This window comes from Myiozetetes cayanensis, unplaced genomic scaffold (genome assembly GCF_022539395.1).
Source record: "Myiozetetes cayanensis isolate MyiCay16 unplaced genomic scaffold, myiCay2020 scf10, whole genome shotgun sequence".
Taxonomy (NCBI): domain Eukaryota; kingdom Metazoa; phylum Chordata; class Aves; order Passeriformes; family Tyrannidae; genus Myiozetetes; species Myiozetetes cayanensis.
Window position 1 is genome coordinate 29,602,608 of NW_026086605.1, and position 132,915 is coordinate 29,735,522.

The window sequence follows — 132,915 nt, forward strand, 5'->3', positions numbered from 1 at the left end:
AAAAACCCTGTTAGTGTGTTTCACAAAGTAAAATAGAATCACAGGCTGAATTAAGGCCATCAAACCCTGTTCCATGGTCAAAGCAGGGCCTATAAGATGAGGTTACTCACATCCTTACCAAGTTCTAATATCTTCCACAACACAGATCACACTCTCCTGTGCAATGCTGCAGTAGCTGACCGCCCTTAAAGTGATCATGTTCTAAATAAAATCCACTTGGGACTGTGTGTTAACCTGTGTCAATTATCCTCATCCTGTCATCAGCTGACTGCCCTTTTTTTTTTTTTTTAAGAAAAAGGAACAAGAATGTCCATCCATCAGGCAGCACTGCTATCTTCAGCCACTGGAGATTGTGCTGAGGGCAACACCAGTTGTTCCAGAAAAACACCACTACAGGTAACTGCATGAGTTTGGAAATCAATACTGCCTTATGGCTTCACTGTTTTCCAGGTAAATTCTAAATTGACATAGAACTTGCTGGAATTTCAGGCTTTTCTTTACTCTTTGTAGTCCATTCATGCAGTAAGATAGCAAGCATTCCTACACAATTAGTCTTGCTAGCAATTGTATTTAGACATTTTTATTTAGAGCAATACAAAACATTTGCCCAGAAATAGTAACATTTTAAAAGTTAGCATATTAGCAAATTGAAACTTATGTATTTATCAGGCAAACTGGAGAATATCCTTCCTGGTATTGCCAAAGAGCATTTGTTACACTAGTATCTCTGGATCAAAGCTTTTATTTGTTACATGTGCAAAGTCATTTACTGTAACATGTCTGTGTGAAAACGTCCAAGAGCAAAATGGATCCCTACACATCCACTCAAGTTCTTGGCCGTTTGCAATCACTAACCTGACAAAAACACTATTACAGACTTGTTTTAGGAATGTAATTCAGTCATTTCAGTACTTCCTGTCTCTGCCTCTGTGGGCTAGTAAACTTCACTTCAACAGTTTGGTTACATTAACCTAGCTTTCCTTGCCATTACTATGATGTTTTTCTTTCTTCTGAGTACTCTGAGTCATTTCCTTAAATCTTTGCTGGTTTGGCTGCAGCCTTTAGGACAGTAGGAACTGCCAATGCTCCTCTTCTGGTTTTAATTCCACTGTGTGCTAGAACCACTTCTCTGCTACAGTGGAATTGTCTAAGGTATTTTTGTTGAAATAATTAGATTTTCACCTGATGCCAATCATTCAAGTTCAGTTGTCAATATAAATTCTTTGAAGCCATGCAAGTTTTACAATTGCTGAGGGTCTGAGCCCCATGTTCTATTACCATTCTGATAAAGCCCTTGTAGATGACAGGCTGTTTTCTCTTGTTTAGGAACATGGCTATACCACTCCATTCTTTCATCCATCCATTTAAACTGAGGGAACAAATAGAAAGAATTCTTGATGCCTGACTATATAAAGTCCTCTAATACATTTTGATGGCTCAGGGAGTCCCCTATGTATTCCTAAGATTTGAGCAGAGAAAAACACAAAAAAATTAACAAGAATATCAAAATATGAAATATTTGTTCTCCTGAAAGTGAACAATTTCTTCTGTTCATCTGTGTCACTACAGGATCACACACAGAACTCCCGTCAATTCTTACAAAATATATCCAGATGGAGAACACAGGTTTGCTGAGAGATAAATCTCAGGATGATAGGTCCAGAAAAGACCAGGTAAAGATGGTTTGCATCATCTCTGAACCACTGGGCCCAGGACTGTTACTACTGCTAAAATGGTGCTTGTTGATTGTGGACTTCAAAAGACTTCATAAAAGTATAATATGCCAAATTCTACAGCAAGTGTCTGCTTCACCCAAGTGTAACATAAAAAGAGGAAAAGAATGACTGCTGGAACTACCTCTCTATAAGTTCAATTACCAATAAACTGGGCACTCTGGCCTCTAGGAACCTTCCCACTGGCACCAAGGGGAATAGTGCACATTTCCAGTATCACAAGAGACAGCTGTAGTTACAAAGCCAGGGTGCTCCTTCTCCTCTTCTCCCATTTAATCATGGCTGTATTTGTCTCAGACAGAAACATATTGGAAAAACTAAGGCTGCTCTCTTCCCAGTCAGGGACCATGTTTAATATTCATATTAAAGTAAACTGGTCTTCACAAAAATTTAATCACAACATAGTTTCTTGCCCTTGGTAGACACAATGTCCCAAAAAGTAGGCAATCTTCCCCTCTTTCACTCCTAAATCAGATATTGAAGTTATCAAATTAAACAGCATTTCATCAAGTATGAGATCTGAAAGGAAACAGGACTGTTCTCCCACATCCTTACAGTGTAATTTGTAGAGTACTGAGCTACTGCTGTACACGTATATTTACACATGTATTTGACACTCAGAGATGCATTATCATTATGCTGGATTTAAGCTAATAGCTACACAAATGGGGAATAAAAAGTATTGAGGAGCACGGTCTCCTAAATATTCTGCCTGCTCTGAATTACTACAGCAAAACCAAGTTCTTGCAGTGCAAGGGAAAGATTATTTCCACTGCCACATTCCTTGTGCTTATGATGAGACTATCCCCATGCCTCTTACTGAGCACCTGAATGTCCTCTCATAGCCAAGGGACAAGACTCTTGCTCTCACAGCCAGTTCTGTGTTAAAGTTCATGGACCTTTTGTCTTCCTTCCTTTACCAGAGATCATATGTTTATTTTGTCTTCAAGAATAGAACAAGAAATTCTTCAGATATCACGCAGAAAATAAAGACATCCAAGTTACTAAAAGTGTTAGGGGGGAAATGGAATAAAAAGGAAGACAATATTGCCTCAAGAGTAATTTTTTCCCTATATAGTTCTATGGTTCAAAGAAATACCAGGTCTGCCCAACTGAACAAGTTTATCTTGGATAAAACAAATTTTTCAATTTCTAAAAGAAAAGTAAAGTAACCCCCCTTTTTTAATTACTTCTCACTCCCTATATTTTGTTCAGTTACTTATACCTACTTAAAATAGACATCTATGTTACTTTGGCAATCAATCACTGAAAGTTATGAAATAGCAGTGTTTGACACTGGAGGAATAAGTGACTACACAAAGCAAAGGGTGTTGGAGAAACAGTTGCCTGCCTTTCACACTGCAGCTCACAAGGTTCTTTCTGATACCATTTCCCTATCATTTTGTGTTCCATAAAGCCTGAACTAAATTTCAGTATAGCTCCACTAACATCACCTCTAACCTTTCAGTCACAATCAGACAATGTAAGTCTGCAGCATTACCCACTTGGAGCTGGGCTCCTCTTGAGAAATAAAGGACAGTCAGCTGAAAAAGAAAATTCCTATAACAAGAGGGAAGTTTTTACCACGTAGTAGCAAGGGCAGGACAAGTCAAGAACATGGGACAACAGCACACCACCCATCCTGATGCAATGCCACCCCATTTCAATAGACCAGGAAGATGCTGATAACAACAACCCACTGTGGTCCCTTCCAACCTTACCCATTCTGTGATTCTGTAACCCTACCCAAAGTCTCACACATAAGTCAGGGCTGCATCATCAAGAACCATCCAGGGAGCCAAGAAAGTAACAGCAAAGGAAACCCCCCTACCTTCAACACACACCTAACCTCCAACCAAGGCAGAGACAGAACACAAGACTGAGCCTCGGGACAGCTCAAACTAGGATTAAACGCTCAGGGCCAGGCTTAAATGGAGCTCCTGGGCCCAGGGGTGGGGTCTGTAGGTGGGGCCCCAGGTGAGGCTGATCAGGGAAATTGAAGCCTGTTAGCACTTAGAGAGCCCCGGCAGTGCAGGAGGGGTTACTGAGGGTTGAGAGATGAGCAGATGTGGGAAATGAAAACAAGTATGTTTTAATTGCTAAATATACACAGATGCTTTCTACAGAATAGTGACTCACAAGGTGAAAACTATTTTGTAGTAAGGAAATCAAATGTTAGACTTCTATGAAACAAAGGAAAACAAAAAGTCCTCCCATCCCACTTTTCTGTTTAATTTCTGATAGGTAACTCCAGAGGCTGATCTCAGCAGCTGATAGCCTTCACTACTGAAGTGGAAATGCATTAATTACACCAGCCATTTCATGCAATATGAAATCCTTGAGTACTGAAGGTACCTGTGCAGTGTAGAGGAGATTTTTTTTTCTTAGTTGAGACACTACTATAATAATTTAGTAGATCTTATCCACTAAGACAAACAGAAGACCAGATTTTTTTAATGAATCATTTTTGAATGCAGCATTTTAGCTATGCAGGATACTAAGAATGTATACTATATGTACCAATAATAGCAAAAAAAAAAATCAGAATATTTCTAATAAGGAAGGTTGATCCATTTGAAACCTGACTCCAAAAATCACTTTTACATATCTGTAATTTTATTTCCATTAGTTTAGGAATATAGAGGAAAACTCCTTAAATGTATATTTGATTTAAATTGAAATACTAACTCACCTCAGTTCTAAACTTATATCAGAATTTATTTCAGATACCCTCTGCTTCAATAAAGACACTTTTTCCTCTTTGCCAGTTTAAATTTATTTGAATGAGATAGAAAGAATGTGAAATACCTAAAAATCATTTGTGAAAATTACAGTGGGGAGAGGGGAATTTCAGAATAGGAATAATGTTTCTTAATCCAGGACAGATTTTTTTTCCAGTGGCTTCCAAAGAAGAGAGAGAGCCTTTCTTGTTCTGTAGTAAGGAAAGAACACAATTATCAGTGTCATGATTTAGTATTTACGTTCCAAAGCAACTTTTCCTAATTGACAGACACATGGAGTAGTTCCTTTGATGGCAGTGTGGGAAATTACCTGACTTGACAAAGATATCGGCAGTGTAGGATTACTGTTTTCAGTCTTTTAGGTTCTTTATAGTGCCATCTTCAATTCTAATTCATGCTATTATTTATTAATTACTCCTCTTACAAATTAGGCAATATCAATATTTTTTTAATAACTGGTAATATTTAAATCTCTCTTTATAGCTGTTTTCTAATTAGATTTAGAATGTGAATTTATCACTTTGCTTCTGAGAGCCAAAAGAGACAGGTTGTACTCTTGCCAGAAAATGCCAGTGCAATTTCCAAGAGTGAAAATTCCTGGACTTCTGAGTCTTGTACATTTGTTTCTAATTCTCCTCACATTTCAGCAAAGACAAGGTTCACACAGTCCATCTGTTGAAAAGTCTCCCAGAGATTAAGATGTTTAAAACTGCATGGCTATAATAAATAAGAGAGTATATATAAGGCTACAGAGCACATTGAATGTTACCAAATGTTAACACCTTGGGTTTGATCAGCCAGACTCTTAAGCCGAGATCCAATGGTTTTCTGTCAGGTCCACCAAGGCTGTATTTATTTCCCTGCTCATTCTCACAACCATTAGTGGCTTCCTTTGAAATCCTTTGGTGATGGGTGAGGTACCAGAAAACTGAAAAACACAGTGGCAAGCTGTAAGAACAGCAGGAGAGGAACCAATAAATTGTAGCCAAGTCCATTTAACTTCATGTGCTGTGGGGAAAAAAAGGTAACACACACACTGGGACAGGTGACTGGAATGGATAACCTAATAACAAGATCTATACACTGGCAGTATAGATGTGACAAGAATAAATCCTATCAGACTAATGTGATACTGTAACAGACCAGGAATGGCTGCAGATAGGGAAGTAGCAGCACAGACCATACTTCAGGACTCCAGCAAACTTTAAACCCTATTTCCTGTAACATTCCCATAAAATATAGCAAAAACTGCCAGTCTATGACATCATAAAGGTGAATAAGAATCTCCACACAGGGTTGTTATGACTATTTCTCTGTGATAATGGAAGGATATATAAAAATAGACGGATATTCTATTCTGGGCCCATATCTGTTCTGTGTTTCATTGATGATTGAAACTCTTTGGAAAGACTCTGTTGGAGACCAACAAGAAACATGAACTCTGAGAATGAGCTGAAAGACTTAGGACTGACTGGAATAATGCAGGGAACACTTAAGGGTTGATCAATGCTTGATAAAAGTATACACATGCATAAAAATTTAATAGAAAGAAGAAATAATCCATTCACTGTGTCCATGGTGGACAGGACAAGAACTAATGGTATTAAGTTGCAGGAAGAATAATTCAAGTTACTTATTAAAGGGAAAAAGTATTTCTTGATGGTAAGTGAAGCACAGGAATTTCCTGGAGAGGTCATGGAGACCTCATAATTAGAAATTGTAAAGGACTGGATAAACAAATATCTATGAGGAATGAACTCGGCACAGTTAGATGAACTAGATGAACTTCTTGTGATCTCTTTCAGTCTTTTTTTATGGTTCCATGAGTCAATATAGCTAAAAAGTTGTTTAAGAATCTCTCTGCTCTTATGGTTAGGAAAAGAATTTATCTTGGGAATTTCTAAGGGTGGAAAAGTTTTTATAACAGCTGTGTAGGATGTTTTATTTATTTGCTGCCGGGCCTTAAGTGCACAGTACTTTAGTACACAGTAGCCTACATTATATTATTCTGAGAAATTTAAGTTAATGGGACTCACTTGGGGAATAGGGCATAACATCATGAAAGACAAAATATTATGGGCTCTTTCTTCTGCAAAATAGATGAATGCAATAAAGCCTTTCAAAACACCCCCAGCATTAATTTTCACCAGCAATAAACCTCTCCCAAATAAAAAACCCAAATTTAGCACTTTGCCTAGAAAAGCATTTCTGGATACAACAGGTGATTAAATACTCCATGTGCCTCTTTCCCCACCCTCACCTTGCAGCTTTCTGAACTGGCCTTTTGCACATGGCTCCCACCTCAGAAAACTACAGAGAAGAGCACTTTGCTCATAATGGTGCTGGGAAGTGGATAAATTCGAGATCAAGGATAACAAATAAAGGCAAGCTCTGGAATTCAGACCGTGCTGCACTAATGATAAATTCCATGGCACTACCATTCCAGTTACAGGTAAATTCTGCCTCTTGGGCTCAGGGAGTGCAGGCACATCCAGCCATCAGCTCCAAGCATTGGCAGCAGCCCTGAGGCAGCCCCAAAGACATCTAATGGTGCTCTCTGCACAGTGACTGTCACTTCTTGTCCCCAGGGCTAAGGGCAGACCCACATCCTTCACGGGAGAGACCCTGTACTGCTCTCAGTTTGGGGGCTTTATGCAGTCCCAAAGAGACATGACTTCTTACAGTAGATCAACCAATTAATTGATCTCCTTTAAATGGGCAGCATTTATTTCACCCCAATAAATATGATGCAATGGATTCTGCAGATAGGCCGACTAAGAGAATAAAATGCTCTGCTGTTCAGTTATCCTTTTTCTGAGATTTGCAGATATGAGTGTGTGAGGTGAGGAAAAGGGACAGGATGGAAAAAAGAAGGAGAGAACATAGGAAAATAGACATGGTGCACCAAAATGAGAAAGATCCTGTTATTCTTTTCTTTGATCAAACTATTGGCCCCAGAAAAATGGCCAATGTAAATTATATATGCCAAAGTCAACTTCAGCTGCTGTTCTTTCTAGCCATTTGATCTTGTATTTGCCAGCTTTTACCCATTTCCCCAATTTTATCCACATTTAATAGTATATAGCCATTAAAAATGCGGTTTTCTTCTTAGTTCAAGCTTTCTGTGTAACAGACATTTTATTCTTCCCTGCAATATATTAGATAAATAAAATGTCATTTATGCAACAGAAGTAATATTCTACTGAATATATACTACCGTTAATAACACCTAATCACCGAAACAGTTTATTTTTAAACCATTTACATGGATTTAAATAGGAAATCAAAGAGTTTACTTCTTATTTTTAAGCTAAAACCACACCATGAAAGGGTCATTTTCAACGAATAAAAACAAAACTGTGGGCATTGTTATTTTTTTAAGAGGTCTTTGATTTATTATATTGGCTGCTGAAAAAAAAAAAAAAGACTGCTGAGTTCAGCCATAGCTAATTGATGAGGAAAAAAAGGTTTCTGTGGCAATATTACAGGAACTGATAAAACATAAGGAAGGAGATCTCCTGGACCTCCTACGCTGTGAATCTCTGACTGCAAATCTCAGTAGTTTATGAGTGGAAAGTACCCAAATAATTGTTTTGTTCGGAGGTGCTAAGCACCTGTAGCTGTCACAGACTGTAATTGGTGCTGTCAACACTCATAACTTCCAAACATTTGGACTGTGCAACTCACGGTCCTGGCATCTAGAAGACAGACAACTCCAGCTGGTGCTGATCTGGGGTGAAGCAGCACACTTCACTGGATTTCAGGTTGTTTTGATAATGGACAATGTTCACGTTCCCATTTACATTAAAAACAAACAAACAAACAAACACAAAGAAACAAAAAACACCCCAAAAAAGGTGGTTGATATTTGTAAACTTTGGAACCAGGGAAAGACCTTCAGTCTTGCCTGGACTGCCCTACACACCTAAAGTGATATGTCACAAAAAGGAAACTATTGAGAGAAAGGAAGATTGCACTGTTTTCATGACCTACATTCGTATTTTGTTCTCGTGTTTTTGACTTCAGATATTTTATTTTCCATGGTCATGAAAAGTATCAGAGGATCTCGTGAACAGTACGTTGCCTGCAAACTGCTGGCTACCATCCACAAAGGCTTTGAGACCGCAAAGAGAATTAGATACTACAATTAAATTCTAGATGTCTCCACTTAAGAGAGCCTCCCTGCACGCACACAATGTTCAGTAGAAATGGAACTGTGGGCATTGTGGAATTCATACTGTCATGGAACTAAGTGGGAAATACACGAAGACTCAGTAAGCCAAACTCTAAACCTGTGTCAAAATGACTGAATGTTGCAACAGGACATGACGCAGCTTCCATGTACCTGGAGTATCAGCATATCCCCTGATGAATTTTAACATGGCCCTTCAACGTGCTGTTAAATACGAGGTGAGTTCACCGTCACACCAGCTGTAGTTCCTATCTTGCTTTCCAGTGTGCGTACAGCAACCTGATTTGGCCATCATAAATGCATGGATGCCCCAGTTTGGGAGAAGGCAGACAATAGGCATCTGCAAGTGAGGTGTGATGCTCTCAGGGTGGGATACCTTCTGGGGTTCCAGGATCATCTTTTAGCACTGGAAAACATCTTTTCCACGACAAAACAGCCATCAAAACAGAAAGCTTTTGTGGGAGCGTGTGATTGGCAGGGTAATTTTGTTTGTCAGAAACGATTTCTCAGATTCATGAGAAACAAGGTGGCTGGCACCAGACAGACCCAAAGAGGTGTGAGCGCTTCACCCTCGTCTCCGTGCTTCGGGCAGTCACCCTCGGGCTGAGATCGCTCTCCCGGGCAGTGTCCGGCTGCCGAAACAGCGGAACAGCACCGCTGCCACCAGGCCGGTGTGGCAGCTCATGCTGATGTTTCCTCTGCACTAGTCCGCGTTTCTGGGCTAATCTTTTTGCAGAGTGCTATGATCTGCGCCCGTGTAAAATCCGGCCCTGGGCTTCTGGGTGCGGACTAATGCAGCTATGCTGGAAGGTGAGGGATGCGTAACCCGGTCTGGTGCGGTGCAGCACAAGGCACTTGGCCGTCATGAGGCTTCGTGCAGCGACGCGGGCAGCCAGGTCCCTCCCCGTCGAGAGGGGATGTGCGAGCAGCAGCAATCACAGTGTCTCCGGGACGTGCGGCAAAGCCCGGGCTCGCTCGTCCGCGCTGCCCGCACCGTGGGTCGGCTTTGGGCTCGGTGTAACTCAGCACCTCCACCCGCCCGATCGGCACCGCACGATCGCTGCCGACCCTCCCTCGGGCGATGGAAGCGGGGCGATGGGAGCGGGGCTGAGTGCGCTGGAGGACCCTAACAGCGACCCCGTCCCGGCCGCCCCGAGGCGTGGGCGGTGCCGCTGGGGGCGGTGGCATCCCCCCTGCTTCCCTGCCCCTCCCTCCCCCGTCCCTCCCCGCCCTCCTCCGGGGCCGCGGCGCTGCCCCCTCCTCCGGGGATATCCCCGGCCCCTCCCGGCGGGCGGCGGCCCAATGGAGGTGGGGATGCTGTGCGGGCTGCGGGCGGGCTGGGGGCGCCGCCGAGCCGCGGACGCCGCCGGGCCGGGGCCGCGCACACTCGGCGGGGAGCCGGGGGCAGGGGCGGGCGGCGCCGGGGCTCGGGCGGGCGGCGGCGGCTGGGATGAGCCGGCGGGGCGGCTGTGGGGGCAGATAGCCTCCCGCGGGGACGCGGCCGAGTGGGGCTCGGAGCGGCGGCGGCCGCCCGGCAGCGCCATGGCCGCGCAGCGCGACCCGCTGAGCGGGTACCTGCAGCAGCCGCTCTCCGACCCGGGCTCCAACAGCGAGCGCAGCGCCGACTCGCCCGCGCCCGGCTCCGAGGAGGACTCGGCCGGCCCGCCGCGGGCCCTGCACAGCCCCGAGTGGGGCGAGGAGCGATTCCGGGTGGACAGGAAGAAACTGGAGGCCATGCTCCAAGGTGAGGCGGGGAGCGGTGGCGGCGGTGCCCCGGGGGAGTCCGGCAGGGACACGAGGGGGCCCCGGACCCGCCGTGCCGTGTCCTGCCTCCCCCATCCCCGCCGGGGCGGGTCCGTCTCCTGTCACCCCTCGGGACGCGGGACGCGGCCCTGGCTCGGCGGGAGCCCCGCGGGCCGGTCCCTACTCCAGGCTCTGTCTTGGCCGGGGAGGGAGGCGGCTCCTCTTCCCCCATCCCCGGAGCGGAGCGGCCCCGTCCCCCCGGGTGTCGCCGGGCCGGCGGCGCGGGTGGTGTCGCTGCCCGGCCGCGCCGGGGCTGCGGGTCGGAGGGTCCCGCTCTTTCCGAATTCCCTCTGTAAAAACGTAACATCCCGCTCAGGCAGGGCGGTTCGGGCTCTCGGCTTTCGAGGAACAGCCGCGTAGCGGGAAAAGACCTGTTGGAGCCGGGTGTCCCGGCCGGAGGAGCGGGGACGGCTCCGCAGAGCTGAGAGCGGCCGCCGCTGCCGCAGGACCGGCTCGGCCCTTGGCTCCGTTCTCTGGCTTTTTTTTTTTTTTTTTTTTTTGAGTTGTTTTTTCTTTCTTTCCTTGAGGCTGCATATTTTGTCCCAGTATGTTTTGAATTATCTGACTCTCAGTGGAAGTTACGTAGGCAGCTTTTGACAAAACAGGAGAGGCAATTGCTGGTTTTGTTGCTAAAGAGCAGATAAATAGGTTTGAACCAGCTGCGGATGCTGCGGAGTGGGGTAATTCCCCCGGGAGTGTTCCCCGCTGTCTGACCTGAAGAGCCCGTGAGAACCGAGGTGAGCTTCAGGTCTTGCGGCGTCAAATCTCAGAGTATGTTTGTATCAACAAGGAAAGGTGGTGGTGATTTCAAGAAGGTGCGCTTTTCCTTGGAACTACTGTTTTGTAAACATTTAATGTTACACTTAACATGGTAATTCAGGTATTTATGTACATTTTCAAAACAAATAAACCCTTGACAAGTATTTCACGTGGCGTGTCATATGAAAGGCATTTCGGTCACTTACTGGAAGCTTTAGGTGCTCTTTCCTGAGCATCCCTTGCCAGGGCACCTGCCCTCCTCCTTCCAGCGGTGGGAGGCTCTGGGAGCCAGCAGGGGAACAGGAGCTGGTGAGCTGGGTTGGTCACTGAAGAGCTGCGGTTTGACTTGGTGACTACAATGATTGGAATTTTTTTAATTGAGATTCTCTCTCCTGGGGGTGAGTTAATCTTTAATCAGCTAATACTTTAGTGCTAGTAGAAAAAAAAATCTCATTATGTAATGCAATAAAGAGAAAGGAATTTGGAGAAACAGAGCAGCAACAACTATTTATAAAGATGTGCTCATCAAAAGTGTCTTAAAACCAAAACCACATGGGTATTTCTGTGTAAGAAGTGGTAGAAAAGGGTCAAAAGTTAGAGTTCTGTAAGAAGATGAAGGTTGCTTTAACTTTTTCCTGTAGAAGCTGAATAAATTTCCATTATCTCATCCCACACACAGTCCTTCCTTCTACTGCCTGGAGTAGTAAGCACACAGGGGTAAACAAAGCTCCCAAGCAGATTCCAAATACTCTATAGGTTGTGTCACCCAGCAGTAGCCAGTGTCAAAATGTGATATTTTCTTCGTTCCTTTTAAAAGAACTTTTATTTCTTACCTTTATAAGAGTGTAGTAAAGCATTTATGATTGACAGAACGTAGTAAGTAAATGCCAACAGAACGCTGTCTGCTTTTTGGAGAGAGATTGCAGTATGACCAGTCTAGAACACACGTGCTTCAGTGATGGTTTGAGGAGTTTTTGCATCAGGTAGATATCCTTGTTGTGAAGGAAAGTTTATGTTGGACTCTGTAACAAGTATTTTTGTGTGAAAACCTAAACTATCTGGCTTACTGGTAATGAAAAACTGCTTATTAGGAAACATGAGGCAAACATAGTAGTTCTTTCTGTCAGAAAACTGAACTGTTTGTTAAACATCATCACTTTCTTTCAGTTTCCTCTCTGTACTTTACAAGTATTTATCTCATCCCTTGACTTCTTCCCAGATAGGTTTTACTTATCCTTTTCTTGTAGAATATCTCAAACTCAAAGTAGCACTGCCAGGGAAAGAACACCATGAAGCCTGATCTGTGAGTGGTACCCAGAAATTCAGAGTCATTTATGGTGCCAATGACAAGCCAAACTTCAGTGTATTTTTCACCTTCTCTCACCCCCTGTTCTCTTTTTCTTTTTTTTTTTCTTTTTTTTTTCTGTGTCCATCCTTTGGGAGTAGAAACTTTGACTCACCCTATTAGGAAAGGGACAGTGGAGAGGAAGCAGTGTGCCATCTCCAGAAACTAATTTTTGTTAGGCAATTTGTAGGGTTGAATTCCCTATGGTTTCTAATGCCAGATCCTTCACTGGAAGCTCTTAAAAATGCATCATGGAAGAGAAACAATTCTGTAGTCCAGGTGGTGATGACCGGACTTCTTATTTCCGAAAGCTAGCCAATTTTTTTGCCTTTTACTTTTTTAAATTTAGGCTGGTGTAAATACAGCTTCTTGGGTTCGTATTAGATGCTTAAAGGCTCCTCTTTTGCTTTTACCAGCTACCAGAAAGCTTGTTTATGTTTGTCAAAGTTACTTTTTAAGTGAGTAAAAAAACTTAGGATTTCTTCTAGTGATCACCACAGCTCTCTTATGTTATGGAGGAGTGAGAACACATCATCTTCAGTTGTCTTTCAAGCCAAGTTTGAAACAGCATCTGTTGAAGAAACCTATCAGGAAATGTTCTCATTCTTGCTCGGGGGTGCCTTGTTTTTTTTGCTCATCAGCATCTGTTGTTTACTGTACTAATCATGAAATGCAAAATAGTATCGGGGAGAAAGGATATGAAGCAGCTCAGCGTTGGGCTTGGTGCTTCTGTTACTTTGAGGTTGCATTGCTGAATTTTATGAGTTTCTGCTGTGGTTATTTTCATCTTTCCTACCCTTGATAGTTTGTGGGTAGTTTCCTGAGGGATGGGGCTGATTTTGGAGGGACTCACCTGGGCGTAGCAGACTCCATGGCTCGAGGAGGGACTGGGACACCTTCCTGTGAGATACAGAGTATCTGGAGTAAGTGCTGTGGGGACACCCCGGGTAACTCTCTTTCAAAGAGGTGGTGCAACAAGTTTGCTGGAATTGTATTTAAAGAAAAAATCAAATCTGAATTGATGTGTCAGAAAATCTTGATTCGAGGGTGCTTCTGCTAGGGTTTTTTTTTTTTTTTTTTTCCAGTTTGAAATAATTGTTTTAGTATGTTTAGTGTTCTGTATGGAATATCAGGAAATGCAAAAGCTGTGGTAAAAACCTTGAAAATAAGAACAAGTTTTTTTCCTTGTGTCCAACTACTGTGTATGACGGTTTTATTACTTTCACAGAGATTTGTCTGGAATAGTGTTCCATAAGCAAATCTCAGTCTTTATAGCGGGGTGTAAGCTATCTGATGCTGCATGTCTTTATCAGAGTTTGTTGGTGAACAGATTTTTAGTATAATTTTTTTTTTTTTTTGGTAGGAAGCAAATTTGAGTAAAACAGATCAGGTGTTCTTCCCAGCAATGACAGAAAATGGTATTTCATAGCAGTGCTATTAATTATAGCTGCTCTGCACAAATTCTGGTTAATGCTCAGGTGACTTAATACTGTGAGATGATTTACTTGGTGCATATTTAAATGCCTGTTACCATAGCAGCTGAATATTATTATAAAAATGCAAACCACTAAACTTAGGAAAGCTGCCCAAGAAGTATAATCGAACAGCTAATGTTGCAGCAATCAGTAGGCTGACACAAGTTGACCACGAAGACTAAAAAACAAAACAACAACAAAAAAAAAAAAAACCAAAAACAAAACAAAACCAAAAAACAACAACAAAAACACAAAAAAACCCAAACAAAAAAAGGCAACACCTTTGTTGCTTGCTTGGTGTTTCTTATCCTTGATTATAAACTGTTATGCCAGTTTTGCATTTCAAATAATCCTTTTTCTGTGTCATGTTCTTGAACAGACATTGAAGGGTGTTTTTTATGTGATGTGTGTACAGCACATGCTTAAATACTTTGTAACTTTGTAATTCTTTATCACACGTTAGCAGTTTGGTAAAAAACCAAATCCATGCTGTTTTTTAATAAGAGTCTAAATCTGGCAGTGGTGTGTGGACCATAATATATATGGCTCTTTCATTAAAAAAACCCAAGTGTGCCTGTTAAAATTCAGTTTTTCTTCATTCCGTTTTGGATTTTTTTTTTTTTAATGCATCATCTTTCATTTTGAGGATTCATTGGGATAGTATTAGAGATCTAAACTTTAGGAGTGATGGTTTTTTGTTCTGTGTTTTTATTGTTTGTGGTTGTTTTTTTACCCCTGGTGAGGCAACTCGGAATTTACCTGACTGTTGATAAACACAGGAAGAAAAGCACAGACCTACCTGCCCAGGAAAATGAAGAGCACTCAGCACCACAAACACCCTGTTTGCTCCTGAGCTCATCTTACAGAGCAGGTTGTGTTGCTACCAAGTGGGCACCTTGGAAAGCAGCAGTGGATTTAGTAGTGGCTGTCATTAGTTATACCACAGGTTAGCTGGGGTAGGCCAGAATAATGGGAATCATGTCAGTCTTAATGTGCACAATGTAGACTTGACTTCTATAAATAATAAAGGATCACTTATTATTTTTCAGGCAGTAAGGATGAAAGCAGTGTAACTCCAATTCAGTGAGAGCAGTCAGTACAAGCACCTCATTGGGGCTATCTTTGTCCTGCCATTGCAATGAGCACTTCCCTGTCCTGGTCTCTCATTTTGGTGCTCTTTACCTCTCATGGGCAGTTAGAAAAAAAACCCCAGCTAGTAATTTTCCACCAAAACAAGTGCCTTTTTTTTTTTTTTTTTTCTTAGGGGGAAGTGATATAAATACTTAGATAATATTTTTGCACAGTTTAATCTAGGTGCAACTTACTGTAAATCTACTGAAAATCAATTGTTAATTTATTTGTCTAAAGGTGACCCCTGAGGCTGTTGTCCCGTCTTAAGACTGTACTTGTGCAATGCCTAGTTCTGATGCCTGAGTGATAACCAGCTTTTGTTTGCTGATCCATCAGGTGAAACTTGTATTTAAACAAGTGTATTTTCCCTTCTTAATGGGTAACTCTGTTGGAAAGTGTGCTTCGGTACTTTTCATAGATTTCTCCATTAGTTTGTTCCATCTACAGAGAATGACAAATCCATGTGTGACAGGCAGAGTTTGAGGGAAGTGGTAGGGGGAAGAAAAACACTTTTATTTGAACGTACTAAAGAAGACAGGATCTTCTAGGAAACCCAGGCCTCTGCTGAGTGTTAAAAACAATAGTTTTATTAGAGGCTAGACCCTGAAGATATGAATTTTGACCAGTAGGCAGCTAACTACTGCCATGGTCCTGACTATGATGGTATCAGTGCAGGGATGGCAAGCTCAGTGTTAAATTTATGTTGGGTTTTATGTTTAAACGGCTAAGCAGGAGTTGCTGCTATTCCTCTGGATTATTTTTTTGTGTGTGTGTGTGATGGTGACAGAAATTTATATAATAAAACTAAATGTATGGTTGTCCTTCAAATAATTGGTGTACCTTGCTTGCAGCTGAAGTTAAAAATACTCAGAGTTGCTGTTGATTTATAGTCCTGTCTACAGCTCCCAAGTCCCTGTTGGATCTTCAAGGGTTGTGAAGTATGTCTTGTCTTTGACCAGATTTGTACTGAAATACCTTCTCAGACTCTTTTATTTTAGTAGGTCCTAACCACAGTTTCTTTTCCTAGAGGAAGAAAATGTGGCTTTTTTTTTTCTACTAAGTTGAGAGATTTCTGTTGGTGGTTTTATTATTTTTTGTTCCTTGCGATGTATCAGCATAACCTATACAAGGACATAGTTGTGGGGAAATTGGAACCTTCCTAATAGCATTTACATTTGGTCTTTAACTTACATCTAGCAGGAAAAAAAAAATTCCAAGTTCTTTGTCAAGTTTTCAAATCCCTAAAGTGCTGAATAGTCTATTTCTACAAAAAATAAATACATTAAATGAATTTGTGTGACTTGTAGTTTAAAAATGTTCCTGCATTCCATTGTTAACAATTGTAGTAATACCACTTTCTCAAGTTTCAGTGTTTTTTAAGTAGTACAAGGGACTATCATGGTTTGGCATGGACTGCTAAGTTAAGTATTGCTGCCTTGCACATTCCTGTTGGTTATATTGTAATCTTTACCTCCATTGGAAAATATGTCCTATTTTGAGTGCTTTTTTCAGACTCCTGCCTCTATGCCTTGTCAAACAATGAAACATGCTGGTTTTCTTTATTTTCAGACCTCTGTGTTGAAGAACCAAGGACTTTTTTTTTCAATTTAACATTTTTTACAGTAGTATCCCTTACTGTAAAGACCAGATCTGTGGTGCCTTTCACGAACTTTGAGCTTAAAAATTAATATGGCTACACATGAGTTGGAGTTCAGCTACAAGAAATACACACAATTACTAAACTCTCTGAAGGGATGAGCTCTTGATTTAAGGATCTCTTCTTTAAGATGCTACCTGTTAGTCAGTGGTAGTTTCTAAAATAATTTTGACTTTAGCAATTCATTCCTTGAATACAGCTACAACCTTTGTTCAGTATCTGTTTTTGTTTGATGGAGCTTTCTTTCTCTGGCTCAGACCAGTGTGACTGTATTGCATGGGGCAATGTAACTCTTCATATTTCGGTGACTTTTATAGCTGGTTGATGTAAAGATGTCCGCAGTGATACCTTCTTTACTGGAAGGGGAATACACGATTTTCAAAGAAATAGTTCCCTGTTAAAGGGTTACTGATGTTGTGAGGGAATGCTCAGGAGTGGTGGTGTTATCTCTCTATCTATACAGTCTAAGTAATCTGAGTATTCAACAAGTTCTCATGTGTAAAAATGTAGGTTTTGGATATGGGTGGAAAAGCTCTTGTTGTCTCTGCAGGAGAAGATGGGTGTGATGGAAGGGGGTTGAAAGCAAATACGTAAGAGAACACTAGGTGTCTGAATAAATCAGACAATGATATTGCCGGGTAGCATAACTTGGTTTAGTTTTTCTGTGGCAAACCAGATTTTATGAAGAGAGGTTGGATGGGCATGTAGCAGCTGGCCTGTCCTGGTTATTATCCTGCTGTGCAGCTCTCCTGTGATGGAGACTAAGGCATAGAGTGTGGGAAGGCAGGGGATAGGCATGTGCTGAAGGACAGTTATACGGGAAGTTCCTGTACCTTTACTGGGAAACCCACCTGAGTGGGTGCATCCCTGAAATCCCTGAGGGCACTGCAGGCAGCATGGGTAGCAGACAGGTAGAAGTGCAAGCCTCAGATCTCCCTGAGGCTGTGTGGTGGGATTCAGGGATTGGATACATTTTTTAAGGATGCACAGGCTGGGATGCTGAGGAGGAGGTGTTGCCTGTTTGTGTGAGACAGGCAGGATTGCATGGAGCTCTGCCTTGGAGCAGACCATCAATTGTGTGTGTCAGAGGATATAAGCAGATGCAGCCTGTCCCATGACAGAGCCAGACTCTTCTCAGTGGTGCCTCATGACAAGACAAGAAGCAAAGTGTCACTTTATGGCTTTTCCTCTTTTTTTTCCTGAAAAGAAACAATTCAAAAAAATCTGGAGAGTTGTCGATTCTCAAGTGTTCAGTGCTGAAGTGAGGTCACTCATGTCTTTTGGAGAGCAAAGGAATTAAAGGATTCTTAACAAGGCTTAATATTAACTTGCTGCTTGAGATCTTACTGAGGCATCAGGGTGCATTTTTGGGAATGGGGTAAACTAACTGGCTGTTCAGTGGCCGAGCAGTGGGAGCTGCTGTGGGCTGGGGTGGCCTTGCTGGTTCAAGGGATGTAGTTCATGGACTCCCAGCTATGGATTACTCTGCATCCTGCTGAGCTTTGCCTTCTTGCTGAGGGCACGTGAGCAAGTTGTGAAAACAGGACTTGGTAATGCAGCTTGGATTGGAGCACAGTCCTGTTATCTCTATTGCTTGGATTCTGTTGTGAAAGCCACAGAAATTCCTGTTGCTTAGTATCCTTCCTGGAAGTGTCTTCTTTGCACATGGGATGTGTTAACAAACAGGAGATAGATTGTTCCTTAGGTTTCTTTCATTTCAAGGGTGAAAGGTTTCTAAAATATCTTTATAAATGTGTCACTTGTGATCAGACAGACTCTAATAGATGTTGCATGTAAAAGGCATGAGATTTCCACTCACTCTGACAACCTCCCAAATGGCCAGCTGCCAGCAGCTGTGTCTTGAATTTGGCATCTTGAGATCAACAGTTTAATAATGCTGTGGAGTAAAGCTCCTTTTTTATTGCTTTGCTTTTTTTTTTTTTTTAATTGCCCAGGTTGATATGCCCTAGAACTTCAAAGATCTGATTTTGACCTGTTCTGTTGGAGGCTCTGAGCTATTGGGGCACACTGAGGTCGCTTGAGGAGCTCACTTTCCAGGACAATCACACAATCTATGATCAGCTGAAGATGTTTTTGAAGGCACAGTTAGTGCCTGATAAGCGATGACTGTGTGTGCAGTTAAATGTTTTGGCTGTTACCTTCTCTAGAGGGGCTCGTATGCAGCCTGGTAGAAATGTTACTGGACTGCAAGGAATATTCTCTGTTGAGCTGCTTTGAGATCTCAAATAAACTGCTTTTTTATTTTTCCTCCATCTGATTTGACCGCTGAGCCTTTTCCCAAAGGCAGGGAGCTGGTCACTGTAGTTGGTGCCAGACACAAGGCAGCCTCGTTCCCCATTCCAATGCAATTCCAGGATTTGCCTGGTGTTTAAAACTTGCAATAAATAATACTCCTTATATATAAAACTTGGTAAACTTGTATGGAGAAGCTTTTCCTCAAATATCAACTCAAGAAAATAGTGAGTCCCCATTCCTCCTTTGGCTTTTTGCCTGTTGGGAACATGTGTAGATGCAAGTGAGGAATGAGCCATCCATTTTCCATTTACTAAACTTCCCTGCAGGCCAGGCCTGGGAGGCTTGGTTCCATTTTCCACTAAAGCTATGTGATATGAATCAGGTCTCTAAGAACTGTTTTCTAGGAAAAATAAGCAGCAATCTTTGCGCTTATGTGGTTATTGTCGGGCTTGCAGTGTGTGAGTGCTGAAGAATGTTTGTTATACTATGGCTTTTATAGGTGCTTCCCCCCCCCCCAGTCCATATAAAGGTTTTTCTGATTTGTTTTGCTGTGGGCCTTCCCAGCATTTTATTTAAGAAGCTGTGGAATGATAGAGGGTTTATTTTAGATCTTTCAGTCCATCTCTAAAGCTTTTTAACTTGCAAAGATGACTTTTATTTGTGGGAATTATAATGCCATGGGATATTTCTGCTCTAGCTGTTAGAATATCACAGAAGTTTTGAAGGCAAAAAATTGTAAATCAAAATGAGTGCCAAGGAAAGAAAAAAAGTGAAATGTCATTCCAGATCATTCAAGTGACATATATGCATATTCAAAATGTGTACTTAAAAAGATTGAGCTGTGTATTTTCTCACTTACTTGGTGCAAAGTATGTGTCAAAGCTTGAATGATTTTTCTGTACTAGTGATGAGATGACAAGCAGAACAAAACCAAAAGACAATTCTGTTACTTGTGGAACAGGTCAGATCAGGGCTTTGTCTGATTAAACTTCAGTTTTGGAAAGGAATTATGCTAGATTTCCTTGTGAAGAAAACTTGTAACACTTTTATAATGAAGTGTAGCTAAATGGTTTATGGCATAACACATCTGAAAACTGGTATTAAGCCAAGTAAATCTGACCTGAAAGAAGCCATGTTAATAGATAATTAAAGGGAGAAGTTAGTAATACTGATGATTTATCCTGGTTTTTGGAAGCGCTGTTTTGGTCTACTGGAACATGTGATATACATATGGGATTTTTTTTCTTCATTTAATAAGCACATAAGCGAGTGGTCTGTTTTGTGATCTACCTGTGCTGTTCTTATCTCTCACAATCACACAGTGGGTCAGGTTGGAAGGGACCACAGCAGGTCATCTGGTCCCACCTCCCTGCTCCTGTAGGGTCATCCCAGAGCACACTGCACAGGCAGAGTTCTTGAATATCTCCAGTGAGGGAGACTCCACAGCCTTTCTGGGCAGCCTGTTCCAACGCTCAGTCACTGCACAGTGAAGAGGCTTTTCCTCATGTTCAGGTGGAACTTTCTGTGCATCATTTTCTGCCTGTTGTCCCTCGTTCTATCTTACCATGTAAAGCTTTAAAATTTTTGATTGCATCGCTACTCTGAAGTTTCATGGTGAGGTTACTAGGTATTCCAAAGTTTTAAATATATTTTTACCTCTTTTTTGTTTACAAATATTTTTTATCTCTACATGTAGGTGATTTTTTTTTCTCTTTTAAGGAAACTTTGGTTTTGTGAATCTGTGTTGTCTTTCTGAATTAGTGCTTTAAACTAACCTTAAAATCTGCCTTTTTCCCTGTTGCCAATGACTTTGTGTGAATGAAGGACTTTGATTATGTCTATTTTTATTGGCTCTGTTCTGTTCAGACTATGCCTGCAATAAATTTATGGCAGTTGAATATAGGAGGTTGGTAATTTAAGACTAAGCATCTTGAGAGATGTAAAAAATGAAATCCACAATTCCAAAATAAATATTAGGTCAATTATAAGTGATGCAGTGAAACACTTCGTATGTTAAAGGAAGCTTTAGCAGATTGATGCCTTCTGAAAATATTCCCTGGGACCTTTATAGGGAGATACTTGTGTTGCTTGAGGGTGTGTAAGCTGGGGTTCAGTGAGCTGTTTGCAGGATAATTAAACCAGGAGCTTTGTTGTACAGTAGTTCCTGTGCAGGTCATTCCACTGGGCTACAGAGCCATGGTAAGTGAAAGGTTAACCACTTGCTGAAAAGAAAGTGGTTAAAATAATCTGTGTTTAAAATCATATCTCTGTGTGTCATACATAATAATAATAATAATAATGGCCAGTCTTCGCGAGCGAAGATCCGGGGAAGGTCTTTCCACCTTCCAGCCCATATATTTAAATCAAAATGTACATATGTATTTGTGTGTAATTGAAATGGATACATTTGCATGCCATCCTTGCTGTGATATGGAAATACTTCATTTCATCTTGATCTACTTCAAGGACTTGGTCTCACTTCTTCTGAACGTGTAAGTGCATCCATGGGTGAGAAGTGCTATAGAATGGTGGAATATTAAATTACTTTAGATGGCCTTTGTTTATATGCAGTTGGAGCAGTTAAAATAGCACTGATTTAAGGAGTCTGGACGTGGAATACGTTTTTTAAAAACATTGTTTTTATATAGTGGAAAGGAATCTTGGTACGTCTTTACTTTTTTAGTAAAACAAACACAAGTGCTGTTTTTCCTTAGTAAATTTACTTCCGGAGCGTGTGTAAAATAGCGGATAAGGGAGAATCTGTTTCTAATCTATTCCATGTGCTGCAACAGTGAATAAATCTGATCAAATCTCTAGCCCTTTATAAGCGATTCCTTTTTGAAATAGGAACATACTCTGCAGAATTTTCTCTGCTCCCTCTGTTTGGAAGACGTTACCGCTGTTAGAGTGCAGAATACAGGGATTCTCAATAGGTGTGAAATTTTTTTTAACCCACTAAACAATTGAACATGTAAGGATGTTTTCTGGGTTGCTTAGCAGCAGTCAGGTTTTTTACTTTAAGTGGTCTTCGGTGACATCTTTAGACTGTTCAGAGACTTGGCAGAAATAAAAAAAGTCATTCCAGTGTTTGAAACATGAGGAAGCATCTAAGCTGTGGAAAAAAAGTAGGGTTGGCTCATTGCAAAGTTTTGTTTATATATAAACATTTACAAAACTTTATATTTTGTGTTGTTGTAAATGTTTAGGGGAAGTGAGTGTAGAAGAATATTCTGCTGGATTTTAGGTGCAGCTTTAGGTATTTCCCACCTGAAAGATGCAAACTTAGGCTAAAGATCAATTAAAAAGTGTTCTTTTTTAATTGATGTACTTGCAGTTGGAAGTATATTTTCTGTGTTTATGTAGAGAGCTGAGGCTTAGTGGTGTTATAAGTCGAGAATATGATAAATTAAAATATGAATATACTTTTTTTCCTTAAAGGATATCAGTTGCATCTATGCAAGAATCTTTTAACTGTGTGGCTCCCCTTTGTCACTGCAGAGCTACTGTTGGTATGTCCACTCGGGAATAGCCAGCAGAGGGTTTGAGTTAAATTTTAATAAGGTGTTGAAGAACTAAGTGCTCTCAGCTTCGTGCTGCATCTCCCTGAGGGTGCTTTTGGTGTCTCTCTTCCCTGCTACCTGCTTTGCTTTCACATGAGCTACAGCGGTGTTCGTCCTCCAGGTGGAGTAGTGCCTTGGTCTGGCAGGAACCAGGAACGTGCCCAGGACGGAGTCAGGCGTGGGAGAAGAGTGGCTGAGTTACAGGAAACATTTACACAACTGCCCGTGCAGGTTTGCCAGGGCAGAGGGTTGGTGGGAGGGTGTCAGGGCCAAGTTTTTCAGACGGGTAGGAAACATTTTTAAAGCGGGAAATCTCGGGACCCTAGAGGCGGAGGGAGACGTGACTAAGAGGGTTATAAAAGTGCAGTAGCTTTGGATGTGAACAGGAAGGATCTCCCCATACGTCGCACGGCAGCCAGACAGGCTGCTCTGAGAGGAGCTGCTTCTGTGCAGCCTCTCCTCTGCTCTCTCTTATGTTTGTACTGTTTTATGGGAGGAGAGGAGGAGAAACCACTCACCAGCTCTGCTCTGCCTCCTTCCAGCAGTGTGATGGATCAGGATCAGTTGGAGCCCACTCAGCATTTTTGCAGCTGGTCCACAGACTTGGGGCTGTGAGAGCAGGCTCAGGGCAGCACAGGGAGCTGGGAACCCCCAGGGGCTGGGTAAACATGGAGATGTTTTCCTTCGTCTCCTGACATGCCCCTTCAGATGGAATAGATTGTTGGTGAACACTTAAACCTGAGTGTAGGCTTTGGTGTAGATGCTTTCCCACATACCCAGCCAGGCTTGCCTTCTTTCTGTGTGATATGTGGAGGATGGAGATGCAGTGCCTGTCTCAGAAGAGCTACTCCTGTTCATCAGGGAGGCAGTGGCAAGATGGTTGGGACTCCAGTGCATTTTGCTTGCTGCAGTAAAGCAAACTCAGATGCCTCAGTGCACATTGATTTCCACGTTAAAAGATGGAAACCGGAGGACCATGGTGGGGAGCTGCTGCTCTTGTGCCAGCCAGCAAGGGTTTGTGTTGTTCTACTCTGAAAAGAAAAGCCCCAGCCATAAAATAAATTTTGCAGTCTTCTAGATAACACTAGAGGTTTTCGGAGTGTAGTTTTGAGTACAGCTGAGTATTTGCTTTGTAAGGTATTGGTATTGTGCACTTTTACTGATCATCTTAGTGTCTTGTGAATGATTAAAAAAATAATTGGGAGACTATACATATTTGTAAGGTCGATCAGTTTTACTTGGTAGTGTGAAGCTAATGGTAAACTCACAGATGGAGCTTCTTATTCTGAAACACTTTAAAGTCCTTAGCATTCAGCGTTTTGTTGTAATTTAACCTTTCTTACGTCTTTTTAATAGTCAAAGGATTAAGAATGTGTTCTTAACAATGAATAAGTAATTTTATATCCTGCAAAGGAGTTTAACATCAGCACAAATGTAAACTTCTAATTATAAAAGAAAAAAATCTTCGTGTTCTCCTGTGGTTCCCAGGTGATGTTTTCTTCTCAAACATTCTGCTCCTGAGCTGTAAGTCTTTAGTTCAGGCTCAGAAATGCAGCATCAATTTCTCTGTTGAAGTAATTTATGAGTTAAACCTTACTGAATTTAAAGGGATAGTATTCTAGCGTGTTTGAGGAGAAAAGTAGAGATGAAGAGGCTGTTTAGGAGGAAAATGCCATTTTAGGCAATTCAAGTCACTTTTAATTTAATTTCTTTACTGTGCTCTAACAACTCCGGTTGGTGCTTCTGTAAATGCCAGGTACTGCTGCAGATGGGTCACAGGTCTGCTCCCTCTGCTCAAATGCGGGCTGGTTTTTGATTTTCTGGCAGGAATTGGTTAATTACTGCCAAGTAGAGATTGACAAGGGACTGAACACCCACACTGAATACCTTAGGGGCTGATGCTTGAGCTACCTCCCTGGTGCTGTTTCTTTAGCAATGTAAGAACAGTTTTCTTTTCTGGAGAAACCTCTCTGATCTATGACCAAGTGGGTTCATGCAGGCACAGTGAGAGCTGGCAAATATTTCACTGTGATAGCTTAGGTGACAAAACCAATTTGCTTTTTTTTTCTAAAAACCATTTTTTTCTTTTAACACCTTGAATCTTGTGATTATTTTTCATCAAGTTACAGAAAAGATTTGTATCAGTTTCTGCAAATTGGTTTTGCCAAGGTTGTGGGTTCATAGTAACCAAGCAGTCTCATGATTTCAGGGTAGCAACTTACAGAGCTGGAAAGTATTTTATGGTTGAAACCAGTTGATTGGTAACAGGAAACCCAAATTTAATCAAAATCAAAATAGAAGAAAGAAACATAAACAGGAAATGTTGCTGATTTTGGCAGTATTAATAATAATGGCTTATGAACTCTAGAAACTGAGTACAACATCCAGACTTTCACCTCTGTTAATTCTAGATGTGTTTTTTTTATTATGCATCGTTGAGATATGTAGAGACTTTCAGAGTCTGCTGAGTTTCCTGAATTTTTATTCTGGCCATTGCAATGTCCCTTCCTCTACGTCAAAACAACTTTGGGAGCTTTGTGTCTGTGGAAAAAGAATCAAGTATTAACTCACATGTTTGTCCTTACAGAACAATCTACTAGTCTCCATACAACTTAATTACTCCTAATTGTATGCAAGGCCTTATTGTTTTTAGTAATGTGCCAAACAAAAAGCAAACAATAGCCAAATTCTGTTTTAAGGGGACAGTTCAAATAGTTGAAATAGCACCGGTTAAAAAAACACCATGAGGGAGGAGGCTTAAAAACATAAATTAAGTGATAAAGTCTTTGTTGGCACAAGAGAAAACACAGCACTGTCAGGTTTATCTCCAGAACAATCAGTAGAAAAAATGATTTTTCTCAGATAATGGAACTGTGTGAAGCCTGAAGATTGGAGCTGCATCTGATGGGTTGTACTTGTGTTATTGTAGTAAACTGTATGCAGCTGATAGTATTATCTTGAGCTCAAGAATAAATTGTAATGATAGTAAGTACTGTCTTTGGAATAAAGAGAATATGTGTTTATAATTTTTTTGTTAGAATATTTGGATTTCAATATTAGGAGATTGTGTTTTGAATCTTGGGTTTGCGTTTCTGTGAGTATGTGGACTTTCTTCAACTGTAAAAACAGACTTGGCATAAAAATCACTCACAGTCTCTGCTAACTGAGGAACTTGGAAAATTCTTAGGGATTAATTGCAACTCTAGGAAGACCCAGTTAAATAAAGTCAATAGTAGAAGGCTTTCCTTAATACTTATCATGTGTGGGCAGGGCTATGTTTGCCGTTTTTCTGGATGAGGCATAGTGTAGTTTATTCTAAGTGGATGCTTCCAGTTCAGGGAGGACTTTGCTGAACTGAAAATGCCCATTTTCTGTGGTGTGACAGCACAGCTGAGCACTGCTGAACTTCCCTCTGGGGGGGGACACCTGTTCTTATCCTTTCTCAGTGTATTTCTGAAATGAGGGCAACTTTAGCATTTCAAAAAGCCAGTTCTTATGCAAATACCTCCTGTCTGGAAGTTTGCAGTACAGACACATGGGTAGAGCTTTCTCAAAAACATAACTTAGTGTTATTAACCCTCCTCTTCAGGTGCAGTTTTCTGCAGCCGTGAGATTTGTTTACTCTGCTTGAAGACTCCTGAAACGTGAACTTTCCAAACACTCAGCAGAGGAACTGGGGCAGCAAGTCCCCAGTTTTCCCTTTCTGCTTAGTTTTAAAGCTGACCTATTCTAACTGCCTGGAGAATGTACTTTTCCTGTTAGCTGGGTTGCACTGCACGAAGCTATAGTTCACGTTGTGGAACATCTTGAAGTCTATATTATTGTAATGGAAGAAGAATGTTAGGAATCTTTTGTGGATTTTTTTTTTTTTCCCAGCAGAGCTTTCTGTATCCTTGGATCACAGAGAACAAAGGATTTTGTAACTTTTCTGTTCCTTAGTAGCAGGCATTTTCTGATTCGAGGGCTCCGTGATGGATCCTCTCCTTTCTCTCTTCAATAAATAATTGTTGGGTTGACAATTTTAGGTAGTATGCAAAACCTTAAATTTTCAGTTTTCAGCTGGTGGCACACCCCTGCTTTGCTTTGTTTTTATTTTTCTCCTGGATGGCTTTGTGGCTTTATTCAGCATTACTCCAGGCTTTGCATAGTTCTTGCGAACCTGTGGGAATACTGACCTGGCTTTTTCCATCCTGAGTTCCTATGTGTGAATAAAAAGGCTGAAATAGAGGTCAAGGACTCAGTATATTGAGAGCAACATAATTTAAGAGCTTGGTCAGTGGAAGGTTTTTTTCTTAAATTAAAAGAGAAAGGAGCATTAAAGCTTATTTTCATTTTATTATATATAATTTTTTGTTTGTTTTATATTTTTGTAACTTCCAATTTGTAACTTCTCACCCAACATGTGAAAGATATCTTTTGTTAGGGCTTGATAAAGCCTAGAAGAAGGAATAGAAGACTTGAAAAATTTCAGGTGTTTCTGTGGTTGTCTGTATGAATTGCAATTTGGTGTTGAAAAATTGTGTGGCTTGAAATAATCATCAGAAAGAGAGGCTGACTTAGTGTGTTCACCTTTAACATAAATGCAGACTCTCTAATGAGGTGGTTTTGTTGCTGTTATTAACTGTTTATAATTTTCCTGCATTATTCCCTTAATACAGATTTTGATGGAGAATGAAAACCTAGAGCAATTTTTTTTTCTTAACTAGATCTGATTAGGAGTAGAACAAGGCTTTGTTGCATTTTTTTTTTAATTTTTGGTTTTAAAATGAACTGCTAACTGGTGTTTAGGAGAAACAGTAGCCAAATGTGAGCACATGAGGAGTGTCGGCCAATCTATGCTGGGTGGTGGTGGTGGTGATTGTTTCTCACTGAAATACAAAGCTGAGATCCCCTTGACCATCAAGTGGCAACAGTGCCATTATATTTTTACTCTCCAGCGAAAACGAGTGCTTGAGGCTTGGTTTATTGTTAGTTCTGCTGAACATAAAGCACTCGTATCGTTCCTTTTGGTTGCTATTGCAAACACACATATAGTCACTTTTTTTTTTAATTGATGGGCAACTTGTCTCCTTCATGGAAACCTGACCCCAGTACCTTCATATTTATGTCTGGAAATGCTGACTCTGAGATACTTCAGCCTGCTCTCAAGTGGACTGTATTTCCTTAGGAAGCTTTGCAGTCTGCTTGAAACAAAACTGTTGTTGAGTTAGAAATCATGTATTCACTCATACAGTGTTTTTGTTTTCCCTCCTATCCACTTAGATATGTTTCATGTAAATTAAAAATAGTCTAGTTGTATAACTGAATTGAAAAATAGCTTATAGATATATGCTTTCCTGTGTTTTATGGCATATAAATCAAACACAGCTCAGTACCTCACAGGAGCAAATGTGGCTCCATTAAAAAAAAAAAAAGTTTTTTTCTCCTATTACATATCTTTATCATTTCTAGCTAGAATTATTCTTAAGAGCAATCTCTTTTAGTGTTCCCTAGTTATGGCTTTTGGATAATACTTTTCCTTTTGCAAGGCTTGCTTGATACTTGAGTTGATGTTTTACACTAGTTATTTCTTGGTCTGTTTTAAAGGAACTCCATCAACCTCGTTGCATGTTTCCTGTAGTTTGCAGTCAAACTTATCTGCTACCATAGCAATCTAATCTTTGTGTTCTTGAATAACACTATTTAAAATTTTTTGCCTGAAAACTGGCTGTGGTTTTGGTTTTATTCACTATTGAGCCCTGAGAGTGACATTATGCCCCTTGGTTAGAAAATGTATCTTAAAATTGACAAATGTACTGTGTCAGCTCAGCTTCAACAGATCTGGATATGTGCATTCATTATGTCAGTTAATTATGACTACTCCAAAGAACACAAATTGGCAGGTAACAGGGCAAGTAGTAGACTTGATTTTTCTGTTTGGTTCACTGACATTCCTTCCAGATTACTAAGATTTCCTTGTCACTTGAAAAGTGAGTGTTCTGGCAAAAGCTTTATGTAAGCATGAAACATATGGGCAACACTTATAAAAACTGGGATATTTTGCGAGTACAACATGTTGGGAGATGTTGCACAATGTTTAGCCCATAGTGCTTTTTTGTGAATAGGTAGCAATGTCATTCAGTGTTTGGTGATACGAAAATGGAAATTCTTTATTTGTTACCCAGTGACTTCAAATCTGCCCGGTGGTTTTGTGGTGTATTGCAGGTTGACTTCGAGTATTTTTAGAGGAGAAGGGTGGTATGCTGCCCCAGTAAAGAGGCACTTACCACGGTACTTGAGGCAAATATGCATACAAAAACAAATGTAAATATAGACTTCAAGAGCAGGGTTTATGCTGGTACAGGTCGTGTTGGGATATGCTAAATGCTTGCCACGATGCTTCCTAACACCTCTTCATTTATTATGAGATGTGCCCTGCCCTGAGCAGCAGACACTTAAAAATTGACCACTGGAAATATTAATTCACATCTGAGGTAATATGATGTATTAACTTTCTGCTACAGGCCAGGTTTGGACTAACTTCCTTATTTCTTCTATGTATAACCTTATTACTGTGTAAATACGGCAAAAGAAGTTCATACCTGACATAATATAGAAGAAAAAAACTTTGACATGAATTTCTACAGAAAGGATCCAAATTGAATGGTACTGAGCAAAAATAGTAAAAAAAAATTATTTATGAAAACAGGATTACATTAAATCAGCTGCAGTAACATCTTGCTACTTGATCCTGTTTTTCTTTGCAAAAATATGATATTTCTTGAGCTAAAGCCCCCACGCAGGAACTGGAAACAGAAGTGGGCCAAATATTAGTTCCTTACTTGTTTGTTTTTCTAGATTTTGGCAGAAATTGCACATTCTTTGCTTTCATTTTTTGCTTCCCCACACTCGACATTTTGTATCTTAAGTTTACAAATTTCTTTCCAGTTTATTTTGCATGAACTTACTGGGTTTTGGTGTTGCATCAATTCTTCTAAGCAGAACTTCCCTGAGTCTTGAAAGTGGAAAAGATGAGTTTAATTCCAGCCATAGTCAAGGCTCTGAGATAAATGAGTTGCGTAACTCAGAGCCTCGGTTGTCTAACCACAAAACAATGCTTTCTTGTTTACTTGTGGTCGTTAATTTAGCTTAAGCATTTCCTGCGCTGTATCACAAGGTTGTGTAAATGGAGTTTTGTAGAGTTCTCCTGGCTTATATGTTTCTTGTAAACAACAGTTGTAGAAATAGCTTTGAGTCCATAAAAATACAAATTAGCTCGCAGGGGAGTGGAGACACCGGTCCTTGAGATAGTGCACTGTGGGCAGTCATTTGCTTGTGTGCAAAAAGAAAGGAGTCTTAGGGCTTGAGGAACATATGTTGGGCCTGTTTGTGTAGGCAGCATAACTCCAGCTCTCTCCTTCCTGACTGGTCCTTAAAGCCTTGGCATTGGAATAGAAGGTTCAGCAGCCCACAAAGGCCGGCTTTCAAATCTGGGTACACACACTCCTAAGAGATGTTTATTTAGAGTTAGTCGGGTGCCTGTAGCATTTTTGGGGTAGGTTGGAGCAGTCAAAGCGACCAGGAGAGGTTCCACCCCTCTGTGGGGTTGCTTCCTGAATACTGAGAAGCGCAAACGGAGATCGCTCCCTTCTGCAAGCGTAGCTGGTTCAAAGGTGCTGCCGGGACTCTGCAGTCCCTCAGGAGCATTTCAGCTCCCTCAAGGCAGGACCTTGCCTCTAGGAGGTGGCAATCACAAGGAATCCAAGGGTTAATACAGCTGGCTTCCTAAAGACCCCTTTGTTCAGAGCCTTGGGGTGGGGGGAGCTTTGCATTTCTGCACCTCTCCCGTGTAGCCAGAATACATAGTTTGGAAACCAAGAAAAACTAGCTTGAGGCATGTTGCTGTGCATGAAAACGTGGCCCCAAAATACATATGGGATTTGATGGCTGAGCTATAAAGTTGGTGATAATCTTTATTCCTATGGCATGCTCATATATTTGATTTAGGTACTGCAAAATTTACATCCTTGACTAATTTTGTTCTCCTGAGATCAGCCCAAATTTGGGAGGAGTCCCCATGTGAAGATGGATAACAATCCAGATCAGTGCTTTAAGGTGAATGGGGAAGTTAAAGCTTCTCATCCGTGTGCCGTCTCAGTGATGTGTGCTTCCAGCATGCCTGTGTTTAATTTCAGAAAGAGCTTTGGCATCTTTGAGGGACAAATCTCAATAGCATTGAGGTATTTGAATAAATATCCCTGTACATTCTGCCAGATTTCGGTTTGGTTTGGTCTTTAACCCTTAGGTGACTAACTTAAGGTCTCTTTCTGCTGATTCTGTAAAACACAGCTCAACCTCATAATACCTGAGCCATCATGCATTTTTGGGAGCTATTTGTCTCCAAGGCATTCTGGAGAGTCTGGTGGATTTACAGCACCTTGAACTGAGCAGTTCTCAAAGAATTGGTTATGAATACGTGACTTTGCTGCTTGCTTGTGTAACTTGAAATTCTGCTTTATGTGCCACCTTGCACTTGGTTTGGCAAATGTAATTATTGTTCAGGTGAACTTCACGGAGTTGTGCTACCGTTCAGTGAATTTTTCGTAGAAGATGATTTGATTTACTTTGAAAAATACTTTGGTAATAAAAAATACTTTTGGTAATAAAGATATGCTGCCAGTGTAAGTGCAGAATTTCTTGTGGAGCTGCATCTTTTTATCCAGAAGACTTTCTCCTGGTGCCAACTCAGAGCAGTGTTTTTCTGGATACATGCATTGGCTGTGACTCAGTCCAGTACTGTTTATATCTGTAGTGTTGACTCAGTGAAGAAGCAGGTGGGATTTCCCAAATGGAATAATTTAGCTTAGGAGATAAAATTAATTTAACTGTTTTAATTTGTTGTTGTTTAACACTCTAAATCCAGAATGCTTTTGCTTGTCTTAAGCTAGCTGTCTTCTTTTCTGCTGAATAGTCCCCAACTCTAAAGTAAAAGCTAATAGGTTATCCTTGACAGCTGATGCAGCCCACATCTCCTAATGTGGCATGGTTTGAGCTGGTGTGATGCTAAGGCTTCTGCAATGTAAACCAGTGCAGGCTTTTATTTTACTGTAAACTGTGTCTAGAAACCCTGATTGTACAACTTGACATTCTTCATTCACTCTGAGTGTATATGTTTTTATTTATGTGCATGCACATAAATGGAATCATTTCATACTTTTGGCAGCTGTATATACCAGTTGTGTTTTTTAATATGGGAACTGTTCATAAGGAAAAAAATCCTGTAGATGTTGAAAATGTGGACATAAAACCAGCTGTGAAAATAAAACTTGTTCACCTTTACCAGAAGGGTCTAGACTTCTGTTGTGCTTTGATCTTCTTACCTAAACAATTACTTCATTTCCTTAGCTTCTCAAAAGCAGAAAGATCTTGGTGTTGTGAGTAAACTTTAGTTTGGCAAAGTAGCTTGTAGTGCTGTGGTTTGGTGCTGATACATAATTAGGATCCTTGCCTAGCTAATGTATGGAAAAATGGGTGACAAATTGGCTCATGCTTAGCTGTGGTGAAACACAACTCTGAACTTGATGTATGGATAAGTTTATTTCCTCTGCTTCCACCCTTTGGGGAGATCTGTCCCACTCTCTCTTCCTTACACATCTGCTTTGCAACTTCCACAGGGATGTTATTTACACAGCACTGTTTGTTCTTGACTGAAACAGATGAACTTGTTCCCTTCAAATGTTATCTGTGGTGATAGCTAAAAATAAGCTAAACTGGGACAATTTTTTACTGTGTCTAAAGCTATGAACAGGAGAAATTGAGATGTGCAGTATGTTTCTGTAAAATGGGTTGTGTTAAAATGTGATTTTACCTTTTCCTTTTTTTTTCTTTTTTAATTAGCTGAATGCTTCAGTGCCTTGCCCCAGTGCTTCTGCCTGTGCTTAATTGAATCTGTTAATATCTTACGCTTTTTTCTTGGATTTTTTAAAACTTTTTGTTCTTTGCTACTTGGTTTTTTATGTATTTTGATAATCAGGAGAACTTATTTTCATCATAGTGTAGTGTGATAGGTTAAAGGAAAAAACGATGCCAAGATACCTGGGTGTGTGGATTTGCAAGTGTGGCCTTTTTCACAGGAGGTGTTTCCAGCTGTGTAGATGTGCAGAAGCAGGAGCACAGATGCCTAGAAAAGGGTTTGCAACATGTGTCCTTTAAAAACTCTGAGGCTGTTGTTTTTTTATTCTGATAAGAAGACTGAAATGGAAAGAAAGTGGGTTTTGGACAGAAAAATGGAACTGTTTGTGTTTTGTTATCCAAATATTCCAATTGCATCCAGGAAGATGGAGAGTGTGGGGTTGGTTGGCTTTTGCAAAAGGAAGAGACTTCTTAATTCCCAGTAATGTTTTTTGTCCCTGTTGAGTGTATTTCAGAATGTTGTTCAGTGTGATGGGGCCAGATACACACAGTGTCTCATCACTCTTGGAAATGGCCTCAGCTCAGTGTGTAACCTGCATTGCAACAGCCTTAAACTGGTTTCCTGTATAAAGCTTTGTCTTTGACTTAGTCTTGGCTTCTCTCCTGCAACTCCACATCTGTGAATGACTCATAATAAGCAGGGCCATCAGAAAAAGAGTGTGTACATTTTTATCCAAATCTGTAGGGCTTTTGTTTCTAATTTTTTTGCAGTCTTGCTACATTCTTCCCTCCCGTGTAATGAATCACACAGTGCCCATACACACATACCTGACAACAAAAGTGGCTGTGCATTGGAAGCTGAACTGTAAACAAATGGAAAGAATATCCCCAGCCATCAGTCTGCTGAGAGCAGAGCTTTTGTGTTTGGCAGGTATCCTCTGTCAGCCCTCGAGGCACTTAGGATATTATGATTTTCTTTCCTCCTGTAAACAGCAAGTAGTGTTAAATGGGTACTCTGGCTTGAGGGCAGAGTTGGATCTGTTGGGCACTGGCAGCAACTGAGGTTCTACCTCCTGAGGCACTCTAGGGATTTTTTTTTTTTTTTGAGCTTACACAGCATCCAGTGACTCAAGAAGGCAGTCCTGCTGCAGAGCTTGTTGGAAAAATGCTGAGCCAAGCTTTACATCTCTTACTTGTCCTACCCTCACCCAAATGCTTTGGCTGATGTCCAGGTGTGTGACAGCACTGGGGGAGCTCAGTCAGCTGTCCTGTCCCCTTTGGAGTGTTGACAGTGCTGCACTGAAGGGAAGGGGCAAAATGCTGGAGCCTCAAAGCTGGGTCCTTGTCTTACATATTTTCCTCTCGCTGAACACCTTCCTAGGGAACAACAGCCCCCAGATTTAGAGCAGGTGATGTGCATGGCAGCTCATGCACTACTGATGATGGGGAATCAACTGAGGTAGGCAAGGTGAAAGTGGGGCTGCACCCTCCCACAGAGTTTTGTTCTCCCTTGTGTCAGAGAGGAAGACTACAGTAGTGGAGAAGTTGGTTGCTGGCATAAATATTCATACATTCTATTGCTGTGATGAGTAATGTTTTATAACAGCAGTGGGTTGTATGGGATGTTGGTGAGGTTTTCCTCCAGCTACCAGAGCTACCCTTCTCCAGCTGTCTCCTCCAAAACTCCTGCCCTTTGGATCATGGGTCAGGGGAATTGATGACATCTAAGCTCTGTTAATTGTGGGAGAGTGCTCTTGCTGACTTCATGGCTGGCTGCAGGCTGCTGCTGCCAGTTCCTCACTACAAAGGATTTGGAACAAATTAATACAACGTGAAAATTGTTTCTGGCCAGCCTATCACTTTGGCCACAGGCTGCCAAATTTCCTGGAAAACTGAAATCCAGAAAGGCATGTTTGAAGGAAGGGAGACAATTAACTAAGTCTGTGGATAAAATAATGAAAGCTAAACCACATCTTTCCTTTATACTTCTCAGTGGAGGTGACACTTTTGGGATGTTAGTCTGGAGAGCAGCTTGGCCATGGAGTATGGGAAGGTTGAGGTCATGGATGCTTTATTCTTATATATTTAGGTAGCAAAAATGCTTTATGAACATTAAAAGGATAGACTCAATCTCTCCCCACCATGTGGCAGCTGGGTACACTTTTGGCCTTGATACTCTCCTTTTGCAGTACCAGTCAAGTGGTTACAAACCTGACATGGAAAATTTGTGTTAGTTTGAGACACTTGTTTTCAAGAAAATACTAAGTGAAGTTGTGCTATGCTTGGCTTTGTTTTTCATGTTAGACTTCAAGTGAATTTTTATTAGGTAAGGAATTTCCAACCAACCCTCTGCTGATCCCAGAAACCAGACCATTGATTTCATCTCTGGTCATGGAAATCAAGGATTCAGAAGGACTTTGTAAAGAAAGGTGCAGGGTATGATCTTGGAGGTATTTTTCAATTTGAGGGATTCTATGGCTGATATATGGTGGCTTCCAAAGAGGCTCTCTTCCCACTTGGTCATGATTGAGCAACCAAATACTGTAAAGGAGAAGAGGTTTTAGTTTCAATCGAGGTTTTGACAGTGAAAGGTGAGAGAGAACAGGCTCTAGAAATGCCAGCATCAAACTGAAGAAGTTGAGAAAAGCTTGGATGAAGGAACAGGGGGTTGAAGACTTTTTTTAGGAATATCAGCTGGCATATCTACTATGGGAAATAGCAAAGGTCCTCCAGTGTTTCTGAAGGATGGCATGGGAGACTTCCAGGAATATTCTACCCAGTTATAGAGATGGAGTGTTTGTGGCTTTAGTACTGAACAAGTGCTAGTCTGAGGCAGCTGACAGAACAATTTTAATCAGGTAACACAGTGCTGACAACTACTCAGGGTTTGTTTTCAAGAGCAGCTGGCAGAGAGCAAAGCAGTCACTTTATTATCTTCACTAAAATCCTAAATCTCGTGCCATGCACTTGCCTGTGCTCCGTGTCACATCATTGCTCTGTGGTTGTGTGGATGAGCTCAGCCCATGTGTGCCTTTGAAAGGAGGGATTTCTAACAAGGAAAAAGGGGCTCCCAAAGCAACCCCAGCTTCACAGCCTGCGTTCAAGCTGTGACTTGTCTCAAAAATGAATAAACAAACAGACTTTCTCTATGCAGAGCCTTGGCAGGCAGCGTTCTCCCTAGAGATAGATTTGTTTTGCAAAAGTGGAAAAATGTGTTAGTTATCTGAAATTTACAGTTGTTATGTATTAGATTATTGGTTCTAGATAGACTTCTATAGTTATGCAACTCTAAAAATATTGATGATGGAATGTCAAGGCAAGTAGCCTTCTGGATAACACAAGGATTTTAAAATTTTTCTTTTTTTTTTCCCCTTATGCTGTAAGTCACCAAATCTGTCAGGTCCCTACTAGAACTACAACCAAGTCTCTAGGAATACTTGTTCAAAATCAATGTCTTTTTGGTATTTTTTTCTTGTGTTCTTTTTTGACAATTTATGCAGAGGTAGTGAAAGAAAGCCCAGTTTATTTTGAGCTTTCCCTTTTTCTCCATGTTGCTGTTCTCTTTATTCATCATTAAAGACGGATGGGTGAAACTCCACGAATTTTTGGTTGTATAATTGGTTTTAATCATTTGCCAACAATTTTAATTTTTAATATCAACAATTTGGTTTTAAAATAGTATGCAGGGGAATAAAAGGCTATTGAAAAGTAAATAATAATAAGTTAATTAGTGAATATGCCTAATAATATAGTGTTCATCGTTCTGTATTGTAGAGGAAATGTGGCCTTAAGGGCAGGATGAAGAATAGGGATATCTTACCTGTTTGTGCTTACAAGCACATTCAGGTAACATGGGCCTTGACCAGGAAAACCTCATCTAGCTGGAAAGTAGCCCAAAAAGAAGCTGTAGATACTGGACTTCCAAGGGGGTGTTTCAACAGCAGCAGAAAAGCATCCTGTGTTCAGTCTGCTTTTTTCCCAGCACTATTTTGCCTGTCAGAAGTTACAGCACATCTGACCTCTTTATGGATAACTCGGCAGTTGGATATTGAGTTCCTCCTAACAGGAGATAGAGTGGAACCCACCCAAAAAAGCCCAGATATTAAACAGTCTATTGTCATTTACTAAGCACGCTGAAATTCTTCCAATTCTTCCTTGGCTGCTGTACCAGAGCAAAAATGCTCCCTTTTAAACACTGTAAGTTGGTTTCATGGGTATGGTTTTGTTTGCACTGTTTGTAAATTTTTTTTCCCTGACTCCTCAATAAGAGGTGATGCTTATTTTCACCTTCAGTCCAAGAGTCCTTTTGTCATGGAATGTGTAGACATGGGATAGTTTTGGTAATATTCTGGATACCATGTGGGTCCTGACCTTCTCATTAATGTTTGTCATCATGCTATGTGGACAGGTGTGTTTTCCCAGTTTCCTTGGCTGTTGAATGTTCTGGGAACTTCTCAGGAATTTTGGAGTTTGTCTCCCTTTGCTCAACCCCCTTTCCTGATCCCTCCAGTTGACTCTGAGCAGCCTGTGGTGAACATCCTCAAAACCTAAAGGTTGCTCTGTGTATGGGTTTAAGGAAGTTTTAATGTCTGATTTTCTTTCATTGTCTCTGAAAAACTTGGACATATCTGTGAAGCCACTGAAGAGCCTGAAATACTGAGATTGCTGTGTGTAACAGGTTACTTAATGAAGTTTATAGTCAGAAATAAAGCAAAAAGAACACGTAATCTTATTGAAAAGCCAATTGTTAGTCTTGAATTCTACTTTTTATGCAGACTTCTTGTTTGTTTGGGCCCTGTTACTTCTCTTACCAGACCTGTTCATTTTAGCTGAGCTGTCTCTCTGACTTCTTAGTTCCTAAGCTGAAAACTGGAACTGAGACTGGCTTTGCAATTACAAGAAAAATGGAAAATCATTTTGTTTGGATTTCAGCAAATTCAATTTAAGGTCAGATTTTTATTTTTTTTTCTTTAACAATGTGCACTCTATCTTTTTATTCCTAAAGGCATATTTTCAGCAATTTGGCTTAACTCTGTGGTCATGGGGGTGGAATTCTTTATCTTGGCTTGATATAAGGAAGCTTTCAGAGTATGTGTGGGATAGTGTGTGCCTTCGTGCACAGCAAAACATAATCTTTTTGTCAGGTGGTTTCTGGTTCGATGAAAGAAGGTTTTGGTTCTGTTTCTTTGTGTCTGATAACAGCTTGGTAACTTTGAAGAAAGAGCTCTGGCTTTCAATACAAATAACTGTCCATTTAACTTACAAATTAATACTAAATAAAAATCAATGTGGTTACGTAGCTGGCATGTTGCCATGGAAGTTTCAGAAGAAAATCAAACCTAATTAATATGAGGACAGTGTTGACATAAGTGTTATGAGTTCTCGTTCAGTGGATAGGAAAGGTAAATTGAGTACTTACCTTCAGGTATATTATTCTAGAGTTTCTTACTAAAATTAAAATATCTCATTATCTGTCCTGTTAAAGAGTATTTTGATGGAAGGAATGATTTTGTTTCATTGTAGATGAGACCTGAAAAGCAGAACATGCCTTTTTATTTTTTCTCCTATTTTAAAAATGTAGTCTTTCAGTGCAAACAGAGGAAGAAGTTTTGACACTAATCAAGAAATATTACATTGAGTTTTACATAGCAAGAGTTTGGAAAATAAGATACAAAGCTGATGTATGAGATTAACAACGTTATGATAATACACTGATTAAGTCAAGTCTCTAAATGAGTCTTGGGTTCAGTTCCTGTAAAATATGATCTGTATTGTAATAATTTTTTAAATGATAAAATAACATTTGAACTGAAAGTTCAAATCCGTTTTCCATGTGAACTCAGAAGAAATTACAATTGGGCTTTTTTATGATTTGGTGATTAAGTAGACAAATGGTCTACTTCATGGGTACCATAACAGTTAACACCTGTTTCAACTGTTTTATATTTGTATTGGATGGAACCTCAGCAATCCAATATGTCTTGAAAAGCAAAAACCTAATATAAAATATTTCATGGTATGGAAGAAATTATAATAAACAGAGTATAGCTTAAAATATAAAATGCTTATTTTGCACATTTACATAGGTTTCATCTGGATTTCTGAAACCAATGTTACAATTTTGTGTAAAAGCAATCCCAGTTTTTGTGAAGGTTGGTGAAGTAATTATTCAATACCATGAAATAAATACTGTCTCTAAGAAAACAATATTTCCTGAGTTGCAGAGGTTGGCAGAAATGAATCAATTTGCCAGTCAGAAGTCAAGTACACTGTGTTAATTAATACTTGGTTTGTGGTTTCTCTCAAATCTGCTTTGGGGACAGGGACCCCTCACTGGCAGAAGGGTGGGGTGGTCTCCTAAGGCAGGTAACCAGGCATGGCTTTCCAGGGCTCGTGTGGGAACCTTGTCAAAGCACTGATGCCTTCCTATTTCTCATTAGGGGCACTCTGAGCAGTTGTCCTGTGCACATTTGTTTGGGTTCAGGGAGTACTTTCATGGGCTTGGTAGTGCTTTTGCTGTAGAATGAGCTGTTAGAAAGTTAACTGCTCTTCTCCTGTTTTTTCTTTTGCCTCCTGTTTATGGTCCCTGGTCCTGCAGGCAGATGTGCCTGTGCTTCTGGACAAGACTTAACAAAAAGGATCATTTTGTCTGCTGCTTCTGAATTTGTGGTTGCCTGAAGAGCTTCAGCTGCCAGAGCTGTCAGCTAAGGGGCCCCAAACATCTCCTCCCCTCTGCCCTTCCCACCTCAGTTAGACCAGGGGCCTCTTCCAGTAAATGCTGTTTTCTCTGCCAGATATGAAGCTAGACCTGGTGGCTGCAAAGGAAGCTCTGCCATCAAATGAAGGAGAGCAGCAAGAACTTTGACTTTTGATTGATTACAGTGTTCTTATAAAACTAAAGTTTGTCTTGTCTTCTGCAGGTAACTACTTGGACCTGTCTCTTTAAGCATTCTCGCAGTGGCTGAGGATAGTGGGGCTCTAGTGACCTGCATCTCTAGGAAGAAAGCTTGAAAAGTGTCTCTTAAAAGTTACTTGAAGTGGAATTTGGCAAAGCATTAGATAACTGTATTTGTTGGCATAATATTTCCTGGGTTAGGGTTAGTGATGGTAACTGAAGTACTGAGCATTAGTGTCACTTCTTAGTGTTTGTTACTGGACTGGTATTTTGAAATAATTAATTTTGAGAATCATTAATGTAATTTACGAAGTCAGAAAATGTGCAACTTTGTCTATTAAAATCTGAAAGCTTATTTCAAATTTGAGATGGGACTGTGTTGTGCCTTCCGTGGCAGCACAGGTACAACACTGCTGGTGCCCTCAGCCTCCTACAAAAGGCTTGTTCTCTTGGGTGTTTCACAACTTGGAAACTTAATGCTTTTAGAAGAAAGCTTGGTTTCATAGTAAAATTTTAATTACTACTAGTAAGATTACTAAAATAAACTGCCAGAGTGTATCCATCAGATGTAAATTACTAGAACTCAATACAGTATTTCAAAAGTGAAGTTTATTTTCAGAGTCACGGTTAGTACTCTCAGGATTTGTTTAGAAAGAAGTTCATCTTGGGATGTGATGACCTAGCTGACTTTTTTTTCCTAAACACAAATTAAAGTTTGCTTTTATCTCAGTTTATCTGATCTGAGGTAAACTTCAATGGCTTACTAAATTGCAGCTGCTTGCAGTGAGCACCGTAAATGGTTTGGGCTCTTAATGACTTCTGCATAAATTTGATAAGTCTGGAATGATTCTCTTGCTCATTTCCCTGCAAAAGATGCTGGCTTTGTCTTGTTGAACAAAATCTATTTAGCCTCTCAATTATGAAAGAAATTGATAACTCTCCCCTTGTTTTTGGCTACTCTTACTGTTTTCAGAAATGCTAGAACTGCCTTTGCCTATTTTGGAGAGGAAGAAAGGCTTCAAGACCAGTGACACGTTTCACGCACCTCTTGCAAGCTTCCTTAAATATAGGTGCTTGGTTTGGGAATAAACATAGGTGAAAATGTATGTAATTGTGGGTAGCATCACAATTCATGAACTGCTGTTGAAATTTAAATTTTCTTAACTGTAATTTCTCCTCAGAAAAATAGGAAACTTTAGGAAGTTAAATGGAAGAGTAAATAGATATAATTGATGCAAAGAATTACAGCAGGAGGAAGGGAGGGGGGCAAAAGGAGGCAAAATAGCTAACCTAAAAGGAAACATAATATATTGCTTCACATATTTCATCTCCAGATTTGAGACTTTTTTTCCTTCTATAGTGAAATATATCAGTCTAAGTGTAACTCAATTTAAGACACAGTTCTGAGCACTTTATTTGTTCAGTACACAATGGAGATGGTAGTGACTAGATCACCTTTATATAGAAAAACAACCAAATGAAAAATGGTCAGAGTGATACCTCCTCATGCATTAAATCGTGCTGCAGCTTGAAGTGACAAAATGCCATATTGCAGTGTGTCTCTTATGTGAAGAGCTGCTTTGAGGTACAGACCTTCAACTTCAGTCTTTCCAAAAGCCCCAAACAGTCTTCCCTATCTTTTCAGAGGTATTGTGAGACCTGACAAATGGATTGTCATAAAGTATCTTATATGTTGAAAGGTATCTTTATAGCGTGATGTAACAACTAAACCCACTGGTTATTAACTGGAGATGTTTCTAAAGTGCCATTTGCTCCAACTTCACTCCTGTCTGTACTGTTGTGGGGTTTTTTTCCATGAAACCAGTTTAGGATGTTTGCATTCCCTCTTCTTAACTTTGTCTGTGCTTGTTGGATTCTATCAGTTGTTCCATCAGTTGTTGTTGGGGCTGAGCTGTAAATCAGGTCACCAGGATGATTCAGATTAAAAATAAACCTACAATAAAAATCTTGGAATTCACTTTGTCAGCATTCTACTTAAATGCCCTGCAGAGCATCACTGCTATTATCTAAGCCATCTCTTGTTTGTATTCAGTTTAGAAATCAGGCATTTGCAGCTGGAACAAAAAGATCTGTCTATTCCCAAAAGTGCAACTTCAACTTTGCATCTGTCATGTTCTCATCTCCAGTTTATCTCCTGTACCCTCTGATTAGAAGCAGTCTTGGTCCCATGTTTTGCTGCAAGTAGTGTAGTAGTACTCCTCACTTCCCAAAAGCTTTTCATGGCTATTCCAGAGTTAATGGAAAACTTGTAAAGCGACATGTAAAGCCACTGTGAAGTGGCTGCTTCAAGAAAGTTGTGGGTTGGGTTTTTTTCTGCTGGTATTGGTAACTTGTAAATCTGAAAAACTGAAATCTTCTCTGATTTGTTTTCTCTCCTTCCAGGAAACCTTGTTCTGGTGAAACATGCACCAGTGTTCTCATACAGGCACTTCAGGGTTTTGAAGGAGAAGAGGGCATTATTTACTCAGACTTGTGGAATTGAGAAGTCGGGAATTGCTCTGGACAGGCTTCATTTGCTGCCTCTGCTCTGGCTCCACTTGAGTTAAATAACATGAACTTCTGAACTGTACTAGATAAAACTTCCTAGTGTGCACTTCCTCCATGGTATTTAAGTGTTGTTATTGATATTTTGAGAAGCCTATTTCAAATGGAGTGGCACTGCTTCCTCTGGGCTATGAGAAGTCATCTCATGCCTCTAGCCTGTGTCTGCTCACTTGCATTTGTTATTAAATTGTGTTAGCTGAGTTAACATTAGCTTAAGAGTTTGGAGTTGCTTTTGTAATTGGAAGAGAGCAGAGAACTAAGGAGTGGAAACTTAGTTTTGAAGCCAGTGGTGGGGTGAGCTAAAGGTTTGGTTTGTACATGAGAAATACAGCAAAATCGTGATGAGCTTCTCCAGTAGTCCAGTACTCTGTTTAGAGGCATCCTTTTCTCCAGGGAAAAGGAAATTGTCCTCTTCACAATCAGTTGGAGCTGCTGTGTTTTGAATTGGTTGCTGGGTCTCAGGTTGGAACACAGACAAGCTACAACATAAGATGTATGCAAACAGTTGTATCATTTTAAGTGCAGTCATGTACATTAAATTTGCAGTTATGGGTTTAAATACATGTAGGAGATGAGCCAGGCCCTTAACTCAGGTCTTGCTCTTGAAATCACTGAATGTTGCAACAGCTTCCTGTGAGCTTCCAAGCCGTGTTGTACAACCATGTTGTGTCCTGCTGCTGAGGTGTGAGCACAGTATTGAGCAGCACTAACAAGTGTTTAGATTTTTTAGCACTTTCTCAGTCTCGATAAACCAAATGGCAGTAGCTCTATACTTCAATATAAAAAACAGCACAGTAGAGGATCTGGTTTGTTTGTTTGTTTTTTTTAACGTGACTTTTTTTTTGGTCTTGTTGTGGTTCTGGTTTTTGACCTTGATATAGCAAGTCTTGTGCCCTCCCAGCTGTCTTTTGATCCTACTGTTAGAACTGCATGGCAGAGTATGTACTGTGACTGAATTGTTGTACTTACACCATGTGTACTTTCTAACTAAAATATGCATCAGTGTGTTAGAGCTCTAGTATGCAAATGCAAACATCTGTTTGGACTCAGCAAGTGACTTGCAAAAGGTTGATCTGGTTATTAGTCAGTTGCTGACAAATGTTTATTGCATGGGAAAAAATTACCCAGAGTACATGTACTCATGGAGAATTTCTGTATGTAAGCCTGTAAACTTTCTCCTATGTATTTAGTGACCAGATCTTGCTTTTGTTTTACAGCTGCTGCAGAGGGCAAAGGGAAAAGTGGGGAAGACTTTTTTCAGAAGGTAAGGTATTTTAGTTCTATGACAGCAGCTGACTAGAGGAGAAATTATACTCATTGCTCATTCATGAGATCAACTAATTAGACTTCATGTGCAGTTTCTACTGTATTGATCACATTTTAAAAAATGTTTGTCATTTAAAGTGTCTATTAACCACCAGCCATGCATGGGATGTGATGAGAAATAGGTTCTTTGGTGTATGCTACTGTCATCCATTCACAACAACCTCTTAGTAAATTAACAATTTTAACAGTTCCTTAACTGACAGTGTCAAAATTTGCATCGTGAAATTTTGTTCTACTTGATAGCAGGGTAGGTTAATCCAGAAGATGTTGTGAGGTGGTCTTAAGGATTTTCTCTCTGTGGATAAATGCTGCATCCTGTTATTGAAAAACTGACTTGCAACCTCTTGTGATATTGTTGAAAGTGTAAATATTTAGTTGAGAAATGCAAAGGCCTTTTAAGAAAGAAATGCACAATCCACAAAGTCATTCAATAAAGTTTGTGGTTAGACAAGAGACACGGAAGAACTGAGGAAAAAAAAGTCCTGCAGCAACTAAACTACAAAGAGAAACATGGTCAAGAATAGTGACTTGGAAATAACTTCTACAAAGCAGCATGGTATTGGTTTGTTGCTGTTTGGTTTTGTTGGGGTTTTTTTTTCAAGAGTAGTGTGCAAAATATTATTACCAAATTGTTTGGGAAGATCTGCATACTGTTAAAAACAATGAACTCTTTTATCTTGATGCTTTATACTGAAATGTCTTGACACTCCTTTTTGACTTGTAGTCCGTTGAAGTATTTTGTTGTACTTTTCATGTTTTCCTTATATTTATAAGTGATACTTCCAAAAGGTCTCTTTAGATTGGAGAGAATACTTCATCCTTCACATGGTTGTCAGATGCTTTGATGAAGGCTGTTGGGGAGGAGTACGTATACTGCCAAAAAGTTTGGTTTAGGAAGAATTTTGTGGGAGTCTTCAGATTTATGTTGCTCTTGACTGACAATGATTCTTTTCCAAACATGGTGCTTGTGCTCAACTGTCTAATATCAGTGTGCACAGAGGGAATTGTGTCAATAACTCTTCCTTAGGACTTTACCAAAATGCATGGTTTCTTGCTGAAACAAAACTGAGCCATAGTTGCAGCGTGTGCTTCCTTCTACACATTATTCATTTAACCACAGTGTTTTCTCTCACTTGTATAAATCTGATCTCAGTTCTTGAGGCTGTGGATAAAATATTTCCTCTGCATGGGATTGAGTGACTTTTATATTTTACATGTGTAGGTGGATGCCTGGTTATTTACTGCAGTTATGATGGACCTTGGTTATGTAGTTATTACTGTAATAGCAAAAAATACTGTTTTGAATTCAACAGGAAAGCAGAATGTGCTGAACTAGAAGTATTTGAATAAAAGAGTGCATTACTTACATTGATAGTACAGTGACTGTCTTGGCATTAATATCTCGTTATATTTATGCACAGATATTATATGGGCACAGCGTGGGTGCTGCCATGGGTTCAAGCTGCTTCATTTTGACATCAGCTCAATAGTGCAGACTCCTGAAGTTTCTAAGTACATATACACAATAGTAAAGCTAGTAAAACCAGATGGAACCTATCTTCTTTGAGCTTTCTTTTGTTGGAAGAAATCTTTGGACAGTTGCTCATAGCTTACTCACTGTCTCTGTCTGTGCAATTTCCTTTAATCAGACCTAACCTTTTTCCTTTCTCATGTGAATTGAATAAGGCAGAGTATCTGGAGGTAAAATGAAGAACATTTTCACGTGTTTCAGGTTGTGTAGTGAGGAAGAAAGTGATTTGTAGCACTAAAAACACGTTGCAAACTAAGGCAGCAAGATACTTCAGGAACTTGACACAAATTTGAAACTATAGCACATGCATTTTTTTAAAGCAGTTTTGGAAACGAGACTTCAGGACATTATTGGCAGGCTTTTGAGTGGAGCAGGGAGGGGGGGGAAGTGCAGCATTCAAGAGACACATCAAGAACTTGAGAGTGTAATTTGCATGAATAATGCAAATAATATTATTACATAGTATTTTCTGATGAACTAACCTCAGTGCACTGGAGTTAACTCTTGAGTGGAAGTGGTGTGAGAGGTGAAACAAGTTTACATATGAACGTTGAAATGACAAGTAACGAGGCAAAGGTTTGAGAAGGTGTCAAGACATGCAGACCAAGAGGGAGGAGAGAGGAGGCTGGTACTGGGGTGAGTGCTGGCAGATGGCTCTGGAAGGGGCTGCTGGTCTGATTTGTGACTTCTCAGGGTAGAACAGTGCTCAGCTCCTAATTAGCTTCTCCTTGGGAGGAACAGAAGTTGCTCACATGCTCTCTGAAGTCAGGGACTCAGCCTGGATTGTTGACCTATGCAGAGTATGCCCTAATGAATCTCTCAGACATTTAAAGGAAGTTAATACAGGGGTTTGGTGCTAAGTAGTCTTTTCCTTGGTCTTTAAACATGAGAAGGCAGTATTACTTTGGATTTTTGTAATCAAGCAGACTCTGAGTGGATGTGAACTGCTCCTATCAACTTTTAACTTTCGGAGTTTAATAATAACAATTTAGATGTCAAAATGCATTATTTCACTGAGTATTTTAACAGAAACAAGCACATCTAATGCAGTTTTTGGTGGAGTTACAGAATAATCCCCAGTTTTTAGCTGCAAGGGCCAAAATTCAGCTAATATTTCTGCCCTGTCGTGGCAGGGAAGATCAAGTGATGAAGTACCTCTTCCTCTGCTCCTGAATTGAAGTCAAAAGTAGATAAATGTCTTTTGGTAGTGTCTTTTTAAAAAATCTGAGAACTTTATTACACTTTGATATTTCTAAGTTTTAGGGTTTCCCTCACTTGAAACAACACTAACGTCATCTAATCCAGATTTTGCAGAAACCACTGGAGAACTGCTAATAATTTAGCAAGAAATAAGTAAATAATGGGATAGTTTTCTCTCTAGAGCTCTTGGACCTGCAGTTCAGTGACAGGTAATCTTAAATAAATATGGATTGGTTTGCTGTTGTGTTACATACTATTTATGTAAAAAATCCTTGTGGACCCTGTTCTCTAAATTGTTGTTCTAATTTATTCTGTGAGAGGAATACATAAGTTATTGCTTGTTCTTGATCCAAAGCCCATTTTCAGCTGATGGTGGATTTTTTCCATTAAGTCCCATAACATCTGGTTCACGCCTCATAGGCAAGCAGTGCTTTTTCCCAGACAAAGCCAGGACATGGTTCCAAGGAACATATAATTTATGTAGCACTGTAGATACACATGGCACTCTTATACAAAATGTAAGAAGGTGGTGAGCCTCTGCCCTGAAGAGTTCATAATCCAAAACAGATGAGGGTCGGCCGTGTGGACAGAGGGGAATTTAATGCATCATTTCGGTTTGTTTTCAGCTCTTGCATCATCAAGGTTTTGGTTTGGGTTGTTTTTTTTTTTTTCCCTAAACACTTGGCAATCTTAGTGCTGATGGTAAACTTTCATTCTGAAATTTCTCAGGACAAGAGTGCACCTCGAGCTTTATCCAGGGTCTGTCAGCAGTGGGGTGGGTGATAGGTGAAGGCTGTGGGTTCAGTAGGGTTTGGGTGGAGTCCTTGGGCTGATGTGGGACTGCATGTGCAGAAAGTGGTGACTGGGAATGATGCACACCTGGTGCTCTGCCCAAGTGCTTGACTCTGGGTCAGAGTTAAGCTCTGCAGCTCAGCATGATTCGGTGTGTACGTGTTAGTCGTGGGCTTCTGGAGTATTCCTGGAGGGGCTCCTCAGCTCTTGCTTTCCCGGCTTTCAGGAGTTCATTTGCAGAGCTTGATTGTTGTGGGAAGCACAATATACTGTGGGGTTTACCATTTCTGAGTGTTTGAGATTATTTTACCTTTTATGTATTGAGTTTGGGGTTTTGTTGCCTTTTTTTTTTTTTTTTAATCAAATAGAAATGGTGTTTTTATGCATTTACCCAGTTGCAGGTACCTGGGGGTTTTAAGATATCTCTGGATTTAGGCAAAAGGTGCATTTAAATGCTTGTGCTTCTCTTGACTGCAAACTCTTATTCCCTGAAGGGGTTATAAACATGCATGGAAGTATGAAGTTGCAGTTGGACAAATGTTGCATATGTGTGCCAAAATATCTTCTGTTAATTACTGGGATCTCAGAAGTGCAAAGAAAGACTAGAAGGTTTTTCTCTGGGTTTATTTTTTTCCACTTTTTCCCTTCCTGTCCTGTAGTTGTAACATGTTTAAACTGTAGCTTCTGATTTTATTAAATAATTAGCACCTTAAGAGACACTGAGGCCATTTTGGAAGCACTTCGTGGTGAAACCATCCTTTAAAACCAGCTGGCTTTTCAGTGCAGGTATTTGGAAACAGTATCAGTAAGAGATTTAAAAAAACCCAACCAACCAAAAAAAGATAAAAACCACCCTGCAATTATTTGAAGATGTGAAAAATAGGTATATCTAACTGCATCTTTAAGCATGTTCCTGTTAAGTTTTTCTGTATGCAGTAGCTACTAATAAGTGTGCATTACCTTTCATTTGTTTAAGAGGCTCTTGGCAACTGCCTCGAACACTGTTTACTTATCTGAGACTGAAAAAAAACTTGGTTTGAAACATTGTGTATTTTCTCTTGTATCTTTGAAAAATATCTGTCGTGTTGATCTGGGGCAAACCTAACTTATTTAGAATTCTTGTATATGAATATATTGGGACACTGTTGATATATATGTTAATATGTCTGCAAGTATAGCTAGTATATTCTGATACAAATAAATTTAGCTGAAAAAAGTTACTTTTCTGTTTGCATTAGGTCAGGCTGAAAGTTGTCTATCAGTCTTCCTCTTTAGCCTCTGAACATGAAATGTATCTAGAGCTTCAAACGTGGGTGGTTTAGGGCACTTTCAAGCATTGAAGATATTAATCATTGACCTGAGACTAAGATGTCTCAAGCTAATTATTATCCATGTTCAGCAACGAGTTCTGAAGGGTTTTCCATGTGTCTTCATCCATGACTTTTCTCAAGCTGCCTATTTATAGCTACAGTTTCCCTGAGGCCATATTCCCAATTCCAATGGCAACCGCTCTGCTATCGGTTTCTTCTCCGTGTTATTTATCTTGCTGGTGAGACATGGTGAGTCCATGGTGATTTTAGACATTATTATCATTGTGGGTCTTGTCTCTATTTCAACCACAGGACCAGTTTTGAACTGAGGAACTCATTCTCCTTTTCCTGGGTAGAAATCAGTCTGTGCATTAGCATTAAAATAACCTCCTGATGTAGAGTTTGGCTCATGGCATGTGACAAGGATATATTAAGGCCATACATTTCCAGAATTGGCTGGAAACACCCGGCTTTGCTGGGCTGGGCTGGGAACACTGGCATGCACTTCTAATTTATAGGGAGCTTCCTCTCATTTAGCTTCCTGGGAAGAGGAAATGACTGCTGGGAGAGAGGGTGGCGTGGATTAGAGGGCTGAAAGAATGTCAGTGGCAGTCAGCATTTGCAGGAAGTTTTGGGATTGAGAAGTTTGTCTCCCCTTTGGCAAAACCACACCCAGTAGAAAGGGGACTGTTTAGGTTGGATCAGTTTCTCTACAAAGGTAAATCTAGAATGCTTACTTAACTTTTTGCTTAGTTCAGGCAGAGCTAAGTGGTGGGAAGGCTTCACTTTTGTGGGAAGCTGCATTCATCCTGTCTCTGTTATAGGGACTGTTCTGTCAAGGTAAGGAAGCAATTACAAGGGTTTATTGTTTCATTTAATTTTTTGTTTCTTCTGGGCACCATCTCGAGAGTTGACCTGTAATATCAAAATGTTCTCTGGTGGGCCTCGTCCTTGCAGTGCCCAGTGCAGGTAAAAGTCTTAAACCAACAACTGTCCTTGACAGGTTGCTTGTGAATAATTCCCCTGGCCAGAAACAGTGGAGATTTTGATCCCATACTGTTATGGTGAGTGGCTCTTTATATGTCACTGCTTGGAGCTGGATTTTATGCCACTTTATTGCTATACCTAACACTTTGTGCAAGGTATCTTGCATTGTGAAGCAGGAGAGGAATGATTTGTCACCACAGTCTCAATTGAGATGCTTAATGCTTTTCATTCTGGGAATTAAACCCTCCCTTAAAACAGAAGAGGGATTTCAGTTCCTCAGAAATGCTTGTACTCCTTCCCTGGGGAGAAAAAAAAAAAGGAAAAAAGGAACAAATAGAAGATGAAGATGAGAATGATACAACTTAAGAATATACACTAGGTTTGTGATTTGCAGGGAGGAGACTTGCTGATTCTGCTATTGCAGAGGAGAGTTGGATGCATCTTGCTGTTTTAAGTGTTCTGTGGGCTTATTTTAAGTAATACCTGTTTGGTGTTTTTTTTTTGGTTTTTTTTTTTTTTTTAGAATTTCCCCTTCTTGCTACTACTTGTGTAGAATTCATAAATGCTGTACACGCAGATACATTTATAACTAAGTTGTTTTGCATGCTTGAATAACCCCTTTACATTTTTTTACTATACTTTGTCACTTATTTAAAATAAAAGTATTACCCCTGGCCTTTGGCTGATATTTCCATTGAGGGTAAACAAAACATTCAAGTCAAGTAAATGAAGGGGTATAATGTTTCTCTCGGGTAGAGGAATGTGATTCATAGTATTATTCTCACTTAACTCTATTTACTGTATTTTTAAATGAAGTACAAAGTTCTGTAAATGTTCTTGTTGTAGAAGGTTCACTTAATGCAGTTTTGGGCAGCAACAATACCGCAGTATTTGCTTTAACAAGACCCATGTTTTAAGAAGGATCTTGCTCAGTTCATTTCAGGTGAAGTGAAGGTTAAAAAGAGATGCAGTGTGTGTGTGTGCATACATACATGTGTTCTCATCCCTTCCAGGCTAAAAATCCCTTGCTGGAAAAGGAAACAATATAAATTCCAAAGCTATATCCACACAGGTAGCTTTCCCAGTTCCCTCCTTTGGGATTTAGAGCTTTTATGTACAACCTGGAAGTCTGAGTTGTAAAACTGATGTATTTTACTCTGCTGCCTTTATTGCTTTCATACATAATTTGTTTATTAGTTTTTTTAGGTGTTATCAGCTGATACAAGTTTATCAAAACTATGAATAAATACATAAATACATTGTCTATCATGTGGACTTTATCTTCTAATTTTAGTTTTGCTAACTCTTCATCCTGCACATGCTTGCCTTAGTTCTTGATAAAGTCTTAAGGAATAGTTGTGAATATCATGTGCAGATGGCAAATTTGAGTCAGTCTGGGCTAGGATATAGTCCTTGACAACAAACAGCCTGTTTGCTGCTTGGTGGAAGTCTCAAAGTCTGTAAATGCAGACCACAAAATTGTTGGTCATGAGAAGTTGGAGGGAAGCATGTTGGTATTTTGCTTAGCTTGACATGAAGCTGTCTAGCAGTGTGCAAATGGGAAACAGGCAAGCCTTCTGTTCCCTTTTTATACGTCAGTCTAGATTAGTTGGAAAATTTAAAACCGCTTTAATGCCTTTTTTAATGAAGTTATTTTAGCATTTAGTGAAAACTTGAAATAAAAACCAGTTTAACAAAGATGGACAAGTGAGCATGTGAAGATGAATTTCCTGCAGCATTGAAACAAATGGCTTGGAGTGGAAGCATGAACAAAAACATGGCAGTACTGAACTTTATCCATATTCCATAGGGTAGTGTCTAAAATATTTTAAATATTTTTCAAGACAGGTGAAATCAGGGAAGAAGGACTGGCCAAGTGGTCGTCACCTACAGATAATTTTCTAAAAATGGGTTTGGGTTTTCTGGCTACTGGAATATAAAGCAGGAAAATCACGTGGCCCCATCCTACAGGATACACGGTCACTCCTGCCCTTGCAGCTGGGAAGGTACTGTTGTTGTAATGCTCCTTTCTGTACAGACACACGACTGGAGCTTCACCCACATCCTCCCTATGCATTGTTTCATTGTGTATTTTAACCAGTTTACGCATACATGTATATTACTAGTCCTGACAATCTAAATTAAGAGAACTTATTAAAGGATTTTCTGTGTTTTGTAGCATAATTCTGGCTGTGATTCCACTCTGCAAAGGAGATGGTTTTTCTGGTGCACAGGAGCACAGACTGCAAACTCTGGATGGTGGTGCTGTAGTCTGGAATGTGTGGGAGCCTGGGGGCCATTGCCACTGCTCCTGCTCAGGAACAGCCTCTCACCCCTATCTGCAGAAAGGTGGTGGTAATAACTTCTTTTTAAAGCATTAGTTTTGAAAAATATTGAATTCTAGTTTGGACAACAAGGCTTGGAATGCAAATCTGTTGCTGTATCCAAAATGTTGGCCAGACTTCCACAAGAGCTACATATTTGCCCCAAGCTTTGGGCTAAGTTTTGTCATCTCCCTTAACTTGTTTCATTCCTCATATTTCCCTGCCAAACCCAGCAGTCCTTGATGCAGTCCCACTGATGTGCTCTGGCTCCCTGTGGCCTCCCCAGTTCTGGAGGGCTCTGCATTCGCTCTGGCAGTTCCTGGGGAACTTCACACAACTCCTCTTTGTGTCTTGCTCGTCCTTCCCACCCTTGTTCTTCTCTTGCTTTCTCCTCCCCTCAACCCTCCAAAACACAAAAAACCATCAAGTATAATACTTCTTCTGGTTCCAGCTACACCCATTGCTCTGTTCCTGCTGCCAAAACTCATGCTCAGGGATTAGTCATCCTCTCGGATTCTGCTGCATCACCCCTTCTGCATTGGAAGAAATAAAAAATAAGTATCAGCCCATTTAAAATTTTACTTGTCTGCTGTGGCTCTTCAGCTCAGGTCTTCTCCTGCTCACATAGAAATATATTTTTCTTTAATTTTCATGCAAATTATATTCCATGGTTCAAATAATCTATAAACATAAGCTTGTTTATACAGCTGTAAATGCATAAAAACTGAGGGAGCTAATACAACTTCTCTCACAGCAGAAGATGGAAGATGAAAATTTCAAACCAGGTATTCAGAAACTCCTAAAATTTGTGTGTGTGTGTTCTTACTTGGCATCCTGATGTCTGATTTGAAAATTATCACGTACTCATTGATTTGGCTAATACTGAATTAGATTGAACATGTAATGATTTTATTTTCTGAAATGCTAATTTATATGTCATAATTTGTAATGAGTGAAATCTTAAATACTGAATTTAGGCACTTTTTTTTGGAGGAGAGTTAGTAAATTGGATAACTAATCCCTTTGCTTGGTACTCTTGTCTTATCAATTACAAGCAGATTTTGCATCAAAACTGTGACTGTATTTATGTTGAACTGATTTTTGTCTGTGCCTCCTTCTTAGAAAGAAAAATATTTTTGTTGTCCAGATTAAAATTGCTGATCAACTGAAACTTGAAACTTCTAGATATTCTTTGCAGAAACCCAGTTTTCTTTATGATTCATAAAGCTGTGTTCAGGAAGCAAGTTTGTGCTGTTCCTATTCTGTTTGATTAAAAAATACTTGTCGAGTTGCCCTTCACTTTCTGTGGCTTTTGTCCCATTAATACTCCATGTTTATGGAAACATTTTTGAAAGGCCATTATCATGATACTGGTAGGATACTATTGGTATCCCTGTGTTTATTCTTTTTTTTTTTTTCCTCTCCCCTTCTGTCTTGCACAATAACTCTCATCTTTGTCTCCTATAAAATTGATGGAACAAGTTTTTGTATCTGGCAAAAATGGCCTTCCCAGATGGGGAAGCGGGGATGGATACAGTGATGGAACAAATCAGTCATCACGTTCCCTTCAGCAGCTATGGAGTGTTGATTGGGTGCAAGTTACCCTACACAGAGTTAGTTAACAGTGGTCATCTCTAAAGAATTACTGTGTTTTCTTTAACCTGATGGAGATTCAATTTCAAAACAAAATTACCAAACATCTCCTTACAGAATTTCTATTCTCATGTAAATAACACTTTTCCAATCCTCTCTGTCCCTCCCTGTCCTTGTCCTGCCCTCACACATGGGATTTTCTCCTCTGCAGCAATTTTTAACTGAACACAGTTACACTGGGAAGCACTTGCTTCCTAGTGGTACATGTCGTGGGCTGTTTATGACTCTGAGTTCTTTTGGTAGTGAGAAAAACAAAATTTGTATATAATAATTCTCTAGAGCTGCTGCTCCAAGGTATGCTCATGAATATAAATGAACAGAGTCTATCCTGCATTTCCAGTTCCTCCCCAGTATCTACCTCATGGAGAACTCAATCCTTGCAGTTGTGGGTCTTTAGAGGGGAGGGAGGGCTGCTCATGTAACTCAGCCATCTACATTTTGTCTCATTCTTCAGTGAATTTCTAATTCACATTAATTTTCTCCTCCTCCCCTTTTGCTTTTTCCTTTGACTTGTTGCACTAGCATTGCATCAGGCTTTTAACTTCATGCTGCTAACTTAGCTGCTTCTTTGGTCATTCCTCTTTTTGTCCTGCTAGAAATATGATTTTATATTGAAAAATGCTCTCTGTGAGGTGAGTAAATGCAGGGTTGAGGATGGCATAAGCATGACTAAGGGTAATTCAGAATCCAGTTTAGGTCCTGTCTTGACTGTATGCTCTGTGGTAAATTTTTTGTCTGCACACAGAGGCAGTTTCTGAGTAAAAACCAGGATCTGGAAGGATGGAATTATTTGTCCCTATGTTATTTTTGCTTTGTCACTTAACCTGCTGAAGGAGAAAGACCTGCCCACAGTACCCCAGAGGGGTGGGTTCCCTTTTAGAAGAGCTAATTGTTGGAAGAATCACTGCCTAGGTCCCTATTTCTCATCCATTGCTGTGTTTTTGTGCTGTCTCAGAGACCATGATTTTTATTTTCGTGGGTGTGATCACCTGTAGTTATTCAGCTTAACTTTCTTTTGTGTAATTTACTGAACTGGTCTTCTAAATATTTCATGCAAGATGCTCAGCTGTCAGTGTTTGTCAACTGGCTCACGAGCAGGGTTTGCTGACAGGAAATGACCTGGAGCCTGAAACACCCCAAGTAGCGCAGAATTGAGGTGCTGCCTCAGGATTTCCATTGTTTGGCAGTAGGCAATAAGGCACCTCTGCAGTACTGCAAATGTTTAAGTGTAAATGTCTGGTGCCACTGATGTTGCTGTTCGAAACCTGGTGGTTTTGTTTGTTTTCTACCTGCACGGAGGAAAATGGGGGCAAACTTCAAAGGAAAGAAATGTCTTAGAAATAAGACATGGGCAGAGAAATAAAAATCACCAGTGGGCATACAATTTGATTACTTTCTAGGGTTTTTAATTGCGTGAAAAATTCAGGGTATCTGAAAAACCCTGTATTGTGTATTGAAAATAAATATATATTCTTCTATATCCTCCTCCAACTGAGGCAGAAGAGGCCAAGATGCACAAATCCCAAAGGTGGGAAGGTCAGAAATAGGTGATTTACCAACAGTAACTATAAAGAATAATACTTTGATTTAATGTGCTTATTTTAAATGAAGAAAGGTCTGTTAGATGTGTTGTTCTTATTCATCCATTGCCTGTAAAATACTTCCTTTGAATTCTGAAATGCTTTTGGGCTTTGGGGGCATTTTGGTTGGTTGGTTTTTTGCATTCAGGACATTCCAGTTTCCATCCAAAATCAGCTAAAAAAATACAACATAAGAAAAAATAATTTCTTGCTGTCTTAATGTAAAAACTCCCCAAAGTGCTTAAACTCTAAACTATTCAAGCTGGAATACAAGGGAGCCAAAAACTTGTCTTCCAGCTGCTTTTACAGCTAGACTTTTTTTTTTTTTTTTTGAAGGCAAATAATTTTCAATTAGGGCCAGTTTTGTCAGGGTATAGCCTTACTTGTTTTGTTGGTGTCTTCCATGTCTTGTCATCTTCGGTTTTGTTCTTCACTGAGAACAGCTTACTTAATTCTGCTCCTAAACACTACAGTTTCTCTGGGGGAAAGGGAAGTTGTAGAAAGACAATTTCTTAGGGTTCCCTCATTTTAAGAAGAAACCTGAGATTATTTGCTAGGGGCATTAAACCTTGCTGCCAAATACGCCTGTTCCCTCTGGTCAGTTGATCCGTCAAGGTGAAGGAAAGTACTGGTTAGTGCTCACCCCATCACTTATTTTAGATGAAAATAAGGGAAGCCTAAGCAGAGATGCAGTCCTGCGGAGATGATGAACTCTGAGTCATCCCCAGGCTGAATTTTCTTTATCTGTTATGTAACTGAAGTGGTTATACAACTGGAATGCATGTATTACAGCAGCTATAGCACTTGTGAGTTGTCTTGTTTTGTTCATTTGATAACTGCTGTTATCAGGACATGTGGCATAACACCCAGTTTTCACTAATGAAGCTGTTCCCATTGCAACATGCAATGTTGAGGTTTTCATGGAATGATTCCAAATTTGTTTCAGGGGGAAAAAAAAATAAAAAAATCTTGGCACTTAAATGTGCCTGGGTTGGAATGGTAAAACAGAACAAAAAGTTGATGCAGTTTTCAACATGATCTTCACTTTCAAGTTTAACTGCTCTAGTAAAAACTTGGTTCCTTGTTACCTAGAGCTTTGTGACGCTCCTGCTGTTACAATAAATACAATACATAATAACTTAAATACTATAATAGCTTAAAAAGTAAGCAGTGTAGTTCTTAAGGGTTCCTATGAAAGCCCTGATTTATCATAAAGGTTACAACTTGGAGCTGAAAACCAACACGCACTCTGAGCATTTTGATACTTCAGTAAATGCAGTTACTTTAGATGCAGCCAGAATTTTTTTTTTGCCTGTCTAAAACAGGAGATGAATTTGTCTTTGTAGTGACCAGACTGAGTTGCCTCTTTGGTCTAATGTGGTGATTTTTAGCATTACTTTCTACAAAGAGCTTAAGGATATTAGGTGGCCAAATCTCAGTGGCTGCCAGTCAGACTACTTTTCCTTTGAAGATCTCACATGCATCTCTCTCATATGTCCCCAGAATGTGCATCTCTGAAGTTGTGGGCTTTCATTTCATTTTATTTTAGTTTAACATCAGAAATGGGGAGGATTTAATTTCTTTTGGAGACTTCTGTCCTAACTTTATTGACTGATGGGATGTAACACTTGCCTTGCATGACATTCATTCCATTTCTGTCTCCTCTCTTGTGGTTCCTTTTATGTTGGATCTTCTTTAACTCACTCCTGCACCATTCTTTGTTTTAGCATCTCTCTTCTCCTTTTAGCTTATGCTTTCCAATTTTCTGTGTATTTCATTGCCTGTTGCACAATCAAGACTAATCCTGGCCCAAAGCCTTCTGTCAGAGACAAGTCAATTCTTTGAAACAGCTTTTTTAACATCTGGATTGAAAAACTGTGAAAAGTAATATGTATGTTGCTGATGAATTTCACCCTCCTGGAAATGTTTTATTTCAGCTGTAACTTATTATCCCATAGTTGCTGAAACCAAAAATATAGTATAATGAAGTCTGGCTGACACTTTCAGTTTTTCCACATGGCGTACTAATCTGGAAGTTGTTGTGGTGTCCTGGGGATTTGGATGTAGAAGATAAGAATTGAACTGTTAGAGAAATCTGCCTTAGTTCTGAATTGCATTGTTATGGAAAATTTACTGGTATTGTAGCTATTTTCTTTATGTCCCAGCTTTTGTCTGGGAAGTGGTTTTTCTAATTATTTTGACATTTTAATTGTTGTCATTATCTCATGATGAGAGGTATGATCTCACCATGCTTGATGATGACATCACAAGATAAAAGAGAAGGTCTTCAGTCTCTGTAGACGTGCCCAGAGCTCCTTGGAGCCGGATTTCAAGTCATATACATGAAGTCTTTGGTGTCCTGCAGTTCCTTCTCCTGTCTCACCACTAGAAGGGTTAGTGAAGTGCTGTGACTGCCAGCAGGAGCTGCAGTATAATGTGCCCATAAGAGAGTGGTGACCTTCACTGAAAGAAGGCAGCAACAGAATGAGTGTCAACTCTGAGCCAGACTGCATGGCTCTCAAAGTAGGAGGGAGTGTGTGTAGGGTTTTTCCTTGTTGGCTGGTTAGACATGTACAGATAGGTTGTACACTGTGTCATAATAAATGCTGTCAAATGTCCACTCTGACCTGCTAAACTGAAGTCATAAAAAATTGTGAAGTCTGGGTAAGTTTATAATGAAAAGCTGCTTCTGGGTAAAGGTGAGGCAAATTGATATATCTTGGCTTAGGGAGACTCAAAAGGACTCAATTTAAATTTGTTAGACTTTACTTAAAAACTGTGTTAAGGTAACTAAAGAAATATTTTCTGTTGAATTGTAGAGGTTGGAATTTCTCCCTGAGATGAATGTGGTGATGCTGTCGGTAGCAGCAGTCATTTGAACTTTGTGGAAACTGCTGAGCATCTTGGATTTGCTTTTTGGAATTCTTTTGAGTGATCAGCCCTGCTTATTAACAGACAAAAATTCTCAAGGAAACCAGAAAAACAGTTAATGGCTTGTGCTAGTTATAATAATAGCCAACAAACTTAAAAATGGGGAACATTTTTTTTTTTAAAAACAAACATGACTTTGTAGAAGAACAATAAAAACTTAATTTTTCATAGCTGCTTTCTTTTTGACAGATTATGGAAGAAACAAATACACAGATTGCTTGGCCATCCAAGTTGAAGATTGGAGCGAAGTCGAAAAAAGGTATTTTAGCTTGTTCTTTTTATGGGGTGGGTTTAGTTGTTAGAGTGGTAAAACCGCAGGATAAAGAAGTTTAATTTTAGAATCACCATATCAGTACTGGACACCTGAAATATTTACATTTTTTATAGAAATTTGATGTTGATGTTTCTTGGCTTTATGTAGGTATTTTATATACAAACCCATTCTAAGGAGTTTGTAGTTCTACGAGTACCCTATTATCAATACTATTGCATTTAGTGTATTTAGCATGTGCTAAACATAGAATTATAAAAATAAACACAAAAATAGAATTATACAGCTTTCTGCTGTATAATTCTGCATCTAATTGGAACAGCTTCCTTATTTTACAGCAGCCAAAGTCAGTTGTTCTGGTAACATTGCAAATTAGCGGGTGTTCTGTGGTGGTTTTTGTTTGTTTCTGTAGAGTACAAAGATGTGTGTTGGTCAAGCCCAGCAGAACAATAAATACTCATTGTGTCCCTGACAGAGACAGCCTGCATGCCTTTTTGGTTTCTTTAAGAAACCTGAGTTGGAGTTGTTTCTTAGGAATGACCAGTATTATGTGTTTTAAATTAGGCTTCTTTTGGAAGTCCAGCCTGTTAGTGCGAACTGAGTACACAGTCTGGGACATCTCCTTTTGAAATGATCTGCCTTGTTCTGTTCCTAACGAATCATAGCTGTGACTCAGTGAAAGTAACACTTCATTTCTCTCCTGCTTGAAGAAATGAAATTGGGGGTGATTCTTAACTTTGCCTGTACTTCTGGTCAGGATGATACACATTAAAACCCAAGAAAGTGGAGAGCAAATAATTTCTGTGCCTTATATTTAGAATGTGTAGGTGGAGATGAGGGCTAACAACCTCTGTAAATGAAGGTCTTATGGGAAGAAAGAAAAAAAAGGATCTCTTTAGAAAGGTGCAGGACTAATAACATTTTTATGGTGTAAAGTGAGATTCAGTCTCTGAGGTACTTTGCCATGTGGTGTTGAAGTCCAAATTGATTTAAGTCTCCCCACACACACTTGCATGGAAAAAAAAAAATTCTCACTTACTTGGGGAAAAATGGGGAAGGAATTCAGACTGGAAAAGATGAAGATGATATGTATGCATTAATGTGTGGAACATTATTAACAGTTTTATTAACATTATTAATGTAGTCAGTACGAAGCTGTGTTCTGCCTGTGGTGCTCTGCATACTCTGCGTGAGATGCTGTGAACTGAGGCACAGCTAAAGCTCCCCAGGGAACAGAGGCACGAGAGTTTGTTTTTCTTTTGAGGGGAGAAAAGAAGTAGTAAAATTGTACTGCACCTTTTTTTCCCCCCAAATTTAAGTGAGCTTAATTCTGAAGATGAGAGGTGGATGGAAAGGCCATGAAAAGAGGTGTAAGAGAGGTGTTGTCTAGGGTTTGTTTTTTTATTGGTACTTGGAGATGCAGCTTTTTAAGTAGATTGATATAACCTCTTTATTAGTGATCTCAAGTAGAAGATTATGCAGTGGAGCTCTATCACTATATGGAATGAATTTGAATACCAAGGGAAATAAAACAGCTAAGAGTTATAAGCTGATAATAAAACTGCAAATTGAAAGATAGGAACACATAATACAACTGGGCATACTGAGGGTATCTCAGTGGGAATGATTATCCTGGAAAGTCTGAATGCCAGAAGAAACTTCAGATAGTGATGGGCTGCAAACTAGACAGTTTAGCAATATGCTCTGCTATTAAAAGAGGTGTTTCAAATGCCTGTGGATTTCAGGGTGGCTCCAGAGTTAAGACTTGTACTCTCTGGCTATCTTTGGTCTGCTAAATTGTGTATATATACACCTAAGATAGTAAATTACAGTATGTGCATGAAGAACCCCTTAACCTAAAGTTTTCTATTTCTTGTGAAATAAAGTGTAGCTTCCATGTTCTGTTTACACTTGGTACCAGTTGTTTGCAGTTCTCTAACTTTCCATTTGCAGCTACAGCGGCTGTTTATATAGGGGAAAATATTCCAAGTGTTTAGCATAGTCTAGCTTCACATAATGACATTTTGTGATTGAGAGGAGAGTCTGCAGCAAATAACTGGCCGTCATTTGTCCCCTCCTGGGGCTTGAACTCAGAACATGCTCCTTCCCTGTCCCCTTGGCTGGGAGCTGAGTGCCTGAGTCATCCAGCAAGGGAGAAGCAGTCAGGGATGGATGGACAGCCTTGTACCCCAGCCATATCAGATTTTTCACACAGCCTTGCAGCTTCACTTTCTGTGGGTGTGTGTTGTGGCCTTTGGTCATTCACAGCTCTCCTCCCAGTATAGGGGAAAAACAATCATGAGGAAAACACATCTAGTTCTGCTTTTGTTTCTGCGATGTTGTTTAGTGTCATGAAACACTCCGTGCTCTTCTCACTGCTGTTGTCAGGTTTTTTTTTAATTTGACAACATTGATACTAAATGAGTGAGGACAGACTATATGTTTTCTTTGGAACTGAAACACAAAGGTATTGAAATTTGCAGACAAGGTGTAAGTAAGGTTCAGCAAGGTGATGAAGATTCGGTTCTGCACAAGACCCAGAATCCTTTTGTGATTTTGTAGGGGAAAAAAAATGCTATGATGAAGCTGAAGCACTAAGAGTAGAGGACCTATGAGTTGTCCAATTGTTTCATTTCTGTGTCATATGGATTACAACTTTTAAATCTATAATTTACACTTGATAAATATTTGATTTTTTTTTAACGGTAAAAGACTAATGTCGGGATTTCACAAATACAGGATTTAAAATTTGACCAATTAAAATTTATTGTTTAGTGTGAAATTTATGAAATAGGTCTTTGCAAAACTAGAATTTTTTAAAGTAAACCAACAAACAATTATCTACTCTAAACGGTTTCATAAGAGCCAAATAGGAATTTCCTGGTTTTAATGAACACCATATGCTGAAGTCTTGCTCTAGTGATGAGGGGTGAGGAGGGTTAAAGTGTTTTGAAATAAATGTTTACAAAACACAGGCAGATATAAATCTTCCAGTAGCATCTTAAAACAAACCATTTGTTCAGGTTGACAAAGAAATCCCATAACATTAAGATTTAGAGAGGGAAGTGAACAATTTAAAGCCTTTCATGAGTGATTCCTGTCCATCAGTAATGATAGAATGGGCATTGGTACGGTTTGCTCTGCTTTGCACTGGGGGCTGTAGAGTTCAGGGTGTACCAAAACCTCCTGGTCTGGAGGTTTGAGGTCTTCTGTAGTGAAACGAGTTAAAGATCAAGCTGAGACAGTAACTTCTGCTCTCAACAGACTTTTTCACTCTGTTATAGTTACTGTTCCTTAGGAGTGCTGTTAATTAATTGTCTTTTAAAGATTTACTCAGTGGTATAAAAGTATCAGTAGATTGCCAAATCCTAAATGGTCAGATGCTGTAGTTCCACAAACACTTTCCAGACAGGCATAAGCTAATGTTGTTTTTTTTCTCTCTCTTCCTTCCCAAAATACTGACCTGTCGTGTTGTTCTTGTCCAGCCCTTTCTGCTGTGCTGTCACTGGTGCTTATGGGGGGGACCAGGTTGGTGTAAAACTAAACATGGATAATTTTTTTTATTGTTGGAGAGGGGGAGTTCTTTGTACATTTGCCTTAACCTTCAGTGTATCCTCAGTTTGTTTCACCACGTTTTTATGAACCTGTAATGCTGAATGCATTGGGAGCAGGTGAACATCTTGTTACTCACCAGCAGTGCCTTTGATGGTAATTTAAGGTGTTCTTCATGAAAATGGGTAAATGGGAGTTCATATTTCACTCATATTTTGTACTACTTTTTATTTTTAAATCTGTGTCCCTTGGTATTTCAACGGTGTAAAGAAGTTACAGGACATGTGTGTGCTCAGAGCACAGACAGCCTTGGAATAGCACTTGGAGAACAACCAGCACAGAAATCACATCAGCTCCTGAAACCTTAGTGGCTCTATGCAGGAAGTCGTTGAGAGAGTTGGAGCAGGGAATATTTTGAGAAGTTAAAAAAGCTGTAAAGGGAAATGCAAAGTAAATTGAACTTACAGAGCAGGGATAACTCTGGGGTTTCTTTCACCATTCACTTTAGAAAAGGATTTCTCGTGCTCTTTTTTATTTGCTGTTATTCCCATATTTTCACTCTCCTTCCATATTCTTCAGATTAGTATCCAGCTCTTTATCCATGTCATCTGTTTAAGTTACCAACTTATTTCTTTTCCTTCTCTCTTGAACTGCTCTTATTTTATTTCACCTTTCATTTGCCGTTTCTATTTTTTGAGGGGTTTATTTTGCTTTTTGTTTGTTTTTGTTTTTCCTCTCATTAATGATGCATTTTTAGTTGGTTAGTAAAAGTCTAGTCCATATTTGGTGTCTTTACTTCTTCCTCACCTGATTTTTCTTTTTGCTTATTCTTTCAATGTTTTTTAATAATTTTTTTAAAATTTAAACTTGATTCTGTTGTCAAAGCATTAACTACATGCTATTTTTCATTAGCAAATCTCAAATTCAAGTCAAGTACAAAGCATGTCAAATTTATATCCAAGGAGAATAGCAGGAGGAAACAGTGGTAATAAAGGCATTGGAAAGAAGGCAGCAATAACTAGAACTGAGCACTGCTGACATTCATTGCCTGGCAATTTGTTTCCACACTTTTTCCTTAAATTTTGCCTTTTGTAAATTATCTTGCAAACAGATTCCAGTATTTTATGCTTTGCATCTAAAACTGCAGAGGTATTCTGCACAATGAAGTTAGCATTGTGTACTATTACTATATAATACTAAATTTGAGGCAAATAATTCTACAGAGAGACTTCAACCAAATTAGTAAAACACTGCTCCCGTTTATTGGAGTGTTGTTTAGCACTTTGAGCATTATGATAAAAGCTAGAGGTTGATTTTTTTGTTAAAACAGAACTGTCACTGTGTGGTCAATTCAAGGCCAAACTTGGATGCAAGTTACTGCTTTAGATATGAGGAGTAAGCTAAAATATGTATTGCTTCAGACCTTTAAATCAACTTTCAGTCATTTCCCAGTATTGTAATAAAAGCTGAAGGTTGTATTTTCAGATGAAATAGGGAGGGAGAGAAGAAAGAACTGCAAAGTCAGGTGATGCTTCCTTATGAAAGTGTGCAAATACAGTGCCAGGTTATTTCCTCTTTTGCCACCAGGTTTTCTGATAAATCTCACATCTGATTTTATGCTTTTCAGATAATTTATTTTTTCCTCTTCAGACATATTTAGTTTTCCCAATTCAGTTTATCAGTGCAATCTTTTTTTGAGAAGAGTGCAAACTCTTTTCAGTGCTAAATTTCTTACAGTAAAATGTACAATTGGTTAACACGTGAGCAGCTCAGTGTTGTTGTGCTTGCCAGTTCAGTGTCCCCTGTGCAGGCACTTCATCACTTACACACGTGCTCCATGGAAATGATACCACTTCCTAAAACATGAGTGCATCCCTGTGTGCAGCGTGGCTCTTGGTATTGGAACTGGTCTGGCTCCCACATTTGTGCAAAGGAGTCTCACACACAGAAATTTCAGTGAAACACAGTGCAAAAAATCCTGTGGGTGACACCTCAGATTGTTTCAGTGTATGAATGGATGCAAATAGGACTTTGTCAATGCTCAGTGTTCAAACCCATTATTTTATTATAAAATATCAGTGCTAATGGAGGAGTTAGTAACCCTGCACAGTACTGTCTTGTAGGAGTTGTGTGAGCTTTAAACAGCACTGTCACCTCTTCTAGTGTGTCTAGAGGGCTCTAGATTCCCCCACTCCCCCAAAAAAACCAGCCAATAAAAACCCTCTACCCTAAAAACCCCACCAAACCAAAACACCCCTAAGCAAAGCAATGAACTCCAATGAGGCAGCAGTTGAGAAACTTGAAGTAGAATAAAAATGCCTGTGTGGCATAAAGTGGTTTTGGACTCTTGCTTCAGGAGATTCTGTCTCATTGCATTGATGATGTTTTGTAATAAATGCAAAGCCTAAAGAAATGAGTAGATGTCTCTGCTTTCAATTATCTCTGGGGTTGCTGAAATGCTGAAAGGGCTTTGGTCTGTTCTACTGAACTTTAAGTTACACACTTAATTTTCTTCTAAATACCATGTGGCTTGGTGTACTTCAGAGGCTGGCATGTTTGGAAAGTGCAGTTATATAACCTGAAACGTTCCCCAAGAAATTGGCCAAGTCTGAGTTTAGTCAAACAAGAATAAAAGTCACCAAAAATTGCGTAATAGTTTAGGCCATTTGCTTCTTTGTCTTGTGTAACTCCTAAATAGGTAATGCTGTGCTGTAAATGTGTGTATGTAAATATCTTCACTGAAAGAGTGGTTAAGCCTTGGAACAGCGAAGTGTTGGAGTTGCCATCCTTGGGAGTATTCAGGAAGCAGGTAAATGTGGCACTTGGTGCTCTGGTTTAGTTCACAAGGTACTGTTCAGTCAGAGGTTGGACTGGATGACCCTGGAGGTCTTTTCCAAACATAATAGTTCAATTGATTCTCTATAGAGTGATGACTCTTAGGGTTGCTTTATTTTTTGAGTCTTCAGTGCTTTCATTTTCTGAGTCTTTATACATAGACATATTATCCCTGCTTAATATAATTGCAGCCATAATGCAGCTTTTTAGTCCTGTGTTTTCCTTAAATGACTTAATTTTTCTGGGCTCAAGAGATTGGTGGTTTTCTTTCCTTTTTCACAATGCATATATATCATGCCTGATTTTAATTTTGTTAAAAAGTAATTTGGAACTAGCTGTATTGTGGAAAAAACTGCAATTATGGGCAACACAGCATCTATTAATTATCTTTGCTGAGCTCCAAGATCTTTGCCTTCTCATTGTGATTGTAGCCATAGAGGTGTAGTTCCCCATTAGTTTGGATTTTTGGATTAAAAAAAAAAATCTGCCTCAAGAAACCAAAAACTCATCACAAAAAAAGGCAAATAAACCCCACAACATCTCTACAAACCAGAACCAAGTACAGGGGTATGCAGACCCGCTGGTTTAAACACCAAGAGCTCTTCTGTAATAAACTCTGTCCCTGAGTGTTGCTTTCAGTAATAGTTACATTATCAATAATGGTACAATATCATAAAATAATTTCTGAAAGTGTTCACAGAAGTGAATGTAAGAAGGAATTGCTTGTTTATATGGGCTGCTTTGGGTGGCGGGAAGGTGTTGTGGGTTTTTGTGGGTTTTTTGGCTGTTTGTTGTTTTGGTTTGTGTGTTGTTTTTTTTTAATTCATGTATAAAATGTTTTTAGAAATGACAAGATTAAAAAAATCAAACTTGTTTTGGTTCTGTGTTAAACTTTAGTTGATCCTGTTGGGTTAACCTGGCTATGTGTGCTGTTTGTGCAAGTTAGGGAGTATAATATCAGCTTTTGTGTTTGAATTACTGAATTCAAGCTCAGCAAGGATAATTAATAAATGCAGTGTTTGTTTTCCGAAGAAATTAAAGGTCGTATATTTCAGAAATGGTTGAAGTTGCATGGAAAAATTTGCTTACAAAGGCTGCTTTTCTTAATTACACCTGATATTATCTTAATTTTTTGAATATAAAAGTGAATCCTGCTACTTCTGTAACGAGTATGCCCATGCAAGTTGTATGCTATAAGGATTTACATTTTGCAAGCCCTCCTATAGTTTCACTTCTAAAATGGCAATCTCTTAATTCATAGCCATATATAACCTCTGAAACTTCATAAAAAGGATCTAGTGAATAATGCAAAACAGAGCTTTATGTACTGGAATTGCTTGTTACGCTTCCCAGTACTTATCTGTGTCACTGACGTATCAATCTTGAAGAAAAATGCTCTTTACCATAAATTACTTTAAAAGGAATGGATGGTTTGTGTTTCTCTAAATGTAATAATGCATTGAGTTTTATTTTGCACATCAGTCTTAAATGCTGAGTCAGCCCCACTTGAGAACATCACAGAACTATCAAATGGTTCAGACTTCTTAATGAAACAAGTAACAGTAGATTTTCATAGTTTTGGTCACCTCCTGCTCTTAACCTACTTTCATCTCTGTGTGATGTTTCTAGTTACAATAACCAGGAGAAAAAAAAAACAACCAAAAAACCCAAAAAAACCCAGATAAAATGGAAGAGAGTGAATGTGGGATATATCAACTAATTTTCCTTCCTTTAAATTGAGTGCTATGAATAGCCACTTAATTAAGGCTTAGAGCCTTAAGCTCCAAATTAAAAGAAGATGGTGGGGAAAATTAATCAGGTCCTTGGAGACCTGCAGTGGTTCATGGCATTTTTGGACAAACTTGAGCTTCTCTTCCACTAAGATGTTTTTGAAAATTGTGCCAACTGTCCTGCAAGGCTGGACCCTGAGTCTTGGTAGGAACCAAAAACCTATGGGGTGATGTCCTTTCCTGAACAACCACAACCTGTTCTGTGGTCTTTAAGGATGCAGAAGAGAGGGCACTGAAGTGCCTCGATGCTTAAGCACTTACAAACAGAGATAACTTCTCTATTTGGTTCATGATCAAGTTTTAATTTATTTACTCTCAGCACTGATTGCAGTGTGCAGATCAATGGAAATACAGGCTCAAGTGTGCCCAGTGTCATGCTGCTTCTTACAGGGAAAGCAGTGTACTGCACACCAGCCGGGACTGTGCCAGCAGCTCTGTTGCTGCTGCTGATCCAAGGGTGGGTTTAGGCTCTCATGGCGCTGTTGGGTGCCTTCCCCTGTTGGTGGATCCCCGCCTTTCCAGGTGAGGAAACAGTGCCCTGTGAGTGACTGATCCAGTAAGGTGAATGGAGGTGATGATTTGATGCCTCTGCTGTGGGCACCTGTTCTCGGAGGAGAGGAGCTCTTCACCTGCATGCACAGAGAGCAGCAGAAAGATGAACCTTTGAAGTCACTTCATGTGTGCCTTCCCCAATCTCTAAGTGGAAACAGGATCCTGGTGCATCAGTTTGAGACAAGCTCTTGTAAGAGCAGTAGGCACAGTAGTTTCTGATCACACACCCTAGGACAGCCTTATCCCATAAGCTGTCAGTAACCATAAAGGTGCAGTCTGTGCATTTTCCAAGCACAGGGGGAGGCAAGAGTAGTAGCTGCTCCTGTCGGAAACAAAATCAGGGGAGGCAGAGCTGTTCTCAGAGCTGGTAAACAGCACAGTTGTGGTCTTATCTGCCTTGCCTTGCTGCGTGCTTAGGGGCTGTGCCTGTGCCTCCATAGCTACCTGCTAGGCAGCCCAGCCCTCCAGCCTGGCATGCCCTGGTGTTCAGCCCACAGACAGAGGGGGCATTTGGGGCCACTGGTGCTTTGAGGCCAGGGCTCTTTTGTCAGCAGAATTTTTCCTAGAGCTGTTTGGTTTTGGTTCCCAAGGTATAAACTTGTGGATCTGACTTTGTACCAGCTCAGTGAAGGTCTTCTCAAAAATCTTGGCATTTGGACGCCTTTTCCTTGTTGGTGCCCATGACAACAGAACCATTGGTTTGGGTATTCTGTGTCAGGTCTCTCTGTGGGCAGCAAAATTCCTTTGCAGCTTTTATTTGACCTCACTAAAACCAGGAAAAAAGATTCACCCTGTTATGCAATTGTCCAGCTGATAACTGTGTATATAAGTAGATTTTTTTTTAAAAAGAACCACATTTTGCTCCTATCTTAGAAGTAGCTGAGTTGCACATATGTTTCTGCAATGGAATTGAAAGTTACCCATGCCAGGAGATATAAAGGGTGCTCTGTAATGTTTCTTGAAAATGCTGACAGGATTTGGGGGGTGGGAAGATAATTCCTTATCTCTACAGTTGCTTCATAAAATAAAATTTCAGTCAGATCTGGTACAAGATCTAGTAAGCTCCAAGTTTCCTTAGAAAAAGAAAAACTCCTTCAGTTCCTTCGAATGGCATTAAACTTATTTTTCTGCTTGACCTTTCTACAGCAAAGCTAATGCTATTTTGCATTTCCCCATAGGTAAAAATTAATTAACTTGATAAATGGGACATCTTTTTTTTTCTTTTTTAATCGTGCAATGTAGGTGAAACAAAATGGAATAGTTAAATAATATGAAGTGCAGAACAGCTTTGTTTGGAAAGTTGTTTAAAGATGGAGAAATACTTGCTTGATTATTTTATTCCGTTCTCTAATTATGATGGATTCTGATTTGTGTCTTCTGAATTGCTTAAAACTGGTTTATCTGACTTGATCTTGGGCTGTTGTAAATCAAATATGCATTTTCAAAAGAAATAAGATTGTGAAAATTTGTAACATCCTGCATCATCAGGAGAAAGATCAAGTGTCATGTTTCACCATTTTTTAAATATAATGTACTCCTGTTTCTGTGTTTACATCACCGTGGTTTGAAGGTTTCAAGGGATGTTGAGAAGTCCTTGATGCCCATCTAATGTGATTGTATGCAGACATTGGACCATAACACTGAAAACTGAATGTGCCAACTTAAACACATCAGTTATACATTAAGCACTGGTCAGGGAATGGCACTGATGTGTTAGGTTAGTAAACGTGATTTAAATTTTTGTTTTGATTTGGAACTAAAATGGCTTGAGTGGAGGAGGGCCAGAACCCTCCAGCTTTCAAAAGCACAGAGAAACTCTGATATGCAGCAGAAATCTACTTCAGGGTCTTGTCACAGCTTGGAGGGGAAAAGAAATCATAGGCCCATAGATGTTACTGGGGAGAACACTACTTTGAAGGAATAATACCTAATGTGTGATATTCTATAGCTGACAAAAAAATTGTGTAGTCTTTTGAGTTTCTTGATACAGTATTTCTGTAGGTGCCTTCCAAAGACCAGCCTTGCCCAAAGAGAGATGGTGTCTCACCTGGTGCCCCCAGCTTTCCTGTGGACAGCAGCACTTGCAGGAAGGGCTGGGGACTGCATTCCTCTCTCAAAACCTGTGCAAATGCTATAAACTCCCTAGTATTGCAGTGTATGTGAGTGTTATCCTATCTCTGCAAATCTCATATTATAAATTAAATCCTTGGGTTGGTTTGTAGCTGTTTGGTTTCCAAACATTCCTTATAGTTTGCATTCTAAATATAGACTGAGTCTGTGCCAAAGATCGAGTGCAAACATACAAAACCATCATTGATGGAAGTTCCAGTATCTTTAATTACTTCCTCTGGAAACTATAATTTGAATCGTATGATATTTTGGAGTAGGAGTAGGAGGGAATATCTGAAAAAAATAGCTGTAATTTAAGCTTTTCATCTCTACAAACTTAACTTTGTATGAACTGTCCCAGTCATTTCATTCCTCGATTATTTGGCAGGACTAACATTTCCTGTAAAGCAGGTCAGATCTAAAGAGAACAAAATCTAGGGCATAACTAGTGTGTTCCTGTGAGTTTTTTGCATTTTTTTCCAGATTTCTAGCACTTAGAAAAATGTTATTTTATGGCAAATGCTTGTTGCTAACTGGTAGTTGTGGCTGTGTGGCAGCACCGGGGCTGTGGGATTGGTTTAGTTTAACTGGTGAGACCAACACCATCTGGCAGCGTGCATCAACCAGGGACTGTTGGCAACCTGTGCTCCCTGTCTTAACTCCTGTCAAAGGAAAAGGCAAACGAGCTCTTTTTAATGGGAGGAAAGCTGTGGGAAAGGGAAAAAGTTGGGAATGAGGTGAAACAGGGGAAATGACAGACACGGAAAGGAAATGAGAGGCTGATGAAGAAATTGAAGACAGTTGGGAAGAGGTAGATCTGGTTCAGCAAACAAATGGCAGGAAACATGAGGTTAGAGTGAGAGTCCTAAAGAGATGAGGATTCTGAAGGATTAGAATAATGAGTTGAGGACAAAGATGATGTCAAGATAGTAGGAAGACAGATGGGAGGTGGGAAGATGATGTCACAGCAGGGCCGGGTGAAAATGTGTGTACCAAAAAGTGGAGAGGAGGATTCCAGCCCTGGTTTCATAGGTGTTCATGAACTTCAAATACATATCCTAGTACTGAAAGTTACACACAATTCTGAGGTTCTTCCTTGATGAATATCCTGGGTGAAAGCTGGTAAGCACCTGCTGTATTGATGTGTACTTCCATTCCCGTCCTAGACCAGTGGTTAAATACCTAACATGTCACTTTTCTCACCTAATGTCTTTGTGCAGCTTCCACAAAGAGGTGATTTTTGATGACTGCAGTTTCCATTTGTTAGACATTTAACAGATGTCTTTTTTTCTTGCATCAAAACATCAGTATGATTTAAAAAACTGGGAATGTAAAACATTAGTTTCTCGGCCATGGGAGTTGAGGATATTGGCAATTTCTACTAAAAAAAAAATCACGAACCAGAACGTGTGCAAGTAAACCAAGATGGCAATAAAAAGGATTAATTTTGAGTGGAACTTTCATCCAGCTTATTGGATTTGTGTCCAGTGCAATGACAAATAATGTAAACTTACTGATTTCACAACCCTGGAGGAGAGCAATAGCCAAGAAAGTAAGCTGAGAAAATGTTGGGCTTCACGGATATGTTTTGTGGAACTTGCTTCAAATACTGGAGTGCCCAACAACTCCCACTGAGATTTCTGTCAGGAAATTTGTAGTTCTGTGACGCTGTTCATGTGCAAAATGCACTCCTGTGTGTAGTTCTCTCCTGTTTCTCTCGCAGTGAGGGCAGTGAGCAGCTGAGCTCATCTGCCTCTGGGTACGGCCATGTGGAGGATTACAGAGGTGAACTGACTTGCTTACAGATGTACATTGGGTCACTTCAAAGAAATCTGAGCAGTCAGAATGAGTGTTTGCTCTCTGTGAGCAGAAAGTACCCACAGAAAGTGTCTACTTGGGTGCAGTATTTGTTGGTTTGTATTCTGCTTGCAGGAGATTTGTCTGAAACTTAAGGCAAGTCCAGTGACTTTCTATCCTCAAAGTGATAGGAATGTAGCATCTTTCTTTCTGTTAGACATTAGGTTGCCCAGAGGAGCTGTAGATGCCTCATCCCTGGAAATGTTCAAAGCCAGATTGGATGGGACTTCTTGTACAACCTGATTATTGGAAGGTGTCTCTGCCCATGGCAGGAATGAGATGATCTGTAAGGTCCCTTCCAGCCCAAATCATTCTGTGATATTCTCATGTTCTGTCCCAAACTGTGCAGCTTTTTCACTGAATGCTAACTAGTGAGATAAGAGGTATTTGTAAAATTGGCAAACGGCATCGAGTTGACAGAACACAATTTACACTCAAAACAAATTGAAGAAACAATGCAAAATGAGTAACAACTCAGTAATGGCAACTCAGTACAGGCTGCTTGGAGAAGAAACCTCAGGTGAACAGTATTCAAGGGGTTTAAACTTCATGGTGTACAACAGAGAAAAGGTGCACTGGAGTGTGATGCTGTATCCCAGAATAAAACAAACTGGCTTGTAAATAACATACAGAAATATCCATCTTGTGCAGCTTAGTACAGCTGAGGTTTCATCTGTGAAATCATACCAGTTATCAGTGCTGATTCTCAATTTGGAGACAATCCAGGGGAAAGCAAAGGAGACACTTGAAAACACAAATTGGGAAGACTTTTTAAAAAATGTGATGTTATATATAACTAACAAAAAGGGTATGTGAGTATAGGAAAGAGGTGATTGTTGTCAGTGTCTATTTAGGCCAGGATTAAAAGCAAATGTTTGTCTTAGAGATTCCTCTTGGAGGACAAAGATAATTATTGCAGTAAGTTGCATAGGCTTTGGAGTCTCTACTAGTGGAGATTTTTCAGGACAGATTAAATAGTTATCAACAGTGCTCTAATGTACTGGATCCTGCCTCAAAGGGGGCTTAAATGATCACCTGTAATAGCTCTGTCCTTCACTTATGAGACTTCTTAAAAAAAGAATTGATCCCAATTCAGATGCTTACTGAGGGATGCTGCAAGAAGGAATCCCTTTAGAAAAGCCTCAGTGGTGCACTAGGGAGGGGAGCAGATTTTTGGATTCTGTAAGTAAAGTTAGAGTTGATTCCAGAGTGAGGGGTTTGGAAAAAAAACAAAACAAAAAAATGAAAGAAATTACTATAGAGAAGAATTATGGGTGAAATGCCAGACAAAGATAAAAGAGCTTATGACAAAATTGGTTATGCTTTTAATCAGCTGACTCATTAAAGATTACTACTTAGCTGTGTAAGTAGTATATCAGTCCAAAGGAAGACATTTTAAGAAACTAACTCTTTTTTTTTTTCCTACTCTTTTCCCCCAATCTAGAATGGCAGACAAGGGTTTTTTTATTTTTTGCATATTTTCTGCTTCTTCCTCTTTTGTATTTTTCGTAAATAAAACTTTAACCCCACTCATTGCCAACATCAGTAACCGCTGAAAAGGAACATCTGTTAGCTTAGATTTGAGTGCCCAAATTGCAGTTCCTGTATCTGTGCCTGCAAGGGGTGTCCTTTGCTGTTCTGTTCTCCTCTGCTGGCAGGGCAAAGATGTGGGCAAGAACTGGGGGGAGAGTCGGTTCTGGGGCAGAGTGTGTGTGTGTGGGGGGGGGCACATTGCTCCCAGGTGAGACTCTGCAGAATATTTTAGCTTTTTTTTTTTGCTTGGTTTGAAGTTCCTGCCACAAACTCAACCATGTGTAGTTCTGTTATTTCACAACCAGTACTCTGCCATTAGCAGTGCCTGGGTGTTTAAAAGCGAGTGGTGAATGCTGTGGTGTCCTAGCCAGTTTTGCCAGTGGATGGCAGGGGACCCAAGTTTGTATCTTCTAGTCTAGTTTTTTTTTTTTTGTAACTTGCCATGAGTGACAGTATTTGCTTATTTTGGCACCAGAAATGCACGCACACAAATTATCCAGTCTTTGGTGAGTGGCTGCTACCCTTAGGGTGAGATGCAAAGCTGGAAAACTTCTGCTGTTTTCTGTGTTTAGGGTGTTTGGCTTGTGAATATATTGAGGGAAAAAATCTTTGTAGTTTTAATAGTTCTCCAAGTAGTCACCTTAGGTACTCACTGCCAAGCTTCCTAATTAACCTACAGACTACTTGTTGCAGTTTAATGATTGCTTACCCTAACACAAGTGTGTAAATGGTAAATATTTTCTGTAATGTGTTGCTGAGGCAATCAATCCATAATTGACTTAGATTTAAAGTGAGTCTCTTGCTGACATTGTGTTTATTGTTTGGAATGCCAGATTAATTACAGCATGTATTGCAGTTGCTGTGTTATGAGCTCCATCTGGTTTTTATTAACGTTTTCTGTAAATGAGAAACTGACAGTGTGTACTGTTTCTTATGTTCTGAAGAAAAATTCCCCCAAACCCTATAATTGTGTACTTTAAAAATTAAAGAACCGTTGTGTTCAGATCCCAAGTTCGTTTATTTCTTTTGTTTCTGGAGCAGCTGACCCAGGCAGAGATGACTCCTCCCTGTTTTGCAATAAATAAATGGACAGAAGAGACCATCCCAGGGCATTTGAAACTTGGCCGCAGGAGTTCGTGTCGATTCCCTTGGATCTCAGCAGTTAGACACGCACAGATCCACAGCATCCCTTGTGCCAGCAGCTGGCAGCAAATCCCTCATTTGCTGGAGTTATTTACACGAGCCACTTCAGAAACCAGACCCATCCATTAATTCTCGCCCTTTGCATGCAGTGTAGGTGACAACCGAGAAAGCTTTTAAAGTCACATTTGCTTGAGTCTTTTGTGTCGTTTGTTGTTGGCTCTCAGTGTCTCTGTGCTCCGGGGTGTGTGTGAGCCCACTGCAGCCATGAGTGCTGTTTCTGCATAGAGCTATAAAACCATTCATTTGTGTTGTCTCAGGGGAAGATAAAATACATTTATGGTGACACTGGTGAATATTTTAAGGAAACGAATTCTAGGTAGCTCAGGAGCCAGCAGATGTGCATTGTACTTGAAAGTACACTTATAAAAGTGTGATTTGAACTTTGTTCATTTCTGTAGGAAGAGCATGAACAAGATTTTGGGGCTTTTCTGTGTTTAATCAGGACTTGCTGTGCTTTCTGTGAAGAATAGCAGTTTGCTCATACTTGGGCAGATAAGGGAGAGGCAAAATACAAACACAGTTGTAATATGAAGGGAATTATCAAGGGGCTTAACATCCAGTCAGAGTGCTTGGCAGTAACTGCAGTAAAAACTGAATTTTCAAGCTCTGGAATGCAGTAATATAAACTCTTATTGCTGTAATTAAATTACTTGAGAGTACAAATTTGTCACAATCTTACAGTGGAAACTGGAATTAGTTGATGCATAGGTTTGGATTTTCAGGAGCTTCTAGCCATTAGCAGGTAAGTTGCAGTGTGCTCTGCACTACATTTGCATGCAAGCTGGAGAGGGAGATAGTGTTTCCTCTGATTCCCATCCTTCTGTATAAACTCAATTTCTGGGACACGAAAAGCAATTTATCAGAATGGCTGCTGAAATTCACCTCACAGAGATGCTCAACAGCTGATTAATTTCCCAGAGGTGAGTTTTGCTCTTGGTCTAATACTGGGGAGAGACTGATGGACAAAAGTGATGCAGAGAAAATTGATCTGAGAACGGCTCAGGAATGGTTTCCTGATTTAAAAAGCAACACTGGACATCTTTGAGGTGTTTGGTGTTTTTTGTTTGTTTCTTGCTTTTTTTCCAGCATATCACAAAGAAATTACCCTTGCAGTGAAACAGGGTAGGCAGAGAGTTGTTTATTTGCTATGAACCCTTCCCTAAAAAGAAAAGCAGAAGCTTTTTGAGCAGGTCACTGTCCTTCAGGAGCTGAAGGTGCTCTTCCCAGGTCAGCTGCAATCTGGGAGTCATGCTGGAGAAAGTAGTTAAATATCTGTGAAGAATAACCTTTTTAATGTAAGATACACAGCTGTCACAGTGCCATATGAATATTGCCATGCTAAAAGCCAAGAAATGGTGGATTATTGCATGCTTAGAATGTGTGATTCAGTGTTCACGCAAGAAATTGTTTGTATAAAAGCATTTGGAAGGTTTTAATAGTTAGAAATAGTTGTCACCAAATGGCCAATCTTTTTGTTGATTAGGTGCATCACAAGAGGGGTCAGAAGGAAGGTAGAAACACTATTTCCCCTTATCTGCCTATTTGCTTTTTTCTACCTTGGGACCACGGCCTGCACAGCAGTGATGCATGGGAGAAACTAGAACACTGCCATACTGGCTGTAAAAAAAACATTCACCTTGTGCTTTTAAAAATTAATAAAAGAAATCATCTTGTTCAATGAATGGCAGAAACTACTTGATAACAAACATAGCAACTTTCAAGTCAAATTTCATACACTTACTATTATTGTAACTTTAAATACGTATGGATGTTTCAGATTTCAAGCCCAAAATGTAGAGATGGAATGGATGTGGCAATGACCTTTGTATCTCAGTGAAAATGACTGCCCTCTTACATCTTCACAAAAAGGGCTGAGGAGGTTTTTCTTGTTTAGTACCGACCTGTTGTAAGTAACATAAATTGTATCTGGTACATGGAAAGAAAAAATAAGAAGTGAGTATGATCTGCTTGTATTGGAATTCCCCTTCATCAGAGCCTAATAAGCCATTAAATCAGTATTACTGTGCAATGTTAGACTAGGGTTTTAGTGAGTTGTCAGTGCTGTAAGAAAACCTCCTTGTTGTGCTGCTGTGAGTCCTTGTCATGCCTGTCTCTGTCACATCTCTGTGCCCTGACACCCCCCGGGCAGCTGGTGCAGATACTTGGTCACTAGGATTTATGAGCAATAAGACCTTTCTATGTACGCAGGTCTTACTTTATTATAAAGTAAGAAAAAGTAAGTGCTGTCAATAATGTCTTCAAGATGAGTAGGAAAAGTTCTGTTAGAGCTCACAGTGCATGATCGGATACTGCCTTGCTGTGACTTGAAATAGGAATCACCATGTACTTTGTGTAGCTGTTGCTACTTGGTTAGCTCTCAAGAGCACTGCTGAGGTGTTTCTTTATTGGACTTGTGATTTTTCTCTTTATTTAGAAGTAACGAAAAGCACAAACAAAAATCCCTAGCTGTTCATCAGGAATACAGTTGAAATAATCCCTGAAAGTATAATAATCCAGGAGAGGAGAACTTTTCTGGGGAGAATTCATTTCACAGTGTGGTACTAAAGCAGAGCAAGTAATAAAGCATTTGTGATGAACAAAAATATTGTATTAGCTGCCTTTGTCTTTAGTCACCAGATGTCTGATGTCCTGTTGAGAACCAGCTGTTTCTATATTTCTGATAACATTTCATTTCATCCTGTTCTCAAGAGGGCAGACTTTTTTGTCCTGTTCACCCAGGTGTATGTCAGTGCACTTGTCTTGACTGAAGACTCACTACATCCTCCTGTTCCAGCCCCAGAATTAACGTTTCCCAGCGACCACATCAAAACCAGCTCACACAGTGCAGTCAGTTGGAACAATAAGACACTAAAAGGTCCAGCAACCAGGGAGCAGGAAGGTGTAAAGGGAGTGTAGTTGGCTTTGGGTGTGGGAGCCCTGCAAAGAAGGCTGGGCCTGAGGCGGGCATATAGGCTTACCAGTCAGATTAGGGGTTTTATTTAGCAAAACGCAGTCACAATGACGTTGTTGAGAGTGTTGGTGTAAGGAACTAAAATTATCTCATGGCTTATGCATCAAAATTGTAATCCTGAGTATGAGTTTGTGTGCCGTGAAGACATAATGGTGTTACTTTTGATAGGAACGTTGTGGGTTGTTTGTCCTCTGTTGGTCTTATAATACTATACTTATTTTCTTCCCTTTATTTCTTATTTTCTTTCCCAGGGATTGTGATTCTGTGTTTATGCTTTGAGATACAATGGCAACAGACATTTAAGTAATGAAGTGTGAATTCATTGGTTCCATGCTGAAAAAAAAACAAGACATAACAGACTTCATGTCCTGCTGAGAGATTGCCTTGCTTTTTTGGGTGGCTGCTTAGGCTAAGGCTAGAGAGCAACTGCCCAAGCAGTAGCAGAATGGCAGCATGTTGTGTGCCTTTTGGTGGCTGACTGCATTTACAAATGTCCCTAATGCCTTTTTTTAGAAAAAGTAAAATAAGGAATTTGAGCTAATTGTGGTGGTAAGAAACTGAAATTGTGTAAATCAAATGGAGTCTCTGGGTGACTACAATTAATTCATTCTTATTTCTTCTTTTCAGGTTTTCTTCTCCTCCACCTTGGTCTTCCCCTTCAGATCTGGTCACTTTTCTGTTTAAATTGCCATAAGATCTGTTACCTCTTCCTTGTCTTACCTCTTTACTTGTGCTTTAAGAGAAGTCTTTTCAACTTCTGTCACTGGTCCGAAATCCAGTCATCAGTAGTTTATTTCTCCAAACATAGGTGCAGGTAATCTGTTTTTTAAAGCTTATCTGATGTTTCTGGCTAATTTTACTTAATTCTGGGCATTCTGAAGATGAATTTTCACTGTTCTGCTGGACTGTTTCAAGGCTGCTAAGAGACCCAAATGTGGGCTTCAGCTACGATTTGATGTACAAGTGCATCTCGTTTTGTTTGTGAGGGTACATCAGACAGATATTTCACTCTAAGGAACCATTTTATGTAAAGAAACCTGTTGGAGATTTTGAAGTTTTCTTTTAAGCTACACTGAAATCTTTGAGAAACGAGATTCTTTGCTCTGGTCTCCACCAGAGGTTGCACAGCATTTCTTTGTGTTTCTGTGTGCATGAGGTCAGTGTCTTTACTCAGTCTCTGCTTTGTGACTATCTGTGTATGTCTGCCTGTGTATGTATATGTGTGTTTTAAGAGGAGTGAGGGGGGGATTGAAGGCTTCACATCGTACAGTTGCTGCAGGGCAGGGTTGAAAAGCAATGCTCTCCTAGTTAATGCTCCTCAGGTGATTGAAGAGCAGCGACCAAACTGTGAAAGCATTGAAGGGGTTGTGTGTAAACTGCTTTCCCTGGAGCTGTGGCAGGAGCAGTGCAATAGGTATTTACTTTTTCTCAGTCTCATTCTCATGTTCAGAGTTGAGCAGAAATTCCTCTAAAGACGGTTTGGAGCTAGATGCCAGTAAGTGGGAAAGTTAAGAGTCAAAAAGTTCTGAGAAGACAAAGAGTCTTTCAACTGTTTGTGAACATATAGACAGCAGCTCTTCCCAGGGACATTTCATAATCAGTTGTTTGTCCACAACAAACAGATCCCCTAGAATGCCCTGACCCTCAGGATATGTCTACTCTGAAGACACTGTTAATTGTTTGCAGCCCATGCTGAGTTTCATGATGCTTTGGGTAGGCTTTTGATTGTGCCCAAGTTAGCCAGTTGAAATCTCGCTCAGACATGATGATGCTGAGGTCTAATTTCAACTAAAAAAATAATAAAATAAATAAATAAATGAATAAAGACAAGTCCCAAACGAGAAACAACCAAAACTAGGTTGTTGAGTGATATCTGAGGATACTCAGGAGCCTGCAGTGGGAAATGCTTCATTGTGCTCTGCCTTAATGCACGAGTACCTTTTTTCTTCTGTGGTTTAGATCCTGGGAGGTGAAGTGAGTGCACTGAGGGGCATTGGAGAGAGGGTGAGGATTCTTTTAAACTGATAAACCAACAGCAACAAGTGCCCAAGCGATGAATTTACTTCATTATTCTATCGAGTTACTTTGCATGTACCCGTGAGCATTTGCTGAATGCTTTTAGCCTTAGTGTTTCTTCTCCATGGCAATAGTTTGAGCCTGTATCAAGTCTCTCTTGGCTATTACCAATCCATCTAGTTGGGTCAGTGAATATCGACTTCTCCAACTGTACACACAGTATTTCCTAATTTATTTAAAAGCATTAAATAAATTGTTTCAATTCAATTATGCTTTTCCCCCCCATATTAACAGGAAGCCTTACTTGGCATTTTTGCTTAATGCACTTGTTTTATAGACTTATGTTTAATCTTCTTCTAGTAGGGTGACTAATGTACTTGCCCTTTCAGCTGAGAAACCACCATCTTCCATGGGTTCACTTGGCATTCTCTTTTTATTTGAACTTCCCATATAGCTTACTGTGGTTTTGCTGGTAATTTTTGGGGTAGATATTTTCCTAGCCTGTCCGTTAAAAATGCTGGGTCTCTTTGTTTTTGTTTGAATGGCTCAAGTTCAGCCATACTCTTGGGCTATTCAGATCCTAATCAGCCACTGATTAAGAATGACTGTCATCTGCCCTGGTGTTGCCCAGTTGTCTGGCTATTTTTAGAGCAGTGGTATTTGTGTTACTTAAGTCAAGGCTGCTCACCCTGTAAACAAGCTGGATGCATAGCTGTGGTCTGAAGAGCTGGCCCAGGCATTAAATGTAACCAGGAGGGGCCTACGCAGCTAAATGGCTTAATTATTTGAAATCCTTCTGGCCTGGCAAAAGTTAGTGTAGATGCATTCGCGCTGGCACAAACATATCTTTGCTTGGAGGAGTTTTGTTTTGTTTACTGGAGTTTTGCACACAATAGTAGCAAGAAAGCTGGAGGCTTGCTGGTGTAGCTTTGGACAAAGACTGAGGAGAGGAAACCCTGCCAAAGTGTGGGGTGAGGAATTTGAGGATAGGAGCAATAAAAGACCACTTGAAAGCAGGAGTCTGGCAAATGAGGGCTGTTGAGAAGAATCTCCATCATTTTCTGTTGTATAGCTTTAGCTTTCTATTCTATGTAAATATGTCTCCATTCTGGAGAAGGGGGGGGGGGGGAAACTTCTTAAAATTAACATTTTCTTTTCTATTCTTAAGGATAAATATACTGCCCTTTGAAATTGAAAAGATAAATTATTATACAGTTTTTAACACTTCACAAGACACTAATAGTGTTGTTTCTTATGAGCCAAAATCTTTTCCAGTGTCTGCTACTACACTTGTATTTAAAGCATTAGAGCCCAGAGTTCTGTGTTTACAAATATTTTGCAGGACTTTGGCATCTCATTCCTTTATTCCAGGTAAGCACCTATTCTTTGCTCCATCTCTAGATTTATATAAAGTATGCTTCCAGTTTATTCGGAAGCTTAAAAAAAAGGGGGTGGATTTTTTTTTTCCCCCCAGTAAAATTAGGTATCAAACCCTGTGTTCCTCAGGGCTGGAGAATGATATAACGTCACCTGCACACAAGTGGCATTGTTGTGGCCCCAGTCACAGCAAGAGCCAGTTCTGTGGGAATTGCTTGGCCTTGTCCAATGGGTGTTTTCATCCCAGTTAGGGCTGTGTGCAGGTGCTGTGGCCACTTGGATCAGTGTCAATACTGACTGGAGGGTGGGTGAGTTTATGCTTATCTGTACTATCAGTACTAGACAAGCACTGCATTTATTGTACTTTTACACCTGACAATCCTCTTCAGGCTTTTGAGAATGCCATTTATATTTTTTGGGGACTGGAACAGTGTATTGCTGCTGTCGCACCCTGCAGGTATTTCAAATACTAAATGTAGAGCTTTATCCAACAAAGATTTTTGTCTTAGTACTAAGGTAAGGTAGTTTTTTTGTTGTCTTTTTTTTCCTAAACTAAATGTAACTGTTAATCCATGGAATTGACAGTTGCATCTGGGAAATAGTGGCAGGGAAAAATTCTATGTTCAGACCTGCCTACTGTAAATACAATAGCAAACAGACCTCACTTTTCAAATGCAAGCACTAAACATCTCAAGTTTGTGGTGACAAGTAATAATAATAATAATAATAATTATGGCCAGTCTTCGCGAGCGAAGATCCGGGGAAGGTCTTTCCACCTTCCAGCCTGCGCATTGGATTTTTTAGGTGAGACACAGCGTGCGCGGAACTGAGCCCACCCTTTAATCCTAAGGTTCATCTGCCGGGGCCAAGCGAGCTTGGACGGTGGCAGCGAGGTCCTTAGGACGTAGGTGGGTTGCCTTTAAGGGCTAACGAGCTCCACCTGCCCGGGAGTGGCCCTGACCGGGAATCGAACCTGGGTCTCGGCGGTGACAGCGCTGCGCCTTTACCACTAGACCACCAGGGGCTCTGTGACAAGTAGTAACAAACTGTCTGGAATCCTTCTTCATCTATTTAGCTCCTTACTGATGGCAACATTTTCAGAAAACATTTGGAAAGCTAAAGTCAACTGTTTGAACTACTCCCTTGTATTGATGCACAAAGACCTTACACGGTCATTTCACTCCTACTTAGAAATCCTGACGACAGTCTTCAGGTACTGTCTGGTTTTAGACTTGTCCACAGAATAGTTCAGATGAAATAGAAATCTGAAATGGAAGGTAAATGCAGATTCCATTAGGGACTGGGTTTTTTTGTAAGACCTTTGAGGTCAAATGTAGCATGATCTGCACTGGGTTGCACTGCAAGAAGTTTGGGAGAACCTTTCCTTTTGCTTTTCTCTTGGTAAATCTGTCTGTGCTGTAGTGTTTTATAGTGTTTACAAACAGAAACAGACAGTCCTTTACTTTGAAAATAAAAAACTTGACCAGAAAAAAAAAATAAATAAGGCAGCTTCTCTAGATTATTTTTCATAATGCTTTGTCAAAAGAGAGTGTTTAGGGTTGGGTTTAGCAAAAGAGTTGCGTAATGATAGGAAGTTTGATTGGCATGGATGGACCTTCATTGGAAGAGACTCTGGAACACTGGGTTCTTTGATCTTGGGGAGGAGAAATAGTAGAATGGGAACCAGTGAACCCAAATGTCAGAACATAGGCACAAATCTAGGAGGCTGAAACAGATGAACCATTAGAGTTTTCCACATTATTCAGAGCAACTGCAAAACCAACAAGCTGATTGATTCTGTAGGTATATTAAGAAATTTAATTTCTGTAATACTCAGAAAACCAGGTTAGATGATCTAATTGTCTCTCTAAACTTTTAATCAATCCTGAAATGATCTAGTTGTTGTCTTCAGTGTTATTTGGGTACCTGTGGGATCATTCATATTTTCAATGCACTTTCAACTCCTGAAAAGCCAGTTCAAAGGCTTGGAAAATCTTTTAGTTACAAGAAACTCTTCCGAGGCTAAATCCGATGGTGAAGTTGTATCTAAATTGTATTTCCCTGAAGGGAAGAATGAACAAATCCCAAAGGAAGAATTTCTTTAACTTCCAGCTGAGCTACTTCGTATCCATTACCAACCACTGTGTCATTGAGAAGTCATGTAAGGAGAGGGTTCTTAAGACCAGTTTTGAAAGATCTGGTAGCACAGTTTAGAATTGTCACTGGCATCAGTGGATTCTCTTTTGCTTTGTGGGTGGTTCTTTGGTTTTGCTTTTAAAGTGAGTAATTGAGCTTTTTTTCATCTGAAAGGAACAAAGAATAAGTGTAAAAATACAGGACTTTTTTTTTTTTTTTCTGAAGTTGTCAGGATCAACAGAAAAGAGGTGTCCAGCTGAGGTGGAAAATGGAAAAACTAGGTGTTCTTAAAAAGTATTTTCACCCATGGCTAAACAAATAGTATTATGGGATGGTTGTAATGTTCTTTGGTACTAATAGGATACCAGGCTTGATTTCAGATATTTTTCGTATTTATAACCAAATGTGTATTAAAATGTAATGTTTGCAAGTATGTGAGAATCAGCTCCCAGGGGGTGGTGGTCTGGTCTTCTCTTTTTCCTGGTTGCATCTGAAGAGCACTCGGAGCACACATAATGTGCTAGGATCTGCTTCTGGGAATTTCTGACTGCGACATCCACTTCAAATATTAGCCACAGCTTAAACACATTAGAACCACATGGCTTACTGTCAACTCAAAAAAAAAAAAAAGAAAATTTGCCCTTAGGACTGTTTTGTTGGGTTTTTGTTTTACTTTGCTCCATTGTGAAAAGGCTGAAGCAGCAGATTTTTGAAGCTTCTGTAGATTCTGTGTGAGTACCATGTTTTTGTGACTACAGTTTTTCCGTTTTTAAAAATAAAGTATGTTTCTCAGAACTCCAAATGCTGCATTTTTCTTGACTTTCATGAAACTTGGCAGTGAATCCTGTGTTCCTTCAGTGTTTCTCCATCCCCAGCTGAATGTGCTCAGAACTTCCCAGTGGTGAAGACTAGAGGCTTTTTTATTTTTGTTGGTGGAATGTAAAGAGTATCCAGGCAAGGTTTAAACAGTTTCAACTCTCAATTGAATAGAACAGGTTTATAATCTAGAGTTGTATTATTTGGCATTTCTTTAGTAGGGAAGTGATTTCAATTATTGAGATGATGGGAAAAGCAGATATGTTGTGTTACAGCTATGTTTTCTCCTGCCATTGAGAATATATTTGCTTTTTTATTCCCTAAGATGCAAGTATCTGCCTTGCCTAATGCATTAGAATAATTTGAGTCAGAAGAGGGTTGAGAATTGTTTTTTTTTTCTGAGAACAGTCCATTGCACCTCGGGAGAAAACCCCTTTTTGATTGCAAAAGGGCAGAGGACTCAAGAACAGGGGAAAGAGGCATCACCTGCAATATTATGTCCTTGTTTCTAATAATTAGAAAGGTGGGTGGTAGTTGGGCATTTGTTTGTTTTAATTGAACCTTCATTTAATGTTTTGACAATAATTTTGCACTGTGGCACTTTATATTTCTGGACACCAGATGGTGCTGCTAAACTGGCTAATGTGGAAATCTCACACTTTTTTAGAGTAATTGGTACTTGATTTAGTTCCAAAGCCAGGTCTGTACTTTCCAGCCAGGTGTATTCCAGGATGCAGAACTGTTCCTGATAGCTCAGGCCAAAACCTGCTGTTTAAGGGCAGTGGTCTGAAAATCACCATGTAAACCAAGTGGGTTATAGAATTGATATTTTACATCTCCCTGGGCCAAACCTGCCATCAGCTGGAGTTCTTCCCAGGAATACAGCTTAGTAACAAATCTAAATTTCTGTGCTTGACACTTCAGAGATTTGATTTCTTAAAGTGTCACTTCAATTTGATTTGATAACTGCAATCAGAAAACTTTGAGTGGAGGCACCTTCTAGTGCCAGGTTAGAACTGCCAAGGTTAGTTCTAGAGACTAATTAAATATAATGAAGTGATGCTGAGGGAGGGTTTAAGTTTGGTGGGGCTTTCCTTAGACATTATCTGTGTTAAGCTTGAGAAAGGCTGCCAAAAATAACTGTTGCTATTTGTTTGAGAAGACACAATGGCTTAGCTACATAGTTGCATTGCAGACAATGTTTATAACACTGTGATGTACATTTGGCATTTGATTTCTATTAATTTTCATTTGGTTGTCACGTTTAACAAATCCATCTGGTAATCCTAATTGTGGGGCTGAAGGGATGGAACAAGATAATTGATTTTTAGTCAATCCCAAAGGTTGGTGGTGCAGTTTTATCACTGAACTGTAAATAATCAGTTCAGATTTATTTAGGCAGGGAGGAAATTTTTTGATAGATTTTAGTGTATTTTTCTTATAATTTTTTATTTCTTTTATAGATCCCCATATCAAAGTTTCTGGAAAAAAGGAAAATGTTAAAGAAGCAAAAGAGAGAATCATGTCTGTCTTGGACACTAAAGTAAGAAAACTTACTTAGAATGACACCTTAACCCCTAATTTTGTGGTGACATTGAAGAGGAAGGTATTTATGGACACTCTGAAGCAAAGTCTCCATTATATGTCCTGCAGATGTTGATATCAGGGTATACCCACATATTTAAACATTCTGCAAGAAACTACTTGCCTAAAGCAGCTTTTCCATATCTGAAGTATATAGAAATAATATTGCCAGCTATATGGCTAAAACCCTGTATGGTTTGTTCACTGGATTGGGTTTTTTACTTTAAAATCTGAAATAACAGCTTCACTGCAAATGGTAGGTTATGCAACCGCTTCAGAGAACCTAAAATTTTGTTTCTGCTTGAAATTCAAGTTGAGGTGCATTCATGCAGTTTTATTTCTAATGGTTACTGTATTCTTACCCTCTGCAACATTAGGACAAGAATATCTAAAACATGGAGATCTTGGCCAGGGGTCTCTTATGTTCATCAGATCTTCATTTTCTTGCAGTAGCAAGTCTTTTGGGGTAGTTTCTATGGCTCCTGTGTAGTTGAATGGCAGCTTTCTGATCCTCTGAAATTATTACCAAAAGGAAGAGTACAGTGACAAGCACCATTTTTTGAACAACTGTTAATAATATTATGGATTGTTTAACAATGTAGCTTTTAAGAACAGCTGTAGGCAGTGTTTGTGTATTTCAAAAATTCAATACAAGAAAAATTTGGTTTTTAAGGGAGGAGAAAACACTTTGTCCCATGGCTTTGATTTGTGAAGTCTTCCTCACGTGATCCTGTCAGATCAGACAGGGGTGTGTGACTGCCACTGAAAGGACACAGAATTAAGAAAAATTAGAATGGACTACTAAAAGACATTTAAGTCACAGTTGATAAAAACTTGGGTGCATTTTAAAATCCTTAGACTTTTTTTTTTTGAAGATGCATTTTTTGGATATTTATTTCCATGTTATTTCCTCACCGGGAAGAAAATGTGGCAAGTTTGGCATCCAACTGTGATCCGTGTTAAAAACGTCCCTCAGTAGGAGCAAAGGCATGGCAAAAGTACTTTGGAAATACAATTTTGAATCTCATTCTTGAAGTTTACATGGCTCTTAAAAACTCAGGTTCTGCTGTGAACAGGTCTAATCGTGGGTGCTTGATTTCCAGAGCAATCGGGTAACCTTGAAGATGGATGTTTCCCATACAGAACATTCTCACGTGATAGGTAAAGGTGGCAATAATATTAAAAAAGTGATGGAGGAAACAGGATGCCATATCCATTTTCCAGACTCAAACAGGAACAACCAAGCAGAGAAAAGCAACCAAGTAAGTATTGTTTAATACTGAGCTCGTTTATATTGTAATTCCTGAGAGTATAAAACGTTTCTAAACTTCTTTCGTCAATTTGGATTTTTGGGGGATGGTGAGTTCATGTTCAGGGAAATTGTTTTTTTGGTATTTACACTCTGTGGAAAGCACAGGGCTTCCTAAGTGAGCAAATCTTTTAAAACAGATGGAAACAATTTGTGATGGCTCATTAATCACTTTAATTTTTTTAAGCTGAAATTACTTTGTGCTTTCAGAAGTCAACAACTTGGTGTGAATGGTAGAGAAGCAGTATGAAAAGATCTGTAATTTTTTTTTTCCCATTCAACACCTGACTTATTCAGCATATTGATTAATTTCTTCATGCTTTTTGCTTATGGTGTAACTTGGCTGAAGACTAAACTTAGTGGCTCTCTGACAAAAGTGGGTGTCCTACTGTAAGAGTTCAACTTCACTAGAATAAGTCACTGAACCTGAATTGTACATCATTTCTAGTGCAAACACTGCTGAAATGTTTACTTTCAAGCCCCTCATCGTTGTACTTACAATTCCCCCATCCTGAGCAAAATACAGGAATTTCAAAACATTCAAGAAAAGCTGCTGTTGTTGAATATTAGCACTGAGCACATGTGTACAGTAGTAATTCCATTACTTGACCCAAGCCACTGTATTGGTTGATGTATCCATTTTTTTCCTAGTTGCTTAAACCTATGTAACTTAAGATGCTATAACATGCATAGATTTTTTTAAAAAAAAAAAAAAAAAACAAAACAAAACAAACCTGGTTATAGTTTTCAGTTAGTTTAGAGAACACTTAGGGTGTCACTAGTGATTTTTAAAATTTTTTATTTTTATATTTCTTTTTGTAAGGAGAATACTGACACCTGAATAACTTTTCCAGTGCCTCAGCTGAAAATGTGATGCCATGTTTTCTCTGTTCTTGCTCTTCCAGGTGTCTATTGCCGGACAGCCAGCTGGAGTGGAGTCTGCAAGAGTTAGAATTCGGGTAATAAGTCTATTTTAGGATAGTGTTCCCTTGCAAAACACCTGAAAGGGGAAAAAAGTATAGATTTGAGGACCCTGGGGTTGTCTGGCTCTGTCTTATGACAGCAGAAATGTAGGAACAAATGTGAGTGTACATGTGAGTAATATGCAGAGGGTATTATAAAAGTGATTCACCTTCTGGCTAAATTTTTAACTAGCCCAAGGTGGGCCTTGAACACAAAATCTACAGGATAAAGAAGATGTAAATTATTCCACACTGTGTTGAAAATTACATCTTAACTTACCCACCACAGATGGCCTGTAGAAGCTTGGGCATCTGATGTGAATCTGTGACTTAGGAAAGAAAATTGCTGCCTCTTAAATTTTAACAATTTTCATGTGTAATTTGTGTAAATAATTTGGTGGAATTCAGTGCCATTCTACACTCATAGCAATTTTCTATCCTTTCCTTCTAGTTTTGTGTGTTTTGCCATGGATAATTATAAATCAAATAAGTTATGAAAAGTCCCTCACAATCATTTAGTGAGATTTGTCTCTTACCCAACTGTGGTCTTGAAAGTCATGAAAGAAGCTGATGTTTCCTTAGCTTTGTAGCTGACTTGAGACTTCCAGTTAATTCATGACAGAGACTTCTCTAGCAAGTTTTACAATTATTGACCTGTTTGTAGATCTGCATGGATAAGTATGGGAATTTACTTGGCTTTCCTGTTGTTACATAATTGCAAATGCTTCTGCTATTTTGGATTAAAGAACCCAAACAAACAAAAACCAAAAAAAGTCTATGCAAAAAACCCCCACTCGAGTGTCCCTGGAAAAATTGGTGCCATTTTCCAACTGATGATGTGATATTTTTATCAATGAACTCTGGGCAGGGGATATATTATGTCAGTTTAATCATCACTGACCAACACGTGATTGAGGAATGAAGTTCTTGTTGCTTTAGTGAGTATGATTTTGATTTTCAATGTTTGCTCTTATGTGTTGTTGTAGGAGCTGCTTCCATTGGTACTCATGTTTGAATTGCCTATTGCTGGAATTCTCCAACCCATCCCAGATCCTAATTCTCCGACAATTCAGCATATATGTCAGATATATAATATTTCAGTTTCCTTTAAACAACGCTCTCGAATGTATGGTGCTACAGTCATTGTCAGAGGGTCACAAAATAACACTAGTGCTGTGAAGGTAATCTGTCTTCTTAATTTGGAATTTAGATACCTGAGAAGTGTATTGATTTAAAAATGCATAGAAAATAGTTTTAAGTTTAGGATTTAGAGTTGTTTGTGATAAGCTTGTAATCTGTTTTTCATGTCTTGCACACTGCTTGGGTTTCCAGCAATTCTGGAATATGTGCTGATCTTACCCATCTCTTAATTTGAAGAAACCCCAAACAAAAACCAGAAAACACACCTCCCATCTTAAATTCTTCATGCTTAGCTCTTCTCAACATACAACCTTGAAAGTTACCTGAGCAGTCAATAAAACTGGTCTTGCGAAACCAGCGCTGGGAGATGTGAATTGGGCGGTCAAGGAAAGGAACTGCCATGAGCCTGTTAATCTTAATAAAATAGAGTGTTCTTCTGAAGAACTGGCAGTGTGAGAGATTGATGTGTTCTCAAGCCATAGGAACATCTTAGGCCAAAACTGAAAGACAAATTTTGCAAATAAATGTTACCCAAATAAATCTCTATCGACTTTCTTACTGCCGTATGTGGCCACAGAAAGTCTGTTGGGACCAAACCACGTGGCACTGTCATACTGCCTTCCAGTAGCAATGAAATGCTGCATTTGGTCATCCAGTGTGAGTTAGTGGGTAGAGTTTGGTCCATTTATTACCCTTAACAAATCGATCGTGGTTTTAAAGCAAACAGTATTTTCTTTGCCTTGCCCGTGGAGCGCATGACAAGTAAGGAAGCACTCTGAAATGTTTTGTTCGGCTGTGAGCACTGTTTCACCGGCTTCCTTCATTTCCCCCCACCCCAGGAAGGAACAGCCATGCTCTTGGAACACCTGGCTGGGAGCTTGGCCTCTGCAATCCCTGTGAGCACACAGCTCGACATCGCAGCTCAGCATCATCTCTTTATGATGGGTCGCAATGGCAGCAACATCAAACATATCATGCAGAGGACTGGTGCTCAGATCCACTTCCCTGACCCCAGTAACCCACAGAAGAAATCCACTGTCTACCTCCAGGGCACAATTGAGGCTGTCTGTCTTGCCAGGCAATATCTCATGGTAAATACTTTTCAGTGAGACTTGCGTGAAAAAACGGCCAGATTATAGAAAATACACTCATCCTGCATGTATTTATGGGTCAAGTTGCAAGTCAGCCTTAGAGGGGGAGGATTGCTACTCTCACTGCAAAAAGCTGACTCAGTTGAGTGCTCTATTTTTGTCAGTTTGTAGTTTTCTAAAATATTTGTAATCTCTGGTTTGAAAAGTGACCTTGGTAATAGAAATGCATGATAAGCAATTTAAATTTATGATAACAGTATGCTTCTGAGTTAGAGGCAGATTTTTGAAGTGTTATGTTGGTGTTGGATGATGGGTTGTGTTTTGTTTTGCCAACCTGCCTTTTCTGTGTTTGTCAGGTAAGTAGGTTTCTTTTGAGAGGAAATGTCAGGAATTTCTTAGTTCCCACGTAGGCAGATTTTCAATGAAACTGGGAAACCATAGGAAATAGTTACTCCTTCTGCAGTCTTACTTTTTTTTTTTTTTAGTGTCACAGCCACAGTTCTATGAGGCCTTTTATAACAATAGCTCTGGTAATGAATATTATTTGTAGAGATTTTTGTTATATTGGTCTTTAAACTTCACAGGAGCCTTTAGGCATTGTTTTAGTGCTAATTTATGTACACCTTTTTTATATATGTGAATATTTATGGACAAAACATGGAAGGACTGGACTCAAATCCAGTGCAAAGCTGGTAAGCAATTAAACCATGATACCTTTTAATTCCAGGAGTCCCCACGTGTCTTACAGTGCACTGTGCCTTGCTCTATGTCAGAAAATAAAAACATGGTGCCTTTCTGTTTATACACTGATATTCAGATTATTATGTTCTAGAATATTATTGTCTGTAAATGCCAAGAGGTAGCCTTATTCTATGTATTTCTTCAGTGAGGTTTAAGTAGTGCTTTTCTGATGGTTCATGCAGTAGAAGGAAATGCAACCAAATTATCACATGAATATCAAAGTACCTCTTTTCTCTAGAAACTTGGAATTTTGTGAGGACTTTTTTTTTTTTTTAATACTGAAGTTTGATTTCATTCCAAACACATCAGTACAACTTAATATCCCTCATCACATCCACTACATCACCCATCACTGCACAGACCAGGAAACTTGGTCTCTGTCTCTTTGAAGTCACAGACCTCACGTGTCCTGAAACTGTTGTTTCCAGTTTTATAGATAAAATCAGTCTTGTTTAAATTATTCTTGTTCTCTTTCTTCCTCTCACCCCAAAGCCTTTGGTTTCAGCTGTAGTTTGTCATCAAAAATATTGAGACTTGCTTTTTGTTGGTTTTTCGTACAATAATGAGGACTGTACCATATTTAAATACAGACAACATTGACAGCTTATTTTCTTTAATCTATTTCCTTTCAAAGATTATTTGTTTCTTTTCCTCCTATCATCTTCATGTAGATGCTCTAAACATACAATAATCAAGTGGTGGGGGAAAAAAGAGCCTTTTAATATGCTTATAAATCCTGACATTTCAACTTCAAAGTTTTGGGGTTCGTGTTTTTCTTGTTAACCTTTAGTTGCATTTTCATTCAGCAGGTTTTTGGCGAGATCTTATGATATGATTTTCTGCAACTTTTTTTACAATAACATTTTGCAAATCCAAGTATAAAATGTTCTCAGCAGTTCTGTTACCATTAAATCCTTGATTATTGACTTCAGTGTTTTTAGTTAGACTATGTCCATTATTATTCTTTTCAGACAAGTTCGTGTTGAGGAGTTAAGCTGTGTTGGTCAGTCTTCCTGTGGTCAAAATATTTAGGATGCCTTGCTTTAATTTTCCTGAAGTTAAAATTGCTTTAATTGAGGTTTTGGTAGTAGTGTGCAGCTATAAGTGGTACTGTCAAGAAATGATATTTAATATTAAATTACATTGAACGAGTGATTGGCAGACTAAATGCACAAATTTGCTGCTTTTCATTCTGAAGCCAAAGTGGGAAACTGATTAATTAAGACCATTTCCTTGAGTGTATCATACTGTGGATTTTCTCTGACACATGTGATACTGTTTGTTGTGAACCTAAAATCACCAGAAGTAGGATTTGGTTTTTATTGACTTTTTACCCTCTATTTTTGCTATTTTATGAAAAGTAGCAATCTGATCATTTCTAGGTATCCTGTAACTATTCAGTTTTTCCTTGTTTCATTGGTCTGGGCTGGTTTTAGGGGTCTTTTTTTTTTTTTTTAAAGTCTATAATGTTTTAGTATGTGAAGTGCATTACAGATGTCATCCACATCACTGGAAAATACTCATCTAGCTGATCTGGGACAGGGGAAGAGAAAGGTAAAAATTAAGACTTAGGCAATGGTTATTTACAGAGAAGCTTTTGAGAGTTGTGTTTCCTTAGACATAGTTTAACATGAGATATTTCAGTGTGAGGCCTGCTATCTAATTCAATAAGTGTTAATAACTGTTTTCTGAATTTGAATCCCCTAGACACCTCTAAGTCTATATATAAATGACTAACCAGGGTGCATATGTGCTGATTGGAATGCCAAATATTTAACAAATCATTTCACACTTAATACTAACAAACTATTCAGATTCCTAGGGCAGAAAAATACACCTGTGTTTTTGTACACAAGGAAACAGCCTTCCTTAAAATTTCATACTGGCTTTTTTCCCCTGAACTTCTGGTATCACAATGTGTAAATGTTACCATGTCTGTATTTCAGTTTATTTTTTGCTAAGATTTTCATGGGGAAAGGGTCAGTTGTAAGCGTTGGGAATTTTTGTGCCTTTCCTTTCAGGGTTGCCTTCCTCTTGTGCTCATGTTTGATATGAAGGAAGAAATTGAAGTAGAACCACAGTTTATAACCCAGCTAATGGAGCAGTTAGACGTCTTCATAAGCATTAAGCCCAAGCCAAAGCAACCAAGCAAGGTTTGTGCAAAGCCAATATATCCCTTTTAGGCTGTCACGGCAACTTTATAGAGCTGATGAGTTGACATGTGTGCTCTTCTTCCCTGACTTAATGGATCATAAACTTGTAAAAGGCATATATATGTTGTGGTTGAAATACCAGTTTAAATGATCCAGCAGTTCTACTTTGTGGTAATTTGCCTCTCTTTAAATGTTTGATAATACAGAAGTTAGATTTTGTGTGGAATATACTGATAAAGGAATTGAATTATGAGCAGACAAATTATATCTGACTAGGACTACTCTTGACTGGTTTTTAAAGAAATTTGTCTAAAATTGCAGCTCCCCCACACAATCACGGTGTTCTCTAGCAATCAGAATTAAACAAAATGAAAAAATATTGTGACTATAAGAGTTGCTGTTACATGCAAGATACTGAAAAGAGCCATGAAAAGCAGAAATACAAAATACTTCTGACGAGAGGTGTTTGTTTTAAAATATTCAGGCCTGTATGGCAGCTGTCTGTGTGTTGTATACAATGTCATTGCAGGCAAAACCTTAAAATATTAAGTGATCATTCCACTGGGCCAATAGCTAGGCTTCCCTGTGTAGGGATGTATAAAATTGATACAAAGAAACACCCTGTAGAGAATGTACAAAAAACAATGTGTTTTTTGCAATTTAATTTTCCAGGTATTGATTACTTTATTCTCAGGCAGCTATAGATTTAATAGCTGAATTTAATATGAACAATTTAATATGACAATTTTCTTGTCCACTTCAAGGTATAGACCTCAGGTAAAAGAGAAGATAGGATTTTTAATTATTGATTCACTTATCTAGATCTTGGGGCACTTAACATTTGGTGTGCTAAATAGCACCAAGGTACAATAATAATTTTCTTAGACAGGGAGGTCTTCCATCATTCTCATTGCAAATGCACATGAAATCCCTAAACTTACTGTCAAGGCCACTGAATTTGACTGGCTGGTAGTGGATGTTAGCTCATGCTGTCTCACACTGCTGTTATTGATGGACATGGAGGAGTATTAAGCAGAATTATCTGTGTTGCAGATCCATGTTATGAAGTTGTGTTACTCACTTATTTTCCTCTTCTGTTGTGTTTCGTTGTTGTTTTCTTCCCCTGCAGTCTGTGATTGTAAAAAGTGTTGAACGAAATGCCTTAAATATGTACGAGGCACGGAAATGTCTCCTGGGACTTGAAAGTAGTGGAGTCACCATAGCATCAAATCCCTCTACTGTCTCGTGCCCTGTTGGTCTGTCTTGTCCTGGTTTGGATATTTTGTCCTCAGCAGGACTTGGACTCACTGGGCTTGGTAAGTGTTTGTTCTTTTTATATTTTTATGTTTTTAATAGATATATGTTTGTTTGAAACTTAATTCACTTGTACTAGAAAAAAGGACCAGATGTGTGTTTTGCATAAGAAGTCGTGATAAGGCATTAGAGAATTCCAACAGCATCTGGCCTTTCAAGGGATTGCTGTTATAAAGCTTCCTCCAAGGCTCTTGTAATCAGGTGTGTGACTCATCCCTGCAGAAACAAAATCTCTGGAAGCACTCAAACCACTCAGCTGAAAGAGAGGGAAATACAGGTGAGGTGGGATGTGCCTTTTACAATGTCTTTGGCATCCTGATGCCTCAACTGCCCTGACTTTGTGTAGGTACTTAAGCCTGTCAGCAGTACAGGGAAGTTAACACAGTTAACAGCACACTTCCCTTCTGGCTGTATTTCACTGTAATTTAGGGATACATGAGCTTCTAGTTTAGACCTTACTTATCAATATGTAATTCAGGACAGAAATTTGTAAGCTTCCCATCTTAATGTAATTTTATAGAAGCAGATTGTGGCCCAGACTGGAATTACTGTTTTATTTTCAAGCTTCGTGTCAGAAATGCATAGAAAACCAAGCAGTCCCAGAAGAATTTTGTGACAAACCTTGACAAAACTGGTTCATGAAACTGAGTTCTCCTGTCACCACCATGCTGCCTTGTGACCTACCTCCCAGGAGTGCTGTGTGGTTCCATGTCACAGGCTGCCCTGGGGTCACACAGGGGCAAGTGTTTGTGCCATTTGACAGTGGGTTTTAATGCTGCTTTTGTGACTTCTTGTCATGCCTGCACTTTGGGGGATTGGAGTTTTTACCTTTCTAGTGTATAGTGCTGAGTTTATAAATCTTCCCACGTGAAGAGCTGGTTTGAGGGGATGCTTTGGCAGTAAGCAATGCATTTGGGGAGTGGCTTGCAGTCAGTACTGAAGATGCAAAAAGGAATTGAATAGTGTGGAAGTAGTGATTCATTCATGGGAGCTTCTGAGGAAAGGGTTTTTGTCTGAAATCAAAGTAAGGTGGTGTAGTACAGTTGCTTTCTTGTCTCTGTGTGATGCTCCTTTGAAACAAACCATCAGAAGCAATAGAGGGGATACAAAGGGATGGTGTGGCTGAGAAGCAGCTGGTGCAGACTCTGTTGGGACAATAGTTAGGGTCCAGTAGGACTTAAAGATGTTCCAATTCTTCTTGGATATTTGATTCTGAGTTCAAGAACAGACATTCTTAGTGTGCTCTCTGCGCCAAATGAACAGCAGGGTTAATATTAAAATTTGTTTGTGAAATACATGCTGGTGCAATTTAGTGGGGTTTTGTTTGTTTGTTTTCAATTGGTACTTCTGTGAAAAATGCTTTTCTGCAGGTCTTATCTAAGTATTCACTTGCATAATTTTTTGCAGGCCTTTTAGGTCCAACAGCCCTGTCAGTCAACACCTCAGCTGCTCCAAACTCTCTTTTGAATGCTCTTAACAGCTCTGTGAGCCCCTTGCAGAGTCCAAGTTCAGGCACTCCTAGTCCTACGTTATGGGCAACATCTCTTGCTAACACAAACACCACAGGTTGGTGGAAGTTCAATGTGAATTTCATGATCTGTGCAACACTTAGTCATTAGAGTGACAATTGATGAGTCCAGAATAATTTGTTCTTTGGAACCTTGATTCCTGCATTTATCTTAGCATGGATGGATGAGTAAATATTCAAATTTAAAGTTATATCTTAATATAAACTTATGACGTGCAGTCCCATGGGATGTTTTCATCTGTTTTATAACAAACAGCTAAGTTAATCTAACCAGTAATGGCTAGATAAAGCATTATTTTTTTAGCATGTAATTCCAATGGAAACTTTTTAGTAATCTATCAGAGCTACGTAAAGACTTGTATAAAGTTGTATAATGCCTGAGAAAATTAAATGAGAAACTTAATCAGAACATAACCAAATTTTGTTCCAGGTTTTTCTGCTATTCCACACCTAATGATACCATCTACTGCCCAAGCAACCTTAACTAGTATTCTGTTGTCTGGAGTGCCTAATTATAGCCAAAACACTCCATCTCCACCACCAGGCTTGACTCCTGTCGAAGTCCACGTTAACGGCATGCAATCAGAGAGTAAAAAAGTCTCACCTTCTTTAAATGGTCATGTAAAGGTAGGTGCTCTCTCTGAAGAACCAGATCTCTTTGTACCAGACCTGTGGAAAGCTGAAAGAGAAAACTATCTATGTTAGTAGTTCTTAAAGCTTTTAAGTTTATAAATATAACAGCAGTGTTTCCAAATATGACTGAAAAAGGCTGAAAAACAGAACATTCAAATATGTTGTTCTCCTGTACCAGGGATGGGTTTCTTTTTCTCCTGCACAGATAGGAAATTGCTTCAGTATTTCCTTAAGCATAAAAATCACTTTTGGGGGTTTTTGACGATCGTTCCAGGCCTCAAATATCAAGTATGCTGCACTGGCTGCCACATCGCTGGGGGAGAACGTGTTGAGCGCAAACCACAGTGATCCAGTGAGACAAACGAGTACTCATGGTCCCTCAGAACAAGTAGCTGCCAAGTCAAACAGTGAAGAAGGTAAGATTTTGACGTTGCATTCCTTTGTCTGGTAGTGTTTGGGCAGCCTACGTGCAGTTCATAAAACAGAAAGCGTGAAGATATTCCCTCTGCATTGGGTTTGCAACCATGTTACAGGAAAGCAATCCTGGATCCCCCAGATTCGTTGTCAAAGAAAGTAAATAGGAGTGAGATGTACTGTTGATACACTTTAAATAACCTAATGCACTTGTAACGTTTCACACATTCCCTAAGAACAGAGGGAAATAACCTATGAGGATTTTTTTTCTCAACAGCTTAAAACAATCTCTCCTGGTTTAAAATGATGGTTTATGTTTGCTTTTTAACAAGGGGAAATAATTAATGCCTTTGAGAACGTTACTGCAGAAAATTATGTGTAGAACACACAGATGTGTTCAGAATGCTTAGTCATTTCTAATTGTCAGTCTTCACATTTAATACTAATTAGTTTTAGTTAAAGTAAATCTTTTAAGAAAGAGAATACTTAGTGTATCTACTATAAATGTGAATGCCAACACCTTTTCTGAGCTTACATACCTGACTTCTTTGAACTTACATACCTGACTTCTTAACCTTAACCAGGAAGACCACAACAGTTCTGTGAGGAGGAAGAGCAGATTTTATCCCATAGTTGTCATTCCTTCAGTAAGTTCACTAGAGCATAAAAGGATGGTTGTTGTTTAACTATTCTTTTTATTGGTCTTGCAGGTTGCAATGATGCTTTTGTAGAAGTGGGCATGCCGAGAAGTCCTTCCCATTCAGCAAATACCAGTGATCTGAAGCAGATGATGAGCTCTTCCAAGCAAGCCTGTGCCAAGAGGCAAACGGTTGAGTTACTGCAAGGCACCAAAAACTCTCACTTACAGTAAGTTGAGTGTATAAATACAGATTAATGGGACTTTCGCAACAGAAAATTACTTAATATGTTTTTGTACATAGAAGGACTGGTTCAGTCATAAGATACTCAAAGAACTAATTTATTTTGGCCTTGATTTTTAATCACATTAGGCATTATTATAGTCCCCAGTTTATCTGACAACTGCCAACTTTCTGTACATCGTAAGTATTTTTTGTTAAAAAAAATAAACATCTTTCTTCTCCCACAAAAGAATAGGGATTTTTGTCAGAGGAACTTTCATTACCTATTGCTAAAGGATATATTTTTACATGTTCCTTGTTTATTGTTTGCTTTGAGAATAGCTCCTAATACAACTTTTTCCTTTTGTGTGTACCTGAGGCTGTTTGCTTCTCAGAAAAACAGTAGTCAGGGCATAGCATCGTGCTCTCGAACACTTGTCTCAGTGTTTGGTTGGGTTGGGTTTTTTTTAACGAGACAGCAGTGGGAAAGACTCTTTTGAGTCACAATACCTCTTGGCAACGCAGGTTTTGTTCCTAATGCAATGTTTTTGTTTGATGTACTTGTGTTTTCACTGTTTCTCTTGGGAACTGTTTATCACCACTCTTTTGAGACGCATATTTTCTTTTGCTTCGTTTATTTACACTGTTAAAGCTATGATATGTATTTCATTAACTCTGCTCTCTTAGTTTAGAAATCCAAGAATTCCTGCTAACCAGATTCTCTTGTTTGTGTGTCAGTCAGTTGTTTGCATGCCTTGTTCTTTTTGTTGAGGACACAGTGCTCACAGTTTCCCTAGGGCATATTTTCGGGGTAGTAGTTTACAGCTTCTAGGACAGGATCACTTTGCTTTGAAGTCAGACATTACTGTTCTAGAGTAGCCTGAAATGTGGATGATTTTTTTAGGAAAAAAGATTGCATTAGGAGGTAAGGTAGGCATGTAGGACTTCAATTCTTGAAGGCATGTAGGACTGCAGATATTAGAACTTTAAAGGCAAGTGGGACCTACGTTAACTTTCTTAGTCCCTTGTTGTGCAGTCTCTATCCTACAACTACCTGCTAGGATCTAACAGGTAGCATAGATAGGATCTATCTCTTAGAACTATCCTATAACTTTACCTGTTAGAACTGCTGGCCTGAGCAAGGCATGCAATAATTCCAGATACCAGACAACTCAAAACTGAGTCTGCACTCTGCCTCTTAGTTGGTAATATAGGAAGGAGCAATACATGCTTTCTTTCACCGACCAACAGGTACAGGAGAGCTGAAACTTTTGGAAATATTGCTAAAAGACTTTTGTGTAGTGACACATCTTGAATTTTACTGCCAAACTTCTCAGGGTAAAGCTTGATTATCAAAACTGCGTTGCATGTTCGCTGCATGTAAAGAGATCGCTGAGTTAACAGTGCCTTTGCCCCCGCCAGCACCGCAGAGAGGCTGCTCTCAGATGCAGAGTTAAGCGCTTCCGAGGGCCCCGTGGCTGACAAGAAGGCTCCTGGCAGTGAACGGGCGGCAGAGCGAGCAGCGGCCGCCCAGCAGAACTCGGAGCGAGCGCGTCTGGCCCCACAGCCCTCCTACGTCAACATGCAGGTACACATCTCCCTGAATACAGCCAATTCCAGCATAAAACCTGGTAACTGCTGAGGGAAATTAGCATGGAATGCACAGGTGACTGGAGACTGAATTGTCACTAGCATTTCAGTAAAAGCATTCACAGCCAAGTCATTAACTCCTTTGACCGAAGAGTGGGTTGTCAACGAAAATTCTGGGAGGCAGAAAAGCTCTTATGCTTCTGTTGAATAAGAACAATTTAGTTACAGAAAAATTGGGTGGCTATGTTAGTCTACATAAGCATCATTTGCCTTTTAAGGAATCTTATATTGTTGCTTTGAGAGAATTACATCTACAGAAGACCTTTCGCAAATTTCCACAAGCAGTGTCAACACAATTTTTTTTATATAGCTTCAGGTTTTATATATGGGGCTTAATTACAGTGGTTTTGCTATACAAATGTACATATACTCCTTTTTCTTTTCTCTTGTACTGTTCCTACCTGGTTACCTACAGCCTACTACTGTAAATGTTACTGCAAATCCCTCCAAGGAGGGAGGGGGACCCCTCTGACTGTTTGTCAGGCAGTAGTAACATGTTAGTTCTCAATATAGATCTATCAGAGCATGGGCATAACCAGACTGTAAGGAATAGTGGAACAAGACGAAGGTTAGTGTTTTGCAGCTCTTTTCCTTAGTTATTCCTCTAATTATGTTTAGTAGAGAATGTAACACTTTAGGCTAATACTTCAGTTTTGTGTGTTTAGACTTGCTAACCTGTAATTCAGTGAGCTGCAGCTTGTTTGATCAGGGGTATTTAAACTTCACATCTCCCATTGTCATAGGCAGTACAGATACAAGATTTTCTAAAATTCTCTCAACACTTAAGTTCTTTTCTTTTCACAAGACGAGTGTGTGGAGGAAAACTGAACTTGAAAGATTGTTAAAAATAACCATGATGCCTGGATTTGCTGAGATGTATTTTATCTTTTTGGTACTGTTGAGGAATGTTTTAAATGTGGAGTGCAGATGGTTAACGAAGAGAAACTATGCTTGAAAAAATGTCTTATTAAAAACAAATTAAATAAAAATTCTGCCTAAGCAGTTTGTAAATATTGCTACACCCTCACTCAAATGGATATTGGATAGTTAATCAAAATCTTTATCTATGTTTCAGTGAACTAAGGCTCTAATTGGACTTTTGTCAAATTATTGTGCAGTACTTCAGGTTTCTCCTAGAAATCTTCACTGGCCACTCTAAAAAGCTTTGTTTTCACGAAGAGATGAGTACTGGAGTGACATTTAGTTAGAATGGCAATTAAGCTATCTTCTGCATGTTTACTTTTTAGGCATTTGACTATGAACAGAAGAAACTACTAGCAACCAAAGGTACGTGCACGAACAGCGACTTCTGAAAAGTTTGTCAGTACGTGGATGAAATGATTTTCTGAAGCTTCAGTTCTGTAATTTGATTTTTAATCAAATCTGAAATTGTTAGTGAAACTCTAGTCTATTAGTTTTGTATTCTAAAAAATTTTTAACACCAACATAGCATAAAATACAATATGAACAGCTTGCAGATGGGATATATAAGTATATCTGTATGCAAATTATCCATACTGTCTTCAGAGTGCTCATAACCGTAATACTTGACTTTATTTGGATGCAAATGAAACTTTAGGATGTTTGTCATGTTGGCTAAATGGCTACTTACTTCAGGGATTAAGTAAGTTACAAAATTGATAAGGGACTTCACCATATCTTTGACCTTGTTTAAAAAAAAAAAAAACCACACACACCAAAAGGAAACCAGAAGCTCCTCTTTTCAAAACAGATATGATTCTTTTGGCTTCCATGCAACCCTGTGGGGCTTAACTATCCTCTGACAGAGTAAATTGCCTTCAGGAAGGGCAGGATTCAAACTGTGTAGCAAGTGGAGGTGTTTGGAGTTTACTGTTTGGGCTGCAGTTGTTGCTATTCATGACTGCAGGATTATCCTCTCGACACCTTCACTGAGGCTGAGATTTACTGATTTCTCTCTGTATTTCTTCAGCTATGTTAAAGAAACCAGTTGTAACAGAAGTGAGAACTCCAACAAATACGTGGAGTGGTTTGGGCTTCTCTAAATCCATGCCTGCAGAAACTATCAAGGAACTAAGAAGAGCGAATCATGTATCGTACAAGCCATCCATGACAACTACATATGAGGTATAAAAAAGTATATTGTAAGGGCAGTTTACTTTTAGTGAGTGATACAGTTAATTCTCTTGAGAAATGTCCATAACTTCTGTAAAAAAGAAGTCTTGCAGATAAGATTTTTAATGTTCTGAATATATTTTATGGTGAAAAATGCTTCTTAAGTAAATATTAAGGCATATGGAATACATTCAGCCCAACACACACAGTTATATCTGTTTTACAGATCTTACAGAAGTCACAGAGCATGGAAGTCTGCTTAAAATATATTTGTTTAAAGAAACTTAAAACAACTTATGGGGCCAAATATCTCAGTTGTTGCAGACAAGCAGTAGAAATTTGGTAACCTAATGAAAACAGTGTATACATAGCAGATAAACTATATAATGTGAATCACTGCATGATGGAGCAGAACCTCAGAACAAGAAATGTCTGCAGCAAATCTTATGTTGACAGAGCTGTAGAACTGTAACAGCTTCCTCTATTTGCACTGTTCACTGGGCCCAGAAATTTCCCAGGCAGAAGGCAGCCAGAGTCCAGCAAGTCTCTTCAGAGTCTCAGCATGGGAATCTTGCAGTGAATTTGTTCTTTGCTTTCCAAAGGCATTCTGAAGTTGATTTTTTTAGTGTGCTTCCTTGCTGGAATCTTTCCCAACTTCCATATTGGACACCTTTTTCAGTCCTACTTACATAAAATGTAAATGGTATGTTTATGCAGCTTCTCTCTGGGGTATGCCTAGCTTTTGATGCAGAAGAAAGAGTCAACCATGATAATGTGCTGTGGTGTTCTCCAGTTGATATGCCAGCTTTTTGAGTCATTCAGCTACATGCAGTAGGCTTGGATACACATAATGCAGTAGGAACTAGGGGAGAGAAAAAGATACAGCCCAAATCTGTGATTTTTTTGTTGTTGTTGTTAGTTGATTGGTTGAACTGGGATGGGGTTTTTCCAACCAAGAACACAGTGTCTCAGTCACTTGGAGTCTGCCCACAAGCAGACCACAGACCATGGCAGCTCCCTCTACCGTGTTAGGACTCCAGTTACCATTGTTTGGGATGAGCTATTGTGGAAACATCTGTGGAGGCTGAAAATCTTGTATTCCTTGTAGTATCCTCCTCTGCTTAGCAGTTCCAACGCTGTTTGTGTTGGAGACAGTACCACCACACTCCCAATGCATGTGCACCCTTGAGAGTCACGTGCTGAAGCCTTTGAGAAGATGAAGTATTGGTATCATGGTCTGATGTCTGGGAAGTTAATCTGTAAAATAAGTTCACCAAATATGTTTCATCTTTGCTGTGGTATTTTACTGTGCATTCAGTTTTCCAGAAACATTGGATGAGATCTTTCTTTTACTGACAACTCTTAGACATCATTATGAACTCAAGTAATGTAGAGGCCCTGTCTCTTCTTGTTCTTCTCTAAGACTTGAAGTCAGTCCTTACCTTCCTTCTTTTCTGGAGCCATACTAATTATAGCTCACACCATCCTGATTTTACCAGTGATAAGGAGCTTTTGCCTTGTTTCTTCAGTGCTGTCAATTTTACTGAATAGTATAAAAGATTGCTGTGTCCCGAGTGATGCTTTTCAGTTGCAATTTGGTGGAAGTGTATAGGAAGAAGTTGTTAATTTCCACAATTTTTAGCTTATGTAAGTGTGTGGTATCAATGTCATTTTCACTTGGGTATGTCCCCACTTATTTTGGAACATTCTTACCCACAATGATGAGAGATCATGATTAGTATTTGACAGGAATGTAAAATCTATTAAAAGAAAAAAAAACAACACCAAAAAAACACAAAAAACCCCACCCTACAAACAAAACTGCAAATTCACAGGCCATTGCAGAACTGTTGTAATATTGTGTACTTCAGCCACTTATCTTCAGATAAATGTTCTGTTCTCTTCCCTGTGAAGGGATGTAGTCAATAGACTGCTTTGTCTAGAATTTGTGTGGGAATTCGATACCATGGAATGTTTTGGAAACAAACTTGGAAATACCGAGCGGTTTATTTTGAATCATGGTCTTTAAATAACTCCTGCTTAAAAACTGTAAACTGTGTATGCTTTAAGCACACCTGCTGTTTTCGTGTCCGGTCTGCAATTATTTGTCCATTGATCAACTGCCAAAAGAATGTTTGCAAGCATTAAAAGCTGGGATTTTTTTTTTTTTTTTTTTTCAAACTGAGCTGTTTCAAAGAAAACAGAATCTGAGTCACAATGAAACCTCTGTTTTTCTGCCTAAACTTTCTTTCTGTGATTTGCAGGGCTCATCGATGTCTCTGTCCCGGTCCAGCAGTCGGGAGCACCTGGGAAGTGGCAGCGAATCTGATAACTGGAGAGACCGTAACGGGCTGGGACCCACTGCTCATGATTTTGTCTCCTCAATTGGCAGCCCCAAACGGAAACAAAACAAATCAGGTTATTAAACTCTTAATACCTGATTTAAAAAAAATAAAATCATGTTGATATCAATAATGTTTATTTTAATATAAATGCATCCTGATGTCACTAGGGATTTAAATTACAACTGTTAAAACAGCTTTGAGGTGTATTTTTTACAAAAGCATATGCAAGTTAGTGTAACTTGATATACAAATAATGGCCCAAAAGGAAAACTTAAGGAAATTTTATAAATGCCAGACATTCTTGCTGGAAGGCTCTTTGCTGTCATGGAAGTGATTTTTTTCAAGGTGTTCTGAAACCAGGCCTTTATAAAAGCTTATTTCTAGACTGCCATTGTTCTGCTCTGTTACCAGTGCAAGAACAGCCAGGTCTTTATTGGGCTATTTGCTGACTGAAGAAGTCATAATCTGTGCTGATACTGAATTTTAAAGCACGATTCTCTTCACGGGAATCAAATTTACAAGAGCCTGTAGTGACAGGACAAGGGGGAATGACTTCAAACTGAAAGAGTAGATTTAGATTGGATATTATGAAAAAATCCATTGCTGTGAGAGCAGTGAGACCCTGGCACAGGTTGACCAGAGAAGCTGTGGCTGCCCCATCCCTGGAAGTGTCCAAGGCCAGGCTGGATGGGGCCTGGAGCAACCTGGGCTAGTGGAAGGTGTTTTAAACAATATTTTAAACTTACAAAATAAAATACTGTATTTTAGTTCAACTCTTTGAAACTTCAGTTACTTCTTTTAATAACTTAATAAATGTTTTTTTGAAGGAGAGAGAAGTAGAGGTAGAGAATACTAGTCCATACTACTGATCTGTATTATGAGGAAATAAGTACTGTGGCTGGTTTACTTTTTTTGTTGCATTTTTCTTTTAAAAGCATAAATCCCAGATTGAATTCCAACTACACAGATAATAAAATATGGACTTGCTAAGAAAGGATATCTTCAAATACAGAAAATACACTGGAAGGGCAGGAAACTGTTCTATGACAGCTGTAGCTTTCCCAGAGAATAAAATGTGTAGAGGAAGGATAAACAGAAACAGCTATGAGTTGGCTGGACAAGTGTAGTTACCTTAATGTATAGGTGCTGGAGGATTAAAATGTGTGACTTCATTGACACAATTGCACAGTTGTGTTGAATTTCTTCTTTATTTTTAAGATAATGCTTCCTGACTGCAGTAAGAGGAACGATTGAGAATTTCTGTTTGGGTATTTTCAGTGTTAGTTTGATAGTGAAGAAATCAAGGCACCACCTTTTAAAGTCTTAAAAACTCAAGTTAGTTATTGCTTCACTTGTCAAACCTAACACTCACATTTTCAACACTGAGCAGTTTACTGTATTTTAAAACTCTTTTCCAAAATGGAGCTGAGTTTGACAGAAATTTTCCAAGCTCTATAAATCCTATCCCAAATACTTCCAACTAGTTTGTGCCCAGAAAAAATAAGAAATGTGGCACAACTGGTGGTGAAAAATTGCGATTTTTCACATCCCATTGGCATTCTGTGTTAAAGGCCATAGCAGAAGTCTCTGGGGAAATCTTAATTTTGCTTACCTGGGAAAATACCCTTTACATGCTGCAAGCTGCTTATGCTTTCACTGTTGTTCTTCCCGTGTCAGTAGTGAGGGAGGGAGCACTCCCAGTGGTTCCACTTAGACATGTGCTTGATGCACTCCCTGGGAGCTCTCCTGTTCTTGCACAGCATGAGGAGAAATAATTAGGAAATATGTGATTGTGTACTATCAGTATGCACACATGGAGGAAAGGGATTCCACTGCCAAACCAGGTTTCTAGGGTGTTTTGGTTTTTTTTTTTTTTAAGAAACTCATTATGGAAACTTTCTAAAGCTATTACCTTTTGGGAATGTAATTTAAAGTTGTGTAGGGAGTGTATTTCCAGTCTTAGTATTTAATAAACTATTGCATTTATTTTTTGTCTGTATTGTAGTAAAACAGTGGCCACATCATGTTGCTTTTATCAGGAATAGCTCCAGTGTGGTTTTCTTTCCCCATCCAGACCAAGAAGTGCTGGTTGCATTTGTGTGCAATCATGTTTTCCAAAGTAGTCAGTGGAGAAAAGAGGAGAGGGCTTAAGAGGAGGAAAAACCATGGGGTCTTGCAGCTCTTTCCATGACTTTCTGACTCGTATCCATCTGATTTCATCCCATAATGTGATTTTATCATTTAAATGTTTTATCATTTAAAATGTTTACCCAAATATATATATAAATATGTATATATATATAAAACAAACACTGGAACTTAGTGAACAAAAAAATTGCTTCATGGTGTTCATTCTCTTAGCCCACTGAGAGGCTTTCTTTTCTTTTCTGAAAAACAAAGATTTAAGTATTTTGTGATTTTAATGACCTATTTGAATATGATGTTGATAGAAAATTGTGCCCTTCTGTGAAGTATCTAAAAAATGCACTTCTTCCCTTTCAGCTGAGCACTATCTGAGTAGCAGCAATTACATGGACTGCATTTCCTCGCTGACAGGAAGCAATGGCTGTAACCTGAACAGTTTGTTCAAGGGATCTGACCTGCCTGAGCTCTTCAGTAAACTTGGTTTGGGCAAATACACAGACGTATTCCAACAGCAAGAGGTTAGTGTTCCTTTGAAACACCTTTGTGTTAGTAGGATTTGTTCCAGCAGCTGTTGTTCCGTCTCTTGACCAAAGCCACTTAGAACTCTCACTCTGTGGCAGGATTTTCATGGGCTGTTCTTTCAAAGTGTTCCATGCACCTTGCAGTTTCCAGACAGCAAGCCTGGACACGGGTGCTATGTTATCCTGCACCTTGGATTTATACTTAACAAAGAATCAAAGTAGGATTGGATTCTTGTCACTCAAGGAAGTTTAAACCTTGGCTCCTACTTGGTAAACTAGGATGCTGACTAGAATGTCATAGGTTTTAGTCTGTTTCATGTGTGGGTTATGGAAATCCAATCTGCCTTTGTTAGTGACGTCATGTCTCAGCCCATGCTGGGCTCACATGTATATTCATCCCTGGCCTCTTCCCTGTGTGCCAGTTGACTTCCTTTGATCCACTCCCAACAGGGAGATATGGTCAGTCAACTGTGTGAGATTTCTATCTGCACACCAGCTAATGTTTTATTCCAAGTATTCCTTATCCATAGAATGCTGTAGAGTCCACTTGGTTGTTTGCAGATAGTTTATTCTGCTGACAGATTTAAGTTGGTCACAAAAGTACAGTGAGCCCAGCTGCAAGAATTACAGGTTTAGCCATGGAGCTCCTGAGCTTGTCCCAAAAGCACTGTAGTTGTAAATGGGAAGTTGTCTGTGCCACACTGCTGGAATTGGGTGTAGTGGGGTGGAAAACAAGTGTCCATGTGGGTTTTGTCAGTATCTCATGTGGTACAGGGGAAGGACCACAGCTGGATTTGGCACCTTCTTGTGTTCTGACTCGTATGTCCACTTTGTGTCTTCAGCAGCACTGAGGTCTGCACACACCAAGGATGCATTCAAGTGTGTACTACACTGTTAGAAGGGTGGACAGGAGGCAAACTTGTACCATCTCCTGTGCCCTCAGTCACTCCTGTCCGTGCACTCTGAGCCCCCTGAAGTGCAGTGCTGCTGGCTCAGCCTGGGGACAGCTGCATCTGGTGCATTTCGTGCCTTCATTTGTTGTCTCTCTCCCTAATCGTGCTGCTGAAGTGCTGTGGGGTCAATCCTCAAACTGAATTAGTAAATCCAGCTGTGCCTCAGTTCTGTGTACAGCTCCTCAGGTTTATCTCCTCTGTGCGCCTCTGAATGTTCCATAATACCCATATTATCCAGTCTCTTAATCCTTTCCTGTTATTTTAGCCACTCTCCAAAAAATGAGAGATGGCTGTATTGGTTTCTGATACTAAGGGTGGCTTTTGCTTGGCAGCTGGGTTTTTATTGTGGTTTTTCTTACCTCAAGAGCTGCTGATTAGGTGTGAGACAAGCCAAGTAGTTTGGCCAGGGTGAAAACTAAACAATTTTCCACTATGTTTCTGTGAATTGTGTTGGGAGAAGAAATACCACAAACATCCATGGTTGCACACACTGTGGAATGCTCGGTGCTTGAACTCAAAAGTGTCACCAGGAGTTGAGCAATCCTCCTGTGCTGACCTGCTGTAGTCTGAAGCACCTACTATATCTACAGATGTAGATACCTGGCATATACAGTGTTCCCAAGTGTGTTGTAGTGGTTTTGGAAAATACTCCATCTCAAGACTCATAAATAAGACTAGTTGATCTTCTGTGATCTTTCTAAAACTGCTTACTTTTTGGTTTCTCCTTCTGTGTCAGAAATGTAGTAAACTGAGCAACTGTGTGAAGCAGCCATTGAAAAGCTGTAATTGCTGTTTCCATGCAAGGAATAGGTTGGCTGAATAGGAATAGAGTACCTGTACAAAGCAGTAGGGAACAAAAAGTGAAGCCATTCTGAACCACATTTATCACTGAATACTTTTGTGAAAAAAAGTTGTTTTGCCTAATTTTCCTATTTTTTTTTTACTCTAGATTGATCTGCAGACATTCCTTACTCTTACTGATCAAGATCTGAAAGAGTTAGGAATCACCACTTTTGGGGCCAGAAGAAAAATGCTGCTTGCAATCTCAGGTAAATAACACAAAGCATCCTTTGTTTGATTTTTAAGCATTGTTTGTTTGTGTTCTTCTCACTCGAGTTGTGTGTTTATAGTTGGCAAAGGAGCTTGGAAGGACTGACATTAGTCCACAGTGGTCATATTAGCCTGCCCCTCACCAGGGGTGCTTAAAACCAGGCTTTATAGAGCTTTCCCATTACCCAGTAGCAGCTCGGTTGCAATAGTCCTGTACAGCTGGAGCTTGGTTAAAGTTTGTTTCACTGCAGATCATGACGTTTTTTGGATGCTCCAAAACGGTGGGTCCAAGAAGCTCTGGGATTGCAGGCACTACAGGGTCTGAATGGCACTACATACCAGTCACAGCTTTTAGTTCCCTGTCCTCCACTTTATTGATCAGCAGGGCAATCATCCTACTGGGAAAAACTACCTGCTTTTGAGGGGCTTTGTTTTTGGGAGTTTGGGTATTTGGTGGTTTCTTAGGCCATAAATCCCTAGGTTTGAAAGAAACACGTAACTCTCACGTGGAATTTTTCTGACACATTTTAGTTAATACGTTGTTTTGATCCTACATGCAGAAAGAAGGACAGATATAATTTCTTAAAATGTGCTGTATGTATAAAACCTAACTAGATTTTGCTAATTTTGATAAATAGCATGAGGTTTCTTATTACATAGGAGTGTTATCCTCTTTGTCCAGGCAGTGAATCTGTATCAGAGGAAGAGTTTCTTTGAGATGCTTCATTGTAACACTAGATTATTTTCCTCCCAGTCTCTTCCACTGATGCCATTAGTGAATGTTTTATTAATTTAAAATAGTGGAGTAAAAAGGGCAAAAATGCATTGTACTTAGTAGCAGTTGTGAATATCTATGTAATATTTCAGCAATTTCTATCACGAAATTTAGTTACAAGAGTAGAAAAGTGGGGAAAAAATATTTTGGATGAGCTTTTGCTAATACAAGGTTAGTGTGCATGATGGAATGAGAGGTGATCATCTGTTTTTTCTGAAAGTCCTTATTCAAATATTGCTTCAAGTTTTTGTGATTCACGTAAAGAATTGTGCATTGAGAAATGCTCGAGATGGTAATGAGCTTTTCTGTCATCTCAGTTTACACTGCATGGCTGTAGCTGGTATCTCTGGGAAGACTGCAGTCTTTGAGTATTCTGACAAACTCTTAGAAGTGTTTCAGCTGTGTCAGTTGGTTCTGAACCAGTATCGCAAAAATTTATCTGCTTGCCACTGTACCAGTACCAAATAAGAATTGCACCAAATAGATACCTGTGTCCCAGGCAGCCTCTGAACCCTAACCTGACACTGATTATCGCAGATACCTTCAGTACATATTGTCCTGTCTAAAATATTTTTGCTTGTTTAAACAGAACCTTTGCCTTCTGTTTGGATCAAAATATGGACATTAATTTCTGATGAGAGGTTTCTCTGTGTGTGCTTGACGTTTGCAGAACTGAATAAAAACCGAAGAAAGCTCTTTGACCCGTCAAACATCCGTGCCTCATTCCTGGAAGGTGGAGCCAGCGGGAGACTGCCGCGCCAGTATCACTCGGACATTGCCAGTGTCAGCGGCCGCTGGTAGCAGGAAGTTGTGGCTCAAAAGGTCAGCTGGAAGGATGATGGACATGGCAATCCTGTGGACAGCCTTCACTGCACACCACCCTCTGCACTTTGGGAGTCTGGGCGTCAAGGACCAAAGCATTTTGTCTGCACAATACTGTGCCAAAAAAAAAAACCAACAACAGAGAAAACACATTTTGTCTGTTCTCTTTCGAAACACCAAATGTGGGTTACGTTTTACTCATGTAGATTGGACAGAACTTGCAATAATAATAATAATATAGGGTTCTTTGTTTAGTATTTTATTACCTATAACTATAATGTATGCACTGAATTTTTTACTTTGTTGAATGAAGGAAGAATGAAGAGCTGGGATGCCAGAGAGGATAGATTTGGTTTTATCAAGATGGATTTTTCTGGTACTGCTTAAAATAATTATTGAGGTCTTTCTGCACTTTACATGTTCTGATTTCTTGTCCTGTGGAAATTTATTTCTCTCTTTCATTTCCATATCAATTTTTATATTGGCACTAATCAAATTTTTTCAGGTGTTCCTGCATTAAGTCACATCTCACTATAATGGTACTAGAAACCGGTTCTTATGCAGATTTTTTTTTTTCCTCTCTCTGTCTCCTGGGTAGTTATCTGAAGAGATTGTTCCAAAATCAAGTCACTTGGTAGTGGACCAGTCCTATTATGCTCTTATGAAGCAGTGTAATGCTGCCTGCAATAATACTCACTGTAACAGATGCAATGAAAGACCAAAATGGACCTTGCAATATTAACCCTTTGCAGTCAACATATTTAACTGCTGCCTCTTATGCTAAAACTGTTTTTAATGGTTGTCTCAAAGCAAAGGGCTATTTTTAGTACCCTGCCACTAAAGGACACTTATTTATATCAGACTTTTATTTTTAGATTCTATACACCTACAACATATAACTGATCTACTGCAGATTTATGGTAGAGAATGAAAGGCATTCATCAAACTAGAGCTCTGGGCTGTCAGTTTGATTAAACAGACAACTAATCTAATTTGACAAGACAGCACTGTTGCCATTTAATAAATGACACATATGACTTACGTGACTATGCATGCAGCGATTAAGTGACCTACATAAAATAGGTGTAATAACATCTGTTTTGTTCGATCCAGATGTGTAGTTGTCAGCTGCAGAAGTGTTTCAAACTCCGGAGATGAACTATTTCTGAAACAAGTTATGTTCAGTGGAAAGAGTCCATGTTATAAGTGGCTAGAGCTAACTTTTGCATTCTTATACTGTGAAAGTCCGAATGATTTGGCAGTGTTATTCCTCTGTCCTGACAGATGTTGTGTTATGGGCTTTTGAAGGGTTCAGATATAATGAAGGAATTCATAAAGTGCCTCTTTTTGCAATGCAATACGTAGTTTCCAAGCATTAATTGAAAAGCATTCCCATGAGAAATATTGTGAATTACCTCTACTGTAATGTACTATTTATGTTCAGTATACAAGCCTTTTGAGATGGACATAAACCACTGTCAAGTGCTCTTAACAGAAGGCATTAGAATAACATTTACAGTAGTTGGGTTTTACGCAAAAATGGGTGAGAAAGAGTTCTGACACTTTCCATGGATAATTCTTTCTTCTAAGGTGAGAATGCAAAATGATGTATAGAGAAATTTGCACACACAAAGGGAATTTAAAGAGACTTGTTACTTGAGGGCATAGATGATCAAGCAATAATATATAAGTCTTCTTGTGGTTAACTAAAAATTGCTGCTCAGTAATCATTTCAGCCATATCTACTTAATGGTGTATAACTGGGTGACTTCCCCTCTAGATCAAGTAGCATCTTTGCCTGGTTTTGCGGTGGTACTACAGATCTGACTGGATAAAGCTGTGTCTGGTACGCAGTTGTTCACACCAGTTACTGTGCTCAATGCCAAGAGTCAGTATCCACGTATCTCAGAGGTACTTGTGTGTCACGTGGGCAAGAGCAACTTCACAGAAACCCTCTTTGGAAGCCACGACTTCTCATTCTAAAACTATTTTACACTTGTGCTTTACTTCTAAGCACGCAGGTAGTTCCATTCACAGGGACTACTTATGTGCTTACAGATAAGCTGTCATTTCCATGCAAGAGCAGTGTTGGCAAATCAAATTGTATTCAGCCATGTTATTTTATAAAATATTTTTAATGAAATAAATATTCAGCAGCACTTTGTACAGAGTTTTCTGCAACCCCTTCTTGCTTATTTTGCCTAAACTTGCAAAGCATCTGAAAACTTTTTACACTCTAGTCCTTTGTAATTACTTGCTACATATCCAGACGGTACTATACTCAGAAACTCATTTTATTACAGTATTAAGTTGATGTGGTCTTTTGCTGAGCAGTGTTTATATCATCTACACCAAAGTGAAGAATTTCCCTTGAACAACATTGTTTTTCAGTAGAGCTTCACACACACACACAAAAAAAAGAACACACTGGAAGTAAAAAAATTTCTCACTTACTTTGATTCCACAAAGGGAATATAACAGTACAGTGTACCGTATTGTTAGTGTTATATTATGCACAAATATTTGACTTGCTACATAAAATGTTAGTTTTAAATCTGTGCCTTAATAGTGACCAGTTATCTGTAAATATAGAGCAGATACAGATTGTATTTTTGTGGGTTGTGTCCTTTTAGTGATTTTTTTAAAATAAAAGTTGAAATTAAGACATTAAAAATGGGAATTTTCAAAACTAATCAGTGTTGCATAAAATAAATTTATATAACACCCTTGTATTCTGATTGGTTTGTGAAGTATTTTTTACATAGACCCAGTTCCAGGGACGCTTGCTTGTTAATAAAATATAAAAAGCAGTATTTGACATAATTGCAACATGTTTCTTTCACATGCTAATGCTTCATGTGTTTTGCTGTTCTTTTTATCACATACAGTGCCTGGCTTTTAAATGAGTGCTTTATTGAAATACCTCTCCTTAATAATTAATACAGAGGAGTTAAATTACCTCAGGTTCAATTCATATCAGACTTTATTGTTTTGGCTTACATAAGTTTTACCCTTTCTTAGGTCTTCCCATTTGAATGACTGTGTTTTGGTCAGGTTAGCAGGACAGTTCCATGTGTTCTTTCATGGTGGTCATTGTAGTATCACTCCCAGTATAGAAGAGGGGGAAGGAAAAAAAAAGGAGTTCTTTCTCTGGGATGCTGGGAGATGAGCAGTCAGCCTCCAGTGAGAGGCACAGCTTTCCCACTGAGTTCATGTGAACACAATGTGCATAATCAGTCTTGTCTCTTTGCTCCACAGGCAGTGGTGCAGGTTTCGTATTGCTCACCTCGCTGAGAGCACCCAGGCCTGGCCTCATGTGGTTTCTTTGTTAACTGTTTTAAACACACACCTCTCCAGTGACAGCACTGCCAGCTCGCTGACCTTTCAAAAATCTGTGAGTTATTCTGAATAGCTACGGAGAATGGCAGGTGTGGGAACAAGTCAAGGAAGGAAACAGAACAACAATCTCCATTCTGTAGAGGCCAACTGAAGCATGTGGGGCTAAGTACAGATTTAGCAGGCACCTGGCATAAGCTAAGAGGAAATGTCCAGGCAGGGGGGCTTGCAAATGGCACAGCATTTCTGATGGCTGACCAACAGTGAAAAACAGAGGTCTGGAACAAGGTAGATTCCTTTGCGAACCATTTATTTGGGGACGTTGCTCCCAATGGACCACTGTGTAGCTTCAGTCAGCAGAGTGTAAAGCTGGTGTGGGAAAGAAGAGGTGATGGAGTGTCAGAGCTAGTTGGCCACTCTCCTTGTGGTGCAAGCAGTGTTCCCAGCAGCTGATGGGGCACAGCATCAACAGAACTGCTCCCTGAACCTAGAGGCTTCACCATCCAACTGCTCATCACCTGTCTCTGCTACCAGTCACTGGAACAAAATGAGTGGTTTCCAGCCTGAAGAAAGAGATGCCTACTAAGAAAGCAACTCAAGAGAAAACAGATGGAGTCTCCAAACTATGTTAAGATTAAAACTGAGGCATCTCTTTTTACTGTTTAACCCTAATCCAATCAAACTTGCTGGAGGAGACTTATTTTTCCAAAACCCTAGAAAACACAGTTACAAAAGGTTTATGAGTACTGTTGTAAGCTGGTCAGGAAAGGTGTGATAGGCAAGGATATGCAGAAATTTGTGCTTGTGCTGTGAAGTTAGCTAAGAAGAATTTGATTCCAGACAAGTCTGGACACAATAAAAGATGTTACCTTTTATCCTTGAAGAACGGGCTTCCTTTGTGTCACAGATATTTGAGCAAAAGGAAGGTTTGGTTTTATTTGGAGTTGCTGCAAAGTTTTTCTGGGATTTGAGAAGATGCAAAAATGAGAGAACGTGTAGAAAAATTTCCAATATGAAGGATTGGTGTCTGCCATATTTTTAACAGCTTCTCTGAAAGTGGAGAGCTGTAAGGACATGCGAGAAGCAAAGGGAAGGTGTTTTAGAATGGTTGAAGATAAGAGGTCTTATTTTGAATTAGGGGTAGTTATGAGTGAGGAATATCTTGCAATTTGAAGAGCACACAATAAACTTGTGGTCTTGGTATAAAATTCCTTTATTTTTCTTTTGGCTTAAGATATCTGGAGGAGAAATTACAAGAATCCAGATATTACAAGAGGCTTTTTGAGGATGATGTATTAAGGAAAACTTGAGTTTTATCTTTGCTTCCTGTGCTACAGATGTAATTTTTTATAGCGTTTAGAATTTTAACATTTTACATTATTTCAGGAATCAACAAAGCAAACTTCAAAAATAAATAAAGTAGTAGAACAGACCTATTTACCAATTTTGAATATTAACATGGCTATTAGGAGAAGCTAATGGTTAGTTGAGGTGACTTTTTTTCCTCTGAAGAAAGTGCAGCAATGTTAGCAAATGTTACCAAACTACTTATTGTAGTAAGGTTTAATAACAAAATGAAGATGAGCAAAACCAAAAAGCAAGTTTTCAGCTGTGAAAGAAAAAAAAGTCACAAACTTTCAAGTTTGGGGTTGGTTTGGGTTTGTTTTGGTTTTTTTTAGATAGTCCAGAAAATACTTTCTGAAATTCTTGGAATTACCTGTAAGTATACTTGCAGTATATTGTTATTCCCAGTACCCTTTAGAATACCTGAAGCTATAACAACAAGAAATATGCTGTGAAATCCTTTTGACACTGAATTGAATCAGAATAAATATAAATTGTGTTGGGAAATGAAGGTACTTGTTTATGAAGATGTAGAAATGCTTTTGCGTTAGTCAAAGCATCATTTAGTGTCAAGTTTCTCCACTCTTCTAAGGAGTAAGATTTGGGGAATATTTTCTCTACTGAGAAATGCAGAACGATTCCAGATGTTGATGAAAATATGAAGAAAGATGAATATATTGTGATGGAAATTACTAAGTTTGTGCCAAAAGTGTGTTGCAACTTCACGGAAACTAACAGATGGAAAAAGCAAAGCATAATATGAGGGGAAAAAACCCAAACAATTATACAATGAAGTAAAAATTTGTCACTTCTAACAATCTGTGATGAATGTTGTAAGAAATAATATTGTTACCAATTTAATAAGCCTAGGGCCACGAGCTGATGTGGATCTTGCTACACTTTGTTACTATGATAAAAATCACAGTTTGTCACCCTTGAAGGACAGAAAAGTTGAAGAGGCCTGAAATGCACATGGCATTAGTTGATGATTCCCAAAATTAAAACCAGCCATGGAAAATGCAATCTCATGCTGTGTATATACAATATAGAAGTGAAGATGTGAGGATTTTTTGAGAAAGAGAACATAAGAAACCTTCAGGAGGCAGTGAATCTTGCTATATATTAGACATGAACGAACTAAGCGAAAAGGAAGATGGAACCCAAGGATCATTTTCTTTCTTGCTTTAAAATGGATCCAAAGTTCAGATACAACAAAATAATCACAAAGTTTTCCTTTAGCAGGAGTTTTCCCACCATGCAGCAGAGCAGTGCTTTGGTTTCCCAAGAGTAAACCTCTGTTTTCATGCCAAAGCACACCTCAGTGAGAAGTTGCTACTGCATGGTACCAAAAAGATCTGAAATAGCTTAAAAAGGCACTAGATGCTTAGCAGTGACAGTTCAGTACTTAAAAATGCTGATTCTTCTGATGCTACAAGATGTCTCTATGTAGCCCAGCACCTAGAAATCAGTACAAACAAAGCTAACTTGGTGAGACTAAATTGCTGACAGATTTGAATCTTGCTTGGAAACTGGATAGAAGACAACTAGCTAACTAATCCCTGGGGGGCAAGAGATATTTTTGTGCAGCTATATTAAAACTATCTTGGTGCCAGCAGTGTTCTCCTTGCACCAAATGGTGACAATAGCCAGCAAACTGGAATGCTGAAGGCATCTGTCACATAGGAAAGCTCCTCCTGAGCATGCCTCCAGCACTGCTTATCTTCCATCTTCACTGAAAGTGGTTGCAGATGCTCCACTGTTGACTCAGTGCTTTCTTTCCATTATCCTTTTGGACTCCGAATGCTCAAAGGGGCTAACTTTTAAATTTTTACATGCAGTTCCATGAGCTTTTTGCTTGCACAAGCACAATATTTTCTTCTTTTCCTAGGAGTGATTATATGGACAGTATCCAGAACCACTAGAGTGGATGAGAGCTTTGAAGAATTTTTTTGAAGGGATTTAAAAGTCATGACTGAAGACTGGAAATAACACTTCTGGCACTGCTGCCTTTCCTGGCTGCTGGTGGCGTCTGCTCACCTCTCCTAGATCTTGGCTCTCCCATGCTTGGCTCAAGTTTCTGCTCACTTCTGACGAGCAGTCAAGTTTCAAACAAGTACTTTTGGGAAGTCTGAAGCATTTTAAATTTTCAGGCAGACTAGTGTTTTCTTTGCTTTTTGTGTTGGACTTAAAAACTATGGCAGTGAGGGCACAGAAGCTAATGGTCATCCTTGGAGAGCGTGAGGAATTAAATTTGTGAGCCCAATGTAAACAGTACACTGTGATTACAAGGCCAGTGTTGATGAGGGTATAATTTCTTCAGGTGGGTGGATGTTTATGAAGATCAAGCACAGGAAATGTTTGTTTGCTTCTTTGGTTCCATTCATAGGAAGGAGCATCCTTTTGCACAGTGTTCTTATTACAACTTAAAAATGATTATGCAAAGTGATTCTACAGGGCACTTCCCATAAGCAGTAATAAATGCATAATTATTCATAGACAGAGGGATTGTTCACCATTAGTTATTGGAGTACAACAGCACATTTCTTCCTTGCTTCCCACCTGCCTGTAATATTTCTGTTCAGGCCAACGCATCCATGTACTTTGGTTTCATAATAATGTGTGGTTATTCTGCACCCTGGAGCTGCTGCAGAAACAAGGTAATGAAACGTCAGGAACAGAATTGCTTCTCATCTAGTTCCTAGTGCATCTTCTCACTGTGTAAACACATCAGGAAGTATGAGAGCATTTCTGGACCGAACAGATGTGTTGGTCTGCTGGAAACTTTTGAAACCCGGTATTTTCGAGTCCTCCTTAATCTCTCTGATGAATTTGTAAGCTTCAAGATGTTTTACATCTGGTTCTGTTTGTCAAATTGCTTTCAAGTGTTCAGGTTTTTGTGATTAGACCATCTGTGATAAAATGGGCATTAAATCAAATACTACATGAAGATGCATTGTCTGTTCAAAGCTATATTAGAAATGGCATATTTTGTATCCTTGGTCTGTTTTGGGTTTAAGTGAAATTTTATAGACCTTTCAGAATTTGTGTGTATACATAAAACCCCAAAATGTTATGACAAAGAATCACAGAGACTCTATCCCTTCCTTCTCCCTTCCCAAAACCAAACAAGTCAGTGTTTCATCTTAAAGCATTTTTTTATCTAAATGAGATTTTCCAAGCTCACAAAATTTGGCAGAAGACAAATCAAGTTTTTATGGTTCCTGACGGCAAATCACTTTCTGATAAACATTCTAGTGTGTTTTCATGTGCTATTCAACATGGGAGGTGTGCAGAAATATCAAGAAGATTTGGAAAGCTTTCTTGCTTGCCCTCTAACTCTTCACCGGGTCAACTTTTCCTTTTGCTTGAATCTAGTGAATTTGTTCTGTGTTTAAGCAAGGAAAAGAACTCCCCAGTAGGGCAATACTTCCTTCCTCTGTGCATGCTGTGATCTTACCTACATTTTTTGAAAACAAGTTCTCCAGGCTTCTAGACCTGGTAATGCGTTGTATGAAATGTTTAGTCGCTACCTGTTCACCTACTCAGAAATGAGAAGCCTGTGCTCCATGGCGAACAGGCTCTCAATTTGTGTCCCCAAGGGAACCAATTATGCTCGCGTTTCATGCTCAAGCATGAAAAGACAGAACTCCAAAATAGTATAAATTTTCAAGTCTTCCTTTTCCCATAAAAGCTGTCTCTTGCTATGCTGCTTTTGTGCAAGTAGACTTCTTTCAGTTCCTGGTAAATGAAGTGGACTGTCCCAAATCTGTCAAAACAAACGTTAGGGTTTATCTCCTGGCAGCTACCCAAGTCTGCATAAAAGTGAATTTTCCTCCATAGGGACCCATAACTGAACCCAATAGTGGCAAATGCTTTCCTAATGGTTTATTTTCCTTTCGCAGCATTCACAACTTTGATTATGTAGCATCCTAATGAAGAACTGAAGCAGCATGATTTTTTCTTATTTGGAGGTGTAATATTACCATGTTACAAACAAAGTTGGATGGTCAAAGGTGAGGAGTTGGATCGTCAAAGATTAACATGAGCAACCATTAGGAAAACTGTGCATGAAAGTCTCCATATTTGACTTCAGTAAGGGTTGCTGCAACAGGTCTTTAAAGAACAGAAAATATTGCAAATCTTTGCTTTGCTATTGCTTGTTAGCTGGGGCGATAATGATTAGGGGAGAAAGCCAACTGTGCAGTGCACCTTTTAAGAAATATCACCAAGTCATTGCTATGAGGAGTGATGTAATCTTCCATCGGTGTTTTCAATATCTATTAAGTACTGAGCCTCTTTTTTATAAATGTGGGTTCATATCAATATTAAGAAAATGTTAGGAAAGTTTTCAATTAATGACACCAACAAAAATCCCCCCTCTCCATATTCAGTGATTTGCCAATTTTCAGCAGGGGGTTGAATGGGCAGTTTCCCTTCTAGGCAAAAAGTCTAACCTTACTTTAAATTTAGATAAAGTCAGAATCGGTCTCAAGCCATTTCTTAATATTTGTCATATAAATTAAATGACATCATACCTCAGATTTCCCAGTCTCACCAAGTGTCTTACTAAGTGTCTCACTTAGGTTGAGATCAAGTCATGCTTTGATTTCTGTCCCTACAGGTTGGCTGGATGAGGCTCCACACATCTTTTACTGTAGGTTTGGGGATCCCTGTAACCCTTCCCATGCGCTGGTTTACCTTCCCTCTCACTGCTCCCCTGTTTCAGGGCTCCCAGATGACGTGTCCATGTCCCAGTCCCGGGCTGGGTGTCTCCCAGGACACTGCTGTGCACGAGGTTTATGGCTGTGATTGGTACGAAGTGGCCGAGCTGCCGTGGGCCAGCTGTGGCCAGACGTCAGTGCCCCACCTCAGCAGGGCAGGGGGTGGCGATGGATAAGGGGCATCCCTTATGGAGCACTGGCACAGGAGAAACAGACTCCGCCCAGAGAAAATTAATTTAATTAGTTGGTAATTAAAATAGGTTTGGGTGGTGAGAAACAAAGACAAATTGACCCCGTTGCCACTGTCCTTCTGCCCCCTCAGCCCGCCCTGCTTTCTCTTCACTCCTGGTGCCCAGGCAGGGTTTTCCCACCAAGGCCCCACCCGAGGGGCTCAGTGGGGGTGGCTGGAATGGGCCAGAACCACCTGGAACCGACCAGAACCACCTGGAACTGGCCAGAACCACCTGGAACCAGCCAGAACCACCTGGAACCGGCCGGAACCAGCCGTGCCCCTCGTGAGGCAGCCCCGGGCTCCCCTCACAGAGACCCCTCAGCGCTGCTGCCGCCCCAGGGACCCGGCACCGCCCCAAATCCTGCTTTGGGCCATCTGAGGGGCGTTTGGGAGCGGCCCTGGACAGCTCAGGCACAGGAGACACTGCCCCTGGTCCCGGTGTCGCCTCCAGCCAAGGAGAGACAGCACCTGGGGCCATCCCTGTCCCTCAGCCCGGCGCCCGCAGGCCGGGGAGCTGGGGCAGGTTTGACACACACAGGTGAGGGCGTCCCAGCTGCCATGTGGGAGTCACGGCCTTGGTGCACATGGAGGGGCTGCTGGAGAGCTGCCCAGGTGGGGACCATTGGTGGTGACGAGCTTCCCCCAAGGCATTTCCTTCCCTGGGCAGGATGGGGTTTCTCAGCCCCGTGGTTTGAGGTTGTGAGTGGGGTGTGGAGCAGCTGCTTCCATCACCGTGAGCTCCTGCCTGACTCACCCCACAGGGAGAGCACTGGTCCTGGGGAGCAGAGGGATGAGGCAGGGCAGGAGGAGCCGTGCACCGGGAGCACCCACAAAGGTAAGTCCTCTCTTGAAATTGGGTAGCAGAAACAAGTTGATTGTAAAGCTGTGTGTCACCAGGCAGCGCGACCCATCTCTGCTGTCTGTTGTATATATGCTTCATATCAGGGGTTTGGGGCTGCTGTCCCTGGCAGTGATATGCTGTCTGTGTGCTGGGTCATCCCAAGAGCCTTTAGTGTTTGGCCTCAGAGTTGAGTATTTCCCTGTATTTTGACCACAGAAGGACCGTAGAGCATATTTTAGTCTCCAAATGCTTGATTTTCTGTGTTTTAAAATGCTTTCTGTAGCCTGGCATATTTTGAATTGCATATCTGGCCTCACCCAGGGCTTGGTTTGTCAGGTGTGGGTGTAAATACAAATTAAATCAAAGAGCACCCTGACGAGGGTCCTCTGCACTGCTGCCTGCTCCGTCTCCAGCTCTGGGTGCTGCCTGGGCAGAGACTGTGCTTTTGTGTATGATATTGTGTGGTTTTAAATTGCATTCCAGCATGATAAGTTGTGTGATGAATTTAGGGCTTGGCTTTGGGAGAGAATCATGTGTTATTCACACAGGTCAAAAGCCATCCAAATCATAGTTCAAAAAAATGTTTCTGTAAGAAGTAGGTTTGGAGTAGGCTGTTCAACATATTTAGTTACTTACTGGCTGTATAAATCTAACCTTGCATCTTTATCCCTCCATCTGTGCTGATTTGTTATGTTTGTGTGAATACAAGGGCAATCAAAAAAAGGGTCGTGAATCAAATTGACAACCCTTTAAAACATCTGATCAAGGAATTGCTTTCTATTTAGAGTCACTGATATTTTTGTGAGGCATGGGAGGGAAAGGCAATAGCAGATGGCAGAAATTTCCAGCAACGTGCAGTGTGACATACAAGCAGAGCTTTCCCAACACCCCTGCTGCGACAGCAGATGGAGAGATTGGCAAGTCAGGAGGGCGCTGCTTTTCCGGTGTTCAGTGCTTCGAAAGCCGGGCTGTGCCGGGTGAGCCGGGGTTGGCAGGGCTAGGGGGAGAGGGACAAATGCCAAGAAAGGCACCGCAAATATGTAGCAAAACTCCTAATGATGTTTTGAGGTTTTTCCCTGCTTTAGACGTTTTATGGCTTTTTCCAAGTCAAAATGTTGGATTTGTGGCTTTTTCCAAGTCAAAATATCACAATTGTGGCTTTCCACCAACCTGAGCGCACACACACACACACACACACACACAGAGGTGGGTATTTCTGCATTTCGTAAAATGATGCAAAACATTTGGAAACCTCAAAACCTTTCTATTGTTTTGGGGAAAAAGCAAACTTAAGTATCTATCTGAGCACATCATTCAGATAATTGCTTGCCACCTGCACTTGCTATCAGGAGCGTTTAATATAGTGTCTGAGTGTGCTACAAAACGAAGCCACTTTTTTTTCTGTTACAACTTTGATTTTTTTTCAAAGCTGATAGAAAATGAATTTTATGAAAGCTTCTAGGTTAGTTCTTATTTTACATCATGCATTATCTACCCCATTATGTTTTCTTGTAACCTATTTTTCATTCAACCCATCCAAAATGATAAAACTTAACCATCTCTTTTATAGGTGATCGCTGTAGAACTGATACTTGGAACTGCAGTTCCAGTGGTCACATTAGTATGTGCAAATCTTCACTTTTTAGGCTTGTGTTGATGAGGCTGTTCATTTTAGGGGCTTTAAAATGTAGGGACTCCATAGTTGCTCTGGTGTGGTGCCATGAGAAGTGCACATCCCCTCTGCTGTTAGACTGGTATATGGCAGGGTAAAGAGTTCCTGGTGGCAAAGAGGAGCACCAGGAGAGTTGCAGCTCACATTTAGGTCAGAAGCAATGAAAGAAACTTCCTTGAGTGTGTCACTGATTAACCATGAAAGCGAAAGATTTTTCTTCCTTTGCGTGTAAAGCTAAGGTATGTTGAAATTGGACTCGGTGGGTTAACACAACACCTTAGATCTCACTGAAGCTTTATCTGAGGACAGTGACCTGTGAATTGTATTTTTAAATCTGCCCCCGAGCTTTGAGGTGCTCAGGGGCTCTGTCTGGACTCCTCAGGAGTCATGAAGCAGCTGTATTTCATAAGAGCCTGGAAACTATCCAGGTAACAGCCTCTCAAAACACCATCGTTCTGGCTGAAATGATAAACTTCATTAGGTCAGTATAGCTACACACACTAAAGAATTTAAAATGTACTTTTACAAGACTACATAAAAACATCACGTGCTTACAGGCCTTGTAACTAGTGAAGGCTGAGTGCTTATTAAACCTCCTTTCATCCTCTGAATTATGTAGCTGAAGTAGGTCAATGTTGTTGACTATTACTCTCTTACTTTTTAACGGAAGAAAGGTTAAACATTTTCACAGTTTAGATACTTCAGTACTAAATAACTCTGTATTTTACACAGTTCGTGGAATTTCAGTAACTTCTACTTCATTTTCTTGTATTTGAGCACATGATTTCTGGAACTTCAGGAAGGCAGGTAAAAGACTTGAGGTGAGATTAGCGAGCTAATGATGAATGTTTTATTTCTGTGAATGTTGTGTTCTAAATAACTTTAATTTTTGGAAAGCCCTTTTTTGAGAGGACACAGGGAGTTGTTGTTGGTGTTCTGAGTGTATTTATCCCAGTTCTTCTCAGTGGTGAATATTGAATCAAATGTAGTACTGGGGATGGGAGATTTCATGCATCTTCTGTTGTTTGCACAGAAGCTTAAGGTAGATTAAGTGTTTTGATAAAAGCTGATGGTGGGAGTTAATGAAAACATGTGGAGGTTTCTTTTTGTTATTTTTTGTACCACAGAAAGTTATTTTTTGCATGCATGTGTGAACATGGGATTTTGATGCAGGCTTCTGCAATCTGCTACTTTTTGACCTGTTTTAAATTTAAAAGATTAGCTGATAATTCATCTTGAGAGGTGCAAAAGTTTCTGAGAGGAGGATCTTCCTGGCAATAAATGAGAAACATATATGGGGCTCTACAAGCAATAGAAAGAAGAGAGATTAAACTTTTATAACTGCAGTGTGCTGCATGAACACTTGAGCTGTATGTACTAAAAGAAGTGACTTTGCAAAGCCCTGCTTGGTCAAAGCAGGCAGTGACATACCTGGGAATGGCTGCACTGGGGTGGGTCAAGGTCCGCCTGGTCCAGGACTGTGCTGCCAAGAGCCATGAGCTGCCAAGAGCCATTTCCTCCAGCAGATTACTCAGAGGCTTCCACACGACAGGATAAGCTTTCATTTTGATAGCTATGTTGAGAACAGGGAAAAAAGATCCACCATTTAATTGTCTAAATGTCTTCTTTTCTGAGTGCATGTGAGGAGAACACAGCCTGGGTGCCTGCCTGGGGCTGCCCCATGACCCTTTCTGGAGTGTCCATCCCTTTCTGCCCATTTTGCAAGTGGGAGCAAATTTCCACTGCTGCCACAACCTTAACCAAGCTTCTTCAAACCCCTGACTTCTTTGGGGCTTGGGGATCTATGGTCTGGTTTTCTGGGGTGGAAGTTTGTTTTCTTTTTATGTTTAAAAATGTTAACTTCATTTATTGATCTACCTTAATATTGTCTGAGTAAAATACGAGGGTGAATGTGGTGTGTTGGGGGAGGCAGTGTTATCCCCTATTCCATAATATTCCTGTGTTACTCATACAGTAAAAAAGAGGTGAAACAAATTCTTCAGTGGCTCAGGCCACGTGCATTCCTTGATGATACAGGTTGCAACACTCTCTGCATGACTGACTGACACTCTCGTGGTACAATGCTGGGAAAATGATGGGTGGGTGTTTTTGTTTGTTTGTTTGTTTTCTTTCAAGAAGAAAACTGTTGTTATAGTTATTGAACTGGCCAAGTTTCTTTTAAAGTTCTGCACAAAATCTCCAGAGCTTCCCCTTCCCAACCAAGGCTGCCCTTGATTTGCTGTTGACCCCTGTGGGATGAAGTCATCGGGAGAAAGTTCTTGTTTTCCTGTATCTGTTTTCCTACACAGCCTTGTTGCTTTATTAATGTCACCAGAGTAGGCATGTGTTTTCAGTCTGATGACTTGTATTACGTTAGGAAATCCTCCCACAACACAGACCTCTCTAAACGTTGTTTGACTTACGGGAACAAGATTGTTCCTGTTGCTCGGGCTGACATTTGTGTGTTGCAGCCACATGCCCTGGGAGACGGGAACAGCTCGATCGCTTTCCTGTTCACAGAATCAAACGAGCAGCAACAAAATAACAAAGCTGTCGTGTGAGAGGGGCTTTTCTGTGTCAAAATGTGTGCCAAGTCAGCTTTGAAGAGGCAGCGCTTCTATTACAAAGAGGTGTTTGCAGGCAGGCAGGCAGGCAGGAGGCTCCGGCGAGCCTCGCACGAAAGCGTTCCGGCGGTAGGTGGTGCTTCTGTGCCCGTCAGCCTGCCTGAAAGAACCGGGACTGGAGCGTCCGATTGGAAAACAAACAGGCACCGACTTCCCATTGTCCTAAGGATACCCATCCACCGAAACAGAAGCGAAAAAGCTGGGGAGGGGGCAGGGGGAGTATTTGGCATCTCCCCACGGAATGCAACAATCCCAAGTGTGGTGTGAGAGCACTTCATGATCGCGCATTGGCACTCGCTCCCCACAGCGGCTGCCAGTTTCCCTCCCACGCGTGCTCAGTCTCGGAGGTAATGTGAATCTGGTTGCTGGACAGTTAATCAACTGCAGGAAAATTAACATTTTGGAGACTGTTCCTCTGTTGCGAGGTGCTCTCTGTTTAACACAACGCAGTTCACTGCCACGTATCACATACTTGCAGGACCCTGCTGGCTGCCTGCTCTGTTGGCTTTTGGGTTTGGCTGGGGTTTAGCATTTCTTCTGGTGTTGAATTTCTCCTGTTGCCATTGCTGAAGAGAGGATGGGTTGTGCCGTGCCATTGAAGGCATCTGAGTGCTGCCCTGGCTACCCTGGCTTTCTCCAGGACTGCACACCCTCGGCAGAGCAGTGTCCTGTTGTCCCTGGGTAATCTGCGTGCACCTGGGAGAAAGGAGACCTTGTGAGACTATTCGGAGAGAGGATGATGGAGAGGTGAAGGACCATCTGCTGAGGGGTGCGCGGGTGTGTCTTACGGTGATTTCTGTGCAGAGGAGAGGCTGTGAAGATTTTAGCAAACAATGGCCGTGAGCCTGCAGGCGTGGAGCCAACATGCCCTCCTGTGACAGACTCCACCCTTGAGGACAAGGATCCCTGTGCGGGGAGGCTTCCCAGAAAGAGCCTGACCTCAGTGGCGGTGTTGTTCCCGTGAGGGCAGAGCTGTGGACAAACACAGGGCCAGCCCTGGAGAAGACAGGAAAGGAGCTCTGCGTGCCAGTCTAGCACCTTCGGTTGTCTGCACCCGACAGCGGTCAGAACCCTGGCAGTCTGGGTGAAAGCCAACCCATCCCTAAAAAGACCTTGAAGTCATTCTTTTGCTATGATGAAATATATAAAAAAATATTTGCTCTGAAAAATAGCTCCCTGAAGACGCGTGTGAAGTGTTTTGCTCTTTGCTGCCTAGAGTTTGGGTAACAGTTGTGCTGTCCCCTTCCAGTGAGGGTGATGTAGGGAGAAGTATGTACGTGATGTATGTAAGTTCCACATCAGCAGTTCTGTGCCTTTGGGATGTGTTGTTGCCCAGTGTGGCCCAATCCAGGGACCCTGTGCTCTGGCCCAGCTCATATGTTTTGCTCTGGAAAGGCTCAGCTGGTTCTGTCCCACTGGCCGGTACACGTGTACAACTGTTGTAATTCTTTTGCTCAAGCTTTAGCTTTGGTTTGCTTTTATAATTTAAATAACTGTATAAAATATGAAAAAAAGATTAGGAGAATGTGCGTCCTGTGATTTAATATCCAAAAGAGACTGCAAATTATACACCCTGACTCTTAAGAAGGATTTTTCATGTTTACTTTGCTCAGCTAGAAATCTCCATTACATAACCTTTTGCTAAGTCATTTAAATACTCTTATTTTTCAGCTCCATGACATTTGTAAAATGTACCAGTAGTCTTGTTTGCTCATTTGCAGCTTCTTACAGGGCTTAGCACTCTGCCAGCCTTCCTTTGCCCAGGCACTGATCTGTCTTGGTAAAACACCCACAAATTCATCACTGGAAACATGTCATGGACTGAAGTTGCTGTTAAGAAAGGTTTTTTTTTTTTTTTTTAATGTGCAGTGATTTTAGGAACATAAGGAGAAAACATTCACATAGCATATAATTTCATTGACCTTCACCTTCAGAACAGCTCTTTCTGTGCACTGGGGAATGACTGGAGAAGCTCAGCCAGCCCAAAAAGCTGGTTGATGTTGAGCAGTGGGGACAGTGCGGGCAGAGCATTGTGCTCTGGGGTTACACTCACAGACCAGAGAAGGAAGCCACAGTTTGGAAAACAGCAGAGGCATGTGGCTGGAAGAGGTATGCAATTCTGGGCTTGTCCAGAAACAACTGAGGTAAGGTTTTAGAGGGATAATTTTGCGAAAGGAAATCACTCTCCTCCCACCCGTTGCACACAGACAGGCAGATGCAGGGAGGGGTGGCCAGACGGAGGCAAAGGAGGGGGGGGATGTTTTGTATGGACACTGCATCGGCGTTGTCTGGAGAGCAGCAGAGACTTTGTCACTGTTTCAAAATAAACAGAGGGCTTTGGACACAAGAGAAAAAACAGCAGCTCCTCAAGAAGACGTTGAGCTCTGCCGTCAGCAGAGCTGCACTCTCACCACAGGAAGAGCGAAGCTTTACCCCATCTTTCTACTTTCTGGCATTGGATTGCTGGCCAGGCAAATGAGGAGCCTCTGGGGTCTGAGCTACTGCCCATCTGGGTCTCCTCAGCCCCTGGGGGCCACTTGCCTTTCTAGACAAAAGCACCACGATGCTTTTGAGGAAGGACAGCACGTGACCTCTCACTTCTATGCTCTAGGATAAAAACCACTATAAAGTCACTATGGTTCTTTCCACCTTTAAGAAACAAATGGAGAATTCAGTGGGGAAAAAATATACTTGTTAGGGTGTTAACCTTTCCTCACCAATGAAACTGGTGAGCAGCATGCATCTGCTCTTGTTAAGGAGCCAAAATACAGTCCCACTTCAATTTACCATCTTGTGCTTTGTTTTATCAGGTACTTTTATGTCTTAATATTTGTCTGAGGTGACTCTCTAAGGTCCTGTCAGTAAAGCAGACATTACTGCAGCCAGCTGAGAAGTGCAGGATCTTGAGCTCAGCAGGGCTGCTCCCGCCTTGGGAAAATGCTCCATCACGCTCCTCCTTACCAGTGCTGACCTGTAGTAGCTTTCCTGGTGTTGGGTGCTGAGACTTGTTGATGTTTGGCCTTTCTCAAAGCAAGGCTTCTTGCTGAGCTGCTCTGCTTATTGCAAAAATGTAAATCTTGCCCTGTGACTCCCCTGTGCTTGAGCTCTCCTCTCTGCCCCTATTCTCCAGCAGACCAGGGCTGGCCAAGGTCTGTTAGACTACTGATTGTTGGGGGTTTTTTAAAATTATTTTTCCATCACAAGGCTGCAGGCACAACATTGCTTGGCATTGATTTCTGACAGCACCGCAAAGGGTGTTGTGAGGTGTTGTGTTTGCAGAGCTGGCCCTTCTGCGGGGGAGAGCTGAGCCCCTGCCCTGCAGAGCTGCACCTCTGTGTCCCCCAGTGCCAGAGGGGAAAGCACGGGGGAAGAAGGCTGACGGGAGAGGGGAAGGGCAGCACCCCTTGGGTGGCTGATAAAAACACACTCCTGGTTTTATCAGTTGGGCTCTCATGACCTCTGACTGCAGAAACTTGGAGTTTGCAGAATCACAGAACCTACACCATTTCTCCATCTGCTCTGAGAAAAATACTCTACTGCCTCAGTATTCCATAGGGGCTGCATTTGTTCAGCACCTCAAGGCAAAGCAGCAGCGAATGGCACATCATAAAGCATGTTGTTTCCAAAGAATTTGACCCCAAATATTTTGGGTCATGCAAAGGTCTGTTCTCCTTTTACCATTATGCCCCATCTATCTAAAACTGCACTCACACTTCCAATATTTGTCTGCCTGAATAATTTCTAATGGGTCCAGGACTCTTGCAGCTAGGGCTGCTGTTCAGGCTACAGGGCTGTGTGCTCCTGCCATCCACGTTTCAGCTGGAGAAAAACATAACTTTGCAAAGTGTTGGATCTAGGTCTGGACATGAAATTTAGTATTTCAGTGCTTTTTATGCAGCCTATTGGGATACACAGAACACAACACTGGTAAGGGATTTTAACTGATGCAGAGCTGAGAATATCTGGGAGTTCAATCCAAGCTCTCTGAAAAGTTTCCAGCTCTGGTTGCATCCCAGGGCTGCAAATGGAAGTCACAGGTCAGGGATAGTGCAGCAGCAAGAGCCATAACCTACAGGCTTTTGAGCTTAGAGCAAGTGACAGAGGTGCAAGCAAGAGCTTGCCAGTGGCTTTTGTGTCCCTAGCAAACACAAAGTCGTGGTCTTGGGAGGAGTATGTGGTGGAAAGCTAATGTCAAAAGGAAAATACTTTCCCTGCTGCTTTCCTCTCCTCCTTTCCTTATGCCCTTCCTGTGGGCTGATATTTGCAGAAGTGCAAGGCAGAGTTTTTGCTGTAGGACCAGGGTGTTTTGTGAAGGCACAGAGGCTGCCAGGAACACACACCTGCTGCTCCCAGGGAGAGGGGCAAATCTTCCAGGGCTCTTTCTTTAAATCCTGGGGAGCGATTGATCCCCTACCAGCATTTACAGATTGAAGGAAGATTAAAATCTGAGACCTATTCAAGCATTTATTCAAGTCCTTTCAGCAAAAGTCAACCATGTGCTGCTTCTTTCTTACATCGCTATTGCAACAATCCAGGGTCCCTATGTAATAAAAGGCAAATTAGTTTACCAAGTCCCAGGGAACACCCATGTGTACAAAAGATCCCTCTCTTGTTACTTTTAATACTTTTCATGTGCCACTTACACCACTTGTTTTCCCCACTTTCCTGGTGGCATTCTGACAAGGTGAATTTACCTGAAAAGAAATGAGATAAAATGGCTATAAGGTTGGGGTTTTTTTTCCCTGTAAAGCAGGAAATTTAAAAAAAAAAATAAAAATCTGTTCTGAGTTCTTCTGCTTAGGTGTGAAATTTGCCAGACAGCTTTCAAACCATGTAGGCACTTAACTCGCAGGAAGAAGTGGGATTTGTCTCCATAGTAATGAAATCACTTTTTTTAGAAGGTGTTGGTGCTATAAGATAAGAGGTTTTTCTTATCCAAGTGTGCTTTTTCCATTGCTTTATCATTCTTATCATAAAGTAACCTAACAGGCAACAGAATAGAATTTAATGATGCATTTAATAAGCTACCAAAAGTTTTTATATTTGAAAAGCCCAAACAAAGCAAACCTCAAAAATGAAAACAAACCACCCCCAGTAAATCCAAGAATTTGGGCTTGAATTTTTTTCCTCCCTTCAGCTCAGTCTGAGCTTCCTGGTGTCCATTCCCAAAACAGCTTGGTCAGTGCATGTTTGGAGAATGATAGCTTGACTAAACCATCGATATGAAATTTCAGCATTTCAAACTAACAGAAATTGCAGAGCCATGACTGGTGGTTTGTGTTTGTTGGCTTTTTTTGGTGGAGACTTTTCAAATTGACAGGCATGCAAATTCATGTATTGTTTTGAAATTAAAGTGAAACAAAACGTGGGAACTGAGGCACACAGAAGCTTTTCTCTGCTTAAAATCTCTACTGAGTGTCTCTTCACAAGCTGGGAACAGGCTCTTACCAGGCAGATTTTTTCTCCCGAGGAGCAGGATCATCAAAATATTTGCATTTGCCTTTCAATCTGAGTCACTAAGATAAATAGCAGCTTGATTAACTGGGGCTGCTTGTTCCTTGCACAACCACTTGAAAGATGTGAGGGCCTATAAACACATAGCAGGTCCTGAAGGGGGTTTAGACCTACAGAACAAGGGATGTGAGGAGCTTAAACCCACTTACACAGACTTCAGTGGTGCATTTTGTTGGAGCTGCACTTGCTGCAGGTGTGCCTGTGCTTTCCACCCTGAGCAACAGCAGCAGCAGCAGCTCCTGAGTAGACAGGCATTTCCTAAGGACTAAACTTGGAAGCAAACCTGCTTTGGAGCAGCTGCATCCAGTGTGGGAGCACTGGAATTGTATCAGTGGGCACGAGTCAGCCTGAGCTGTGGTGCAGGACTCAGTGCTGGGACGCCCCCAGACCCATTGCTGAGTACAGTGGTGGTGCTGTTTGTGAAGCCTCAGAGTGACTCTGGAGCTTAAGAGCTCTTCTTGCTTGAGATTTTTCGGACTTGTGCACTGCAGTAATCTCACAGCTTCTAAAAACATTTACAGTTAACAATGAAAACATGCTGGTCTTTGAGGGAAACTTACTGCACTTCCAGAAATTATGTCAAGGATGGAACAAATTCCCATGTTATCATCCAGGACAGTTTTATTGTCATTCATAATGTAGCTGAGAGTGCAAAACACTGTATTTCATCAGGACTTTGATATAAATTTCTATAGTGTATTTGGCTTCCTTTGAAATACTTTGCATAATTGAAATTGTATAAGCCTCTTCTAAAAATGAAAAAGAAAGCTACACAAAAAACCTAAATGTGAATATTCTATGAATTTTTCACACACATAAAAAAATCTGGTCCATTTGTTTTTAATCCAGTTTTCCCCATATGTTGGGGAAATTTTATGGACTTGGTGGCACATTCCTGCATGCACTAGGAAGAAATTATATCCCTAGGATAAGGAATAAGTTATTTACAGATGTCTCAATAGCAGTTGTTTCTCGGTTCTTAGGAAAACCCATTAGAAGTATATTGTTAGAAAAACATAAATTTGAACACTCCAAAGTGTCCAGGTTTACATACAGTATTTAAAGCCTTAGAGAAAGAAGTGAGTGAAATTTAATCTTGTAATCAAAGCCAAGCTTTGATTCTGGGTGTGGATCCATTGGTGAGGCAGAGAGCTGCAGTCATCCAGAGAGATAGTTTCCAGCCAAGGATTCATCCAGATGAGGAGTAAAAGTCCAATAAGCAACTAAGTGAGGTCCAGTAAGGAGAGTGCTGAAGGTGCTGCAGTTCCTATCATGCTGCTGATGTTCTGTGAATTGGTGCCAAAGGCTTTGGAGCATAGGCTGGGAATGCAAAACCCATCACTGAGAGCAGAATTAGTCAGGAAAAATGCTTGTGTTAAATTATGGGAAGCCCCTAAAGCTCACATAGAGTTTAGGCCAGCAGAAGCCTCTCTCATAACCCTAGAAAATGCATTTTAAAGTTAGGGGGAAATGTAGTCTTTGTTTCCCATTTATCTGTTTCTGTATTTTCCTGTTTTCTTCTACCTAGAAAATGAAGTTCCCAAAATATGAAATTCTTCCCCCTTTCACTTTCTGCTGTGACCACAGAAGTTCTGCAACTCTGATAGGAAACCTGTTTTCATGGACTTCCCAATCTGTACCCAGCTCAGGCACTGCCTCGGCTGGAGTTCAGCAGTAAACCAGTCTCCAGATGTTTGGGGCTGGTACTAATAGCTGAGTTCACCCATTTGTTCTCCAATTATGTGCCTTTTGGGCTGCTGAGTGTTCTTTGACAGACAGCCCAATATTGGCAGCCTGGCTACTGACTGCGAGGTCGATGACAGCTGCGAGGGCTCACACTCACAGATCCATATTTCGGAGATGGGCATGTGCTACAGGAAGTGTCAGACCTTGCATACACAAATCAGCACATTTCAGCTATGTTAGCTGGTGACCTTGGACACAAAAATCATTAAAATAAGGCAACAGTAGCTGCCCAGTTTCTGAGTTACTTGGCTATAGCATCACCCTGTGCACTGGGCTGTAATTTGCTGTCTGCTGTCACAGCCAGATTGTCTTCGCTGTCGCTGTTTTCTGACTGACAGAGTTCCAGTTGATTCCGTTTCCCAGATGCCTCAGTGTAGGCCATATCCCACACAAGCCCTGCTTCATTAGCTCTGCCATCGTGAGGTCTTTCTCTCATTTCCAGCAGCTCCTTGGGTACTTAGCACCATCTCTACTTTAGAATGGAATCTCTCCTGAGTCAGGACCTAAGCTTGCTCTGTCAAAGCTCTGGTAGATATTAGGAGGACTCTGGTTTATGATTACACTTTTTTTTTTTTTTCCTGAAGCTCTGTGGCCTGCCTTGTATCAATTTAACTACATTTCAGAGCAAGCCAACTTAATTAATGGTTTCCCTCAGGATATCAAACAGCAGTGTATCAGATTTCTTACTGAAATCCATAAACATTAAATTATCTCCAATTCATTTCTTCAGTCTTTAACTTTTCCAGTTTCTTTTTAAAAAATAGACTCAAGCTTGTTTGCCAATATTTTCACTTAATATTTAATGAACATATGTCGTGTTACTGTGAAGACATGAATCACCTTGACCTTGTTTTCAATTATAATTCCATGCTCAGAGCTCAAGAAGTGCCACATCAGCGGCTGAAAATCCACTTTTCATGTGAGACTTTGGAAATTTTAATTCCTATTCGCCAAATGACCAGTTTTTCTTCTGCCTTATAGCAGCCCTCTGTCAGGGAGCCTACTAAGCAGGGAAGGGTTGCCCTTAGACTCCTTAAAAATAATGATTTGCTTTTCCAACTGGAAAAGCCACTGTGCGTGGGAGACTTCACAAATCTGAGTGGCACATCACAAGCAGGTGAAATAATGAAAATCCTGTAATCCAGGATTAAAAATGATAGAGGATAATAAATTTGTGAAGGAATAGCAAAGTATATTACAAGTAAATAGCCCCTGGTAACCACAGCACATAAAACCAGACAAGAAACAAATACTGCGCATAAAAACAAACAAACAAAAAAATACAGTGCATGAAAAGAAATGCCCAGTCTAAGTCAGAATATAGACATAAAAGTTATATCAAAAGCTTGGTAGAAGTGGAATGCTGTAATAAAAGAATCAAATCATACAGGCACAACAACTCACACCATGAGAAATCAAATTTACTAAGCTAGCAGTTTTTTAAGGTGGTGCCAGGAACAAAACTACCTACTTCATATACAGTGTCTTTGGATGTGTAGATGTTCCTGTAAGTGCTTCAGCACATGTGCATACAGGTACTAAGCTGTTGTAGCATAACAGGATTCTGGTTTGGGTTTTATTCATTTGTTTGGTTTTTTTACTGGATTAATAAACATAAATAGATGAAACCGAGAAAAGGGATAAACAAATGACCAGAAGATGATCTCCATTGAGAATCCAGAGCAATCCACTACTCCATCAGCTCGTAGCTATGTGGGGAAACATATGACTAGTGAGGGATGAAGTTTGCTGAAGGTGTCATTTGGGATGGTTCAAGCAGGTGTTACACAGGGATTATTCAAGGTGGGAGGAACGTGGTTCTTACCATTCTGAGCAGCTCAATAAGAAAAGGGCAGGGACCTCATAACCAAAGAAACTGAATTTTAAGCTCAATAGCAGAAGGAAACAGCTCCAGCCACGCTAACACAGGGATGGGCTCCAAACGAGCTACTGCCTTTTAGGAAGGAGTTGGTAAGGTTGTTATGGAAACTTGTTTGAAACTGCCTGCTCAGTACCACTAATGAAGATAGCCCATGAAGATTTTTTCCCTGCTGTCAACACATAGGATTTTCCTTATAAAATGTCTCTAGTTTCAAGTAAAGGATCCTGTCATTGCTAATGAGTAAAATAAATGAAGTGCATTATC

At 40.0% G+C, this 132,915-nt stretch overlaps 1 protein-coding gene across 3 annotated transcripts; it reads left to right on the forward strand.

Annotated features, from left to right (window-relative positions):
- The first annotated feature begins 10,050 nt into the window (after positions 1 to 10,050).
- Positions 10,051 to 111,470, forward strand: BICC1 (BicC family RNA binding protein 1). Of its 3 annotated transcripts, none has more exons than XM_050340676.1 (21): positions 10,051 to 10,410; positions 43,221 to 43,267; positions 57,827 to 57,896; positions 84,119 to 84,198; positions 85,343 to 85,501; positions 86,454 to 86,507; positions 87,497 to 87,691; positions 88,490 to 88,741; positions 91,504 to 91,635; positions 92,765 to 92,951; positions 94,357 to 94,515; positions 94,908 to 95,104; positions 95,385 to 95,526; positions 96,235 to 96,391; positions 97,807 to 97,972; positions 99,282 to 99,321; positions 99,986 to 100,140; positions 102,393 to 102,546; positions 104,976 to 105,136; positions 107,042 to 107,141; positions 108,588 to 111,470. In XM_050340676.1, the coding sequence occupies exons 1-21, from the start codon at positions 10,209 to 10,211 to the stop codon at positions 108,716 to 108,718; spliced, it is 2,940 nt and encodes a 979-aa protein (XP_050196633.1). In that variant the 5' UTR covers positions 10,051 to 10,208; the 3' UTR covers positions 108,719 to 111,470. The 3 variants fall into 3 exon arrangements, with proteins under 3 accessions (XP_050196633.1, XP_050196641.1, XP_050196648.1); XM_050340684.1 differs by lacking the exon at positions 10,051 to 10,410 and adding an exon at positions 11,571 to 11,626; XM_050340691.1 differs by lacking the exons at positions 10,051 to 10,410; positions 43,221 to 43,267; positions 57,827 to 57,896 and adding an exon at positions 76,965 to 77,124.
- Positions 111,471 to 132,915: the final 21,445 nt, after the last annotated feature.

What these genes read in the sequence shown, in the direction of transcription:
- BICC1 (XM_050340676.1), top strand. Translation starts at nt 10,209, where the DNA reads ATGGCCGCGCAGCGCGACCCGCTGAGCGGGTACCTGCAGCAGCCGCTC. An exon ending in ACTGGAGGCCATGCTCCAAG is followed by an intron (nt 10,411 to 43,220) that starts GTGAGGCGGGGA and finishes TTTGTTTTACAG; the next exon opens with CTGCTGCAGAGGGCAAAGGG. An exon ending in AAGCAGAGAAAAGCAACCAA is followed by an intron (nt 85,502 to 86,453) that starts GTAAGTATTGTT and finishes TTGCTCTTCCAG; the next exon opens with GTGTCTATTGCCGGACAGCC.